General features: G+C 43.5%; 1 long non-coding RNA gene across 1 annotated transcript; it reads right to left on the bottom strand.

The window, feature by feature from the left end:
• Positions 1–25,950: 25,950 nt before the first annotated feature.
• On the bottom strand, positions 25,951–143,511 carry LOC125429699. Its single transcript, XR_007244029.1, has 3 exons — positions 143,405–143,511; positions 138,350–138,428; positions 25,951–26,162 (listed from the first exon to the last, which is right to left on the bottom strand). It is a non-coding gene; the product is annotated as an uncharacterized LOC125429699 (long non-coding RNA).
• Positions 143,512–144,179: the final 668 nt, after the last annotated feature.

Genomic DNA, 144,179 nt, shown 5'->3' with positions numbered 1-144,179 from the left:
ACTCGGGTGCTCATATGTCACTTCAGATACAGCTGTCATCATGGAGCTATGGTGAGTCTCCAGATTGCACCTGTAAATCCTGGCAGAATGTCAGAAACATAAACAGACTTTTTTCTATGTGGATTGAAAACATTTTTCTCTTCCAGTTTTGTGTTTTGGGTCTCCTACTGAAATCAAAGAAAGTTGGACAAAGTTCAGTCTTTCAGTTTCATAGATGTTCCACAGTTTTGCTCCATCACATATTGTGTCAGCATCTTTCTGAAGACCAGCCATGAATTTCCATGAATTTCATGTGGATGTGGATGCAGTGAATATTTCCATGCATATGTTAAGGGGATTAATGCATGTTCTACAATGTTGCAATCTGCAGTTTCATAATGATGTAGCCAAATATGTGTTCATTGTATGTCCCATACATTCGGAAACTCACAGGTTGCCAGAACAAAAAGAATAGCCATGCAGTTCTGTTCCCAGATATGGACAACTTAGATTTGAATGGAAAGGCAAAAAGTGTTCAGAAGTTTCCATAAATAATCAGGGGTTTTTTTCATAATGTCAAATTTTATTAATACTTGAAATGCTTACAAAAAGCAAAGAAAAGAAAAAGATCAAAAATTATAAGAAAGTACACTTAACATAACTAATCAGTTTTAATGTGTATCTGGGCTTCACAAATATAAGTTAGGAGACTTCTGACACAGACCAGTCTTTACTGTAACACTGAAACATAATTCTAGATTATATGCATTTGCATTGATATATCTTGCTAAAGAGGGACAACTTTCTACTGCTTTCAAGAATCTTCTACAGACATTGCTAGTAGCTACAGTCATGCAGTAACTGATTCAAAGCTTAAATGGGGCCCCAGGGTATGGTAAAAGTCACATAAGAAAGCATGTTCTGTTCCTCAAGCTAACTAATAACAGGTGCCTTGTGCTTAGCCAGAATGGAATGTAAGACTCATAGACAAATGAGCAACAGTTCAAAAACGGGTTAAATAGTATTGAAAATGTAGGACTCTAACTTCTCCCAGGAAGTCTGACTAATAGGGAATAGTTGTGTTGCTGGAAACAATTGGAGACTGAAACTACTTGAAGAGCTTGTAGGCTACGATTCTTTCTTGATTGCTTTTAAGAAAGTCTGTTCTGCTTGTGCCTCTTCTGAGTTCTGCCGGTGTCCTCCATCTGGACTCTTGTGTTTTTAAAATCTCTTGGAACTTGATTACTCAAGTTGCGATAGCTCTCTTAACATCTTATACGTCTGGGATATTGATGTCTTCAGCCTTCCACAGACACCTGAGACTAAAACAAACTGAAACAAAGGGACTGCTAGCTAATAAAGATGCTGTAGTGCTCTTGCCTCTAGAGGGCTTCTTAAAGGGACAGGATCTAAGTAAAGTTAACTCCCAAGGAATACTATACAAAAACAATTAAGCCCATTCTACCTAAGGGTACAACTGAGACCTAAGCAAAGAAAATAGTGAGGGCACCTCTAGGGGCATGACAGAGCAACCCTGCTAAAGTTAAGTAGTTAGGGACAGTGCCCGAATGGGAGGCTGCCTAACAACCCTTGGCATTCTCTTTTAAGTTCCATGATGGAAAACACATATTGGATGAGAAATTAATACACAGGAAGGCTTGGACATCTGACCATGTAGCTGAGCCTGTGGAACAGGCTTTGGGCCATTTCTTTATAAAATTTTAGAAAACTGTTGCCATCCCCTGTAGATGCTTTAATGGTCTGATTCATTCAAGATAGTAATGGGCAAAAACATCCTGTTTTGTAACTCTTAGCAGCCCCTTTAGAATTTTCCTTGACATTTTGCTTTTAAAAAAATGTATTTGGGCTTCTGAGACCACTTTGGTGGATTAGACACAGCATATGTAAAATGGGTTCCAGTCATTATAAAGGAACCTGTTTTCCTTTTTCCCATTCACATGTGTGCCCTTCACCTGTTTAGGCAGCAATTGGAGCCCATGGAAACAACTGGGGTTGCTTTCACACCTTCGCACAGAGATGCTTCTCACTTAAAAAAAATTCTTGCAACACATACATAGCTGCACAGACATACAGAAATGAACCTCTGATCATCCCACAATACGATCAGCTGCACCTGTGCAGGTGCAACACACACACACACAAAAGGGACTCCCTGCAACAGCTGGGCTATAATGAACAAATTGCTGTAGATCGGTCATACTGTCATAGGCAGAAAATGTGCTTGGGGGACTTTCTACCCTTTCAGACACTCAGAGAACCTTCCCACAACCTGCTGGGCAACCTGCACAGAATGGCGGGTGGGTGGATTCTCCCTGACAGTGGACAACACGGAACGTAAAATGAATAGGTGGAAGGGAAGGAAATAAAGCATCATCTGCCTGTTGTGGTCATGCGAAAGTGCCTCCAACCTAGGATTGTGCAAAAGAATCACTGGTTTAGCGACTTTTGGAAATCCCGGGTTGAGGGGACTAAAACAGACCAAACTAGTTTTGGGAGCAGGACCTGTTTGGAGCCCCCTTACCCACAAAATTGTAGAATGTACCTGTTTTAAGATTTTTATGTTTTTTGTATGATTTTATGTTGTTCACCGCCCTGAGCCCTCCGGGGATAGGGCGGTATAGCAAGTTTAATAAATAATAATAATAATAATAATAATAATAATGTCCTACATCTGTTATATTTGATCTGTGTTGAAGCTATCTCAGATGTTTCCCATCCAGAAGCCCAGTCAAACTTTTATCAAAAGCCTTGTTTCAGGTGAAAATTCAGTGATGATTCTGTGTAAAGTACACCTCTGGATCCTGAATGGCTCTTTGGGGGAAGTGAGGCTCATGCCAAATGAAGCCACAAGCAATGAAAACTGGGAGTGGATTAGACCTGTACCCCAGACAGGCCAAGTTGTAAAGAAACAGAGATGACATTCTGTAGGTCATATTTGATTTTTTACAGTCACTGGAGTATTCTTATCACATTGTAGAATGGCCTACTTGAACAATACCATAAAAAAGCTAATTAAGCATAATATGCAGCATATATCTGAGACATAAAATTAAAAGATAAAAGCAAACAGTGCAGGAAGTATGAGATTCATTCATTTTTTATTTAATGACTCTTACATGATATCATGCATTAAACTGTAGACTTGGCTGAGAACTGCAGGAGATTTTTTTTTTAAAAAAATCAGGACTTAATTTTGTTTAATTTAAAGCCAGGTTCTCTCATGCCTTAACTCAATTAGGTTAGTTGTGTGTGTCAGATTTGTCCATAAATTTTTTTCTTCCAAACTGATCGAGGATCACTGAGAGTAGCATTCTGCATTACCCCACAAGTTTTTGTCTGTTTGCTTGCTAGTTCTGTGCTAATCTATTGTAGATCTTCTAAAATCAATAAAAATGTCATTAAAAATACATTACGCCTCATGCTGCTTCCTAACAATAATTTTACAGGTCAACCAAACTCCTCGGTGTGTTTTCAGTAGCTGCATAGTTCCAGCATAGGTGGTCAGTATCCAGTGTTTTCTCAACAAAGTAAATAAATTCTGGCCCTCCCTCCCAATTACTTAACTCAAAGGAGCTCATCAGCTTCAATACAGTCTATGCCAATAAAGGCTTTCTTCTTCTTTATAGAGTCAATCCAACTTATGTTGGGTTCTCCTCTTTTCTGCTGCCAGTCTGTGGTGACACTGCTGATACCTACCATCATGTCAACCATGTAAGATTCAACCAACCAATGCAGGCTGATGCCAGTATACCCCCCCCCCCTTTCACTCTTCCCCACTCACAGAAGCACAAGGAAAGGAATTAAGGAAACACACCACACTCTGCTGTTGGGAGGATAGTGGCACATCCAACAGGCACTTGGTAAATAACATCCCATTAAGCTTCTATTAAAGTGACAGGTCATTTTTCACCAAGCAGTTGGCAACCCTATGTTTCTCTTTCACAGAAACTGACTTTGGATTGCTTGCGTCCCACGACCTCCACACACCCATAAATTGTTTATCAATTAATAGTGCAATGTAAATGTTGTTTATAGTTAATTGAGGAGTCCAAATATTTGATGGACTCTTTTTTGTGAATGGCCAGTGTATGGTGGGAATGTGGGTGTGTGTGGATATAAATGAATCAAAGGAAATGAAAATCATTTTGTGGAGTTGAACACAGCATAGGGAGAAGTGCTGGAAGAATGAAAGAACAAAACAAGAGGAAATCTGCTCATCCCTAAAGAGATCATCTGAAGCAGAGACTTAGAATATTACAATTCATAATCCTCAAAAGTCACAGAAAATGTGAAATTCATACGAGAGGTTGAACGGTAATGTGAAAAGTTGACTGTGAATGGTATTGACTGAGAAGCAAAGTGCTATATTTTGTATCACACCGAAAACTCCTATTCATAAATATGGACATTTTGGGTTTCTCACCTCATGGTAACAAAAGGAAATCCTTTCAGCTAGAAGTGTGCTTATTGATGTAAGACCAGCGGTGCAAGTGTATTGAGTGTATTCAGTGAATGAATTGATCTACCAATATGCTCTTTACAGAGAAATTGTTTCTTTGGCCACTGATGCAGAACAAACTTTGCTTGCAAATTGAAACCATCCTTAGATCTTCATGCCCACAATGTATACTGTAATTTTAAAAGGTTGGCAGAAGGAGAAAACAGCAGAGAGAAAGTATATATTTTCCCTGTTGTACAATTTACATATCCCAGAAGTTTAACAGCTTGGAAAGGACACCAGAATTGTGGAGCTTGTTTGGAGAGCAGCATGTCATATTTCTTGAGTTGTGAATCAACAAGCCCCTAGTTCAAATCTCTGCCACAAACTCATCATCTGTCTTTAAAAATAATCCCCCAAAGCCCCATAAAGATTTCCCATAGACATTAATGGGGGGAAAGCCTTTATTATTGGCTGGGAAAAATCTTTGCTATACTCTGGGGGGCACTTTTTAAGGCAGTGGCACCAAATCTTCTGTGTAGCTGCTGGTGACTCTCCTTAGAACAATCCCATGTGTTTGGTAAAGTTAAGTCAGGAGGTCCAATTTTATTGGCCCCCAATTTTTTCTCCCTTTGGTGAACAATAAAATTGGACCCCCAACTTAATCTTTATCAAACTCGGGGCGGGGGGGGGGGGTTGCAAGGAGAGCCACCAGGAACTATGCTGCAAGGTGGATCCTCTACCTTTAGAACCAGACACACACACCCCTTTGTCCTGCAAAGATTCCCCATGGGCTTTAATGGAGGCATTTCATCTCCCTTGAAATTGATGGAAAACATCAAAAAGCCAGAAAAAGCAATTAAAAAAACCTTTTCCAGATTCAGTTTTTTTCAGTTTCTGTATAAAGGGGGCATTTTTTTCCAGCTGAAAAATGCCGAAATTATATTTTGGGCTTTTTTCAATTTGCCAACATCAAAATGCATATCCCTACTCTGGTTCACAGGTTCTGGACTTCTACTCACTGCTTTGCAATAGGGAAGTGCAAAGTGCGGTAAAGTTTGCAGTACTGTTGTAACTACAGCTGCCAGCTCAGGATGGAGAAATTCTTGGAGATTTTGGGGACTGGAGCCCTGGGAGGACAGTGTTTGGGGTAAATGCCATAGAGTCCACCCTCCAAAGCAGCCATTTTCTCCAGGGGAACTACTCACTAGTGCATGGAAATCAATTTAATAATGGGAGTCTCCAGGCCGCAGCTGGTGATTGGCCACCCTAGTTGTATCTCTTGAAACTGTTCTTGAACTTTCTCAATGATTTCAAATAAACAGTGCAACACCTCCCACTCCTTAAAGAGAGACGGAGACTCAGCGGGGAGGGGGGATAGCGTATTGCTGGGGGTGGATGTTTGCTAGCTGCCTTTAGCCTAGGCACTCATGCACACACACAAACCCTTTTAGTCAAAATCCTGTCAGGAAACTATTATATATGCTGCCGCCAATTTTTAGGTAAAATTGAACTTAGAGAGGCTTTTAACAGTGAAAACAAAACTAGATTTTATTTTACAAGCTTTCTTCTCAGGTTGTTGTTACAGAGAGGTACTTAAGCATTTCTGGTTTCTTGAGGCAAGTATTTACTTAGAGGTTACAGAGCAAATGCAGTTTTTCTTAAATGGCTGTTTCAGTTACAAGACACTTAAATATGGCTGTTTCAGTTTCCAGATAACTTCACACATGCACAGGTGTCTCTATTTAGGGTAAACCTTTTCAACACAGTCCTGAACACTCTCCTAAAACTCCCACCCTTAACTCCAAAGGGAACTCACACTGGTTTGGGATGGATTAAGCTCTGGGATTTCACTAAACCCACACTTAACTCTACCAGTTAAACTAAACACACCCTCATGGGCTCTCTGGCTCCAGTATCTAGGTGTGGTCTCCTCATGAGACAATAGCCAAGCCCTCTGTGTTGTCTTAGGAGTGTCCCTATGAAATAAGTTTCCCTCTTGTTTTCCACCCACACTAGGGCTTTTAGCCTTTGATGAAAAAAAGCAACTTTCCTCTCAGTCTTTGTAATCTCTTTGAGAACACTGGCCCCTTAGCTGTTCTCCCTGTTTCTGGCTCTCTCTGTCTTTAGACACGATCTCCCCAGACTGAATCTGAGGACTGACACAAACTGTGTGTCACACAAGCTCACAAGCTGCTTTCAGATCTCTCCGATCTGTTCAAAATCTCCCACTCTCCCAAACTGTCCTTCTGACAGGCTTTTCCTGCTTCTATAAGAGCCAGCACACCCTTTATGTGGCTCCCGGCTACTGCATTTCAGCCAGCCAATCAGGTTGTGCCCTGGTTAACACTTGATGCTCCTGCTCTGGTTGAACTGAGCCCTTTTAAAATTAACCATATAAAAGCCTAATCCGTCACAAACAGCAATGTTGATGTAAGCTCTGTTTCGTGCGCTGATACTTCTGTGTTTCCTGCTGTCCATGGGGTTGGATCTTATGGCTCCCTGCCATAAAAGAAAAGAAACCTTAAGGTACAACCCATGCTTTGTGTACTCTGCCATGTGCTTTGATGGCCAAAGTTTGGTCTCTGTTTCCTTCTGTGTTTTTTCCTTTACAGTCTCAACTTTATTCTTTGCATCACACCTCTGGTCTACCTTCTCTAACATATTGTGTTACAATGAGGCGAACACTTGTCCTAGAGGTACAACAAGCTGGGAATAATGTCCAAATGTTTCAGTGTTTTTATGTTCACTACCATGGAAAGGAGGTATTAAAACATTTTAAATAAGGTAAATACATTAATATCGAGGTTACCACCTCCACCCTCAAATTGCTTCCCTGCGGTGGCATTACTGACTCTAGACATGGCAGTTCCAAAACCTGACAAGATCAGGCTAGCCTAAACCATCCAGATCAGGACTAGCACAATTTAAAGAACTATTTATCAACTACTTATCTGTCCCATGATATTGTGTCTTAAAGCACTTCTGCATTCTCGGCATATGAGATATTTGAAAGGATGTTGCTGTCACCACACCTGTCAAAGAAATGGTTCAAAATGGACCTTTGCCCCCAATCTCATTGCATTTGTACTTCCATATGTATTAGGATGATGTCAAATGTCTCAAGTCTGCTGTTTCGACCTGAAAATCTCTATTTCAATTTTGCTTTTCCCTGGTGTCTGTTGAACCTGTACTAGTATATCTCACATCATTTTCTTCATTGTCATGCATCGTTAAGCCCCACCCCCCTAAAACATATTCATTTTTCATTGCTGAAGGCCATCAACAAATCAGTACATGTATAGATGGTGCATGTTTATACCCTGTGTAGATTGCATATACCAGTATTGCAACAGCACAAGTCAATCTATAAAACTAATGTGAAAAGAAAAGCATCAAAACAAAAACAAAATAGGGAACAATTGCTTGGCCTTAAATAGCACAGTGTAAGTAATCATATTTGTGTGTCATAGTCATCATCTGTGGGTATTTGTAGCATCCAATGTTGTTATTTTATTAAATGGATTTCTGTATGGATTTTCAGGGTTTCCCCGTTTCAGTAATTCTTTCAATATGACATTTTGAAGCTCTGCTTACCTGAACCCACCATATGTCAATATGTAGTTTGTGATACCCCTTGCCTGCTTCATGTGTTAAATGCTCTTTTTTTTTTTTTGCATAGTGCAAATTTAATTTTAAATTAAATGGCTTGTGAGATATAAAACACAGACTGTATTCTGAGTGCATTGCTCATCCATGGGAATGACCTGGGAGGGTTTCAAGACAGTTTAGATAATTAGAAGTTTTGATCAATGCTATTTTCAAAGGTTTGCACTGACAAGAGAGACGCCCAGAGGATCTGGATAATGAGCAGTTTCAGGTATTAGTATTTTATAGCATTTTAAATGTGCCAAGTCCTTCACAGTGGTTAGCTAAGTTAGCTCAAGTTATAGCATCAAGAGGTGGGAGATGGGGCTGACATTTACCCTCAGCTCTCCCACAGTCTCCTTGTTTAGAATGCATTGCTACAAAATGGCTGTTAAGAGAACCTTTAGAGCTCTTACTTTGATTTTCACTGCAGCACGCGCTCGCCATTTTCTGCTGCTTTGGGATTGTCCGTGCTGCCCGCCATTTGCAGAAGGTTCCCACAGAGGTTTCTTTTGCTTGCAGCTCATCTGCTTACCATTTCCATCTAAAAATGCATGAATAAAGTTGGTTCTCACTGCCAACAGCATATATGTTGCTTTTCCCTTTTTTGTTTTGTTTTAAGGGAGTGTCTTTGAAGCTACAGTGACGCGATATGAGAATCAGCAATATGTGCATATTTCAAGTCATGGTTTCAAAGTTAACTCCCTCAAAACAAAACAAAAAAGGAAAAATGACCCATGTCCAATGCCTCAGTGGGCAGTAGACCTGTCCTCCGTGGTCCCAATGCTTTTCAATGGGAGTTCTCTGAATGGCTAAGATTTTCTTATGTGTGTCTGTGCATCGTCGGAGATAACTCCACCATTTTTTAAAAAAATAAATAGGAAGACTATTTATTGCTTAAATTGGCAGGAAGAAGTTCTTCATTCTCAACCTTAAAGTTGTACAATTACCTCGTAGTCATTACTTTTGTCTTCTTGATGTTCAGTGGTAATCCTGCTTTGGAATTTTCTGCATGGATGGGAATGGGCAATAAGTTCTTGATGCCCCTCAATCTTTGGATGAAGACTAGGCCATAGCTTGTGTTGCCTTAAGGTTGTTCCAGTCTTAAGCACTAGAATGTTCATACACAGAACCGTGTGAAATGCAGTCTGACAACAATGTCATCCAGTCGGTATTTCTTACTGCTAGAACAATATAATCAATTTCCAGTAGCTGCTTGGTGATTTCCTCAATGCATATAGGTTGGGTTGGCTAGGTTCCAATATGGATGATTCCTTTTTAACCTGCACAGTTTCTCCAATTACATTCAGTTGTTCACTTCCTGCTGTGTAATTCTGCACCAATCTATTAAGTACTTTCCTATGTTCATGCCAGTACTGGCTACAGTTCAGTGCTAAAAAAAAAAGGCCTTCATTTTAGTTAAGTTTTTAAAGTATTTGAAGTTTGATTTACAGTTAGTATCACTGTCTTTGCAAGATTTTTTTAAAAGAACTATTATTCGCCTGCATATCAGACAGCCAACAGAGTATAGCAGTTGGACTAGGATCTAGGAGATCTTGATTCCAATCCCAATTCTGCTATGAAGCTTCTGCTGAGTAACCTTGATCCAGGCGCTCTCTCTCTCTCTCTCTCTCTCTCTCTCTCTCTCTTTTAATTTTAAAATGGGATAAAATGGTGGAGGTGAGAACAATGTCTGCTGTCCTAAGCTCCTTGGAGGAAGGGCAGAATAAAAGTGTACAATCTTAAACGTTTGCTTAGTTAAGCCACTCTTATACTGTGCCTTCAGTCATACAAGGTGGTTTATAAACAATGAAACAATTCATGGAAAACTAAGTGCAATGTAAACCACAATAACAAATGACAGAAAAATACTCAAATCACTGCCAAAATCAACAAAGCTTTCAGTTTAAAACTCAGCAGAAAAAGAACAGATGAAACAACCCTTATGGAAACTAGAATGTTAAACTGCTTTTCTCACCTCTTTTGGAAGCCTATTTCAGGCCGTTCCCCACTTTTTAAAATGACGTCGGTTTCATCCGACGTGGACCTTTTCAATGCAGGGATTGTGTTCCCTGGCTTCCCCACTGCCCCGTGCTCTGCGCGGGGTCATCAAAAGGCGCTGTTTTCAGCAGCGCCAGAAATGACGCGCACTGAGGGGGTGCGAGAGCGGCAGAGTCGGGGCGGCTGCGTTGTTGCCGCCCCTGTAGTGGGGAGTGCTGCTGGACCCTGCGCTACTTGGCAAGAGTAGCACGCAGCAAACGGTGAGTGGGGAAAGGCCCTCAGAGAAAAGGAGTCACCCCTGAAGAGGAGTGTCTTCCCTATCAAAATTCTCCTCAAAATGCATAATTCTGACCTGATGTAGTATGGAGCTGTGCATATACTTTTTTATGACTTTCATTTGATGGAGGTTGTTTATTTTAGGGGGTTGTTTGAATATGGGTTGGGATATGTGGTATAATTACGCAAGTGTGCAACACCACTGTAGCAGATAAATACAGACCACACGTAAAACACATATGTATTGAAATGTGTGTCGCTTGCACATTGGTGCAAATAAAGATTTTAGACATTTGCATCAAGTTGTCAACAAGGGTGCCAAATAGAAGTGATACAGAACAAGTGCCACCACCCCCCACTGAAGAAAAAATCTTAAACCTTAGATCTTACCTTGAAAACAGAGCAATCCATTCATAGAACAGATGTGCTACCTCATATGGACACAGGCAGTCCTTTAGGAATTGCCAGTGCTGAGAGGAAATGCTGATTTAAAAAAAAGCTTCTGCTGGTGTAACGTTGGCCTGGTAGTCTCACTGCTCATGTCAGCGAAGAATTCAATTGATTCTTTTGCTAAAGGGCAAAGCCAACATTGACATTTGCCAGAGGGTTTTAGCCTCTCCCTAAGTTAGACTCCTGGGGTAAAAACAACATGCTGTGCTCAAGATTTGCCTGAGTGTGTTTTCTTTCCTTCCTCAGGAAGTCTTCATGTTCATGTATGCACACTCTGCTGCCCCCATCCCATTATCTACTTAAAACAAGAATTTAGTTTGCAAGCTCGCAAATGAGGCAATAATTGGGGAATTATTTTTGAATCAAAAAATAAAATGGAGGAATAAAAGCTTTTTAGAGGTCCTTGTAAAGCCCATTAACTGGGAGTTATAAAGCTGGCAGCACAATTAGGAATCAGACATAATAGACTGAAATGGGACTTTTCCACTACTGTATAATAATTGTAAGCTCACAGTTTCAAAAGGCCATATTGTATTAATCCCCCCTTTGGTTGGCTACCTCTCCCTATTTTGAAATGCCATGATAGCACAAGGTGCAAATAAAAGCATTTTTCCTCAGGCAGGTGTTAGTTGTCTTATAAATTTAAGTATTTGGCACAGTGTGTGTGCAATGGTGAATGAGGCAAACATTGATTCCAGCCTTGCTGGAGACTATAAACTTTGTTATCATTAGAAGCTGAAATAAAAAAAATGCATGAAGATATTCAGGTTGGTATTAAATCAATGCATCATAGTGTTCTTTAACCGTTTAAAATTGGGTCACCCCAGAGGTGAGCTGTGGAGTGTTTCCATGCTGTGATCCAAAAGTGTACAGCAAAGAATAAGTGGTAGAAATCTTCCTCTTTTGTACAGTGAAATTTATCGCCCCATCATTCCTTCATCTATATCAGGAATGGCCAAGTTGTATTAGGAGACCACTTTATTTTTAGGCTGCGACTTGAAGGCTGCAAGTATATCATGTAGCACAGGGGTAGGGAACCTGCGGCTCTCCAGATGTTCAGGAACTACAATTCCCATCAGCCCCTATCAGCATGGCCAATTGGCCATGCTGACAGAGGCTGATGGGAATTGTAGTTCCTGAACATCTGGAGAGCCGCAGGTTCCCTACCCCTGATGTAGCATAATCTGAAACCTTCATCAGATGTCAGGATCCTCTATCAACGTGGCACCCTTCAGCAGTCAAGAAATGTTTTACAGTTATGGAACACATACTCATGGTCATAGTATTAAAGCCAACAAGGGGGACCCCACAAGGATTTGTGGGGTGAACTCCCCCCTCCCTCACTATTTCCTTGTTTCCCTTCCTTAAAAGCTTCCTTTCTTGCCTCCTCTCATTCCCATCCACCAGCCACCCTACCTTTATCTTCTCCACAGTTTTTCATTCTATCTTACCCCTAGCACAATTGTCCAAGGAAAATTATGGTCCATTTGTGTGGTGACAGTATCAGAGCAGACTAGATGTTCCAGGTACCACTTGGTACCCAACAGGGGTAGAACAGAGGGGGAGGACTAGCCTGCCATTTTAGCCATGTTGCTGATGATACCACAAAATCACTTCCAGTCACATCGTTATGTCGCTAGCTTCTACAATAGAATTCTCCATGCAAATACTAAAATGTCATTAAGTTGCCAAATATTTTAGTATTTTGATAGAGAATTCTATAGTGGAAGCTATTTTTACCACAGAGTTTTCCCCCAAATGCCAGAACAGTGCTGGCAATGTGATGACATCATGGTGCATACCTCACTGCTTATAGGGATAAAACACTAGTCCTCCCCTGTTGCCAGTAATCCCCCCAGCAGATCTGTGGCTGTGGCAAGGATCCCCCATCCCAGTGTGGCCAGGCAACCTGAGGGTGGGGCCAGTTGCACCATGAGGACCCCGCAAGCACTTGCAAAGGGACCCATTTTCCCCTGATTAACATCTCTGATTAACTTCCCCTGATTAACATCTTTCCCTCCACTTGATAATCCTCAAATAATTAACCTTCTGTGCTTATAGCTCTACTTTCCATCCACCCACCAACCTTTTATATTTATTTACTGTATTTATAACTCCCATTTCTCCACAATGGGAACTCAAAACACCTTACTTCATTCTTTTATGGTCACAAAACCCTGGCCATTTCTGCACAGGCCGAAATCACTGATTTTGACCTGGTAAAACACCATTTTGGGGCGTCGCCCTCTTCCCCCCCTCTCCAAACAGCATATTTGAAACAGCATTTTTGGAAAACGCTGGCTTCCATCTGGTGCACCGGGTGGAAGCAGGCGCATTTTCTACACCGCTCCTGGACGCCTCCTACCTCTTGCCGCCTTCTGTCACATTGTGGAGGCCAGGGGACATGCCTCCTGGCTTCCGACCCCAGAGACATCACTCTGGCCATGTCCCCTGGCCTCCACAAAGCGACGTAAGGCAGCAGGAAGTAGGAGGCATCCAGGAGAGGTGCAGCCTGTGCGATGGCTGCAGCACTGGCTGCAGAGCCAGCCAGGTGTGTATCAGCATGAACTATGCTGATGCACTCCGCTAAGCTGGCCCTGTGGAAATGGCCCCTGTGAGAAGGGGCAGACTAGGAATGAAAATTCTGGAAAGGAGTTCATCCTGCATCCTACCCTGACTCAGCCTTTGAAGGAAGGAAAGAAAATAAAGAGGCAGTCTGCTTTACCGCTCCCCTCCCAAAGGGAGGATGAAAGGAAGGAAAAAAGGCAGCATGCCAACCAACTGGCTGGGTGCTGCTTCCCTCATCTTGTGTGGGCTGGGCACTGCTGCCCTCACCTTGGCTGGGCAACCTGAACACCTCTTTTACTTTGTGTGACACTCAATTGGGCTGAGTCCTGCACCACCCTCTGATCAGACCAACACTGCATTCTGCTTTCCCTTGCCTCACACAAGGCATTGTCCTCTGCCTTGCCTTATTCAGGGCTTGTCCAGGCACTACCCTCTGCCTTGTTTCACAGAGGGCTGAGACAGGGCAGGCTCCACCCTCTGCCTCATCTCATGTGGGGCTTGGCCAAGTGCCTCAGTGTGCCTGAGCTACTGTGGGGCTTGGCTTGTGCCGGATGCCTTCTGTCTCACCTTGCACAGGGCTCAGCCAGGCACTTCTCTGTGCCTTACTCAGGTACTACCATCTGTCGTACCTTATACAAGGCTTGGCTAGGCCAGGTGCCATCATCTGCCTCCTGTGAGGCTCAACCATGTGCCATAGTCTGCCTCACCTCATGTGGGGCTTGGCAAGGACCAGGTGGCATTTGCCTCATGTTATATTGAGCTTGACTGGATGCCACTGTCTGCCTTGCCACTATCTGCCTTGTGCAAGGCTGGGCTGGGCTGGATGCCAACAACTACCTCACCTTGCCTTGAACTGGGCTTGGCTGGGGCAAGCTCTGCCATCTGGCTGGCCTCATATGGGGCGGGGCGGAGCTGGGCTGGACTGGACACCTGCCTTGCTTTGTACAGGGCAGAGCCAGGTGCTACCACCTCCCTATCTTGACTCTTGCACAAGACTCAGGCTAGGCTCTGTCTCCACTGGATGGGTGGATACCACCTCTCGCACTTTGTGTGGGGCTTAAATGAGTCAAGCTGAGCATGTCTATCAGAAGGGTGGCTGGTCTGGGTGGACAGGGAAGACTCTCATCCCACCATGAGATATCAAGGTTCCATTAATGGTCAGGGTCAGTGATACCTCTGCAAGATAATTTAGGCTGAGAATGTGGAACTGGAGACTCAGGCTAGCTGGGTGCTACCTCTTCCAACTTGTTTGTGGCTTGAATGAGTTGCCCTTAGTCCTTCTGTCAGAGGGCTGGCTGTCTTAGGTGTGGGTGGGAAGGCCATCAGCTCACCAGAAGGCATCCAGTTGCTCTTAATTGTCAATCTTGGTTTTGCCTGTGAAATAAATATGCAACTGGTTCAAGATCATAAAGTGAGTTTCTAGGGCAGAATGCAGATTTGAGGTCCTAATCTGAAACTCTAACCACTGCACCTCCCTGCTTTCATGGGGTGACTGCTGTTGAGCATTAGTAAGCAGCAAGCCAAGGTGAGTCTTGCTAATTGCACAGTTTCAATTTACTGAGTGGTTCCTGTTGGGCCTGGTCCCAATTAGTCTTCCCTCAAAAGCCAAAGTGGGCCTGTAAGGGCCCAGCTGCTCTCCCTGCCTTTTACCAACAGAACCAAGCCTGGAATCTGTGGCTGCCCAACAATAGCCACTGAGGGAATCTGTTGCTTAAAGCTTCAGGTTCGCCATTTTGGGTGTTTTGCAACTCCCCAATCTATTTTTTAAAAAATATTTAACATTTTTCTGAAAACCTGGGCCCCTTTTCAGATTTGTAGAAAGGTCTATCTCACTCATTCACAGCACCAGTATCAAATAGTATCATCCAGAAGTGACATCACTTTCAGGTTAGAATTTATACCCACTGTGTTCTTCTGACACAGATATCAGTGGCAACAGGAAGGACAGTTTAGTTATGGGGGATCCCAGTTATAGTCAGGGCCACTGTGGTGCAGGGGGGAGGAAGGAATGCTGCCTCCCTTGCCCCTCATGCCACTTTTCCAACTTGCAGTGGTGCTGGAGGTGTTATTGGCCTTCAGGCAAACCAGTGCCATTTAAGTCTTAAAAATTGGTATGTGGGAGGGCAGGATCCCCATTCTCCTCCCATGACATGGTAGTCTTTATCAAAATTGAGGTCCTTTGACACCATGCTCCCATTCCTGCTACTACTGATGCTTGTTCCAGGAAAAAAGGGGGAGGAAGGATCCCCTCCTCTTCCCATCCCACAGTAATCCTAATCAGAATTGAGGTCCTGAGCCACAGTTTAGAAAAGTTCTTTGGTGGGAACTCGCTCTTTAAAATGGTGGTATGAACTTGGGGATGGCATCTCGTCTAGTTTGGCCCTAAGATGCCTTTCAGCCCTTGCATAAGCTGGGGCTGTCTTTAGGGTAAGTACTGTGATGAGGGCAGTCAATATTCTCTCAAACTCAGTTCTCTTCTTTGGAAAAGGTAATGACTTACCTTCCCGAGTTGTAAGGACTATTGCACACGAACAGTTTTGAAACTTCCATGCCTAAACCCACAAAGTAATTAGAAAATGCTTTAAGAGTGTTTAGTTGAAGACACTGAATATGGAATAAGAAGTCCCTACTTAAAATTACCCTCTGCCACAAACACACACAAACACATGTATATACATTAGGATGCATTTATGCTATTTAGAGGACATCCAATAATTTATCAGGATATTTTGAGCTCTGAGTGTGGGAGGCATTTCTGTTAGACCATGATGCCCTCAGCAGTTGCTAGTAAGACTTGGTGAGGGAAATAATCCTGGAGATGGAGTGTTCTCTGTTGCCTCAGGAGACCGTTATCTTTGAGTTTCTGTTATTTCTCTTCACAATTATTTTTCCCTGCAATATTATTTTCTCAGTTGACTTTGCAAAATGTATTATCAGTGTCAGTACATGAAAGGCAAACTGTGTTAGACCTATGTCTAATAATCACACAAAGACTAAACAGAGCCTTCCATCTTTGGTCAGAATTATGCTGTGTCTTGATGAGATAAAAACATTTTTTTCCAAAGTTTGAAGGGGGAGGAATGCAGGTGTCACCGTGGATGGCAAGGGTATTGTTGCAGAGTTTGGATGTTAAATGAAAGCATTGGTGAATTTGTCCTCTAAATACTGGAAATCAGGTTATTCTGTTCTGCTGTTGATGAGTACTGGAAAGAACCAGATTGTAATCTGCCCTGAACTTGTCTTTACACAGGGAAGGGAAGGGAAGGGTATAAGCCTGATAAAATAAATAAATAAATAAATTACAGGAGCAAAGTCTTGAACTGGAAAATTACAAACATTATTGAACAATGCTTACAAAATTAGGACTGCCAGTCACTATGTGTGGCCTGAAGACTTCCCATAATTGCAGCTCCAGGTTGTAGATAACAGTTTCTCTAAGAAAATGACGGGAAGGTGGAATCTTTATCATTATACCCTGCTGAGCTCCCTCCTTTCCACAATCCCAGCTCTCACCAGGTTCCAACCCTAAATCTTAGGAATTTCGCAACCCAGAGTTGGAAACTATTATAACTGACTAATAATATTGGCTTCATTTTATTATATTGCCTCAAAAATTATTTTGGTTTTGGTTTAAGTCTTGGATATTATTTATTGTTCAGAGTCTCAAATAAAAAAAGTTCATGATAATAAAGATGATGGAGGGAGCTAACAGAATATATTAAAACACTATATAATAAATAAGCTATCTTGTTGGGGAACAACGGCTGGACAGTGACATTCCATTTCACCCAGTATCAGCACTTTATATTGCGCCAAACAGAAGATGCACACATAGTGCAGATCTTTCAGCAGAGGGAGCATCAGATCCCAAATCTCACCCCCAATGGCAACCTCGCTACCATATTTTGAACCAATCAAAGTATCCAGTCTTCAGAGGCAGCTCCACATAGAATTCATTGCAGCTGTTGGAGCCACGGTTCAGCATCTGTGACCGAGGAAGAAATAAGCCCAAAGTGAAAATGAAATTTCTTTCAACATTCCAAGCTGTAGAAAAACATCTTTGTGAAATGAATTTTGATTTCATAATCCGTGTCTTGATGAAGCACAGAGCTCAGCTAAAGCCTTGCATATTGGTGCAAAGCTTGATGACTGTCCAAACCATGCTCCTCAGAAGACACTGCAGAGCACTTGACAGTGTTAAGTATCGGCCTATATTTATGTGTCTATCAGGTTGGGAGCTATGTATTGCCAGCCTCCAGTTGAAAAGCATCACTTTATTTTCATGTTGAAATATATGTCAAAAATATATCATCTTTCCTGAGACAACTACAGGTAACAAGGAAGTACGTTTACCGAGTCATCCGAAGCAGAGCTTCATCCAGTGAAGTTAGAACAGAATAACTCTTGATAGGTTGCACTGTAGAAGTCCTTTGGTGCTCCCCACCCTCCCTCCCCTGCATTTTATACAAACATCATGAAATCTTCATGTTATTAAAGGCTAAATAATGTATGGGGCTAGGGAAGTGAAAATGGCTGGAAATGATGGTGCTGTGTAAGACTGAGTTTTCTAGGATATCTTAAGTGACCAACTAGAAGGAGAAATACATTGGGCCCCGAGAAATGTTTCACTCCTCCCTGACCTTTTTCTTATTAGAAAAACAAAGGTGATCCAGCCGGAAAAAACCAAACTACATAAATCATACAGACAATTGAAAAAACAAATTGAGACTGTAGCAGGAGCACTTGGTTATTTGCTGAAACAACATTGTTTTCTTCACGAGATTGCAGATTCGTCCATCGTTAAGAATTACACAGGCCCTGTATGTTCTTTCCTTAAAGAGGGGGCAAAAAAATCCATTACATGCCAACCAAAATATATGTGGAGGAAGCCTTTATGGCTCCTTCTGCTGCTAGCTTGTTTGAATGATTTACAAGAGATGGTTTTTCCGTTATTCAGGTGGAAATCTCAGCGATTTTGCTTCAAGGTTGCAGCCGTCAACAAGGCCAGAATGTAGACATTGAGGCTAATGTATAGATCTTCAGCTGGACTAAGGAATTTCGAAAATCATACCAAACTGACAGAGAATAGCTGTCTAAGCAGATAGCACAAATCCTGTAAATTGTGTGGCAGAAGAACAAATGGAGAGAGAAGATAAGCCCATGATGAAAGAAACAAATCAGCAAGTGAAATATCAATTGTTCAGTTTTGTTTTTTCAAACACATTCTCCCAAAATATTATTATCCGTAGAAAGAAATAATTTTAGTACCTCACATAAAGTCTTTGGTTTGAATAAAGTATTTCTCTAAAAGTTTGATGCTGCTGTGATGTCATTCTATCTTTAGCACACTGCTGAAGCTAAGTGGAAAATCTTCCCATGAACTATGCAAAAGTATGGATCACAGAATATGAAAATGGGTAAGCAAGCATGCATTTTGGTCTTGGAATGTGCAATGGGGCGCTAGTATGGCATACCCACTTCAATGTATGTATTGAGAATCAAAGGGGCAGTATAAAACATCATGCCTGTTTTTTCTTATCTCCACACATGGAAAAAGTAACTACAGAATTAAGAGGAAGAAAATAATATTCATAGGGGTGTATGAATCTGCTAATTTCCATATGTTTTGATTTTCTTAACTATTTGGGGTGATCATTTTTATCCCAGTTATGCCCCTTGCCATTTAATTTATTTCCCTGATGAGATTTTCCATGGCATTTATATTCAAGATCAATCCATTTTTAACATCAGCTTTATTATCAAATTATATCACTTGTGTTGGGATAAAAAATGACCACAACTTCATCCTGGATATTGAAAAACAATTCAAGAAATTCCAATTTATGAATCAAATTAAAATGGTCGTGAAGTCTGGTAGCATCTCTACACTTGGGATCAAATTCTCATGTTGGTTTTAGATATGTCTCTGCAAGGTAAATTTAACCATGTATGTGGTGATTTCATTAATTCACTCCTCAGTGAAAGTTGAGATCTAGTATATCTTAGGGATAGCAATGATAATGCACTCTAACTTGGTTTTTTGGTGGGTGAGTTGTTGGGGATGACCATCTGCCCTGGTTCTTGATCATCTCGTGTGCCCTTACAAAACCACCTTATGATCCACAGAAATGTTAAAGTGAAACCCTGGAAGATGAGGTGAGAGTGGTTATGTTCTCAAACTTGTGCTTGAACAAATAAGAGAATCCTCAATAGTACAAAACCTGAATTTGTTAAGAGAGGCTTTTTATAAATTTAAGTGTATTATATTAAAACATATAAAAATTCAGAGCCCCCCTAAAACTAGTTGGTTCAACTATAAATGTAACGTTCTCAGAAGATGAGTAAGACTAAAAGCCCCATCCGGGGGAGGGGGGCAATCTGCTCGTGAGAATGGCATACAGCTATTTGCCTTCCCGAGGTATTTGCCCTAGCAGAATGGCAATGCCATCAGTATGCAGCCACCATGGCCCACCCCCTGCATTGGGATGCCCCACTAGATTGTGCGCCAGCATCCCAGGGTCCCTGCCACTGCTGGAAAAGCGAGGGTGGGCTGAGATCATAGCCAGCGGAGGAAACAAAACCATGGCTCCCTCCCAGTCTTTGCCGGCAGAATGCCAGCATGCCACCTTTCAGACAAGTCATAAAAATCCACTGGCACCACAACCCACCGTCTCCAGTTTGGATGGGGCTGTAAAGCACAGAAAAATCCATAAATGCAATGTGGTAGGACTTAAAAGGCAGCTAAAGGGATTGATAAAATGAAAAGAAAGAGGAGGATATCAAGCTGGGCTGGAAACTCCTGTGGGAGCTTTCAGTTGCAACCAACTGAAATGTTTTTTGGGGGCATTGATAAATGATGTTACAGGGTCAAGAGGGAAATTTATGTGTTGTACTGCTCCTATGGTGTGGGAACAACATTTCTGTGAGCTGTTTTATGATTTCACAATCTCTTATTAAAGGGCATCTGATATTCTGGAAGCCCCAGAGTGGCCTCCAGTTACTACAAGAGAAATAATAAGCTTGATCAAAAGACTAAAACTGTGTAAGGTGTTGAGGCCAGAACTTTGCTCTGTGTAACTTTTTAAGGCCAATTCAGTTTAGTGGGCAAGGATCCTTGCACCCAATAACATTTATTTACTTTTGTCATTGGCCAGAACATATAAAAGATGCAAAAAGTGCATAAAATGCATATAACTAAATATTATAGTTTGCATAAATGTGATATTATATTATTATATAATCAAGAATCACTGAATCATAACAACATAAATAATGTTAAAAAGATTCCTCAGGCAGTTTTAGATCTTTCATTATATTAAATGTCAGCCACTCATATTTGACAAGTTTACATATTATCTCTGGGTTCTTATCTGCAAGCATGTTAGAAATATGTAAGGCTCTATGTCTCCCCAAGTGAACTAAAATTATGGGTTTTATAACAGCTTCTTGAATCTGATTGTACAATCGAAGAGATCATGTTCTACAATCTGTATGCTTCCGAATGTATGCACAACAGCTTCATAATTAATCTTTCAATGTATTTTTTTAATATCTCCCTTTAAAAACTTCAGAGGGCAATGTGTTGTAATGTAATAATATGAAGGCTCCCATTTTCTCCAGAATAAACAGCTTATGGATTATGCCTGGCTCATGGAGGAAGACTATAATTATCCCAAATCATAAGAAAGGAAGCTTTTCAGACCTTCAAATCTATTGTCCTATAAATCTCTTACCCGTAGTGAAGAAACTCTGGCTGTTTCCGCACGGCCAGCTGAGCAGGGGGGCATCGACATAGTTTATGCTGATGCACCCCCCGGGACCATTCGCATGGACGGTCCCGCTGGGTGCACAGCCAATGGCGCAGCCTTCACACAGGCTGCAATGTCCCCAAATGGCTCTTACCTTCTCCTGGATTTCGTCGCATTGCGGAGGCCAGGGGACATGCCCCAGTGGCCAGAATGACGGCTCTGGAGTCGGAGGCCAGGAGGCATGTCCCCTGCCCTCCACAATGTGACAGAAGCCAGGAGAAGGTAAAAGCCATTTGGGGAAGATGGGGGGAAAACATTGGACAACCTCACTGTTGGAAAACCTCACTCGCTGACTGGCATGAGCCAATGCGATGCAGCTGCGCCTGCTGTGCGAACAGTGCCCCAGGGACAATGTTTTTACCGTCCCTGGGGCACTGTTATTGGGCTGTGCAGAAACAGCCTCTATGTCTCCTTTTTGTATCAGCTTGGGTCTACTCATCTAATATCTTGGGAATAGAACAAGCTGGCTTCTGTAAGGGCTAATTTCCTGGGGATCATAGCTTGGTTTTACATCTACTGGTTCAAAAATACATCAGAGTTAAGTTGAGAAAACTCTTTGCAGCCTTTATGGACATAAGACAAGCTTTTGACTTAGCTATTAGAGAGTGTTTACGAGAAAAATTAAGTACAACTTCCATCAATATTAGATTATTATGGCTTATGTCTAGCAATGTTTTAACATATTGTTGAAGGCTTTCATGGCAGGACTCAACTGGTTCTGGTAACTTTTCCGGGCTGTGTGGCCGTGGTCTGGTGGATCTTGTTCCTAATGTTTCGCCTGCATCTGTGGCTGGCATCCACAGTGTGTAACAGACTTCCTTCTGTGATACACCTCTGAAGATGCCAGCCACAGATGCAGGCGAAACATTAGGAACAAGATCCACCAGACCACGGCCACCCAGCCTGGAAAACCCACCAGAACCAATGTTTTAACATGTTTTTTTCTGTACTAGGGATAGAAATTAAATACTGAGAACGCTAAAGCATTTAGGGCCAAGGTGATTCCCTACATTTTATATGGCATCAAAGTCATGATAGTTGCAGTTGATGAATCTATTGATCAATCTTTAATGCAGTTTCTTTGTTCTATTATGGATATGCCAAACTGTGTTTCTGGAATAGCTCTTAGAGTGGAATTAGGTCAAAAATCTTGGGAAGCTCTTACTTGGCAAAGAGCCTTCCTGATATGTTCAATGAGGGGCTAATAAGCCTCATTGGAAAAGATCAATCTACATCCTCTTGGAAAAAGGTTATTGCAAGTAGGTTGCAGTGGCTTGGCTTCAATTCATATAAGATGTTTGAGATGAATGAAATTAAATTAGCAGTAACATTTCTTGATTTTAGCAGTATGCAGGAGACAGCATGACAGGTTTGCTCAGCAGCTAATTACGGCCTGGTTCCCCCTAACACTATTCCACATTATACTTTTAATTTAATGGTGCCTCAGGGCCTTCATGCTAGCTAGGTTAAATGCCTTCCTGTCAAAGGTAACTGAAGGATGTTACAGAGTTATCCTTTATTTGGATTGAAGGTGTGAATGTGGAGATGGCCATATTGAGACTATAGACCATATTTTGTTGACTTGTAGATCTGTGGAGATCTGAGGCAGAAATATTTTGGGCAGTTTTTATTTTATAGATTTTATCCTTCTTTGCAAAATCTAACTCAGTTTCTGTTATTTGACTCAGATTACACTACTAGTGGCTAAGATTTTGTGGGTGGTAATTAAATATAAAAAGGGTTAATTTCTTTTGGGGATAATATTAGTGTGATGCTGCTTGTGTCCAGTGGGCCATTAAAGCAATATAATTTAAGTAAGTACCTCCCAGAGGGAACATTCAGGAAAAAGGTTTATGACACATAATGTGGTGACTTTCCCATATCACAATATAGCATTTAGCTCTATCTATAGACCCATTTCAAGGCATTACGCTACTAGTAGCTAAGATTATATGGGTGGTAATTAAATATAAAAGGGGTTAATTTCTTTTGGGGATACTGCTTGTATCCAGTGGGCTGTTAAAGCAATATGATTTAACTAATTACCTCCCAGAGAGCACATTCAAGAAAAAGGTTTATGACCCACGATGTGGTGATTTTTCCATATCACAATATAGCATAATAGCTCATCCCAATTTGAAAACAGGCATGGCTTCATTAACTGTATGATGTGCAATGACATATCTAAGTTACCTACCACCAGTGTGGGTATTTTCCTGGGGTCACAATCACCTTCTACACCATATATGGATGACTCCACTGTGTCTTTGGGTTTCAGAAGCATTCAAAATCCAGCTCTTGCTCACTTTTCTCAGCTGCAAATTCCTCATATTTTCTTTGTGGAGAAAGGAATGTTTGAGTTATCATAATCCACCACACCCTTACCCCCCCCTGCTGTAGATGAGGTAGATCATACCAATGGGGTTTAGAGCACTATCCTTAAAGCTTCTATGCCTTAAGTTTTTGTTCTTGAAAAAACTCCACCATCATCCAAATGATGCCTCAAGTTTCTCACTAATGTGACAGAATTCACCCAATCTCATCCTATGACCTATGCTGACCTACCAGGTATGGCTCCTTTCTTTAGTTTTGTTTTGATTATTGTTGATATCAGCCTTTTGTTAATCTATTTCACTGCTGATGTTCTTGCCTGTTTCTTTTATAGCATTTTTGCACTAGTTGTGCTTTGTTCAATATTTATACTCAGTTAATATGAAACAGTCATTGCCATTAATTGTAACAGTCCCATCATATTTCATTATATGATTAGCAATGTAATCCCAAATGAGAACCAGTGTAAAAAAAAGATTTTCAAATAAAAACTGTGCTGACAAAATATGATAGCATCTTTAATTATACATATACACACACACACAGAGAGAGAAACTTTACGAATATATGCATGTCTGTGAAGTTTTTTAATAAATTAATTTAGTTGCTCTAGAAAATTCCAATTTTTTAAATCAAAACCTTTGATTTTAATAATGGTTGAATGTTCTGGAAATCTGTCTCTCATGTCTGTAATGCAACATATTCCAATGGAGAATATAATTGCTTGTGCAACTGATGGTGTCACTTCTATGACTGACACAGAGGATTCATCACCCACCTAAGAAGGGTTATGCCTTCTGACTTTACTATTCACTGTGAGATTCACAGGGAGCACCTAGTAGCTAAAAACATAGGAGAACAGCTCAATCTTTTGTTTTCAGTTGTCATAAAGACTGTAAACTTGATCAAATCCCATTACCTTCATGATTGTCTTTTTCAGCAACTGTGTGAAGAAAATGTTGAAGACATTGATGCTACCTAACTAGGTGAAGTGGTTTTCCAAAGGAAATTGTCTTCAATGTTTTGTTACACTCTGGAACACCACAGTTTCCTATGTGTCTGATAAAGAACATGGAGAAAAATTTGTTGAAGCTATGGCAGACTTCTTTTATTAGGCAGACATCTTTCAGAAACTTAATTTTTTTAAACACAACTTTATAGGGCAAAACCTCATAGATAGAAAAGATGCTGGGAATTTTTACAGTTTCCAAACGTAAAAATGGTGACAGGGGCACTGAGACATCTCAAGCAGATACACAAGGATATGCAAGAAAGATTTAATGACCTGTTAAGCCTCAGTACCACAGATTGGATTTTTAATCCATTTGAAGTACAACCCACCTAAGTTGAAACAGAAATTCAAGAAAGTTTGATTGATCTTCAGAGTGTTATAATTGCTCAGTGGTCAGTTCAGTCAGTTTGAGAAAGATCTTGGATCAAGAGTGATCTGCCAAATAAATTTCCAACTCTGTGAAAAAAAGCTCACAGATTTGTTTATTGCCTTTCCCTCAATACTCGGTTGAGTACAGATTCAGCAAGGAAGTTTCCTTGAGAAAAATCCTTGAGAAAACCCAGGAGCAGAACTGATATTTGTAACAAGAGGTGGACTCGCACCGTCACTGTCTAATTTGGATCCCAATATCATGAAACTTTCAGAAAAGCACCAGGCTCAAGGATTGCTTCAGGAATGATAGATGTTTAAACATTATAAGTCTTTGCAAAAGTTTTTCCAGTATGTCAGAATGTTAAAGTTTTCTTGGTGTTCAATAATAAATTGAAATAATAAATAATAAATAATCTTTATCTCATATTTTGTCCTTGTTTGGCAGGGGACCTTGGAACCTAAGAAGAGCACCTAAAAGGGCCAGGACTGAGAATGGCTGGCCTAGCTTTCTCCTTCCCAACTAGTCACTACAAAGTCATCCCTTCTATTCATGATGCAGGGAGAAGGGGAAAAGTGCTCTGCAAAGACTACCAGTCTACATTTATTTTCCTGAGATTAGTGACTCTCAAGCATCCAATGGTTCAGCTCACATTCTATCACCAGTTGCAAGCAGGAAGTTCTGGATTGTTTTTCATCATGCAGATTGGCCATTGGTGAGCAATTCAAATCTATCCTATAGGTTACTTTTCTCCTATGCAGAAAACAAATTCAGTGCAAGTGGCAACATTCCATTCATGTATATTCTAAGGCAGCCTTGTCACTACTGTGCCACCAATAAAGAGTAAGCAAACCAGTCAGTTGTTTATAAAATTTATGTATGTATGTTTATGCGTCCTTTCAACCCAGTCAGGGTCCACAAGGCAGCAAACATAAAAACATAAAACATTCAAACAATTAAAATACAGTTAATGTATAAAATTTATTTAAAAACACATAATGCTAGAAGGATGACCAATAACTGTTTATTGTATATCAATTCAAAAAAGTATTCACCCACTGCTGAAAGACACTGATAGATGGAGACAGACGAGTCTTCCTGGAGAGTAAGTTCCACACTTTTGGTGCCATGATGGAGAAGGCCTTTGTTTTAGTTGCCATCTACCCAGCCTCGGGCAACCAAACCAGAGCCTCTGAGATGACTGGAGCGAGCAGGTAGGTTCATATGGAAGAAGGTGGTCTTAAGGTAGGTGGTCCAAAGCTGTACAGGATTTAAAAGATCAATAACAGCACCTTAAATTAAGTGCAGAAGCAAATTGGGAAGCAGGTGTAGATGGAAGAGGGCTGGAGTGATATGGTCCCTATGACACATTTCAGTCACTATTCAGGCTGCAGTATTCTACAACTGCAGCTTCTGGACAGTCTTCAAAGGAAGTTCCACGTAGGGCACATTACAACCATCTAATCTAGACACTACCAGGACCAGCCCTACGGTGGTCTGTTGTTAAAAATCCAATCTTTAAAAAGTCTTATTAGGCTTTATCTAATTCCATGTTATCAGGGTTATTTTGCACAAACACACAAAAACACATTCAGCCTATTTGCACCAGTTTGGTAGAAGCGGTAGCTAATTTTTTGTCTAGTTCAGAGAACTGGTTGTAATCCCACCACTGAGTCCTTTTGGAACCAGTTGTTAAATTATTTGAATCCCCCCACTGCAAACACAGAATAGGGTTGCCAACTGTGGGCTGGGAAATTCCTGGAAATTTGGTGCTAGAGCCTGAGCTGGGTGAGATATAATGAGGTATAATGTAATAGTGTAAACTCCATGAAGCAGCCATTTTTCTCCAGGAGAATGGCTCTCTGCAGTCTGGAACTATGTGGTAATTCCAGGAGATGTCCAGGATTTCCTGAAGGAGGGGATGTCCCTACCCTTAGTGGAACAGAGGCTTTGAATTCAGTCGAAGAATATGATCAATTGAGTGACTGAGGGGACCGTGTTATTTTATTAATGAAAAATAAAAATAGTATTTCTTTTCAGTGATCTATCACTTGCCTCCCTGATTGATTTTTAATGACATGCAAATATTTTAGATCCCCCCCCCATCCATTCTTTCTTTGATCATGTTTAAAATTCATCCATTTCCCCTCCCTTCCCTGGCTAAAATTGATGAATATAGTGTAAGTTATTATGTGGTGTTGGGGATTCTAGAAAAGCACTGCAGCTGGAATATGGGAAGGAAGAAAGTATATAGCATGTCAAGGAAGCTTTTAAAATGTCATCTGATTTGTAGTTCAAATGTGGGAATCACACAAAAAAATAAATCAGAACTGAATAAAAATGCCTGATTCACGCTGCTCAATAAATTGAATAGCAAGGTCAATTAATCTTGCAACTGCAAGACAAGATTTTGCACATGAAACTATTGTTTAAATAGTCTTCTAAACAGCAAGAAGGGGCTGTCAACATACAACTTTCTTTTGAACTGACTTTCAGGTTCTGATCCAAATTGTCACTGAAAGTCCAAAAGACTTTCTTTCTTTCTTTCTTTCTTTCTTTCTTTCTTTCTTTCTTTCTTTCTTTCTTTCTTTCTTTCTTTCTTTCTTTCTTTCTTTCTTTCTTTATTTATTTATTTATTTATTTATTTATTTATTTATTTATAATCAATTTTATATACCGCCCCTCCCCCGAAGGGCTCTGGGTGGTAAACAACATAATCATAACAGCAATAGCATTAAAATCCCAGTTAAAACAGCGAATTAAATAAAATTACAATTACAGCGGCATCCGACAAAATTTCATAAAACGTAATACACCCACCCTGGAAACAGACCCAAAAAGCTGAGGGCCCCCATAAAAATTAAGGGCCCAGAGCGTAAAAAAGGAGGGGAGGAGGGCGCACTTCAGCGGTTGGCCTCTCCAAACGCCCGGTGGAACAATTCGGTCTTACAAGCCCTGCGGAACTCTCCAAGATCCCGCAGGGCCCGGATAGCTGGTGGTAAAGTGTTCCACCAGGCAGGGGCAAGGGCTGTAAAGGCCCTGGCCTGGGTAGATGCCAACCGCATCATCGAGGGGCTGGGGACAACCAGCAAGTTGGCCTCTGCCGAATGCAGAGGCCGCAGAGGGACATATGGGGTGCAAGACAGGTCCCCGGCGGTACAGAAGGTCCCAGACCGCTGTAAGGCGTCTTAAAGGTGAGTACACCACACCTTATGAATGATTCGGAACTCAACCGGAAGCCAGTGCAAGCTTACACAACCAACGTAAGTTGAATGTGTTCTCTAAAGGCACCACCTGTGAGCACATCGCCACGCTGCATGTTGTACGTTCAGTTTCAACTTCCGGATCAAATCGTAAAGGGAAGGCCCGCAGTAGAGAACGAAAGTTGGCATACAATAGTCTACGCCTCTAGAGGTGAATTGACTGTTGCATTGGATCAAGCCCCAGTGGTGAAAGGTCTGCCTGGGAGAGGGAAGGGGGCACAACCACTGGGCCTCGTCGAGAGATGGAAAAAAAACGCAACCCGGGTTATATGGGCCACCTGGGTCTCCATTGAAAGAGACGAATCCAGGTGGACCCCCAGGCTGCAGACGGAGGAGGCTGGTGCCAATGAAGCTCCCTCCCACTCTGGCGGCTGAAAATCCCCCACCTCCCCCCAGCGGCCCAACCAAAGGATCTCCGTCTTCGATGGATTCAGTTTTAACCTGCTCTGTTGCAACCATCCAGCAACCGCCTCCAAACAATGCTGTAGAGCTGCAGGGGCAGCAACTGTTCCCCCCTCCATCAACAGAATGAGCTGAGTGTCATCAGCATACTGGTGACAGATCAGCCCAAAGCTCCGCACCAACTGAGCAAGTGGTCGCATTAAGATGTTAAACAATAGCGGGGAGAGCAATGCCCCCTGAGGCACACCACAATGAAGCGGGCACCTCTGGGAGGCTTGGTCCCCACACCACACTTGCTGACTCCGGTCCCGGAGGAATGAGACAATCCACTGAAGGACAGTGCCCTCAGCGACCCGAAGCTGCCAGGCGGTACGGAGCCAAAAGGTCGTAGTTGACCATATCAAATGCTGCAGGTAAGGTCCAATAATACCAGCAGCGCCGCATCCATCTTTGAATTCAAGTTGTATGCGAAGCGTGTCCGGTGATGGCGACGAGAGACAGTCTCCCCATCCCATGCCCAAAGCACGGAAGCCTTGGGATTGGAAGGGGATCAAAAGCCTGTAAGGCCCTCCAGGGAAGCCCCTGAAGTTGCTCCAACACTACTCTTTCCAAGTACCTTCCCCAGAAAACCAGTAAAAGATCTCGAAAGACTGGGCGGTAATTGGCCAAGATCTCCTGGATCTAATGATGGTCTTTTTAAGAGTGGCGGTGGACCACTGCCTCCTTCAACCTGGGCACCCGGAAAGACTCCTTTCTTGCTCCAAGGGAGCCATTGATGATCTTCAACAGGTGGGGTCGTAGCTCCCTCCTGGCAGGCTTTAATAAGCCAGGAGGGGCACGGATCCAGAGGACAAGTAGTTGGTCTTCAACAGCAGCCAAGAACCCTGTCGAGCACTGGCTTCAGAGGAGAGCAGGGAAAACTGGGCCAAAAGGGCACAGTGAAGATGGCAAGGGAGCCTCTAGTCTCGCTAATTGTATTCAACACAGTAGGAAGGTCCTGGCGGACTGACGCCGAGCTTTTCTATCTGCAAAGCTCATAAAATGCCTCTACAGCTAATAGCCAATTGAGAATTTGTAGACCCCCCTGGCGGGTAATGAGGTCAAAGTCCGGGAGATTAAGCATGTAAAACAGTTGTAGCTATGGAGGAGCCCCAGCAGATGGTAGAGAAGAGGAGAGGAAGGTTCTCTCTTCGCCTCTTTCACGCATCATCTCATAGTAGCCTTCATAAATCGCCCTATATAGGATGTTCGCTACAGAAGCTTCGTAATGAAATTTCCTCCACACTTTCGCCTTTCTAGTCGCCTGAGTTCCCGCTTTCATACATGGTGTAGCTCCTCGGGTATACCACGGAGCCAGCCGTGAACGGGGACGCAGAGGACACCGGGGGGCAACAACCTCAATGGCATCGGAAAGCTGGGTATTCCAATCTTCCACCTACTCATCGAGTGTGCCGGCAGGTTCAGGATCCCGCAGAGCATTCAGGAAACCAAGTGGATCCATAAGTCTCCGCGGGCGGACATAAATCAGTCCGTCGCCTAGACGGGGGAGGCATGGCAGGTCCATCCAAACCTTCAGGGCATAATGATCGGACCATGGCACTCTATCAATAGAGGATACGACCATATTAATTCCCGACCCGAAGACCAAATCCAACGTGTGACCCGCCTCATGAGTGGGGCCTTTAAAAATCATATCTACCATGTGGATCACTACTATAGATGATTTACAGTGGTTTCTACATGAAGACTGAAACATTAAAATTCTTGCTAACCATTTATTCCTAATCATTCCTTGAAGACAGAACCACCTGATGCTATTAGATAAACTTACAGAGCAATCCTGAGAGTCACCAAGCCCACTGTGATTAGCCATGGGGAAACTACTGCGCCACTCTGCATACAGGAAAACTAGCAAGGTTTTTCTAAAGCACTGCCTTCCTGTCAGCGTGGTGCGAACAGCACCGGTGGGAAGACGCTGCTTTCCCCCTCCCCTCCACTCACCGTGCTATCCTTTGTCGCTATGGAGGGCTGCAGAGCCCCACCCACGCTGACCTCCAACTCCTGGAGGTCTCAGGGCAGCGTGGGTGGGTCCCTGCAGCCCTCCAGAGCGATGAAGGACAGAACGGTGAGTGGAGGGGGGCGACCGGAGGGGGGAAGTGCTGGTCGCTCGCATGCTAGCGTGTGAACAGCCCCCGAGCCTCCACTGGCATAAATTATGCAGGCGGAGGCTCGGATCCGCACGTGTGTGGAAAGGGCTACAGAACATGGAGCTAGGCACATGCACACCTTTGGATGTGAATTGGACATATTGCTTTTCTCCTTTTTTGGACAGATTTTATTATTTTGTATATCACAATATTAAGGGGGGGAGGTTTGCATGCTTCATGTTTACGTGTGTCGTGGTTTCAAAGCTCAAAACTTTTTTCCATGCTGGAGAAATGGGGGTGGGAGGTCTTGCTTGGGCTCCCAGGGTTGCTGCAGATTCTCCATCAGTCAGAAGCATTCCCTTAGCAGAGGGTGAGAGTGGGTTGGAAGAGAGACTGTGGTGGTGGAACAGCCTATCAGAACGCAGGAAAAACAGGATGTTCATGCCTGCGTGTTTACATTGTAAAAAAAAAGCAGGTTCATGCAAAGGGATGGAAAGAAAACAGATTATTTGCTTCATGGAAAATGGGCATCCATGTGTTGCCCTACCCGTTATACCTTGACTTGCTGAAATATGTTATTCATATGATTTTCCTGCAATATGTACTGACAGATGCCAACAGTCATATATTTGTGTGTGTGTAGCAGACCAAAAGGACAAAAAGGTCTGTTTGCAGTCACTGAATGAGTTACTCCAGTTGACAATTAACTGGAAGCCTCATGGACATGCATCTCGATTACCACATCCCACCAAAGTTGCTGTAACACAAAGAACCTGGGATACTCCCTGATACCAGATTTTGCATTTCCTCTGCCTTTAGGAAACATCTTTTTAACAATCGATCCTTCCCTGATAACACACGCCTCAGCCAAATCTGGATACCTGGGCAGAGACTCTTAAATGTAACTCTGAACAAGGCTAACCCTGATTTTATCAAGAGACAATTGGCTCCAATATCTCGATACTTAGAAGACAATAGATGAGCTATTACTCAGCCCAGCAATCCCAGCAGTGAAATCCAGAAAATCCAGGAATAGAAACTTACTTGTGCCTGCCCCAAACTATACTATGGGGTATAAAAATACAGTGCACCCCAAGTTACAGGCTGGCTCTCCAAGCTCACCCAAGAGCAGCAGCAGCTGCTGCTGCTGCTGCTGCTGGCTCCAGCTGCTGCTGGCCATTTGAATTCTTGCCTTCTTCAAGAACTTCTCAGCTGAACTTAGGTATCGTATGAACCCCTGCTATTCCCTTCCCAATCTTTCATCCAAACCTATTTTTCCACCCTTTTTATATCTTAGGAACTGTGTGTTTAAGCTTTTCTATGTCTCACTGTATGAATGTATTGCACCAAAAACTTATAAAAGTATTTAAATTCAATTTGGTCTCTTTTGTATTCTCTGTGGAACATTTCAAGCCATATTTCTGGTATAGTTGTTTTAAAGATCCCACTGCTAGCCTACCTCTCGCTGCCAAGCTGAGTTATTCCCCATCGCTATTTTAAAACGTTTCTTACTGTTAAGCTAGGTAGCACATGTGAAGAACTAAGATGGAATAAAATAGACTTAGATTCAAACATAATGGACGTAACGTAACCTGTTATTATTATGCTGTGCAGAATCGACCTTAGACTCACTAGTTCTAGTCTTGTCCTCCAGAGAAGCACAGAAAAAGCCTTTCTGATGAATTCTAATGCTGAAATACATGTTGGCTAAGAGATTTTAACATGCACAGATGGAGCAGAAATATATATACTCCTAGGCAAATATAAACCTGAACTATATAAACAACTCATGAGGAATGGCCTTCTTTGAAGGAGGAAACAAACCATTTTCCCTGAAAAGGGAGGACTCACATCCTTATCCAAAAAGCATAAACTATCAAGGCATGAGCCCAATTTAAAAGCAGCTGAGAGAAGGAACATAACTTTCTAAATGAAACTATACAGTTGAGGACCATAATGTGAGATGAGTGAGCACAACCCCAGCGAGACAAGTTTAGTGCACAGTCAAATGCCAGAATAAGAATTGTGGTGTAATGAAAGTCCATTCCTTCAGTGCTGATGAGATCCCTTTTTGAATGTGACATTTTAGATCTCTTCAGAGTAGACGCAAAACAATCTACCTGTAAACTACCTGTGTTGTTTTGCTTGATGTTACGAATGCATAATAATGCAGTTTGAGAGCCAGCGTGGTGCAGTAGTTCAAGGGTCAGACTGGGATCTGGGAGACCTGGGTCCAAATCCCCACTCAGCCACGGAAGCTTGCTGGTTGCACAACAAAAAAAGCAGTTCAGCCCGTAGGTGCCTCATTGAGCTGAAAAGCAAGTGCCTACCCTCCTGCTGCAGCAGGATGCTGACTAAGGGTGTGACCATCACTCCCTCCCTTGCATCATCCAAGCTCCTTCTCCAGCACCTGGTCTTGGTCCCCCAGCCCTACAAAGAAAAAACCCACCCAGGACACCTCACAGTTCACAAGGAAGGACACACAACATTGGATGATGTCTGACAACTTCCTGCCATGTGAGCTTAATGTGAGTGCTGAGTGGCGGCAGAAACAGCACAGAACGGACACTTAATACTACTGAACATTTTGCACCAACACTCAAGTCACCTTTAATGGCATATAAAATGGCAAGTAACCTTTAATGGCATATAAAAAGTAACATACAACACAATAAAACTTCAATATGAACCTCACTTTTATGACTTTATCCAGCTAGAAATTAAGAATTTAATTAAAAAAACATTTTAAAAGTTCATTCCGGACAAGGAAGGTTAGTCGAAGTTTGAGCGATTTCTTCATATTTGAGAACATTTTGTTTCATAACTTCAGCTAAGAAGTTTGCCCTCTCCCTGGGCAGGTTTCCAGCCCAGACCCCACATAAAATGCCACCTGTGCTCAATGGTTTATGGTAGTGGAGATCAACAGCTCCCTCCACTTGACTGCCACTGTGTCCTGGCCACAGACCAACTGGCTAGGAGGAAATTTGGAAAGGGCACAAAAGGTTAATCGAATATAGCTCAACCCTGTTTGCCATGTTGCATTTGTGTGGAGGTTGAGCAGGTGGTGTGATCTGCAAGAAATGACTTACGGAGGTGCCACACTTTCCCAAACCCCTTCCTTCCTACCCTGTTTCCCCGAAAATAAGACATCCGCTGCAAATAAGACGTAGTAGAGGTTTTGCTGAAGTGCTAAATATAAAGCATCCTCTGAAAGTAAGATGTAGCAAAGTTTTTGTTTGGAAGCATGCCCGTCGACCAGAGCATGCAGCTGTGGAGTGGAAAAATAAGACATCCCCTGAAAATAAGACATAGCGCATCCTTGGGAGCAAAAATTAATATATGGCACTGTCTTATTTTCGGGTAAACAGGGTAGGTTCCATCCCCAAATCTCCAAAAAATCTCCAACCAGGAGCTGGCAAGCCAAATGTCTGTTGTTTTGTGACCTGCTTTTGGTCTTCCTGGAGAAACTTCTTAGCTGTTCAAAACAGGATGCAGGACTACATGAACTCTAGATGTGCTCCAACCAAGCTCTTTTTATATACTTGAGCGTACATGCCTTGCGGCTCACCAAGCCAAGCACAGCCCATCAACTATGTACGGGGCTTCCCCCAGATCTCAGTGAATCTGTTGCTATGTTTTTCACTCCTTATTGTTCCAGGTTTATATCACGGTTCCAGACAGATCAATATTGCAAAAGGCTTGCAAAAAAATGCATGAGAAATAACAAGAAATACATTCAATTACAATAAATTAGATTGGAATGTAAACATATTTCAAATGTACAATATTAAGCTCATTACAAGAATTCAGGGCAGTAGCTGAGAAATCTCATGTTAATTCATCTTAGCCTCTTGAATAGTTTTCCTTCTTCACTGCTGACTCCATTTATCTAACTCAATAAATGCACATTGAGCTATATTTTAGGGGTGTGCCCATCAGTCCAGTAGTTGACTTGAATTGCAATCTTAAGCAGGGTACATCCATTGAAGTCTATGGGTTTAGAAGGGTGTAACCCTGTTTCAAGATCGTGCTGTTGGCATAGCAGATGAATAACATCCAATCATATAATATATGAGACCTTTGCCAAGCCATTTGAAACTTTAAGCTGATGGGCAATACTTTTTTTTCATTACAGCAACAACTCATATTTGCACACACGCACCCTCCGCAAGGCTGCATTTCTGTCTTCAGAAGAAGAATTGTGAGGTCTTCTGCTGCCATTTGCCCCTCTTCCTCCTTCATATTGGTAAGAGATACCTTTACATTACAGCAGAGTGCACAGAGGCAAAATACAATGGAGTTTACCCAGGCATGCAAGTGTGCTGAGAACAAAAGATACTCGGAGCCAGTTCATAGCTTCAAACTAATAGAAGAAATTTTTATTAGAGAACTCCATCCTAGATAAGAAACTGAAAAGACAGGTTCTCTACTCTGATTTAACTAGATGGATGGAGGGAGATGCTGTCTGTACCTGTGAATACACAGTGCAAGATGGAGAAGTTTACTTGCAAGAAAAGGAAATGTATGTGGAGGAGAAGCATGAAGGAAGTTCCCTGAGAGTAGCAATCTATGCATCAAAGGGATAATGTTAGAGCAGTAGAGAAAAGGTGTCCAGGGTCGTCACCCCTCTAGCTATCTGACTCACTGATCAATCCCCCATTATCATTGAGGCAGGTGACAGTGCACAGTTCTTCATTCCCAACATATATAGCATGCAGACCCCTTCAAACTGCATGGCTGTTAGCTCCTGCAGATCCTGTAACCACAGGAATCAATTTTTCAGGGGTTAGAAAAGACTGCTAGTGATAGGAGAACACAAAAAAGATTGGCTACTGCTAGCATCTTCCACTCGCAGTTCACAGGATCCAACCCACCATTGTTCGAAACTGTGTTTATTTTATTATTATAAAATATCTTGCCTATTCTCTGGAATAGAAAGGTGGGCTGTAAATCCTTCAAATAGTAATGAGATCGCCATAGTGAATTGCACTTTATTTCCTGCCAATCACTGTACTGTTAAAGGCAGGAGCAATGCTTCCATCACTCTGCCTTTGAGGAGTCCTTTCTCAGAAACATTTTACGTTTACTACCTGCTATTTTGTTTTGTTTCTGTTTTCTGGGATGATCAAATGTGAGCTACTAACAGAAATATGCTTCTCGTTAATGGAAGCAAAGAATCACTAGAACAAGAAAGGAAATATGTGTAATTAAAAAATAAAGTATTGAACTAAAAAGAATATGCAATTTTGGGGCATGCTTCTAGGTTCTTACATGGAACATGTACGATGGAGATAGTAAAGAGGAGCAAATTTCCACCTGTTCTGTTCCTTTATTATCAGAATCTTCACACTGTTCTATGTACTATTCTTCCTTCATTTTGATTTAACTAGGAAAATTGTAAAAAAGTAATGCTGGATATAGAGCATACTGGGGGATTTGCTGCAGCATTTCTGCTTTTGTTCTTTCTCTTTCTGCTGAAAACATGGGCAATAATCAAATACCGCAAAAATGCAATACTGTTGGGAACATATACTTGGGAACATACATACTAACATGAATATTCTTTTTATGTGGTATATTATGAATGCAAACATGACAGCTCGATGTAAATTAATCTAAGACCTCAGTCTAGAAAAAGGATAGAAGTTTATAAAATTATGCATGGGGTGGAGAAAGTGGATTGGGGGAGTTTTTTCTCCCACTTCTATAATATTAGAATTCAGAAGAACTCAGAAAAATTCTTGGGGAAATAGATTGAGGACAGACAAAAAGAAATGCTTCTGTATTTTTGCAGTGTTTTACTAATGCAAACATTCACATGTACACTCTAGAGGAAGAGGAAGTTGTGGCAAACCATCTCTACTAACAGTCTGAGAGGCAGTGTGATGTAGTGGTTAACAGCGGCAGACTCTAATCTGGAGAACCAGGTTCGATTCCCCACTTATTCACATGAGTGGTGGAATCTAATCTGGTGAACCAAGTTTGTTTCCCCGCTCCTACACATGAAGCCTGCTGGGTGACCTTGGGATAGTCACAGTTCTCTCAGAGGTCTCTCAGCCTCACCTAACTCACAAAGCTGCTGTGGGGAGGAGAAGGGAAGGTGATTGTTGCCTGCTTTGAGACCCCTCAAAGGTACAGAAAGGGGTATAAAAGCAGCTCTTCCACATTCACAACTGGAATTTTTTTGTCAACTTCCAAGAATGAAATATTTCTAGTCTATCAGTTCTGCAATGGAAACAAGACCAACTAACTTAGTCTGAGAGGGTAGTCATGCTGGTCAGCAGTAGAACAGTTAGATTAAAGTCCAGTAGCTGCTTAATAATCCTCAACAAATCTCTTCTGGAGTAAATTCCATTTTATTCATTGGTGCTTACTCCCAGGAAAGTGTGCTTAGAATTAAATTGCAAAATACAGCCAAATTTGGAAGCAACCACAATGCTGGGACTTCATTGAATTTTGAAGTGATCACAAGTGCAGAGGCATATCAGGGAGAAATGGCGCCCAGGAACAACACCTGCTCTGGGTACCCCTCTGCCCCCATTCTCTGGGGTGGGGCTTGGAAGCAGGGCTCGGGGTGGGAGTGGCTTGGACAGGCACTGCAGCAACAGCAGGCTAGCAGCGCTCCTGAGCCCCCCTCAAGGGCCTGGGGAAGGAAGGACGTGGCTCGGATGGGTGCCACAGCACTGGGCCAGCTCCTGTCTTTAGGTGCCTCCCACGCACCAGGTTTGGGGGGGGGAGGACGGGGGGCAATTTTGTGCCCCTCCCAGCCATTGCAAATGGAGTCATTTGACCCCACCTGTCCCCGTGGGCGGTATACCACTGCACAAGTGTAGGCCATGAAGCCTACACCTAAGTGGGCCAGTCACATGGACACACAGCCTAACCTACCTCATGGGGTTATTGTGAGGAAAAGGGGAGAATGATGTATATCGCCCTGAGCTCCTGAGAAGAAGTGTGGGATACAAAATATATTAGATTATTGCTATGTTCTGGAAGCCTTTACACACTTTAAACAGAACCTCTCAACAGTGAGCTTCTGTTGCACTGTTAAAACTATAAGGCCAGTTACCGTTCTTAGGAACTGTTCATTTATTGGTTTTAAATCATATCCTTTACCTTAATTGAACACAGTGTGCTGTCGTTTTAAATGCAAGACCAGCTTAATTGCTTACTAATTGTCTGAAAAAGAACACGATCAATCAAATATCAAAGTTGCGCTCTTTTGTTATGTACAGTGTCAGCCTTGTAGGACACAGTGCTTGCATTTAATTGACATTTAACAAAAAATAATTATGAACACTTCAGGATAATTGGAGTGCACACTGCATCAGCAAAGTGCTTAAAATACTTGTTGACCTTTCATAAGTGTGTTAATCAATAGCAAACATAAAATTGCTATTATGTCAATTAGAATGCCTGTATGTTGCTCTCAGATAGTTAATGCAGGAAGATAAATGAGTGAACTGTCAGCACAGGGTTTGGGAAGAGGAGCATTGCTTATGTTGATCTCTGGGCCTGAGAGCTATGAAACAGGAAAGGTGATTGAGAATTACCATTATAGTTATTCCATTTTAAATATCTGTGTTCTGTCCAATAGGTTCATTGGGGATCACCAAACAAATATTCAACAGCAGGAAGGAATGAAAGCCCTTCAGAAGGTCCTGCAAGACTTGTTTGTTTGTCAGGCCCCATTAACAGCAGCAGAAGGCCATTGCTTTCACATCCTGCACGTGAGCTCTCAAAGGCACCAGGTGGGCCACTGCGAGTAGCAGAGTGCTGGACTAGATGGACTCTGATGGACTAGATGGACTCTGGTCTGATCCAGCAGGCTAGTTCTTATGTTCTTAACAGGCTGTGACAGGGTTTCCAGATCCCATTCCACCCCACTGGCCACCAGCAGGGGATGGGAAGGTAGGGTTGCCAGATCAAAGCTGAGAAATTCCTGGAGAGTTGGGGATGGAGCTTGGGGAGAACAGGGATCTCAGTGGGGTGCAATGCTATCAACTCCATCCTCCAAAGCATCCATTTTCTCCAGGGGAACCAATTTCTGTAATCTGGAGATGAGCTGTAATGCCAGGGGATCCCAAGCCCACCTGGAGGCTGGCATCCTTTTGAACGGGAGGCATCTTTGTCTGGGGGGGGGGGAGGTGTATTTTGAGGTTATTTTGTTTTAGTTTTCCCATGCAGTGTTTTAATTATTACTGTAAACTGCTTTGAGTCAAGAAGAGTGTAAATATTTTAATTAATAAACAATAGTCAATAGAATGCAAGAAAACCCTTCACAGAAACACCATTTAATCTACCCACAAAGCCAACAGTATGCACACATTTTTCTAGGACGAGTACACCGTTCGATAAGGAGGAAAAAAACACCATGTTCACCAACAGTCAACATTATCAGCTTTCAAAGTAATGCAGAACTGAGGAAAGTGCCATTCATAACTCCAAGTCTAGCAACCACAAAGTCCTCTTCCAGCCAGGATGGGGTTTGGGGATCCCCTGGAATTTACACATCATCTCCAGAGTTTTGCTGGAGAAAATGGATGCTTTGGAGGGTGGACTCTATGGCTGATTCCGCACGGGCCAAAAAGTGTGAAAATGTGTGTGAAAATGGTGTGAAAATGGTGTGAAAATGTTGTAAAAGGGTTTAAAAGGGTTTAGAAGGGTTTATACTGTTTTCACACTGTTTTCACACCGCTGTTTTTCACCCATGTGGAATCAGCCTATGGCATTATACCGAGCTGAGATCCCAGTTCTCCCCAGAATCCATCCCCAAATTTCCAGGGGTTTCCCAACCTGGCAACCCTGCTCCCACCCCCAATCCGCCCCTTGTTCTTTGACCTAGGGAGGCTATGGACTTCAAGACAAATGTGTTTAACAGTAAAACTCGCTGTGTTTGTCTATGATGATTAGATGGAGCCACTGAACTGAAAGGGCTGGTGTCTGAGCGTCCCTGCAACAATTTCAACTTTGCATTATTATTTTTTCTCCTTCTATTTGACATGGTGATTTAACAGGATGGAGGGAACAATTAGATGGTTGTTCTTACTTGTCCTAGAGTTGCCACCTCTGTGTTGGGAAATACTTGGGAGATTTTGAGGATAAAGCCAGGAGAAGGTAGAGTTTGGGGGTGCCAGAGTCCACCTTTCAAAACAATTCTTTTCTCCAGGAAAACTGATCATTGTTGTCTGGAGATCAGTTGTAATACTGGGAAGTCAACAGACCCCACCTGGAGGTTGGTAATCCTACTAACACAGGATTGAGCCTCATGTCCTTTCCCACTTTGCCCATTTCTTTTGCTAAGGTTGGGGTGAGTGTGGAGATCACTGCATTCAGCATCCATGCATTGCCCTTCCAATTCCATTGTGTTTATTTTTGGTCAGGCTGATTCTGGTGGGGAGGAACTGCACGGTCCTGCCTCACTTCACATTTGGATGTGGAGATGTGGCTTAAAGCACCCAGGTCCCTTCCACATGTGCAGAATAATGCATTTTCAATCCACTTTCACAATTGTTTGCAAGTGGATTTTGCTATTCCGTACAGCTGCAAAGTGCACTGAAAGTGCATTATTCTGCATGTGTGGAAGGGGCCCCAGTAGTGTTCCTCCAAGCTTAATAAGGATTTGAACTGGGTGTTCTAGCTCCAATACCAGCACTGATTTCACAACACAGATACAAAAGGATTGCAGCCTATTGTAATTATCTGTTACACATAACCATCTTGCTTTAATTGCACTGTCTATCTAATCTGGAGGAACCAGGTTTGATTCTTCGCTCTGCCGCCTGAGCTGTGGAGGCTTATCTGGAGAATTCAGATTAGCCTATACACTCCCACACACGCCAGCTGGGTGACCTTGGGCTAGTCACATCTTCTCGGAGATCTCACCCCCACCCACCTCACAGGGTGTTAGTTGTGAGGGGGGAAGGGCAAGGAGATTGTAAGCCCTTTTGAGTCTCCTACAGGAAAGGGGGGATATAAATCCAAAACTCTTCTTCTTCTTCTTCTTCTTCTTCTTCTTCTTCTTCTTCTTCTTCTTCTTCTTCTTCTTCTTCTTCTTCTTCTTCTTCTTCTTCTTCTTCTTCTTCTTCTTCTTCTTCTTCTTCTTCTTCTTCTTCTTCTTCTTCTTCTTCTTCTGTCTTTCTAATCCACACTCTATCATGCTTTAGAGTCTAAACCCCCTGAGTGGCAGAAACTTATTTGGTGAACCAGATGTGTTTCTGCACTCCTACATTCCTGCTGGGTGACCTTGGGCTAGTCACAGTTCTTCAGAACTTTCTCAGCCCCACCTACCTCACAAGGTGCCATCATCTCCAGATGATACCCTGAAATTTTGATGCTGATACATCCAAAAATGCACCCCCTTCAGGAACATCCTAGAAATTTGCCCAAGAATCTTTGTTCTGCATTGAGTTTTCTGCATTGCTGTCAATGGGGGTTGCAGGCTGTGGGGGGCACATTTCTGAAGTCACAGTCTCAAAACTTTCAGGGTCTCATCAGGAGGCTGCCCTAATGATACCCCCCAAGTTTGGTGCAGTTTGGTTCAGGGGGGCCAAAGTTATGGACCCTCAAATCTGTAGCCTCCATCTCCTATTAGCTCCCATTGGAAACAATGGGGGATAGGGGCACCCTCTTTGGGAGTCCATAACTAAGGACAGTCTCCTGATGATACGCTGAAATTATGGTGCCACTAGCCTAAAAACTGCGCCCCCTGCAGGCCAAAAATGGAAAACAACTAAAATACCCCAAAACGAACCCAGCATTTTGATGCCCCCCCCATAAGGTGATGCCCTGGGAAGCTGCCCACCTTGCCCAATGGGCATTACGCCAGTGGCAGTCTTCATTCTATTTCCTGAACAAATCTCTAAAGGTAGCACTCTGATATTTTGTTCTGAATATGTTTCAAAATATTTGATTGCTTATTCCATTGATTCTCCATATAGAACAGGGGTAGGGAACCTGTGGCTCTCCAGATGTTCAGGAACTACAATGCCCATCAGCCTCTGTCAGCATGGCCAATTGGCCATGCTGGTAGGGGCTGATGGGAATTGTAGTTCCTGAACATCTGGAGAGCCGCAGGTTCCCTACCCCCTGATATAGAAGAATGATAAGAAATGGATGCTGGTTAACATTTTAAAGGATTTTCTTTATTTTCAAATTGTCTTGTAGGGAATTCTTCTATCTGCTGTTTTCCAACCCTGTTTGAATATGCAATTGATTTTCTACAAGTCCGTCATATTGCTTAGCAGTTCTTTTCTCCCGCTGTACATGATGTTGCACACATTGCCTTATTGATTTTTGTACAGGATATATTTCTTTTAAAATATAAGTGGCTCAAAGTGGAAGGCATGTTACCTGCTTCAGAGAAACACTAATGCCCCTGTCCAGCAGGTCAAGGACTCATGTGGGTGCTTGGCTACTGCAGTAATAATCATCATCATCATCATCATCATCATCATCATCATCATCATCATCATCATCATCATCATCATCATCATCATCATCATCCCCCCAAAGGGCACTACCTTGGTGTGGTGGTGGGGCTTGTGTGCTCCAATGAGTCAGAGGGCTGTGCTGGAGGGCCACCCAAACCAGAGAGGCCTCTGATGAGAAGCCAGACTAAATGTGCCCAAAACCCAAAACCATGGTGAAGACAAGAAAAAGAAACTTTATACCGGATCGGTCGTCACTGAGTCAACAAGGACCGCTGTCTAGTGCTGGAGTACCTGGGCACTTGGCGGAAAATGGGCTACAGGACTCAGGATCTTCAGCTGAGCAACCAGGGCTGAAGACTGCAGGACTACTGGAAGTACCGAACAAACGTCGAAAATATTCGTGTGCAGAGAATAGAGAAATTATGGCTTGCTACTACAAATCAAACCACGTCACCAAAAAGAGGATACCTCAAACGAATGTACCAAGTCTGGAAAAGAACTTCACCCCGACACAGAAATTACTGAGCAAAGACTTTGCTGATCAAAGAAGATATATTGAAAGGGAACAAAGTTTTTAGTGCACTAGAGCTAGCAGAAATCCAGCAGAAAGCACAAGACAATGGTATTGAAAACATACCAAGGAACACTCAAAGAAATTCAAATAAAATTGGCAACAATTCAAGGACTGCAAGAGACAGAGGAGGAAGAGGAGGAAGAAACAACAATCATCACACCTCCAAAGGAGCCAACCCAAACAACCCAAAGTTCCCAATTGACAAAAAAGCAAGAAGAACTGATGCAGAAGATCCTAGAACACATGAGCAATACAAATGAACGCATAAGATTGCCACTACTATTGAAGATTGTTCCAAGGAAGGATCTGCTCAATTCACTGAAGGATGCAAACAAGGTCATTGCTGGAATCCAAACAATGTCACTGCATGAAACAAACCAGCTTATGTACAGCACTGCAGTAGTGATTACTAAAGAGCTAGGGGTAAAGATTCATCACCCAGAAAGAATGCCGAAAAATAGATACCCAAAGTGGAAAATCAGACTGGGAAGAAAAATCAGCAAACTACGATTTGGATGCCAGCAAACTGAAAAGCATGAAGGAGAAGAAGCTGAAAAAAAATGACAAAATCAAAGCAGACCTAGTTAAGAGGTACCACCTCTGGACAAGAGGAAACTCAATGAGGCAATAGAGGTGGTCAAACAACAGATAGTGGCAGTTTCAAAGAAGATTGCAAGATTTGAAGCAAAGGTTGCTCAATTCAAGCAGAATCAACTTTTCTACTCCAACCAGAAACGATTCTACCAGAATGTAAGTGGAGATGTGAAACGAAACACAGGAGAGCCAGACAGAGAACAAACGATTGAGTTCTGGAGAAACATTTGGGACAGCCCAAAGAACTACAACCAAAATGCAAGTTGGGCCAAAGATGTGGAGGCTGAACTGAGCAGCAACAACATGGACAACCTGGTAATAACAACTAAAATGGTTGGAAAACGAGCAAAAAAGGTGAAGAACTGGACTGCCCCAGGCAGATGACAGAACTACATGGATTCTGGCTGAAGAAACTGACCAACTTGCATGAAAGAATTGCCCAACAGTTGAATCTAGGTGCTGCAAACAGGCCAAATTGAAGAATGGATGACAACAGGGAAAACGTTTCTGATAATGAAAGACCAAGAAAAGGGAGCAATCCCTAGCAATTACAGGCCAATCACTTGCCTACCAACAACCTTTTTTAAGCTTTTACTGGCATATTAGCTGATGAAATACAAGACCACCCGGAAGAAAAGAACTTGCTGCCCCCAGAACAAAAAGGAAACAAACGAAACAGTAGGGGAACAAAAGATCAACTGCTCATAGATAAAATGATCCTTGAGAATTGCAAAAGAAGGAAAACCAACTTGCATGTAGCTGGATTGATTACAGGAAAGCATTCGATTCACTGCCACACAGTTGGATACTTCATTGCCTGGAGATAATTGGAGTCAGTGAAAACATCAAGAAATTGGTCAAGAATGCAATGCACACTTGGAAAACAGAATTAATAGTCAATGGAGCAGGAATAGGGGAATCAACATCCTAAGGGAATATTCCAAGGAGACTCCCTGTCCCCACTACTCTTCATCATTGCTATGATTCCGGGCTTCTATAATTCTGAAGAAAACAGGTCAAGGATATGAGACAGCAAGAAACTCACCAAAAATTTCATTACACCTTCTATACATGGATGACCTAAAAGCTCTATGGAAAATCAAAGCAGAGATTGAGTCACTACTGAACACAGTGAGAGTCTTTAGCACTGACATTGCAATGGATTTTGGACTTGACAAGTGTGCAACTTTGGAACTCAATAAAGGTAAACTTGCAGCATGCTACGAAGGTGTGAATATGCCAAATGACATAGAAATAAAGAGCTTACCAGTGAATGAAAGCTACAAATACTTGGGGATACTGCAAGCAAAGAACATCAAGCATGTAGAAGTCAAAGGCGCAATTAGGAAGGAATATCTTAGAAGGGTAAGAAAAATTTTGAAATCAAAGAGTTAAATGGAGGAAATACAATAAAGGCAATTAATAATACTTGGGCGGTAAGTTCTGTAGCTTACGCTACTGGCATAATTAACTGGACACAAGTCAATTGGACATCCTGGACAGAAAAACAAGGAGAAAATTATGACCATCAATCGAAAGCACTGCATCCAAGAAGTGATGTAGACAGACTCTACCTAGCAAGGTCAGAAGGAGGAAGAGGACTGCTCCACATCAAGCAATCAGTAGAGGAAGAGAAAAGAGGCCTGAAAAGAATACATCCAAGAAAGTCAAGAGCCAGCATTGAAAGAAGTCCACAAGGCTGAGATGCTGAAAGCCAAAGAATCAATAGAGTCCAACAGTTTAAAACACGAAAGGAGCAGTGGCTAAACAAGCCCACTCCATGGGCAGTACTTTAAGAACATTGAAGGAAAGGTTGACAGCAAGAAAACATGGGAGTGGCTCAGAAGGGGAACTCTAAAGAAGGAAACTGAAGGCCTGATTTTTGCTGCCCAGGAGCAAGCATTACGGACAAATGCAATAAAGACACCTAATCGAAAAGTCTTTACAATGACCCAAAGTGCCGCCTCTGCAAAGAGGGTGATGAAACTGTGGAGCACATCATCTGCTGTTGTAAGAAAATAGCCCAAACTGACTATCTTGAACGTCACAATAGGCTAGCAGCAATGGTGCACTGGAACCTTTGCAAAAGGTACGGCCTGCCCTGTAGCAAGACCTGGTACGAGCACAAGCCAGAGAAGACCACAGAAAATGAAGAAGCAAAATACTCTGGGACTTTAGAATACAAACAGACAGACACCCTGGCACACAACACCCCAGACATAACAGTGATAGAGAAAACATGTTTGGATCATAGATGTTGCTGTGCCAGTTGACAGCAGGAGTAGAGAGGACAAAAGAGCTGGAAAAGATCACAAAATACAAGGACCTACAAATTGAAGTTGAACGATTGTGGCAGAAAAGAACAACAGTAATCCCACTAGTAGTCGGTGCTCTAGGAGGAATCCCAAGAAATCTTGAAAAACATCTGGAAAGCCTAAACTTGGACAGAACATCAGTCCACATGCTGCAGAAAGCAGCACTTCTAGGAACTGCACACATTCTACGCAAATACCTCTAGTATCCTAGGTCCTTGGGAAGGACTCGATATTCAGAGATGAATTCCAGACACTTGTGCTGTGTTGTTATGTGTATAATAATAATAATAATAATATAAAATTTGTATTTCAAAGCTATACAACAAATGACAGTAAATTGTGGGTACCCCTATAACCACAAATAACAGCACTAGAATCAACTAGGCTGTAATTGCAACAGGGGGCAGGGCACATGATGAGCTTCGGAGCAGGAGCATGTGTGCCCTGGGCTGGCTGGGCGGCCGAGCCATACCCGGCCTGATCGCATGTGATGCACAAGCGCAAGGGGTGGAGCACACTCCCTATATATTAGGCAGCACGTGGCTGCTCTGGCCTTCTTCGACGCCTGGAGCAAACTGAACCAGCACTTGCTGTTTTGGAATCCTTAGGGCTTGAAGAGTGCTAGGTGTAGCTTTTTTGGCAACGGGGGCGCTTCCCTCCCTTCCTTCTTGGTTGGTCAGCAGATGGCGCCAAAGAAATGCACTGGCGGGCGTTTGATCACCCGAACAATGCGGTCTTTAGCAAGGGGGGAAACAGGAAGTGGCTCCCTGGGCATTCAGTTCGGGAGGGTATCCAGGCCCCGGACTAGGCGGTACATGGCGGGGCTGGGAATTAGGCCAACGGTGGACCCTTCCCCCACTGTCCGAAGGGCTGGGTCCCAAGAGTTGAGGGCTCAACAGCAGGATGGTGGGACCTCCGCCACAGCTCCAGTGGTTTCCTCATTGGGCATGGTGCAATTGCCACCAAACTTCACGGCCCCACCATTAGCGGTGATGTGGCCGGGTTGTGGTACATCCGTGCAATCATGGCAGCGTGTAAGACCCCTGGGCTTGGTTTTTACAGGCCAGCCCATTACTGGGTAGCCCCTTTTCTTATTTTATCCCCTGGTCAGGGGCTTACAGCAGTGGTACAGCGCCTGGGTTATCAGGGTCCCAAACAGCCGCCCCTATACACCAGGACCTCATAAGCACATTATCGAACCTAACCCAGCCGTGGGCGGGTGATTTGGTGGTGGGTCTTGCTGCGGCGATGCCCTCTGCAGGGATGCCAGCTCCCGGCCAGGAGCTCAAGGTGGTGACGTCAGCCAAGGTGACCCCCAGTAGGCCAAAAGGGCAGGGTTGTGGCAAGAGCTATAATCCTGACGTACCATTTCGAGTTGTCGGTCTTCCAGCTCTTCCTCTTCAGGTGAGTCTTCTGATGAGGGATCCACTCAGGTGGATGGTAACTTTTGGAGGGTTGGGGAGGGTGTCCCTGTTCTCCCAGAATGGCTCGTGCGCAGACGAGCTTCATTGTCGAGAGGTACAGCACCTCCCAGGTTGGTGGTAGGCAGATCCTGGGGTCCTGGGAACCCTCCTGGCTCACATCTTCCTAAGAAGATCACAGAGAGGGCCCTGGATGGGTATTTTATGGATGTTTTTCAGTGTGTAAAGGTCGAAGGCGACCTGGGGGTGACGGGCTCTATTAGAGAAAAGAAAAGGCGCACCAAATATGGTGTAGTCTGCATCTTTGATAACTGGCTTCGGGGTTTTGGGGAGTACCTGGCCTTGACCACCGTAGCTTACCCGGCCCGGACATGGAACTTAATGGCCACATGAACCACATTCTCCGTGCCAGGGCCTTAGCTATTTGTTATGATGAGGAAGTGCGATGCAGTGCTTCGCACAGGAGCAGTTTTCACTGGGACCTCATTCACGATCAGACTTGGATGGTCACTGTTCATGCTTTGTCAAAGGGCCCGGGGGAGGGCGGCTCCCACGTTGACGCAGGCTGCAGGCCAGCGGGCACGGGTAGATTCCCAGTCAGGTTCACCTGTTGGGATTTTAACAATGGTGCTTGCCATAGGCCGAAATACTGATATGAGCATGTGTGTAATGGGTGTTTCTGGCCTCCTTTTGGACTGGCCAGTCCCCTGGCACTGGCAGGTCATGGAAGGAGGAGAGCAGCCAGGGAGGGTTGGGCTCTCCCTCCAAGCCTTAAGGGTGATCACTCCCTTATCTTTGCTTTGGCACCAACCCCAGTTCGACTTTCTTCATTAGAGAAGGCCTTGGTGGGCTACCCCCTCTGTTCACAGGCAGAGTTCCTGTGCAAAGGTTTTGCGGAGGGTTTCCGGATTCCTTTTGTGGGCGAATGCTGCATCACTGACACACCTAATTTAAAGTCTCTAGGGAATTTCCCGAGGTGGTTTGGGGAAAATCAGAAAGGAGTGTGCTGCTGGCAGGATTGCAGGTCCTTTCTCTACTGCACTAACCTCCCTGCGGGTTTCACCCATAAGAGTGGTCACCAAGAAGTCCCCTGGGGAATTTCGCATGATCCAGCACCTCTCATACCTGAAAGGAGGGTCAGTTAATGACCACATTGACCCTGCTTTATGCTCGTTTTGGTGTGCCAGGTTGGATGATGCAATCTGTCATATGAAAGAGGCTGGTCAGTCTTCCCTACTGGCGAAGTGCGACATCTAATCAGCATTCCGCATTTTGCCGGGGGATTTCAATCTGATAAGGCTATGCCAATGGGCTGTTCTGTGGCATATGCTGCATTTGAGGTTTTCAGCTCCTTTTTGGAGTGGGCTGCAAAGGCTCATTTCCCAGAAACGAAGATTACTCACTATCTGGATGATTTCTTGTTTGTGGGGGTGCGTGGCACTGATGCGTGTGCAAAAGCCATGCACCTTCCAGGGTTTGGTGGCTGACCTTGGTGTGCCCTTGGCGGCTGACAAGACCGAGGGCCCTGCTTGCCGGCTGGTATATCTGGGGGCTTTATTGGACACGGAATCGGGTACCTCCTCCCTCCCGGCGGAAAAGTTGCTTTCCCTTGTAGGGTTGCTTCAGCTTACTATTTCAAAGAAGTGCAGGTTGTGGGAGATTCAATCCCTGTTGGGGCATTTGAGTTTCACCTGCAGGTTGATTTCCCCTGGGAGAGCTTTTTGTGTCCACTTGGCTCATTCCGCAGTGGGTTCTCGGCCCCCCATCATAGGATCAGGATCACCGCAGGCCTGCAAGAGGACTTGTGGGTTTGGATCCATTTATTTTGGCCTCCTATAATGGGGTCACCCTGGAAAGAGAGTTTCGGGTCCACATGGATGCTGCAGGGGATGTGGGTTTTGGCATCTACTTTGATGGCCTCTGGTCCTGGGAGGTTTGACCTACTTCCTGGTCCTCTTCTGACATCTTGTGGGATATGACGTTCCTAGAATTGTTCCTGCTGCTGGTAGCTATTCATCTGTGGGACACCAGTTTCCGGAATCGGTCTGTTCACTTTTGGCGTGATAATCAGGCAGTGGTCAGGATGGTCAACCAGCAGTCATTGGGCAGGTTAATTCCCCCTCCAAAAATAAAGCAGTGCCTGTAGTTTGTGTGTGTTGCCAACAACCACAAGTATACTGCCAGACTTCAAATATTCGTTTCTGTCAGTAAAAGGCAGGTGGAGGGAGAACAGCAATTTCCAGGCATATTTTGGCCTTTGAGTAAGGATTCCTCAGGACCAGTCCTGACAGCAACCTAAGGCTGCCAGCCTCCAGATGGTGACTGGAGATCTGCCATTACAGTCTTTAGGCAACAGAGATCTGTTCTCCTGGAGAAAATGCACAAAAGCCAAAAGAAAAAATATAGGGCATGTATATCCCTAGTGTCAAAGGGGAGGGAATGTGCAGCTTCTTTACCACTTGAATGTATGAACTAGGTCATGGTTCTGAAAAGCCAGGTTCTGATGCGTGGAAGTAGGTTTACAACATGTAAAACTAGCTAACTATAGATTCATTGTGCATTTCCTAAGTCACACTGTTAACTTTCAAGAAACTGCACCTTATTTTTTATTTTCTGATGCCATTCTATCATCTGAACGAGCTCATCAAATCCTGTGGATGTAAAATACCAGAACACCACGCATTCATGTACAAATAACTGTATTTCTCTGTTGTAGTTTACCCAAAGATGCATATGCAAAATATAAGAACATAAGGCTATGACATATTTCACCATCACATAAAATATGGATTTGATTTAGACAATAAATTATATACAAAGGGAAACTGTGCCTGCATTTGAATGTCATTACTGCTTGCATGTACAAAATCCCCCACTTATAACAGCATAAACACTTGATGTATCATCAGAACAAAGTTTCAAGGACAAAGGAACAGAAGTGGAAAAACATTTATGCAGAAAATATTAAACATCATTGTTACAAGATATGAAAAAAAAAGAGATTTCACACTCTAAAGCTAGATTCATGCTAGAAAGCCAAGGACTGCAAGAAAGCACAATGAAAGCACAAGAAAGCACAATTTCAGGGACTCTTTCCCACCCACTCATCCACTTTGCAGCAGTCACAGCAGCAGTACTAGAGATGCTGAATGAAGAGAGGGGAATGGTCCCCACACCCCATCATTGCCAAGGATCAGGACATTCTGAACTGATTTCTCTCTGCATCTCATCTAACTGAAGGATATTTGGTTTGTTCATAAACAGAAGGGTGCTAATGTGGTTTAGGCAGGGGCGTATCTGCCATGGGGACATGGGGATACAAATGTCCCCAGGCGCTCCCATTTGGTCACGTGGGTGGGGCGCAAAAATTCAGGTTCGTGTGTTTGTATTTTTAGTGTTTTTTCAGTTTCTGGACAGCAGGGGGCACAGTTTTTAGCCTAGCAACATCAACATTTCATGGATTTTTCAAGAAATTCTTCTAATGACACCACCCATGTTTGATGAAGTTTGGTTCAGGGGGTCCAAAGGTATGGACTCCCAAAGGGGGTGGCCCATCCCCCATTGTTTCCAATGGGAGCTAATAGGAGATGGGGGATATTTGAGGGTCCATAATTTTGGACCCCCTGAACCAAACATCACCAAACCTGGGTGGTATCATCAAGAGAATCTCCTAAAGATACCCTGAAATTTTGGTGCTGCTAGCTTAACAATTGCACTCCTGACAGCAGGTACCCTTCAAATTTCCCCAGATCCTCCTTTTAAATCCACCCTCTTCGGCATGGACTTAAAGGGAGAATCTGAGGTCTCCAGTTTAAACATTGAAAGTGATGCTGTTTCAGGGTGGGGGAGAATCCACCCCAAAACAGCATCACTTTCAATGTTGTTTTAACTGGGGACCCCAGATTCTCCCTTTAAGGTGGATTTAAAAGAAAAATCTGGGCTCCCTAGTTTAAACACCATTGAAAGTGATGCTATTTGGGGGTGGATTCCACTGGAGGTGTTTTGTAAGAGATTATGCCCCCATTTGTTTGGTAAATGTTTTGCTGGGGGTGATTTGTGAGATATTTACATGCTAAAATATCCACTTGCACTGGCTTGGAGCTGTTTCTCAGGCTAACAACCTACCTCATAGGGTTGGTGTGAGGACAAAATTAGAAAAGAGAGTTGGTGGGGAGAGAGCCACGAATGTTTTGCTGGGGATGGGAGGTGTTTTGTGAGCTGGTGCAAAAAATCATTGTTTGGCCGTGGTGGGGGAGGATGGCCGCCCATACTGGGAGGAGGGAGGGCACCAAACTCAGGTTTTGTCTCCAGGCTCCAGTTTGCCTAGATGCGTCTCTGGGTTTAGGATGTACTGCAGATGCCCTGTTGAACTTTGGACCTGTCTTTTACCATACTTGGTGACTCTAAGCCAAAATGCCCCGCAAAGTTTGTCATTCAGTGCTTTTTTTTTTTGGAGGAGGTGGGTATGAACAAGAGATGCTGGTTTACTGTTGTTAAGTACCATCAAGACCAGGGGACCCCAAACTACGGCCCGGGGGCCAAATGTGGCCCCCTGAAGGCATTTATCTGGCCCGCCAGGCATGGCAGCAATGGCTCCATTCATGTGCAGTGGGGGCTCAAGGGAGAGGAGGAACCAGCCCCAACGGCTGTTGATGTGGGGCATGGGTCTGGTGGCGCAGGAGGGTTTCCCACTGGGTTGTTGTGCTTACAGTTGCTTGTCTGCCTTCAGGCCCCCCACAACCCGAGAATGGGGCTACCCACCTCTGCCCCTGCCAACAAGGCCAGCTGAATGCAAACAGGGTGATCCCCACCCCCCACCCTGTGGGACCGGCTGGTAGGCGGCGAACGGGTCTCCGTGGCTTTGACCATTGGGTCTGCTGAAGGGAAAACAGAGCCCTGGAGATACCCACAGCCTTTGGGGTCTGCCAGATCAGCTCCCTTGGGCTCCTGGGCTCCTTTCTCCCCAACCAGCCTATGCAACAAGGCAATGCCCACAGGTCTGCTCTTTTTCTGTGACTGGAGTTGCTGCTTTCTAAACATTGCTGTTCACAGGCAGGAGACATATTTGTGGATATTGCCTCTATGTAAGAGTTGCCAACCTCTAGGGGAGGCCTGGAGATGTCCCAGAATTACAGCTGGCCTCCAGGTGACAGAGATCAATTCCTAGAGAAAATGACTACTTTGGATGGTGGGCTCCCCACCCCAAACCCTGCCTTTCTCAGATTGCACCCCAAAATCTCCATGAATTTTCTGACCCAGAATTGGAAACCTTACATGTGGCAATGCCTGCTCCGCCCTTCCCTCTCGGCTACTCCATGTGTTGCTCTCAGGCTTTCTGTTCCGCCCCACTCCCATTGGCATCAGCCAGGCTGGTCAATCGCTCGCTGGCTGCTAGGGAGGAAAGAACCCAGGAAGATACCTGCGTTAGATGTAATGCTTCATTGGGAAAGTTCTGCTTTTTTTAACAGGGGAAGGTATTCCACAGCCTCCCCAATAATATTTGGAGCCCACCCTGTACTTGACATACTTTGGTCACTGTTCTAAAAATAGACCATGACAGAAAGGCTGAAAGGTGAAATCAAGCATTTTACAATCATTTGTGCATAGGAATTTGTTCATAGGTTTTTTTAGTCCGGCCCTCCAACAGTCTGAGGGACAGTGAACTGGCCCCCTGTTTAAAAAGTTTGGGGACCCCTGATCAAGACTCTTCAACTCATGGCAACCCTATGAATCAGTGTTCTCCAAAACATCTATCGTTATCTACCTTGCTCTGGTCTTGCAAACTGAAGGCTATGCTTTTCTTTATAGAGTCAGTCCATCTCATGTTGGTCTTCCTTTCATGCTGCCTTCAACCTTTCCTAGCATGATTATCTTTTGCAGAGGTGCTGCTACACATGGTGGTGGGACAGGCCATAGAATTGACCTTTTCTGAAGCCATTTTATTCTCTGGGCAGAAATATATTGGAAAAGTAACAAAATGCATCCTATGCATGAATATCTAAAACCAAGTCCTAAAATACACCTGTGAGGGTTGGGCTGAAAATGGTTGGCCCAATGTACCTTGTTAATCTTCACAGTTGAGGGAAGAGGAAATTTGAAATTGCCTTTGTCAGATTCTAACATACTTTGTTATACTGGCTCTAGACATGCCTGGTGAAGGAAGAATGTACATAGAAGTTCTTTCACTGTACAATCATGGAGGTCCCATCTGGAGTGGGTTTCTCAATTGAGAGAACAAAAGGAGAAGACCCTTGCTCCCTTAGGACTTCTTGTTTGGGACAAAAGTGTCCAAATCCAGATCCATTCAGTCACCAGACTTCCCCCTGCCTCACTAAGTTGGGTATGAAGATACAATAGGATAACGCTACGTGCACTGGCCCTGAAGTTCCTTGGAGGTAAAAATAAAGTAACATACATTTTGGTTTTGAAATCTCAGAAATTGAATTGAGAATAGGCATGTTCACATTTAAACACAGAGAACTTTTTCCCTCCAAAGACATAGATTGCCATATCCTCTAGGCAAGCATATTAACACAAATAACAGGAAATAATAGCAGGGTATTATAAGGCAATAGCTGGCCAACAGGCATGCAGAAATTCCTCTGAAAGAAGACTCATTTCCTTGAGACCAAGAGCCATGCTGTATTTATATGCAGTTGTTCCCATCAATAGCTGTCATGTTGCTCTCAGCATTGTGCCTGAGATTGCTCTGTGATTTACTCAACTCACCTAATAAACTTGATATATTAACCATTAGTTCTTAACACTGGGCAAGATGCTGTGCAACTGAGCCTGGGGCTATTTGTATAGTCCTGGTTATGAATCTCTAAATAACGTGGGCTTTAAAGAGGCCTAGCCTTGTCATCCCAAATAACATGTAATCAGTGCTGGAAATGAAAAATGGATGCACAGGACATGCATGCATACCAAAGGGGAGAAAACCACCATTAGAGATAGCAAAGTTTCAGTAGAGATAAATTTATGAATAATGAAAAGGCCTGATTTAGTGTCTGACCATAGGAGGAGAGCCCCTGCAAAACCGGTATTGAGAAATATGGCCAGTGGCAAGCAAGGCCATTTCTTTTTTATCAGAGGACATCCTTTGGGCTTGAATTCACTGGGTAACAATAAAATGCAAGCAAGAAAGCCACTTCGATTGATACTTGTTAGCTACTAGATTGCTGGCAGAAGGTATGATCAATAGTGCCTCTGCATCTTCCTCTTTTCTTCCTAGCGGACCAAGGGTATTTCCTTGAGAGGTGAAGATACATTTTTCTAAACCTGGTCACTGGTAGCAAAAAAATGTGCTCCTTGTGTTGGAAAATTTCCAATAGTCTCTCAATTATACAGAGACATGTTGGTTCAATGAAGCAGGTAAACTTTTATTACAATAACAGCAGGACAATGTGCTGTAATCAGCCAAAACAATGTCCAAAGAATACATTCCGAAGAACAATTTTATACAGTTTTCCAAGCAAACAGTTAACTCTGCTAATAATTAATTGGTTACATTTTGTCACCACCCAACTGTTTGATGGAGATTGATCTGGTGTCAGCACTGACCACCGCCTGGGCCAATTGCAGTGTGGAATCATCAGAGTCATGTCATATACTCTGTGTTTTCCCCAATAATACACTCATTGTTCAAAACATGATGGACATGACAGTTCCCACTTCAGACTTGTCTCTGTTCCTTCTAAACACTGGTACTTGCACCCTGGCAACTTCACCTTACAATCTAATACTTCCTACACCTGTATTAAATTTTGAAAGATCTTACAGCCAAGCAAGAGGGGGTACATTCTCCTCCTGTCATTCAAAATATGGCTGAGTTACTCCCTCCAATAGCATTCTGCTCTGGAAATTTATGAGGTCGGAGTTTTGGATGATGCCAGAACACTGAAACTGATTTTTTTTTGCTAAATGCAAAAAGGAAGGGGGAAAAAGCAGTTTTACTACTCTCTTAATACCCAATCTCAGTGAGTGCCACCACCATGTGATTTCCTCACACTGAAATGCTTTCATTCATTCTGAGCACTGTTGTGAAACCAAATGGAAACAACTAAGGCACAATAAAATCAACAACACCCAAACAAGTTCAATGATTGTAATCAAGAAAATAAATCTGTGAATAGACAAAATAAACTGGTCATTATCCAAATCAAATTAGAGATCACATCCTTCATTTTAATCATCCTGCCTCACCATATCATAGTTGAGCACAAACCCACGGCTGTAGTGGCTATTATATTTGCCTTCCACCATGGATACCTTGTCTCCTGTGCATCTCTGCAATGAATTGGGGAATTCCATGATCTACAATTTGGGGGGGGGGGGGAATTCTTTCATTCCAGTTTCTGCCAAAACTGCAGAACAAAACTGAGCAGTACAATCTTCAGCAGAGTTACACCCTTCTAAGTCGATGGGAAACAATGAATTTAGAAAGGGATAACTTGGCTTACAATTGTACTTTAAAAGCTTTTCCTATTGTTAAGGATGTGTATTTTGCTAGCAAGAACCACAGCAATGACCAGTAATAATGATAACAATGACATGTCCATGCTGCTAAACATCAATCACTTAGCAATGAGCAAGGAAGCTGTGTTGCCTCCATTTAGTAAAACAAAGATCATGTCTGGTCCAGCACTGAATGTGTGTGTTTTCCTTTGCACAGCACAAAGAAAAGAACCAAGTCCAAAAGAGGGTGAACTCTTCATCCACCGAATCTGAAAACAGTAAATAAAAGACAGGTCTAATGAGGCGGATCTTGCCAAGACACGGTTCCATTGTAGGTCAGTTCTTTTTTGAAAAAGTGAACTTTATTTAAGTTTCTGGGCAGCAGCAAACCCTGAAGATAGTCAACTCCAAAATATCCCTTCCTTTTAAAAAAAGAAAGAAGGACCAAGAGTAGTTAAGAGTGTGTGCTTGTGGCTATGAAGTGCTTAAACTTCATGCATAAAATTGCATTAGCTATGCCAAGAGTATGAATAATTTGACTGACTGTAAATCACACTGCCTAATGTTTAGGATGTTTCTATTGTGGGATAGATTAGCTACAGAGATGGGAAAACCCTAGAAACAAGCCTGTATAATCTGGCTTCGAGTCAGCAAGGGAAATCCATTCCTTGCATCTGTTATGGGTCGGCAAGTGCAGCGAGATGGATGGATTTGGATTGGAAAAGTGTCCAAAGGGGAAAGGAGCAAGTCCCCCCACCCCCTGGGCCACTGTTGTAATAAGATTCACAGTCCGATATGACTGCATTTCATAGAAAATGAAATCTGCCAGGAAACCCCTTCTGAAATGCATCTACTTCGGCCTTTAGATTCAGGAATTGCTACTTCATATTCTAAAAGGGAAGCAGGTACGACCTGCACCTGATTACACATACACTTTACAGGAGGATTTATTTCAGATAATGTATACAACATTATGGGAACTTTTCTAATGATGAAAGCAGGTCTACCATGTGCCCTGTTGCCCACATTGGTGGGTGAGCTTTTTCTCTCTGGAGGTCTTAAAGCAGGGGTCTTCAAACAATCACCCTCCAGATGTTAATGGACTACAATTCCCATCAACCCCTGCCAGCATGGCCAAGTGGTAGGGCTCATGGGAATTGTAGTCTATGAACATCTGGAGCACCATAGTTTGAAGACCCCTATCTTAAACCATAGGATGGACAGGTATGTGCCAGGAATGTTGAAGAAGACTTTTAAAAGGACACCTGAAGTATCACCAATTTTAAGATGGAGTTGCTTTCTTGTGGATTGATTACCCTTATTGTGAGGGCAAATCTTTTTTTCCTTACAGTTGTTTTCAAAAAATAAAGTTCCTCAGTCAGGAACGAAGAGGAATTCAAAATAAAAATAAAGGGCAGAAAACAAGTAACACATATACAGTACAAAAGATCAGAAGAAGTCACAATAAGAAAGCAAGCTCTGAATGGAATCTTATCTGTTCAGCAAGCAAGGACACCGAGTTCATTTAAACAGAAATGCCAGCTGTCCTCCTCTTGGCAATGTCGGTGAAATGAATACACTTCCCAAACTGATTTAAACACAGGACTTCCCTCGTCCAACAGCTTTGTCAGATATGGACTTCTAAATGCTATGCTCCACATTCCTGAAGCTTGATTTTTTCTGACAGTCAAAAAGTTCCCTCCCCTGTCAAGCAATGCAGGTCTGTGACCTGAGAGAAATCTGTAATCTTCATGGGTGACAGTTCCTTTCAGCTTGCTGGGTCAGACCTGAATCTGTAAAGAGAAGGCATCTGACAGATGAACAGCTCAGACAGCTGCACTTCTCATTGTGCCTGGTGAGCACTTTTCGTTTCATAAAAAAATGGACAAGAACAAGAAAGCAATATTTGTCCTGTGCTGAAGATCTGTTGTTTTTTTCTGGGACAATCCAGCTCCATGCTGGGAAGAAGAGAAAGTTGTTTATGTTTCATGCTTCAAAATCCATCTTGCTGAGGAGAATTCTTGGGCCTGGTCCACTCTTACAGAGTCCTCCTTCCCTGTCTCTCTCTCCATACTCGTCAAAGCAACTCAAAGGCTTTCAGTAGCCTGGATTAAGTTGTCAGATCCAGAGGGGTTAGCAGAATGTCTTGTTTTCATTGTCACTACTGTTGCCTTCTTTGTGCTCTCAGATGGAGTGGATCAAGATGCTGGTATCCCAATCCATATGGATTAGTTGAAAGTACAGTGGCAAGATTGTCAGACGTTGATAAATCAGTCACAGTGGGATTCAAGTCTAGTAGCAACTTCGAGAGCAACAAAATTTCTTTGGGGGGGGGGATAAGCTTTTGAGACTCAATGCTTCCTTTGTCAGATACAAGTCAGAATGGACATCTCTGAGACCTTACAACCCAGTTAGGAGGAAGGAAGGGTATTGCAAAGAACTCAGGATACAGAGGTACAATGCACATTGCAATCAGCTTGAGCAGAGGAGACACTTAGGGGCAAAAAATAAGCATCTGTAGTGTGATGATGTTCTTATGCCCCTCTCAGATCTGAGGGTTCATTGTCCTGAATTTGTCAATGAATTCAAGTTCAACAAGCTTGCATTATAATCTCACTCTGAAGCTTCTCTGCGAGGATCTCTATTTTCCAATCCATTCCCAGTGCAGTTCTCTGAATCCTTCTAAATTCACTGGAGCCAATGAACATGGAAGAGCGGGCCTGGTGGGCCACTGTGAGTAGCAGAGGGCTGGACTAGATGGACTCTGGTCTGATCCAGCAGGCTAGTTCTTATGTTCTTAAAAGAGTAACCGTGTTTAGGATTGCCCTTTCAGAGCACCAAATTTGTGTATCAAATTTTGATAGGCAAATTATGGATGCGAAAAGTTAAAACATATGAGGTTAATATATGTGAGATTAAAACAAATGAGATGTAGGGTTTCTTCTAGCAAAATGAAATCTGAATGTGTGAGAAAAATTTGTTTAGGGCCTGCCACCATTTTATCTTCTAGCACATTCCTCTATTTTGTTGGATCTGACCACACTACCTTTGCCTTATTTATATATGTATCCTGGTCCATTAAAACTACTTGATGTGGCTCACAAATAAAATGAAAGCCCAGCTTTAAAATAACATTATTTCATCAGCAACAGATAATAAAACAGTCAATTAACAGATAACAAAACAGATAATAAAACTGACTCATATTATAAAGGAGCAGATGAAGGATTATTATTTTTTTTTGGAGGAGGGCAGTTTGCATAAAATGGCAGCATTCACACCCAGAGCAAGCAAGATATAGTAGCAATCTGAGTGAGGATTGTGAATGCATGTGAATACAGCACTCTAAAACTTTATGAATGTGATACCAAGCAAGGCAATGTAGGGAGGCCATTCTGGTATGTATGTTCTACCTAAGGGTTGGGGGGGGGATGGTATTTGCGAGGTGGGTTCGGTTTTAAAAGACCCAGAAATTTTCAAAAAAAGTAAAAGAAAGTGCACATCTTTCATGTCAACTTTTTAGGCGTCTTCAAAAAATGTTCAGGTTTTTAAAGCTGAACATGAAAAATTCCCAGCCAGGATAGCTATTTGCAGGGCTTGGGGTTTTTTTTTCTATTGACATGTGATCAAGACTGAGCCAAGTTATTCCACAGTTTTTGGAGTCAGATGAGGATCACATCTCTTTTCTTTTGGTGGGTGTAAATCCAGAGATTACATATTGAGTTGCCTCTTTTATGTATTTATCAGTTAAATTAAGGAAAAGGTTTGCGCTGGCCAACCCTCAAAATAGATCTGCTAGTCCTGATACTGTCTATAGAATTGATTATTGTGTTTTCTCTTATTGCATATTTTTTATTTTATTGTAACTCTTTTATTGACATGGTTTTATGTTATGTTGTTAAGGCCTGTGGTTATAACACTTAATAAATATTTACTTTGTTCACTATGAAATGCACTGGTTTGTAGTGATCACTTGAATCACCATTGAGGGGGCATTATTTTATAAAAAATTCACTTGGAGATTAGAACTCTTTGACTGAATTCAAGCAATCCATCAACCATTTAATCATATTGCTGTTTGGTCACTGAATGCTTCCTTAAAATATTTCAATATTTGCAGGGCACAGTTCTTAGTTTCTAAGGGGATATAGAGGTTTGTTTATTTGTTACAGGTCCAAAGTGCAACCCTGTATATCTCACCCAATAAACAATTCAAATATTTGTTAAAACTTAATTAAGCGTCTTTGTAAATTGTACTTGTTTTTCAATATTATTTGTTATAATGAAACTTTTTACATTATATGTATATTATGCATACAGTTTACAATGTCTATATATAAAACACAGGAACATGCATACACAATGCCCAGATGTCTACAAAACAAAAAGTTAAAAATTGAAACCATTGGCAGAGTATTAAAAGGAACTAAATAAGAAACATTACTCATCCCTGCTACTGGTCAGACTCGCTATATATAAGTCATTCATATGCACATGTGTTCAACCTATGGGTATATAAATGTCTGCCTATTTTGGTGCAGCCATGATCAATTTTCTCCAGTCAGTTTTTCTATTGGGTAGATGCAGAAGGACTTGTATCATCCATTGATGGATGAAGATGGTTGTATGTAGGTAGGCCAGTCTGTGCATGGAACAGGGAGCACCAATGGCGTAGGAGGTTAAGAGCTCGTGTATCTAATCTGGAGGAACCGGGTTTGATTCTCCACTCTGCCACCTGAGCTGTAAAGGCCTATCTGGGGAATTCAGATTAGCCTGTGCACTTCCACACATGTCAGCTGGGTGACCTTGGGCTAGCCAAAGCTTTTCTGAGCTCTCTCAGCCCCACCTACCTCACAGGGTGTTTGTTGTGAGGGGGGAAGGGCAAGGAGATTGTAAGCCCCTTTGAATCTCCTACAGGAGAAAAATGGGGGATATAAATCCAAACTACTACTCCTCCATTTGTTCTGACTGTAATTCATTGTATCATCATTCAACCCACTTCAAATATTTGGGCAGTGGTATTCTTAATGAGGTCCTGATCTGGATGAGCCAGGCTAGCCTGAGCCTGTTAGATCTCAGAAGCTAAGCAGGGTTGGCCCTGGTTAGTATTTGGATGGACATCCTCCAAAGAATACTTGGGTCATGATGCAGAGGCAGGCAATGGCAAACCACCTCCAAACATTTCTTGCCTTGAAAATTCCATGGGGTACCCATAAGTCATTTGTGACTTGATGGCACAAAAAAAATGTAATGAAAAGTTGGTTATGACCTGTAAGGCTGTGAGTGGTCTTGGACCCGCATACCTGCAGGACCGTCTCTCCTCGTATTGCCCCTTAATATCCCTCCATTCTTCTGAGGAAAAATTGCTGGTGGTCCCTGGCCCAAATGATAACCAGCTGGCCACCACAAGGGCCAGGACCTTTACAGCCTTGGCCCCTACCTGGTGGAACAAGCTCCCTAGTGAGATCAGGGCCCTGAGGGACTTAAATGGTTTCCACAGAGCCTGTAAAACAGAGTTGTTCCATCAGGTTTTTACATCAGGCCAGCTGGATTTGAACTGAAATCAAACTGTTGTTATGGGATCCCAGGGATGTATAAAGATATGGGATGGCACCATCTTTTGTTAATGTTTTAAGCTGCTTTTAAGCTGTTTTATGCTCTAATGTTTTATGATTATTTTGTTTTATATTGTCTATTACTATTGTTCACCACCCTGAGCCCTGCGGGGAAGTGCAGGTTATAAATCTAATTACAAAATAAATAAAAATAAAATAAAACTTTCCATAAGGCAGTTATTCATTTTAAAATTAATATTATTTTTCCAATAACTTTTTGGACTGCACTGCAGAGATCTCTGGATCTTGGTGGAGGTATGATACTTGACATGTTTTCTCATGTTATGACACTTTGCCATAACATGATGTTCTTATAGCTATATATTTTGACAAGAGAGACGGAAGTGGCTGAGATATTAAACTGCCTTATTGGGAAAGATGCCATCATATTTCATCTATCTCTTAGCATTTGAGATGAACACAATCATCCATATTTATGGTTCCCACTGTGTCACTGGAGTAACCTCTGAGTACATTATATCAAGGATGCCATAAAACAGAACTGTATGAGTGAATATTCACCCACCTTTTCACCGATAACACTGATAGTCAAGCTTGTGGACATGAAACAAATGAAATACAAAAGCTTTTGGGGTTGTTTCAGAGGTGGGATCCAACCAGTTCTCACCACTTCTCTAGAAGTGGTTACTAATTTTTTCTGAGTGCTGAGAAGGGGTTACTAAAGCAACCTCCCTGCCCAACAGGGACTGGAGGTGCGTGTGTGCGGTGGCACCACTGTTTGAATCCCACCACCATCGGAACCTGTTATTAAAATTTTTGGATCCCACCACTGGGTTGTTTTACTTCTTTCTAGACATGCAACCTTTTTAGACAGCCATTGTTCTTTTCAAAGGCTTGTCTTTACCAAAATCATATTTATCTCTGAGCTGTGATGTCATCTCAAAAGCTGGATGGGTTTGGGATATGTTCCCTAGGGTCACTGTAGGAGAGCTGCAGATTACTATATAGATGTTATTGTTAGAAAAAGGCTTTGGTACATATCTACAAAATTTACCCTCCAGTGTCTTTCCTTCAGGCATTTATTAGTCCCAGGGACTCAATGGTGCATTCCATTCAACTCATTCATAATTAGGGTAACTTTTTATGAATGAACCTGCTTCCCCCTCTTTCCCTTTGCACATGAGAAACTTACCCATTCAGGAAGCAGCAGCGAACGCTATAGCTCCTTTGCACAGGATTGCTTTTTCTTTTCCTTCCAGGAATTTCATGTGTATTTACGGAGGCCTCTAGGGGACCTTTATGGCTAAACAGTACCCAGACAAGAAAAAAAAGTAAGAAAAGTATCTGTCCCCCACCCCCCAGGCTTGGGACTTTGGGCAGCAAGAGATCCCCCCCACAACCGAGAATCTCCCCCCCCATCTGAACCTGGTGGCTACCACTTGATTGGACTCTCTAGAGAATCCACCCAAATGGTGGGTGGAAGGGGGAAAAATTGGACACTTCCTGCTGCTATAGTTCACACAGGCAAACCGGAAGTGTTTAAACCCCAGGATTTTGAAAAAGGATCGCTAGTTTAGTAATTTTTGTAAAACCTGGATTGAAACAAATACAACAGGCTGAGCCCATTTTGGGGGAGAGACCTGTGCAAAGTTCTTCCCCAAAACAGGATATTTTCCTTCCTCAGCCTTTTATATTTATGCTGTGCAGAATCCACCAATTTGACAGGCCCTATAGGCTCCCTTGAAAGATTACATGACCATCAGATCTCTCTTCAGGTAGAAGAAGCATCTGCTCTGCCAAGTTGAGAGAACTGTCGAAGAATCCAGAATGAAAACAATAAAAGCAAAGAGTGCTATGATGATCTTGTGCATGGAAATATTTAAAATGATACTACTATCCTTCAAAGGACTGCCTGCCATTTATTTAGTCCTTAAGGTGCCACAAGACTATTTTTGCTGCAACAGGTTGATAGGTACCCCTTTAGAATTATTAACAAGCTGTTCATGAAACAAGAGCCATATTGGGCCACTGATTTGAGATGAAACACCAAACAAAGGAATTGTGGTATGCTCGTGTGGACTTACTCATGCTCAAAAACACTGTTTCTTCAGTGTGCGCTGTTACCCACATGCATGACCATATCTAGAGAAAAACAAAATTCAGACCAGTGAATAGAAGGAACGGAAATTGCCTGAGGTTAGTAGTTTGTATTAAGGATGATTGCGTGTCATTTATTTAATCCTTAAGGTGCCACAAGACTATTTTTGCTGCAACAGGCTGAGATAAGTACCCATCTAGAATTATTAACAAGCTGGATGAATTTCACACCACTGCTGTTTTGGCCTCCATGTTCAAGTTTAAATACATTTTCCCTTTTTGTAAATTAAACATGTGCTTTTTGTTGTTGTTATTTTCTGATTGTACACACACAGTTATTCCTGTGGGCATCTTTCAACATTATTTGTGCATCAATAAATCAGTACTACATATACACAAATAATTGTTGATGAATTTTCTATACAATGAGTACAATACTTGTATGACTTACATATTCAGGGGCAGATACCTGATACTTGGGGATCTAATTCAGCACCCTACATTCTGAGGCAAAATATAAAGGAAGAAGAAACACGTCTCATGTATACTTATTTCTGCTTTTGATGTGGTACAGTTCTCATTAGAGATGCTACGAACTTCACAACAAACAGCTTCAGAAGAAGAACATACCATGTTTGACAGCTGCAATTACTTGTGAGCTGAGCCTTAGATTTGTTCTGTTAACTGCCGTCTCGTTCAAACAGCTACCAAACAGTTTTGCTCTTGAGCAGCAGCTGTGGTGATGGAGTTCTGTTTCCTTGCCTTGAAAGCACTGGAACAGTGGGTGAAAACAATTCTCCTCTAGCATCAGGGATGATCACGTCCGGTAATTAACAGCGCAATCTTAAGGGGGGACTCAATGGGCATGGGGGAAGACTGATCCCTATACCAGTGTATCTGGCAGATGTGCCAGCATAAGACCACTAGTGCAGTGCACCAATGCAGCTGCGACAATTTTGTGCGATGACACAGCTGTGGTCCAGGGCATTGCATTGGTTTGAAAGGGGGCTTAACAGGGAGTGAGATCGGTGTTAGTTGGGTCTTTGTGCCTTTTCAATTCAGGAACACCCTCTTTTCCTGCTGCAAAGTTGCACCATCAAAAACAGCTGTATAGCCCACAAAGCTCCATCGTAAGATTTTTTAAATGTCCCTCCCACTGGTGTAGCCCCACTCACATGGTTCAAAGCTGCTTAGGACACTGACTAAGGGAGGGACAAATGGGAAGTCTGCCTGACTCTGGCCAAGCCCTTTCTCCAGGAACCATTGGTAGCCCTGTGCCCTTTAAAAGTCACAGGCAGGATACCCCACACGTCAGAAGGTAGTACACGCAGCATGGGATGCTGTCTGACTGTCATGCAGAGTTAGAGCAAGTGGTGCAACACCCAGTTAGTGGGGAAAGCACAGAGAGAGCACTTAGCACAACTGGGCAGGCACTTTGCACCAATATCCAGCCGGGAGAGCAAAATCTATACACACTGTCCCTGAGCCCTCTGAGTTCAGAACCCTAACAAGAGCTTGAGCTTCTTAGCAAGGACTCGATGAGGAAGATGCACAATGGCAGGTATGCCAGGGACTGCTCACCCAACCTACTCCTCCCTTATGCTACTTCTCAGATTGACAGGAGTCGGCCTGGCATAGCTTTTTTCACAACCATGGCCGGATGTTAGTGGGGCTGGTTGGAGAACCAGAAAAATGCACCCCTAGCCCCTGTGCACAAAGGGATATGGTATATCGGAGCTGGGAAGCAACAGCTGCTAGAGGGGCTTTGCCAAGTTGTCAGCTCTACATTGTTTTGTCAATTCTTGCAGTTGCTGAGTACCTCCATGGATAGGGAAAGAGGGAACTGCAATCTGAACTTCAGCCTCACCATGCACAGTGGGTGAAAGAGGACTCCCTGGACATATTTCCTTGAAGGCACACATCTCCCCCCACCCTCCCCATGGAGTGCATACTGAGGAGGACCCATTAGTCACTGCTTGTATTGACAGGAGCCACAGGTAGGTGACAGAGACTGGGGTGTCATGTATCTGACGCTGGTTGTGGCAGCATGGATGCCACCCCCACCCCCACCAAGTGCTGCCAACAGAACTATGTGGACAACTCAGAGGGAGCCCTCTGTGCCCAACAAAAAGCCTCTGGCGTCTTATTGCAAGCGTGCTTGTATGTGTTCTTGTTTGCTACAGGTGGAGATCCAAAATGGACAGCTCTGACTCCAAATGCAGACTCTCCATTTCACCCAGAGGCTTCGCTGCAGAACAGGTCTGCCCTTGGAAAGCATCCAGGGTAAGTTAATATATTTTACTGCAGCTGTGGCAGTAAGAGCGAGCATGCATGCATGCATGCATGAATGAATGGATGAATGGATGAATGAATGAATGAATGATGAATGAATGAATGAATGAATGAATGAATGAATGAATGTTCTTCTCTCTTTCTCCCCCACCCCCTGGGAGCAGACCAGCTGACCATCATTGCCCTTAAACCAGCCACGGTGGCCATCATAAGCCTCAAAGTTGCACTGTAAATGATGTAAGAGGGGAACTACACATTCCTGAGGCTGTGCAAAAATGTGCCTGTGTGAAATTGCCTTCATAATACAGACTTGAATTAAAACAGGTTAGTAAGACTTTTTGGGGGAGAGAGTATAACCACTGGTGGCTGATCAGTTTGATGACTATTCCTTTAGTAATTGACTTCTGAGCAGAATCCAGTGATCAGGCTGCTGCAGGATTTGAGAGACTCAACTGCATGAAAGTGCTGGCTCCTTCTGCAGCATGTGCCCCCTTTTCCTCCAAATAAATTGTGGGTAGGAGGTGGAGGAAGCTCTGTTGCCCAGCAGAGATAGTTAATTCCACAGCATGTGTACCCTGTTCTCTCCATTAGGTTGCTGCTAGGAGGTGGAGAAGCTCCACTGCATGAAAGAGATGAGTCATTCTGCAATGCACATGTCCCATTCACCTAAGGATGAGGCTTGATTGCCCAGAAGAGATGGCTTGTTCTCCAGTGCATGCACCTTGCTCCCCAGGTATGGCTGCTGCTAGGAGGTAGAAAAAAGAAGGGGGAGGGAGAGGGGAGTTGCAGCTTTTGGTCTGGCTGAAGCTGTGACTGGTAGTCAGGCAAGACTATTGTGAGAGAAGAGGAGAGGGCACTAAAGGTTCCTAAGAGATGTTCAAAGATGTCACGTTCTACGCAGTGGGAGACACAGACCCCAGATAACCTTCCCTGGCCTCGCTAATCTCTTCCCCTGAGTCAAGGCATCCAGGGCTCTTCCACCTACAGGACATATTTTCCTTGTCTTCCCACCCACCCCCTTTCAAGGACTGCCCATTGCCAGTTGCCATGATAGGCGCTCACAGGGAGAGAAGAGTTTTGAGGACTGGTGACAATTAACAGATTAGAATGTCTGATGCATTTCTCTTTCCCATCCCCCTGCTTTTGTGCTCTGCAAGCCCCAAAGCAGCCTGGAGTCGAATGAGGTGGAGGGGAAGAGGATGAGCTCGTCTGTTGCTCCTCCTACCACTTTAAAACTGGGAGCTGTGTTATGCTTGGCTTTGCTGAAGGCCATCAGTAGACTTGCCCCCCTCATCTGATAGGCTTGGCCTTCTCCAAAGGCCTGATTTTATACCTTGGAATAGGTGGGGGACAAAAACGGCAGGTCTGTTCATGTGCTTTATGTGTCATCAAGTTGCTTCTGACTTACGCATCAATGATCTCAAAAACATCCTCTTGTTAACAGTCTTGCTCACATGTAAACTGAGGGCCGTGGAGTCCTTTATTTAGTCAGTCCATTTTATGGTGGGCTTTGCTCTTTTCCTCCAATCTTCAATGTTTCCTAAAATTTCCAGGGGGTCTTTTCCATTGATTCAAATATGTAGCTTTTATTTAGTTTCTAGCAGCATAAAAGCTTTAGTGTGAGGTTTGTTTGGTGTTTCCCATGTCAAAATGATGTGTGCTGCCAGGAAAAGGCTAGGCTGAAAAACTTTCTCATTGGGTTGGGTTTTTTATGTGTGCAGAGGGAATATAAACAGATAAAATAGTGTAAAAGTATAATTATTTGTTAACCTTTCACAGAGGTCAGTATAACTTATTCAGTCATTTTAAAGAGTTGTTGATTACATTTGTTGTTTATATATGTATATATAAAGAAAAAAGTATGTATATAATATAGGGGGGAATATTTTGTTCTTTTGCCCCTCTTCAAAAATGCACTCCAATCTTATCTAGATATCAGCTTGTTAACAATCCTTGTGGTTTTTAGATTCTGAATCAAACATTACAAAATTAATTAGGTAGTGATACAAGAAGAGGCTGCATTAACATGCAAATATGTGTAAGATTTAAGTGTCATAAATTGAATCCCTTTGTTCTAACCCCCTTGAAAATACATTAATATACATAATCTTTTTGTGGTAGACACCCTACCAACATCAATTGTATTTATCTCAGCATGCATTATCTGGGATATTGTCTGTTTTATTGCAGTGACATTCTGTCATCTTGAGAGAGGCTCAGCTGTTTCTGGCTAAGGCGAGGAAATGAACGTTAAAAGAAATTCTGGATTAGCACCAATTTCTTCAACTTGAGCAAAAACCAACACAATCAAACTACAAAATGTACCCATCCTTGACTGTGATGGATGTTTTCCCTCAGAAACTCAGCACATGTTTGTTTAGGAATTATTTTATTTGCCAGCACATGATTGGTCAACAACCCTCCACCCAAGGGGTTTATCTACCTCTAGTTTATGCTTACTATAAATAAGAATTATTTATTCAGTAGCATATCAAATCAGAGTAAAATAAACTCTTACTCCTTATAGTTCTGATTTCTGACTGTCTTACAATAAGTGCTCACTATCAGGTGGACTTCCCTTAAATCTTTTTAGCCTGAGGTCCTAAGGATTATCTGTGATTGAAGTGCACTGAATACAGTGGAGTTTACTTTTGAATAAAAATTCAAAGAATTGGGCTACACACATATTTATTCATACAGATACACAAAACTTTTCCATGAGCTTTTTCATCTTACCAGGAAGTAAATATCATCCACAAAAGCAGACACACATTTTCTGTGTAGGTAAGTTTTTTATTCTAACACTGTCATTTCCTTTAGTGCTTCTCTGAGTAGCAATGTTGACAATTTTGTGCCAATCTGTAGTGCTTCAAAATGGGACCATCAAGACATAAATGCAGTTGTTCCATCATATTGGGAAGTGCGCAGAAAATATCAATTTGTAAAATGTTTCAGAATTCTTTGTCCAAAAACAGAACAGCCCATAGAGCACTGAGCGTACCCAGCAGAATGTGCCAGGCAGATGAATATCAGTTATATGGGCAGGGGAAGGAAAACAAAAAAGAAATGTGAGGTCATCCTGCCAGTGGCCCTAACAATTTATAGTATCTGAATAGGGTTGCCGGCTCCAAGTCAGGAAATAAATGGAGATTTGGGGAATGAAGCCTGGAAAAGGTATAGCTTGTGGAGTGTAGGGATTCAATGCCATGCAGTCCATCTTCCCAAACAGCTATTTTCTCCAGGTGAACTGATGTCTGTTGCTTGGAGATCAGGTGTAACAGCAGGAGGTTTCCAGCTGCCACCTAAAGGTTGACAAACCTCTATTCTGAGAGATGTGAGGTGTGCACCCCTGTTTTCAAACTCTCCCATATGGTATCAGGAGGTAAAATACCCTCCTCCCTGGGCCCACATTATAATGCACAGGTCTGAGATAGCATGAGCAGGTTCATGCTCACTATCCCCAGTTTTCAATCACTAACAACACAAAGCAACAGAAAAGATGCTAGAATGCCAAGGATCAGAGGTAGTTGGGTAGGAGGTCCCACATCTACCCCTGGAGTTCAGCTGACTGTTGTCCCTTTTTTATGGGCAGGGGGAAGGGAGGCATCAGGTCGCTACTGACGTATGGTTAACCCATAAGGTTTTCAGTGCATGGGCTGTTCAGATGTGGTTTGCCATTGCTTGCCTCTTTGTCATGTCCCTTGTCTTCCTGCCTATCAAACTACTATGCAGTGCTGACTCTGCTTAGCTTCTGATGAGATTAGGTCACGCTGGGGCTATCCAGGTCAGTCAGTACTGACGGTTACAGGGAGGAAACTCTCCCAATAGTTTATCCCCCCATTCTTCCTATAACCTCAACCTGTTGTTTCACAAAGATACAGTAATGTTTGGAAATCTATTACTTCAGTGGAAATGCTTATTTTCCACAAATTTCCAAGTACATGCTTGATATTATTGCCTGGGGGCCAGCATTTTGGCTGTGGGGAATAAACCTAAATCTCATGATTCTAATTTTCAAATATTTCCAATGCAACATGAGACTGGACTCAGCAGATCCCGAGAACTTGCATAATACAAGCTTAGGTCCAGATTAACATTTCTGCTGGTGAAAAGACTTCCATCTTCAGAGTACATTTTTTCACCCTTCTCCCTTCCATGGCAGCCAGAAATATCCCCTGAAGTCTTCCTTCTGGGGGATAAGGGATAATCAGTAGCAGGAATTGCTGGGGTGAGGGGTGGGGGGCAGAAAGCCACTGGAGGGGAAGGGAATGACATGAAGCATTTGGATCCAGCCAATAAAGAAGATTACATTTTGAGTCGCTCCCTGAAATCTAACCTTTTCTCTTTAAATGTTGGGCGATAATGAACAGCGATACTTGGTACAGTTACCCAACTGAAAAATAGCTACCTGTTATTTCCTTTGATGAGCCCCGTCTGGTGATTGCTCCTTATAACAGACAGACTTACTAATGTCTCTGAGCCCAAGATTGATGGAATGCATCATTAAAGCTCAGACACAGTTATTATGTGGTGCCATTGCGCTTCGTGCCATTAACATTTTCAGTGCCATGAGGAAGCAGGAGATGCACCAACGCTCAGTGCATTCTTGAGCATCATGATAGCTTGAGCGTAAGGAGATGCCTGGACACAATCAAATAAAGCACAGTTGGCCTTTTCAAAATCCGTTTTCTACATTAGGGACCCATTAGCTGTGGTTTCATGGGGAAAGTGCTATTAAACCCAATTGCACTTTTCAGTGTGTCTGACGGAAGTTTAAAAATATGGCTTTCCAAGATATTAAAAAGTATATTCCTTTTAAAAAGACAAATGGCTGAGGCTGTGTTAAGAACCAGAGAACAGTGAGATAGCTGTGACTACCCATCCTAGGAATTCTCTAGAACAAGGAATATTTTCCCTAACATTTGACTTGGGGAATATTTTATGAATGGAATCTTGTTCTCTCTCTCTCTCTCTCTCTCTCTCTCTCTCTCTCTCTCTCTCTCTCTGTGTGTGTGTGTGTGTGTGTGTGTGTGTGTGTGTGTGTGTGTGTGTGTGTGTGTGTGTGTGTGTGTGTGTGTGTGTTCATAGCCACTGACAGGTGCCAAATTAAGGCTGGACACAATGAAAAGTAATATTGTTAGAAAGCACAGTCAAGTCACCACTGACTTCCAGTAACACTGTAGGGTTTTTAAAGCAAAAGACTTAAAGAGGTAGCTTTCTGCTGCCTGCCTCTGCATATCAACCCTGGTTTTCCTTGGAGGTCTCCCATCTGAATACCAACTTAGGCTGATCCTGCTTAACTTCTGAGATCTGATGGGATCAGGCTAGCCCTGGGCCAGTTAGATCAAGGCAAAGTATTGATATGTAAATATCACTAGATCTTGGGAGATATAGGATATGCTACATAATCCTCTTAAATGCTGTGCCTCTGAATTGTTTTATTGAGTTGTTTTAGGACATATTTGTATGTATATGTGATCTTTGCAAATAACATACTTGAAAATCAAACTTACCCGGAGCATAATGCTCATTTTTCCCTTGTGTTCATTCCCTCCAAGGCTTGAATGGCTACATTCACAGTTTAAAATGAACCGTACTGTGAGCTTCTGTGCTGCCTGAGCATCTGCAAGGTCAGAGACATCCATCATCACATTTGGCAGTGGGTGTACACTCACAACTTATTAGTTGACTGGCAAACCAAGGTTATGCACCAAGGTCAATAGCAGGGCATGCATTGTTTAAAGAAGATGCATTTGAGTTTGTGCAACCTGTGTCATTAATCACTGATCACTGCAGATGCCCACTAGTAGCCACAGTTACTACATAGTATTTTTGCCTGAAAAACACATTTCCTTCCCCTGGAGAAGAGATATAGCACTCCAGTGGCAAATGGGAAAATGTACTTGCTGAATAGTTGTCATGACCCTTTCCAACCAGCTCTGCAACTCAGACTCAATGAACTATGAGGAAGAGCCCAAGACCACTAGCTGAGGAAGGCCAGAATAACCACAGAGATCTTAACTTGCCCAAGGCACCTACTGACACTGGTCCAGCAGCACTGGAGGTCGTTCTGCCATACTGGTATAGAAATTTGAGATTTTTCAGGAGTCACAAACATTTTGGAGTCTAATATACCCAAGTCCGAAAAATACACACTGTGTCCCCTATTCATCCCTACTTATTTCCATGAGAATTGGAAAGACTCTATCTAATTTCATGTGAGATGAGAGTGGAATCTCCAGTCTCACCCTAAGTGATCTGAGTTGTTCCAATGATGAAAAAAGCAACACATAAATAATAATGAAAGAATAAAAAGACGTTTTGCCTAGTCCCTCCACCACAGGGTGGAAAATTCATCTAGCATGAAGCCTGATGGAGGGAAAATTGGTCCTGACAATGAAAAAAATGGTAGCTACTGAAGAGCTGTTAAAATAGGTTAGTATAGGTTTGTTGCAATTTGGTCCAGCTAACAGGAATTCTACATCAGGTGAAGTTTCCCAGTTATTGTATATCCAATGAAGTTATAGCTCCGAGAACCATGCAGATGCACACAGTTTTTCACAGCAGCCCCCTCCCCTTTATTTAGTTATCTTGTGGAAAAGAAACTTGTTTTGAAATATAATATTAAGCAAACTTGCCCAACAACTGATGACCCAAGAAGCCAAACACATAACCCATCAGGAGCTCAATGATCCATAGGCTTTTGCCACCTTCTTCAAAATCAAGGGATTTGAGAAAGACAGACGTGAGCTGCATTCATTGTTGTGGTTCATATGCTGTGTGTGCTCACTGTTTTTGTTTTTGTCTGAAGTCTGTTGGAGAAGGGCACACTCCACTGAACTTAAGGTCCAGAGGAGTAACATTCACACAAGGGTATAAAATAAGGCCTTAAGCAGGTTGAGCAGAACTAATCCAGCCTTGGAGTTCACTTGCTTGGGACCGATTCACACAAAGAGATTCACACACCTTCAACCTCTACTCAGTTACGTCGGTCATCTTTTCGACTCAGTGGACATAGTGCATGGACCCAGTCTGCTTTTAGAAAGCAAACACAAGACAGGAACTGTTCCTTTATTGACCTGCAGAATCTGAGGAGGAAGCAGAATAGAGCACACTAGAAATTAGTTGCTGCAGAACTGATATGCAGAGCAGGTACCCTCTGTACCCAACGAGTGAGTTGGATCTTGCCAACTTTTTGTGTCTTGTCTCCTCCCGGCTCTGGCTTTGTTTGTATGCTTTTTGGACAAGCACCCCATGGTCAAGCAACTGCTTTTCATCAGTGCCCCATTAAAGGAGGGGTAAGAAGTTCACCACAGCCATGGTGATCAGATCTTATCAACTCTGATAAGAACTAGGAGGAATTGTGTTCTCTTCCCATGAGTTGAAATGCTCAGCAGGAAGTAAACATTCTCTTGAGCATAATATATTAAACAAAATTGGTATGCAACTCTCTTAGCAGAGAATGTCAGCACCACACTAAATGATGAGCCTCAATTAGCAAAAAGAAATACTGGAGCAATAAGTAAAGTCTGCAATTTTAGCAATTCTTTGTTGCTCAGTAAAGCCCATGATAGCAATAGGGTGACACAAAAGGCCATCTTCAGTGGATCCCATGACTTATTCACTTATTACCTGTAATCTGGAAAAAGGAAAGTGTGCAAGAAAGTCAGGGCAAAGCAAATGAAGCTGTAACTGCAGCATACAGCTCAATCAAGGCTTTTAATTAGTGAAATGTGACATTTCGTTAATGAAGTGTATCAAAACACAGGATCTAAAGTGTGCTATCAGACAACAGAAAGATGCATCTTGATCAGTGCTGTATAGCAGGGGTGGGATGACTGCAGTCTTATATGTCCTGCTATTGTTTACTAAAATCCTTGATGTACACTGACAGCAAGAAAGCATTCTCAGAATCACAGTACAGGCAAGTTGCACATTAGTGGGTAGAAGGTCATGGATAACTTAGCTTTGTGATTTTTTGTCTACCTAATTTTTATTACACCCTTACTCCAATAAACTCGGAGCAATGTATGTATCGGCCTCCCTATTTTAGCCTTATAACAACCCTGTGAGTTTGAGCGGAGAGAGTGAGCTACATGTTGAGCTTCATGCCAATATGATTATTTGATGCCAACTCTTCCAGATGCTAGTCTGACACTAGGGTTGACAACTTACAGGGCGTGGCTGGAGATATCCTGGAACGACAGCTGATCTCCAGGTGACAATTATCAGTTCACCTGGAGAAAATAGCTGCTTTCTAAAGTGGAGTCTAAGGCATAATGCCCCATTGAAGTTTACGCACAAAATCTCCACTATTTGCCAATGTGGAGCTGGCAACCCTATTCGACACTCTAAATACTACACTACACAGCTTGCAGCTTTCACTGAATCAGCACTGCTGAAATAAATCCCAGTAATGAGCAAGAACTAGACAGTTTGCTAGAAACTTATTACCAGACTATGATCTACCTTCTGCCCATCCATGCTACAACTTACAAAATGCTCTAATTATGCAAGAACATAGGAAAACACACTGAAGGCAGAACAAACGTGGGTTCTGACTGCAATAGTCTCTCTTAAAAATATGGAATTAAGGCCCTACAAATAGATTTCAAATGGATACCCATTGCACAATTTTGTTTTTACATCAGCAAGTCAAGGGTATAAAACAGCTTTATTTGAAGAGCAGCACGCAAAGTATCCTCCACCTTGGAATCGGGCCTGCACTAACCTTGCCTTTCCCAAGGAACACGCCTAATCTTATTGCTCAGCAGAAAGCATTTGCCACTTGGCCACTAAGTGGCAACTAACAGGAATATATATGACACCCACCACATAGTCTTAGCAAATTCCTAAGAACATGAACTCTGCTGAATCAAACAAATGGTCCATAGACTCCAGCATCCTGTTTACCACAATGTGCAACCACATATCAAAGTCTCCCCTTGTTGAGACCCCCTAGCAACCAGCCTTCAGAGGTATATTTCTTCTGAGCAGAGAGATCCAGTTTAACCATCCTGGCTAATACCTGTTGATGGCCCTATCATCTTCCATAGATTTATCTAATCCCCATTTAATGCTTTCTGAACTAGTGACCATCCTCAATCTTATGGTGATTTTCATCCTCCAACATAGTCTTCAATACTCTGAATTATCTGAACAACCATGGGCTGATGAATCGTGGAAATTAACTGATCAGTGGAAAATGTCATCTAGCTTGCAAGGAGAAGTGGGTAGAGCAAGGAAGAACAAAATTAGTTACGTGTCAAATAGTAAGGTGTGAATGTGCCTCCTATCCTATCAAAAGATGAGTCAATGGTTCTGGTCCCTGCAGATTTCATAGCCTGTAAACTGCCAATAATCACAAACTTGCCAATATTTGAAACAGGTAGCCTGAGCTGCTTTCCACATAACACGTAGGACATCTGTGACACTTGTACATTGACCAATATCACATTAAGCATTTTTTTCTCTTAGAATCAAAAAATATATACAACATTGAAAGACCACTGATGCTTTTTGATAGGATTACCCCTGCAATAAATGTCTTGTAACAGTTAAGAAACCAATTCTACTTGCTGCACACCACACCAAAGATTGACGGACAAAGAGATTTCAAGAGGGGATCAAACAAAGATTAAAGAATAATTTAAATAAAGGAAACCAAAGGAAACCTTGCCAGGCTCTTTGAAGCTGTTTCTTTATTCCTTTGAAGCTTACAAGGGTCTTCTTAATGCAAAGCAGTGTGTTTTTATGTTAACCTAACACTTCAGTGTTACCATATAGCTCAGGGTTCTTTGATTTATGTCTTATACCAAAAAAACAAAAGCAAACATGGTAATGGATAGAGGTACAGTTGCCAGCTCTGGGAACCTGAGGAAGGCAGGTTTGGGAATGGGAGGGACTTCAGTGGGGTACAATCCCATAGACTCCACCTTCCAGCGTGACCATTTTCTCCAGGTGACTTCTGCTGCCTGAAGATCATTTGTAATAGTAGGAGATTTCTAGCCATTACCTGGAAGCTGGCAACCCTAGACAGAGGCATTACTGGTATTAGATATGCAGAGGGGAATTTCTTCGCTTTCCAGCAATGCTTGGTTCATGAATTATAGATCAAATCAGAAAAGGGAATAAGCTTCTTTTGTTTTATTCCTCACTGCTATTGTTCTCTTATTAGTATTCTTGCACAATTTTAATAAATGTCCTTTTAATCATATTCAAAGGTGTTTTGATTACAGCTCACTTCAATCTAAATCCAATCCTAGACCCTTTTGGCTCCATACTATCAAGTTAAATATTTTGGGAAAGATACTCTGCGAGTGGCCTGTGTCTTATGGGCTAACTCTTGTTTGTAATTCCCAGAAAGGCTGAGAATTTGTCCTTTAGCTTCTGGCCGTTGGGATAAGTCAAATGGCTAGAGGCAGCACTATCAGATTGCAGAGGGGTGGGGTGGTTATTTGTAGTTCTCCCCCTTACCAGGATAGTCTTTGGATTAAGGAATCCCTGGCAGGTGACATCATAAAAAGCTTAAGCTACCAATCAGAACAGGTTGTAGCATCAAAAATGTAATACACAGACATACAGTTTTCAGGACCCCCCCCCCCTTCAAAAAAAAAATGCCTATCTCAATTTTTGACTCTTGGTCCACAAACTAGAAGTCTACAGCAGCAGTTCCCAACACCAGAGCATTTGAGGGTATGTGAAAAAAAATTATATAATGGGTTTGCTAGTATGGGGGTACAGTCTTAGGGAAATGGGTTGTCATGAGGTACACCAGTGAAAAAAGGTTGGAAACCAGTAACCACAGGTCTAGTGGAAACTGACAGGGTAAACCTGTTGCAAAGCAGCTAATTGTCTCTATTTTGACACTTTTTTGTTACATAATTTTTATAATTGTATAATGAACAACTATGGGTCATTCCGCACATGCAAAATAATGCACTTTCAAACTGTTTTCAGTGCTCTTTGAAGCTGGGCGGAATAGCAAAATTCACTTGCAAACAGTTGTGAAAGTGGTTTGAAAACGCATTATTCTGTGTGTGCGGAAGGGGCCTATCTCATTTTCAAATAGATTTCATGTATTTCTATGTGTGCAATTCTAACTGCATGGGGATTTTGATTATGGTAAGTTATCTGGAACATTTTCCTGATTATATAAGCTCATGCCACAGCCCTCAATCTAAAGTAACAGGTAGCATGAACCTTCCATGGAGTGCACTGTATGGCTTCTCAGTCAGAAACAAAGTAAAAGATGGGCCTTCACATGTACAGGACTTCACATAAATTATGTGTTTGTGTGTTACTTCAGGTGCATGGTGAAGATCAAGGGAATGAACATACTATTCCAATAGACACACACAAAAAGACTAAGAGTGAAATCCATGGGCGGGGGAGGGGAGGGAGGACTGACAGAGTTGTGGAAGTGGTGTGAGTGGGAGGGGGAGGGAGGGCTGAAAGAGTTGTGGAGGTGGTATGAGGGTGTGCCAATGTGAGTGCCCCATATGCCAGCACAAAAGGCAAATATGTTGGCAGGAGGGGCACTACTCTCTGAAGTGGGGTGTTACACACCCCTTTGGTTGCCCTGAATCTGGCTCAGAGCTAGCGGCTGTACTCGGCAGCTCCTCTCCTCCATCCCGGAATTCATGCACAGTGGGTTGCTAGATTATTCTAGGGGGGGGTGTTCCCTAAGCTGATGGAGCCAATTTTAGTCAGCTTCCTGTGGGCTAAAACTGAGGCACAGCCCATTTGGTTGCCCAGGGAGTTTCATGGCGACTGGGGATTTCTGCTGTTTTTTATGCTTCCTACGCCACTTGAAACCCCTTTGAAGATGGCACAGCTAGGCTTGGTGACACCATCCCTGGTCACTGCAAAACTGTCCTCCCTTCCATGGATTGTACTGTCTGTTTCTATTTATGTGGCTGTACAGAAGCACTGGAGTACTGTCCCATTACAGGGCAGCACCACGTGAGAGTTTCTTTGGATTATCAATAAGGCAGCATGCATGCAGAATGAGAAGGCAGAGTAATAAATTCCAGTTATGAATATTCTGTCACATATGGGGGAAAACAAGAAAACAGAAAAACAGAATAGCAGGACTGAAGATTCTGTTCCCTCCCTTTACTTGCAAATGTTGTTGTTTTTTATTTCTAAGAGTTTTAAAAAAGTAATATTCCACAATTTTTCATCTGAACTGGTGCTGTCAGTTTAACTGCCCCCGACCCTTTGGTCTCTGCAGCCTTATTCTGTTGAATGTAAGTACCAGGTCCAAGAAGTAAGCACAAAATTATGTCTCCAATGTTTTTTAAAAAATCATGTTTAGCAAAAGCACTGTCCAGGTGTGTTTCATCCATATTCTGTCCAGGCAGTAGTGCCTTTTTCATTGATCTAATATCTCAATAAGATGCAAATAGGTGGAGAAGTCAACACAGATTCTTGCCAAGTAATCTTCTGCAGCGCAATATTACATTAAAAGATGTTGTACCTAAAACTCAATCTATATATATATAAATGCAAAATACCACTCACTGACTCATGCACAGAACTCAAAAACCACCTAACCTACAAAGTTGAAATTTGGCACACCGGTTCATTATGTGGTTTAGGTGCTCACTAAAAAAGGATTTTTTCAAAATATTCAGTTTTACTTGAGTTATTACACATTTACTGTTTTAACTGCTCATCTCTGGCCATCTGCGCGAACATTCTAAGGGTGACAGTCCACAGACATGCTGCAAGAACATTCTAAGGGTCCACAGACATGCTGCAAGAACATTCTAAGGGTGACAGTTAAACACCACCAGCTTCAACAAACAGGCTGCAAAGAAGTATGCTGAATGTCACCCCGAAGTTAACAGACAGACTGTGAAAAAGTACTCCTCCACCCACCCTCACGTTAACACCGCTACAGCCAAATACAATCAAAATAGATTACAAACCACACTATCACCTTGGACTACTAAACATTTGTTGGGTTTTGCATATGGACATCAGATTGATTACTATGGAGACAAGTTTACTGCTCTTGGCCTCCGATCACCCTGTGCTTGGTGTCGTGCTCTGAAGTGGTGGGATGAGTTCCCAGGAATGTGCTGCAGTGGCGGTACAGTCCAGCTCCCTGCCCTTCAACCCTACCTTGAAACTCTTCACAGCCTTCTCACTCATCAGCATCCAACGGCAGAACACTTCCTTTCTGCATCCTGAAAGAAAATACAACGGCTGCTTCCACATGACGTCGTTTGGAGCCCACCAGGTGAAAGAGAGCAATAACACATTGCTTTAGAAAAGACAACTACAGGAAGCTGCTGCATAATATGCGAAAACAAACCCATCAGTCCACAGACAGGCTGCGAGAAAATATGCTGCATGTCACCCCAAAGTTCAAAAACAGGCTGTAAAGAAGTATGTTGAATGTCACCCTAAAATTCATAGAGAGCCTGTGATGAAGTATGCATAGCGAAGCACGGGTGCCCTGCTAGTACAAGTTATAAATTCACCTTGAACATGATCAGGTTCTCCACACCTCCATTTAAAGCCATGGTTCTCAACTATTGCAGCTGATGTGAAAAAAGAGAGAGCCTTTCGTTAAGGTAGCTACTCTGGGGCATCCATTTTTTTCCTTGTGACTTCAAGAGGGAGGACAGGTTGTGAGGAAAGCAAAGCTCATTCAATTCTGCACTGCTTACTACTGTGCTTCCCTCAGTTAAGTGTGTTTATCACCAACTCTATTCCCTCCGTTAAGTGTGTTTATCACCAACTCTATTTCTATTTTTGTCCAGACTGAATTACAAAAAAATGAAGAGCAGAAGCCTGCTCTTGCTTTCTAAACTGATAATGAGAAGCATAACGTATGCACTTCATTACTGTTGCTGACTGGGACATGAACAAAAAGGGGAACTTTTACTTCATTACTGTGCTGTGTGAGTTTTCTAATCACTACATGTATCTCACCATAGGTTGTTCATAATCTCAACTGGTATGTCAAAATTAAAAAGCAAACTTGGTTGTTTCATTTTTAGGAAGCATTTTGAAATGTATTCACACTTTGAACTACTTACACTGTAATTAGTTATTAACAATTGACCCTCCAGGAATTTCAGGGGGCAAACAATTTTCCCCCAGCTTATTAATCTCTTCTTCTAGGACACCATAAGTTCTTACAAGCTCCAGCAAGCCAATTTTCTCATCTCATTGCTTTTTTTATTGTGGCACACAGCTCATCCCTCATCTTCCCTTAGGGAGGCAGTGGGAAACTGGAAGGCAGGGACATGAAGGGAGCTACAGGTGACAATTTGATTTCACTTTCAGAAATAAAATGGGAAATAAAATGGGAAATGTTCTTGGAGATTATGGAGATTCCTTTGGAGATTTTGGGTTTTCCCCATAAGTTATGCCAGTTTTGACTAGATGAGCCTTGAGGTCCCTTCCAGCTCTGTTTCTATGAATCACCAAATCTATATCTATAAACGCAAACTACCACTGACTGACTGACTGACTCATCAAAAGAACTCAAAAACCACCTAACCTACAAAGTTGAAATTTGGCACATCGGTTCATTATGTGGTTTAGGTGCTCACTAAAAAAGAATTTTTTTCAAAATATTCAGTTTTACTCGAGTTATTACATATTTACTATTTTAACTGCTCATCTCTGGCCATCTGCGCGAACATTCTAAGGGCAAACCAGCCCCTCAGTCCACAGACATGCTCCAAGAACATTCTAAGGGTAACAGTTAAACACCACCAGCTTCAACAAACAGGCTGCAAAGAAGTATGCTGAATGTCACCCCGAAGTTAACAGACAGACTGTGAAAAAGTACTCCTCCACCCACCCTCACGTTAACAACACCGCTACAGCCAAATACAATCAAAACAGATCAAACCACACTATCACCTTGGACTACTAAACATTTGTTGGGTTTTGCATATGGACATCAGATTGATTACCATGCAGACAAGTTTACTGCTCTCGGCCTATGATCACTCTGTGCTTGGTGTCGTGCTCTGAAGTGGCGGGATGAGTTCCCAGGAATGTGCTGCAGTGGCGGTACAGTCCAGCTCCCTGCCCTTCAACCCTACCCTGAACCTCTTCACAGCTTTTTCACTCATCAGCATCCAATGGCAGAACACTTCCTTTCTGCATCCTGAAAATACAACGGCTGCTTCCACATGACGTCGTTTGGAGCCCACCAGGTGAAAGAGAGCAATAACACATTGCTTTAGAAAAGACAACTACAGGAAGCTGCTGCAAAATATGCGAAAACAAACCCATCAGTCCACAGACAGGCTGTGAGAAAATATGCTGCATGTCACCCCAAAGTTCAAAAACAGGCTGTAAAGAAGTATGTTGAATGTCACCCCAAAATTCATAGAGAGCCTGTGATGAAGTATGCATAGCGAAGCACGGATGCCCTGCTAGTACACAACACAAAAACAGTGTCTCAGAGTTAAAATTGCATACAGCTCTGGTTTTAAAGAACATTATCAAGGAATAGTTTGAGCCAAAGCGACCTCTCCCTCCAAAAGTGCAACCTTCTCAGACATTCTAGTTTCAACTAGTTGAGAACAGGAGATAACATTATTTCTCTAGAAAGCTTTGGGAAACAAAGCACTCATCACACACATCATTAATTTAGCAACATCTGCAGTTTTGATCTGTGTTAGTTCATGAGAAGCTCTAAAGAGATTTACCAGGCTTTTAGCAGACAAAATGGATTCCCTCCTGCCAACTTTAAGCATCCTGTAAGCATCCTTAAGCACCCCAGATTATACAGTGGACAGGTAAATAGCTATACTTACATTAAACTTCTATTAATTTCTCTATCCCATCACTCTTGAAGTCTTTATAGACTCTCAGGCTGAGGTTGATTTCTCCTCCTGCATCAGATGCTTTCAATATTCTGTGCCTCCTGAAGCATTTCAGTCCTTATGAAGCAGTTTTAGGGTTGCCATAGCCTCTCCCCGTTTCCTGTTTCCTTTTCCCTTCCCACTCACCTCCAACTTTCCTTTATCCACCACATTATCTTCAGCCTTCCTTTCTTGCTTATCCAACAGCCTGTCTATGGCAATATCTGGCTGGGCTGTGGGGTGGCCAGGCCAGTTGTGGGGTGGCTGGCTACTGCCAGGCCAGGATGAGTAAGTGGGGTGTTCTCCTGCAGACCAGGCCTAGTTGTGTGGGTAGTGAGCTTCTGCTAGTTAATTCTGGGCTTGTCACCAGCAAGTCCTCCCTGATCATAGGGCTGCTTTGGCCTCCAAGTCTGCTCCCCGAACCATGGCTTTGCATTAAAGAAACTTAGGCTTGACAGTATTATTATGTTTGCCTAGTCACTGAATTCAGTGAACATTCTTTTCTTAAAGCTACAACATTGCTTCAGTTGTTTTGATTATTTTGGGAACTTTTAAAAAGATTTTTTCTGTAATTCTTGGATTTTTTCAGGTTTGTAGAAAATTCCCCTGGTCTGTCTCTAGCTCCATTTTGAGACTCTACTGATCAAATCCTCTGTGATGAAGTTCAGAAATGGCTATATTGTCAATCGTACACACTCAATGACAATTCTTTTTTTAGCTAAATGTTTCTTTGTAACTGCAACCTAATATAATTACAATGCAAAGCCAACCAACCTAGTTCCATACATAAAAACCAGGGCAAACCTTCCTGAGAAAAATTTGGAAAGGTGTTATAAGTTTGTTCTTAGAATAATAGCAAAATTACCGAGAAAACAATAAAAGTTAGAGAGGTGCTCACCTGAACATAATAGGAATCTATACCCTGGAAAGAAGAAACTCATGTGCTCATAAATGCATGACAGGTTAAATATCCAAGAACCAGTTAGCTGCTAAAATTAGCTGCTAAAATTTATACATTAAATTGAAAACTTGGCAGGAAGTTTCAGTGGAGCTACACTGTTTTACCATCTTCATTATTGTAATAGATTTGTTTACATATGTGGAGGCATGATTCTTGTAGTAGCCTACATTTCAGCACTCTAGTATATTGTACACATCATTTAGGTCAGTCAGTCAGTCAATAGTTATTTCAATACAAAATCAGCTCCATTTAGGTCAGGGATGCACAATTTTCACACCAGATACACTTCCTAATGGACATTTATTGGCCCCCTTGGAGGCCCTACTGAATTTTAATGAAGATATGGTACACTACTTATAGTTCCACTCATTCTAGCCATCTTGCTACTTTATAGGGCTGCAGCTATTGAATATGTTTTATTATTGCACTACAGAAATCATTTACAAATCTCAATAGGATCTGCTTGTGTGGACAACAAAATCCAACTGCACAATAGAAATGCAAGACAGAACATTTGGTCATCCTTATAAATGTCTGAAGAAGATAGCAATGCAACTCTCTGATAGGCTATCCCTTGACATAACTTATACAACAAAGACAAAGGGAATCAACAGAGCACTTTTTTGTGGGACATATATTATGGTATATCTTTCTGAATGTCAAACTCTGAAATTAATTATCTTCTGGGGCACGAAAATGAAACTTATCCCTCAGGTGCACTAACATAGCTGACACTCTTGCCTATCTGGTTTAAATGCAGCCTAGACTGTTGGCAGTATCTTCTGTTTATGGAAATCTCAGATGTCTGTTTTATGTGAGAAACAATGCAGAACAAAATGTCTTGCCCATGAGCTACTAGCCCTCTGAAGTAAGGAACTCTTCCATGACGGCTTCTGACCCCATCCCACTCCCACCAGACTTTGTTTATATGATGCCATGCCCAAGAAAATATTTTTTCACAGGGAAGAATGACAGCTCATTTTAAGCAATATCATTACTCAGTTTATTCTGTGTTTTTTTAATTATTCACGAGGACAAAGAATAAATGACATTTGCATGACATTAGAACAAAGTAATGTAAAGACATGGAAAAGTTCGGGCTTTAAAAAATTCCTTTTCAGTGTTATGCCTTTGGCAAAAGATTCATGTTTGACAGCCATTGGATGGGAAATATATATTATTTGCTTAAAGATTTATTATTTGATTTTTAGAACCTTGTGTAGGATTAATGCTTACTCAGAACTTATTCCAAGTGCTTTGGGTCTAGAAATTGAGCTGTAAATCTCTGAGGAAATTTCTAGTACTTTCTCAAGCTGAATGGATCATAAATACTGCAAAAAGCAGTCTATTTTGCAGTAATTTCACTTAAAGCTACAATGGACAAAACTGCTAGGAAAGTCTGTGTGGAGTATTCTTGCACTGACCCAAGGGATTCAATCAGTGATATGATGTACATAAAGTGGCTAAAACAAAGAATGTATTTTTCCAATGGTTTCATGGATTTGTTCCGGGCTTCAAAACCTTATTTGTTCATTCATTTACCCTAATTCATACTGGCTGCATACATCAAAATTCATCTGAGAACATGTATAACATTTTAAGAACAATGGAATGGTTCAAAAACACATTAATTACCAATGAACCTTTATGTCTGTTGGAGCCAACTCCAGTAAAAATGATATTGAAAGTTTTTAGTGTGGCACAATATGGACTGGGGAAAAGTAGGCTTTGAAGAATTGCTCTTGGCTGGTACCTGTGCCATCACATGTGAACTTGGCATACCAATCCCCAAAGCAGTTTCACCCATTTAAAAAATGTGCAGTGTAAAAAAACCAACAACTCCCACCCCCAGGGGACACCCATGTCCCCAGGTGCATGCCTTTTGATCATGTGGGGAGCCCCAGCCCCCCCACGTGACCAAATTATGTGTGCCCCAGCTACATGCCATCAAGCCGGCCAGCAGGGAGCAGGGCTTGGTGGTGGGCAGCTGCAATGCAGTTGGCTTTCTTGCATGAAGGCTAAGGACATGGCCTGGGATGTGGCCATTCTTCCCCCATGCCCGAGGGCATGGCTCAGGGTGTGGCCCCCTTTGAGCCCCCTGGCCCTCTGTGCAGGAAAGCTGGCTTTTGAAAGCTGGCTATCCTTCATGGAGGCCGAGCCAGGGCTCGGGACCTGGCCCCACTTCCCCCCACACCCTGCGAGCATGACTCGGGGGTGTGGCCCCATCCCAAACTCCTCTGCCTCCATGCAGGCAGCCTTTTGAGAGCTAGCCTGGGGGGCAGGGCTCGGGGTGGAGCCTTGCCCCCAAGTACGGGGGCACAGGGGGGCACAGGGGTGGGGTAGGGCGCCTGGAGAAGGAATTGTCTCCAGGTTCCATTTCTCTCTCATATGCCTCTGCCTGCCCCACATATATATGAATTTATATGCGCTGCTTTTAAAAAAGGGAGACCTGCAACTGTCCTGGAGATGGACACTCAAAACTTTTTAAATAGGGAAAAGTAATTGCTCTAAAATTAGTCCTGGCTCCTCTGTTGCAAGCTCCCCAATTCCAGATGAAGAAATTGAAAACTCCTCAACAAAAGTGCTGTCTGAATTGATGAACTAGTTTTCTAAGGCCATCTTCTTGAATTGTTATAAAAGTCAGAGCTGACAGTGAAAAGGTGTACTGCAGTATTTGGTAAACAAGATCCTCTGCTCTTCTTAACACTTACCATAAGCCTAATTAGGAGGAAATTAAAGCCTTAAATCTAAGTTAACATTTGAGGTTCTCTTAAACAATTCCTAACACACCCTGCTAAAACCTATATTCTATCTAAATTTCAACTAGTATATCAAAATGACTCAAATGAAATCAGGTAGGATGAGCACAACAATGTACCTTCACCAGCATAACAGAGCAGCAATGAACAGAACCCCCACCCCTTAAAAAAAACCCTTTAAAACAAATGAAGGAAAAACAGGAAATAAGGGCCTGGCCCAATGCAAAACTTTGATACAACAGAGTTGCAAGCGCCAGAAAATTGAGGTAAGGGGAGAGGAAGAAACAACACACTGAAAAAAAGGTGGCAATCCAGACTGAGCCAAAAACCGAGAAAATTTCATGGTGTTTTGTGGTTTTTTTGGAGGGGGGGGGGTTCAGCTTTCCCATCGTCCAAATAAGGACTTTGAATTTTACCCCTCCCCCCTTAAAACGTACTTTGGCTGGGGCTTTGCTGGGCTACCGGGTGGGTTCTACTGGGCCGACAAAGGAGCCCCCCTTGCCAGATCGCTCTGAAAGGAACAATCCCCTCTTGCCCTTTTCCTGCCCTTTGGCAAGTTTTCAGGGCAACATGAAGGAGGAGGAGGAGAAGCATCTTGAAGTGACAAATAGGACAGCTCAGTGGAACTTTGCTGTTTGACCAATGGCTGCATTGTATTTGTGTTAGGCTGCTGCTTAATGTAGATTGCAACAATCTCTGGAGAGTGAAGGTTGAAAGTGAGGGCAGAAGATTAGTGTGGCCAATAGGATTTCAAGTTAGGGACAACTTTACCTACTCTTCGACCAATTACAGGAGTTGGGGGTTTTGCCTGGATGTCTTTCATGTTTTTCTGTACATTGCGAAGGAGCAACTAGTTCCAGGGAGAACCAGGAAGGGAGAACTGGTTCCAGCAAACCCCATTCCAGACAGAGGTTTGAGAGAGTTCAGTGGAAAGATCCTCCATCTCAGTTTCTGGTCCTCGACTTCTGTATCCCTTGAATTATTGCCTGCTTGCATTGGATTCTTGCTGCCTGCCTGCTGCCTGAAAATGCTGAATGGTTTGAAATAACTGACATATTTTTAAATAATTTGGAGAGTCTGTCTGTTTTTGTTAAGTGTGCCTATTGCACCTTTCAATCTTTGGCCTCTTGATGGTGGGGCAGGGTGGTGATCCTGCCAGTACTGCAAAAACTGAAAGTTCTTCCTCTGACTAACCTGTCTCTGAAAACGACCTTATTTAAATTGTCGTTGTCCTGTTCTGCATGGGCCAAAAACAGTGCCCCAGGCATGGTAAAAACACCATTCCTGGAGCGTACTTTGCACAGCTGCCGCCTCCACGGTGAGGCAGCACCATGTCCCCCCCCCCCAACTGATGGGGAAATGTTGCTTTTCAAACTCGCTCAATGAGTGAGGTTTTTCAAAAACATCATTTTGCACTGTGTCAGATTGTATCTATGCGAAGTTCTAAATCAGGGGTTTTCATGTGGTCCCCATGAACACCATGGCACTTGCTGACACTTTCCATGGTGCTGATCAGGTGTTTTAAGAAAGTGAGCCAGACAAGGACGTAGGTAAGGGGGGGGGGTTCTCGGGTTGAAACCCCACCCCTTACATGTCTGAAGCTTCGCCCCCTGTTTGTGGGCTTTTGGGTATTTTTTAGTGGTTTTTTGGTTTTTGGACTGCAGGGAGTGCTGTTTTAGGCTAGCAGCACCACAATTTCAGGGATTTGTTAGGAGATGCTCCTGATGATACCACCCAGGTTTGGTCAGGTTTGATTCAGGGGATCCAAAGTTATGGACTCCCAAAGGGGGTGCCCCATCCCCCATTGTTTCCAATAGGAGCTAATAGAAGATGGGGGCTACACCTTTGAGGGTCCATAACTTTGGACCGCCTGAACCAAACTTCACCAAACCTAAGTGGTATCATCAGGAGAGTCTCCTAAAGATACCCTGAAAATTTGGTGCTGTTAGCGTAACAATTGCAAACCTGACAGCAGGCACCCTCCAAATTTCCTCAGATTCTCCTTTTAAATCCACCCCCTTCAGCATGGATTTAAAGGGAGAATCTGAGTTCCCCAGTTTAAACATTGAAAGTGATTCAGGGTGGAGGAGAATCCACCCCAAAACAGGATCACTTTCAATATTGTTTTAACTGGGGACCCCAGATTCTCCATTTAAGATGGATTCGAAAGGAGAATCTGGGCTCCGTAGTTTAAATACCATTGAAAGTGATGCTGTTTGAGGGTGGATTCCAGCATCACAGTGGCTGCCTATGGGGGGGGAGCACAAAACTCAGATTTTAAACTGGGCTCCATTTTCCCTAGCTATGCCTCTGCCTGGAGGGGAGGGCAGTAGGAACTGCCAGCTGCTGGGGTGGGGGTGGAACAGGGGAGTCTGCTGTCCCTGTCCTCAGAGAACTGCTTTTATAAGCACTGAGGCCGGGCCGGGGCTTGGGGAGGCATGACCACGCCTCCCAACCACCCCCCTCCCATAAAAAATCTATACCTACATCACTGGAGCAGGATCAGATGGTGAATTTTACCTAACCTGGCTTCTGATTGCTTACTGTATATTTGATGGGCTGCACAGATTTTTTAAAAGATGTTGTTTTTGCAGCAGCTGCCACCAATAGTACAAGGATATTCACCATGAATCAGAAGGTAAGATGGGGCAGTAATTTTCTTGCTGGCTATACCTCCTGCAGAAGCCATCCTGTGGCCATTTTGTGGCTGCACCATGCTGGAGAGCACTTGTTGCCTGACATGCTACTTAGCATGGAAGGATCTAACTAACTAACCCACTAGGCTTTGTGAGAATTCCAAAGGTGCCCATCAGCTCAGAAGAGCTGGTGACCCCCATTTTACATGCTTTTTACATTTTACATGGCTTACCAAGTTGTGGAAAGTCAGTGTGATGTACTGCTTGGAGTGTTTGACTAGGATCTAGGAAACCCAGATTTGAATCACCATACTGCCTCCAATCCCGAAGGTTGCAGAGTGACCTTGGGCCAGTCACATACTCTAAGCCTAATCTACTTCTCAGGGTTGTTGTGAGCATAAAATAGAGGACAGGAGAATTAGGTTGCCCCTTTCTTTACATCGGGGAGAAAGATGGTATGCAAATGAAGTCAATAAACAGACTTAGTTATTGTGTTTGTTTATTTTGAGATTTTTATTGTTGTGAGTACTGGCAAAAATCTGATGCAGAAGGAGAATCCATTCATGTCCTCCCATTTACGTACAGGGTGTGAAGTGTGGCTCGATCATCTTTCTCATCAAACTGGAGTACGTATAATTGAGGACGGCAGCGTTGCTTCACTGCATATGTAATGTGTGGTTTGAAGGAACACTGAGAGGAACAAATTGCAAGTGGCAAAAGGGTGGTTGAACTGCTCTCTGCTCATTGCTTCTCTGCTCAGAATTACAACTTTTCTTTTCATTAAAAAATAAGCAGTTTTGCATAATTTACAGTTTTCCCATTAAAGAGTAAGCTGTCCAGCATGGCTTCGATACTTGAGGGCAAACAAGCTTAATAGATAGGTTGATGAGATGAGATCTGGGATTCCACAGCCAGCATTGCTAGAGAGATCCTGATGAATCTCTCTCTCTCTCTCTCTCTCTCTCTCTCTCTCTCTCTCTCTCTCTCATCAGTTCAGCCAGACTAGATGGTTTTGGTGAAGGACAAAACTTTCTCTTACAGGGTCAATTCTGCACAGCATAATAATACCGGGTTACATTCAGTATTTAAAAATCTGGGTCTATTTTATCCCAGTTTCTTCTTTTGCACGGGGGCTCGTTTCTGTGATGACCAGGAGGAAATACTCAGATTTCCATGTTTTTGCACCACTGTGGCACCACAGCACATTGGATGTGTGATTTTTGTGGTGCTACCTATAGACTACAACATGCTCTACAAATTTCACAGTGGTTTCATTTCATTTCAATGTAAAAATCATATCAATTCATGAGGATCCATTTATAATAATCTGGATCAGGCTTTTACCCAGCCCCTTCCTGGGGGTTCCTGACTCTCTGGAGCAGAGGTGTCAAACATGCAGTCCAGGAGCTGAATCTAGCTTATCAGGCCCATGAGCCAGCAGAGTGGCTGGTGTCAAAGGACATATCAGGCCTACACGCCAGCTGAGACAACCCTCTTCCATATAAGAAATGAGGGTATTTCTTATCTGGAAGAGAGTTGTCTCATCTGGCATGTGGGCCTGATATGTCCTTTGACAGCAGCCACTCCACTCCGCTGCAGACTCACCAGTCCAGGCACCCTCCTCATTGCCATTCTGGGGCTAGTCGGGGAAGCCTTCCCCCCAAAGAGCCCAACCTGACCAAGTCATATATATGTCATATCTGGCCTTTGTAACAAATGATTTGAGACTGCTCCGGAAGATGATTTTTCTTGCCTTCATTGGTATGCTGGCTCACTGGTTCAGGCCCTGCCCTTACTGTGCCAAGACCCATCAAGTCAAGGGCAGATGCTGAACACTATGACTGGCACTTGCTGGAGGGAGCTCTGTTGATTCACCCACTCTGTGAGTTGTCTCAAGACTCGGGAAATGTCCAGGAGGAGATCATTGGCCTTGAGGCAGACACTACCTTGTTCTGTGGAAGCTTGACTGGTAGGCCACTCTGGTGCCTTCTGCTCTCCTGGTGCTTTCTTGGTGCTTATGAGATTTTAGACTTTCCAGCTCACTCGTTTGAGCCTGTAGCCCATGTTCCGGTCTGACAGGAGGTTGTCTTAGGTGGCATACTCTATTCAGGGATCTAAAGCACCAACAGCTAAAAAGAAAAAAGACAGGTGTGAGAAAAGGAGCAAGCAACCCAACTTATCTGTGCAGGAAAGTTCACTTCTAATCCACCCTCTCCTTAAAAAGAATTTAAACCAAGGAAATTGATTATTATTAATCTTTTTTTTTGTTTTTTTAAATATATATATAGGGATGAATATAGGGACACACACACCCCCAGTGGCAAAGCCCACAGCGGTGCAAACTTCCCCTCTTCCTAAAAGGTATAAATAGGTGTGAATAACAGTTGGCTGGAGATTACCTTGAGCCCAGGGCATCTTACAGTGTGCTCCAATATGTGCCCCCAAAGTCCTAGAAAGATTGCATGGCACTGTAAAAACTGATGCTCAGTGACAACAGGATCAGAAATAGCTCTTGCTTTGCCTCCTCTGTACTCTCCAAAACCCACAAATTGAGCAGTCAACCTCAGTCCTGGAGACTAGTTCTGTCAATGGCAGGAGTGACAGCTGGAAACTGGGAAGAAAAATGGGGGCATGGAGGGATTCCTGCCCCTTTTTAGATCTCCCAAGCTTGGCAGCCCTCCCTAGCACCCTGTCAGACCAGTGATGAGTCCCAACAGAAACTGCAGCCCACTCCAAGACTTCAACCTGTCCTTGGTAGCTTTGAAGGTGTTTCATTGAAAACAAAACAAGGAAAGCTTGGGGTTAACCTTTAACGCTTGAAACCCAAGTTGCCATACTGCCCAGGCAGCATTCCATCATCTATGGCAGGAATGAAAACTGGCCCTGTACATCTCCCGTTCTGACCTAGCCACAGTCATCTATGCAACGATCACCTCCTGACTATTGTAACTTGCTATACGCTGGCCTGCCTCTGAATGTGATCTGGAAATTTGAACTCATTCAGCATGCGGCAGCCAGGCTCCTTACAGGGACATTGAGCTGGGACCGGATTACACCGGTCCTGTACCACCTTCACTGGCTGCCCATCAAGTTCCAGGTCATGTTCAAAGCGTTGGTTTTGACCTTCAAGGCTATTAGCGGCCTTGGACTTGAGGGACCGTGTCTCCCCATATTGCCCCATTAGGTCCCTCCAATCTTTGGAGAAGAACCTATTGGAGGTCCCAAGCCCGAAACACATCCAACTGGCCTTTACTAGGGCCAGGACTTCATTCATTCATTCATTCATTCATTCATTCATTCATTCATTCATTCATTCTTTAGATTTTTATACCGCCATATCCCCGGAGGTGAGCCCTGTTCACTCTCTGGTGGAACAGGCTCCCTAGGGAGACCAGGGCCCTGCGGGACCTGCAAAGCTTCCGCAGGGCCTGTAAAATGGACCTGTTCCACCAGGCATTAGTTGAAGGTGGGGGGGGGGGCTTTTATTGCCATCTGCTGTCTATAAAGTTCCTTTTAGTATTCATTGTTCTTAATTTTTGAATGGTTTTAAAGTTGTATGGATTTTATAGGATATTGTTATAATTTTAAGCTGTACACTACCCTGAGCCCTTAAGGGGAGGACAGTCTAAAAAACAAATAAATAAATAAATAAATAATTTTTTTAAATGACAAGTGTGGGGAATCCCCAGTCAAAACTAACTTTAATCATGTCTTTTACAAGCTGAAACAGTGGGCAGATTTGCTGCAAGCAGAGGAAACATCTGTGGGAACTTTCTGAAAATGGCAGGCAGCATGGAGCAGCCTGAAGTGGCAGAAAATGGCGAATGTGAACTGCCTAATAACCATAGTGAGAGCTGGGAGGGGGAGCAGACAAAGGAACTGTTTCCCCACAAAATGCCCCCCCCCCACTATGCAGACAAAAACCCCAAAACTGTTCTTTTTTAAACATCTGAAAGACATTTTATTTGTGTTGTGCAGAACTCTTTAGTGTAGTATAGAGGTAAGAGGTCAGTCATTTTCTGTGCCTCAACAAGGAACTCTGGCACCTGACAAGAATGGCCTGAGGATGGGTACCATATTTTTATTGCCCATTCTAGTGCCGTAAAGATCATGTTTGAAACCCATTGATTCATGAGAGAGATTATTCTTAAAAATTAAAAAGCAGAGTGACCTTTTTCATTAATTTTGCTCATTTTTATCAGTGTGTATGCCTATAAACATATAAACAGCTGTCTTAGCTCTGAATGGTTATTACATGGTACACACTGAGCCAAGATCTAAGCCAGTCATAATCAACAAGAGAATAGCATTTGGAAATGCTTGCCAAGATAACAAAATGACTCTGGTATCGAGGACTCAGAATAAAATGTCAGGCCTTAAATGTGAGCGTGATGAGATTACTCTGTTGACATATGGCATCCCCAGGAGTGGATTTATCACTTAAAGGAACATATTATACCATGCTTAATATTTTTCCCTTTTGCACAGATGTTTCTGGCTGAAACCGACACATGAAAACATATTTGCATTCGTTGCCTGCTTCCTGTATAGTTAAAAATAATTCCTAATTTCTTAAATTTCGTATGCAGAGCAATAATTAACAGGACAAATATGTACTGTTCAGTTTTAGCTTTTTAACAGAAATCTGAATAAGTAAAAATAATTTATCATTTCACAGATTAGACACACACACACACACAAAATATTGCTAGACTCAGTCACACTTCTGAATCATAGATGGTGTAAACACTGGAGCTGACAAAATACTCAGCTGGACATAATCTGCCTTGGTGAGAAGCTATTAATGAGAAATGTCCAAGAGAGCAGATTACAGTTTGGCACTGGGTCACTGTCAGTTGATGTTCTGTCCCAATGCAGGTTTTGGCATTTCAAACTTCAACAGTGTGATCCTAAGCAGAGTTATACCCACTGAAGTCAATAAGCTTAGAAGAGGGTAACTTGTACTTTAAAATGTTCGTGTTTAAGATGCCTGAAGATTTGCCTTCCTCATGCTCACATGTTCTGCAGGAATGTGGAATAGTATAGTATAGGCCAGTGGTGGCGAACCTATGGCAGGGTGCCAGAGGTGGCACTCAGAGCCCTCTCTGTGGGCACGTGCAAACAGAGCCCCCCCCCCACACACACACACATCTAGGCTGGCCTGGGCTGCTGGGCTCAATTATTAGCATTAAACTTAAGACCTAGTTTTGGGGAAGCAGTGTCGGTAACCCTGTCAAGAGCTATTAAACCCCACTGATTTTCATGTGAAGAACTAAAGCCCGATCCTTTACCTGGGAGTAAGCTTGGTTGCTGGCAATGGGGCTTGCTTCTGGGTTGCTTCTAGGGTTGTGATTCACCAGTTGGAAGAGTTGCATAGTTGCTTCAAAGCAAAGCCACTGACTACCACCAAGCTTACTCCTGAGTAACGCACACCTCAGAGCCAACCGTTTTTTTCTAAACTAAAACCTCAGTATTCAGGTTTTGCCGTGTTGGCACTTTCCGATAAATAAGTGGGTTTTGGGTTGCAATTTGGGCACTCGGTCTCAAAAAGGTTCGCCATCACTGGTATAGGCGGATCTCATCAGATCTCAGAAACTAAGCAGGGTGATCACTAGTATGGTGATCACCAAGGAAGCCTTTGCAGGGGAAAGCAATGGCAAACCACCTCTGCTTCTCATTTGCCTTGAAAACCCTGTGGGGTCAGTATAAGTTAGCTGTGACTTGACAGCAATCTGCACATACAAATAAGTTCTGTAGCACAGAGGCTTTGAGACTCAACTGAAGCTCTGTTCCAGATGCCTCAAACTTCAAAGGGAAAGTCAAATGAAGTTAGTCATGGGTTCTTTTCAGTTTATTTAATACAGTCATAGACCAGCACAATAAAACAGAACAAAAACAATACACAATACAAAACGAAATAACCTTTAGCTAGTAGATTTACCAATGCCTTCTGTATTTTAAAAGCACTGTAGCAAAACTGTAGCTACTGTGAATGAAACTGTGTCATCCCTGTCAGCAAGCAAATAGTTTACCACAAAGTCATGAGGATATACAAAGTGGCGGAAAGCTCTGTACAAAAGAGATAAAATTGAGTGACTCCTAACATCCCTGTACCACTCCCAGTAAAGAAAGACATGAGTGAGTGTTTCCACTATGCCAGTGCTACAAGGGCATATACTAACTATCACAGGGCGGGAAACAGGATAGCACCCCAGAAGGCAGTGCTGCAGCCTCCCGCGCTGCTGCACTGCCTTCTGGGGCGCTCCCGTTTCCCACCCTGTCACAGGGCAGGAATCCGGGGAGTGCCCCAAAAGGCAGTGCGCTCCTGCAGCCGCGCGCGCGCACCCGCCCCCGTCCCGGTTTTAAAAGGTGACAATCTGGTCACCTTATTTAAAAGATGAATGAATACCAGCATGGCTGTAAAACATGTGCATATTTTCCTTTCATAAATTAGGTATACTAGATATGTAGAGGTAAAGGATAAGGTAGTCCCCTGTGCAGACTCTGTTTATGTGGTGGTTTCCCAGTGCCTTTCCCAGTTATTCTATACTTTACCCCCAGCAAGACAGGTACTCCTTTTATCAATCCTGGAATGATGGAAGGCTGAGTCAACCTTGAGCCAGGCACCTGAAATGAACTTCTGTTGGGACTGTGTATTGTTAATAATAATACATAGAGAGCTGGTCTAGCATACAAGTATAAGTACAGTTCTAAATATGTTCACATTGAAGTAAACTCTATTAAAATCAAACATTGCTGGTATCATGGTTAGTGAGAACCGGGCTTTAGGTGTGCCATGGTTAGTTAGGACCAGGCGTTAGGTGTGTTTAGGTATGTAGGAGCAGCAGTGGCACAGTGGTTAAGAGCAGGTACACTCTAATGTGGAGAAACCAGGTTTGATTCCCCGCTCTGCTTGAGCTGTGGAGGCTTATCTGGGGAATTCAGATTAGCCTGTGCACTCCAACACACACCAGCTGGGTGACCTTGGGCTAGTCCCAGTTCTTCTGAGCTTTCTCAACCCCACCTACTTCGCAGGGTGTTTGTTGTGGGGAGGAGGAAGGGAAAGAGGTTTGTAAGCCCCTTTGAGTCTCTTACAGGAGTGAAAGGGGGGATATAAATCCAACTCTTCATCATCATCATCAACTGAGAAAGGCCTGGGTTAAGCTGTTGGGATTTCTAGAAGCACCAGGGGCTGTTTTCTAAAAGGGTTGACCCAAAACAAAGCTGGAATCCAGAATCTGATCATCAGACAATTTTAGTTTCTTTGCTGAGCTCCATCAGTGACAGTGGGGAGGATGCCAGTGGTAGCAGCTCATTGTAAAAAAAAAAAAACCAAACGTTGGAAGCTGCACTGCTGAATAAGAGAGGCTATTAGCAGGTGTTCCTCTCAACATGAAATTAAAAGGCTTCCATAACATACCTTTCTTATTCTCCTCTTCCCTCCTACAGGGTTGTCATATAAAAAAATATGTTCTATCTTCAGCCAGGCATTGATATACACCTGGCCAGACTAAAGTACAAAAATAAAAATAAAAACATTATTGGTGAACATTTCTGGTCAAAATCATGTATCTGTTTTCATGGTTATGAATGGGAGATGCCAGAGATTATTACAAGCAATTATGCTACAAATGATGAAGTTTCTTGAACTATAGCTAAGTGAGGTGACTGAGAGACCACTCCCTGAATTTTGGAAAAACTTACCAGTTACCCTATGGGCTAACACCCTTCCAAGTTGAGCTACTTCTTCACTGGTGTCAACATCAGTCATCCACTGCCTTCTTAGATGCCAGGTTCCACTCCCACCTCCTTGGAGGGGATTGAAGACATAGAAGACTGAAAGTGGGGAGAGACCAGTCTTTAAATTCCTGTTGCTCTAGCATATGCAAAGGTAGGTTCAGTGGAAATAATAGGAGTTTAAAGAGAAGCCTTACATCATCCCTAGCCCTCCCTGCCACAAGTTTTTCTTCATCCCTACAGAATAAGTTTGGGAAAGAAGGGGGAAGCCATGTGCACTGGAGGGCTGACAGCAGCCCCTCTGTGCCCGGTTTATTTAAGGTGTCTCCATAGAACTCTCATGACATTTGTTCATTCAGGAACAATGGTCCTTTATGAGGTTAAATCAGGGGTCTTCAAACTATGGTCCTCCAGATGTACATGGACTACAATTCCCATCAGCCTCTGCCAGCATGGCCAAATGGTAGGGCTCATGGGAATTGTAGTCTATGAACATCTGGAGGGCCATAGTTTGAAGACCCCTGGGTTAAATGAACAACTATTGCATCAGGCTATATAACCCTTTGTTCAGTTCCCTACATGTTGAATGACTTTGGGCCAATCACAGTTCTCTCAGAACTCTTTCAGTCCATGGGGAGGCAGGCAATGGCAAATCACCTCTGAACGTTTTTTACCTTGAAAAGTCCTACAGGTTTGCCATCAGTCTGTTGTGACTTGATGGGACTTTCTACCATTACACTGGGAGTTTTGTGCCTCCCAGAGACATGCTCGCCCTTTTCTGCTTGTAACTGTGGTGCAAGTAGAAATGCAGCTTTAGCTTCTCCCCCAGCACCATATTTGCATTGTCAAACTAACCTGGTGGAACCAATATTAGCTCTATTGCTAACATTATGTGTAGCCGTGTAAATGATGTGATTTTTGTAAAGGAGTCCGTCAATAGCAGATTCACAGGGCTCTCTGACGACAGGATGACGTTGTGGGTGGGCAAAGCTGCTCCTCCCTATGTACCCCATTCATGAGCAGAAAGCGGTCAGTATCCATGCAGGAAATATTAAATTCTTATCACACATGTGGCACTCCCCAGCAATCATGGGGGCTTTGCAATGTGAAGACTGGCCCTTATAGTGTACAACTGACTGAAAGCTCTATTTGTGCATTGCAGTCCTTTGCTTACATCCCGTTCTTTGTAGATATTTCTAACACTACTATGGAATTGTTATTTTTATTATCCCTTTGACTTTGGAATTAGTGTTTTGTACCTCTGGGTGCTGTTTGGCTTTTGGGATGAGAGTTGCATATAGCAAAGGATGTCTATTCAATGCTACACATTCCTCATTCCACACCTTTATTTTCCTCAAAGGATTTTATTTCTTTCTCATTCTGAAACTATAGAACAACAGTTTTATGAGTCTCCTGCAAATAAATTCTGTAAAATGTGAGGCAAATTGCTAAAAAAAACACAACCCTTTCCCTGGGCCAAGATAATTCAGGTTCAGCAAAGCAGCGGGTTGTCCCAATGCATCTCCAGCGACTGACTGGCTGTTCGTGACCCTCTTCTGCTGTTGAGACTCAGCACACTTCCAAATTTCACGTTATCTAATAGATTCCGCCTGGGCAATTTCACACTACATAATTCATTTCTGGCTTGAACAAAATAGAGCTTCCACTGTGGTAAGGTGACACAGTTAGATGTATTGCTGCTAAAAATCTGTGTAGGCAGTGCGTTTTGTCAATTTGATCCATGTTAACTAAATGTGCCGCAGTCACTGGAAATTAGTGATCAACACTTGCACTCCTCTGACAAGGCAAGGAACATCAAACAAAAAGAATATAATCCTGTAACTTGTTAATCTCCCCATTCAGCCATTGACAATATTCCATTCTACCAAGTTTCAAATCTGGTAAAGCTCCTTTTTCCCATAGAATTGCAACCATATCTGATACGTATAGGACTTGTCTTTCTAAATGCCTGTTTATGTCAAAGAGTCGGGCAGCATCTTTCACAAGGCTTTCAATCAAGAATAATGTATCTTATTTCAGTGTGGAAGTTGGTGGGAAATATATTTCATGTACAACTCCTGGAAATAAGCAATTAGACTTCTGATGACATTTTAGAAAAGTAGCTGTGTTCCTCTACAATTGCAAACACACTGATTATCAACTTTAGTAACAAAACACTTAGCCCTATATCACATGAATATGAAACTGCCAATTGGCCATGCTGACAGAGGCTGATGGGAATTGCAGTTCCTGAACATCTGGAGAGCTGCAGGTTCCCTACCCCTGGCCTAGCCAAACCAGTACTGTCTACTTAGACTGACAACAGCTTTCCAGAGTCTTTCACATCAACTGTTTTCAGATCCTTTAGATGGAGATACAAGAGGATTGAACCTGGGACATTTTACATGCCAAGCAGATATCCTGCCACTGAGTATCACTGACCCACAGCCCCTTTGCCTTCACACTGGAACTGATACCGTATGCTCAGATTTATTTTTGTCCATTTCATTTCTACTGATCTTTCCTCCAACATAGAACTCTAAGAGCAGCAGTGGCGTAGTGGTTAAGAGCAGGTGCATTCTAATCTGGAGGAACCGGGTTTGATTCCCAGCTCTGCCGCCTGAGCTGTGGAGGCTTATCTGGGGAATTCAGATTAGCCTGTGCACTCTCACACACGCCAGTCACAGCTTCTCGGAGCTCTCTCAGCCCCACCCACCTCACAGGGTGTTTGTTGTGAGGGGGGAAGGACAAGGAGATTGTAAGCACCTTTGAGTCTCCTACAGGAGAGAAAGGGGGGATATAAATGCCTCCTCCTCCTCCTCCTCCTCCTCCTCCTCCTCTTCTTCTTCTTCTTCTTCTTCTTCTTCTTCTTCTTCTTCTTCTTCTTCTTCTTCTTCTTCTTCTACATAGTATTCCTAGGAGCCTTATTCCAAAATAAAGATTCCCTTAGTGGTTGTTACTAGGCAGCCACAGGATTCCAGGCAAAGGAAGAGGAAGAGTCCTTTCCAGAGCTGTTTCAGTGTTTTATGGAGGACTCATTGGGCCCAGGCCTAGCTTGGGCAGTCAGTTCTAGGTTAGGAAATTCCTGGATATTCTGGTGTGGAGTTTGGGAAGGACAGGGTTTGGGGAGTAGATGGGCCCAAGCTGGATAGTGCCATAGAGTTCACCATCCACAGCATCCATTTTCTCCAGGGGAAAAGATATTTGTGGTCTGGAGATCAATTGTAATTCTGGGACATCTCCAGGCCCTATCTGGACATTGGGAACTCTTAGCTTGGCAGCAACCTCTGGGTGACTTCATACCATCTGACTTGCATGATTCTTCTAGGCCTGGCTGCTTGCTACTGTTCAACAGTAACCAAACCTATGAAGGGGGGAACCCAGATTTGTATCCCGATCTTCCTGTGGAAGCTCACTGGGTGATTTTGAGGCAGTTACATACTTACAGACTAACCTGTCTCAAAGGGTGGTTGTGAGGATAAAAAGTAAGAAAGGGGAACAATGTAAGCTGCTTTTGTCCCCACTGTGGATAAAGTTGGGGTATAAAGGAAGCAGATAATGGGCGAATCCCCACTTGAAAATTGCAAGCGGATCCAAACCTGTTCCTTGTGAATCCGTGTCCTCCTCATCGCAGTTTCTCCCTCCCCACCACAGCGAGCACACAGCAGACACTCCCGGGTGCAGGCATCGTTGCAATCCCCACAGCCATGTGATCGCGCTTCATTGCCCTAATCTGATTGGTCGGTGTTCAGTTGGGCGGGACCTGTTAGCCACTTCAGAAACACTACCCATTTTTACCCATTAAAAAACCTGTGCAAACGCTGAAGTGCAACCACTATGAATACTTGTCATTTACAGTAAAGCAACTATTTCCTGAAAGTTTTACCGTTAAATCGGTTACCAGGCTACCGTTTACTTGTATTGCACATGCTCAGAAACGTGATCGTTCCATCAACCCGGAAGTAGACTGCGCAAGGGTCAAATCAATCTGATTGGCTGCACGAAATGCACGTCACGCTCTGGGGCGGGGAACAACTCCAGGTTCCAAACTTTGTTCCTCCCCTCGGAACAGCCGTAAACTGTGATAACGGGGCCTGAACCACTTGCATCCAGGTTCTGCCAGAATGCGGATTAACAGGGTGAACGAGCGTCAGAAACGGTTGCTGCCACAGAAGTCATGGGGAGGACGTCGATGAAACAGTGTTAGTAAGTGGCCCGAAACCGTGCTAAGGAGGCAGTGGGAATTCGCCCAATAAATATAGCTGAAGATGGGAGTTAGATAAGAGACAGCTGGGAGAATGGCTGAAAAGAAGAGAATGAGGCAAGGAAAGAGAAGTGGCCTGGAGAGAAAGGGGAAATAATGTGGGGAAGTATAATAATGCTTGTATATACACACATCTTATATATATGTATGTAGTGTCATGGTTATTGTATTTATAGGTCGGCAGAGTTTTGAGAAATAACCTGTTTTTTATACAGTGTTGAAAGTAACACAGCATTGTACTAGGAAAGAACTAAAGTCATCATAAACCTGGGTGAGTGCAGCAATCAATGTCCTTGAAAACTGGAATAATTAAAGCCCCTAGAAACTTATTTGAATTTCAGCTTGATGATGAAAGGGGATTTCCCACACCATGTAGGAATATCTGAGGGCCACAACAGGATAATAATTAGGACTTAAGCAGAGATAGTGATAAAACACTTGATACTTAGTAAAGGTTACAATGAAAAAAGACAACCACATGAACTGATTTAAAAACTGGCTTATGAACTGCAGCCCATTTTAACAGCTTCATGGATCTAAGTCAGTGATTCCATTTTTTTTTAACAACCACAATCTTGGTTTCATAACCTCATCCCTAGTGCCGCCTAACTTACCCGACAAAAACTATTCAGAATAGTGGTTTGCATGATTCACTACAAAAAGTAGTAATAATAACATTCAAAACAGTAACAGGTTATCGCACGTTTTTTCAAATTCCAGTTAAAACATTTTAGTTTAATTTAGTCAACAAAAGTGAAGAACTTGATCCAATGACACCATTCAAAGACTGATAGTCATTTAGGAAGAAGCTTAAGTACCACATTTAGTAACTATACTACATTTAGTAATCTGGAGTCAATTTAATTAATTGGAGAGAAGTTGGATGAGCACACTAATACCACATTCCACCAAATCAGATGCTGGAAATGCAATAAAGAGCTTCTTAATCACTGGCTGTAGCACAGGATAAAGATCAGAAACTTCCTTCTAGAACTCTTGGTACAATTTCTTAAGCTTTGGCTTCTGATAAAGGTCATTTTGTAGCTCAGTTCATTCTTCCTTCACTACCCCATTTTCCTCAGTATTTAGAAATGGATTTATCGCCCAATCTGGAATTTCTATTTAAAGAAGATTCCCAAATCACTAAGACATATCTTCATGCAGCCATTCTGACCTCTTTGAATTTATATCTGAGCAAAGAGTTTGTATCTTCAAAAACTCCATAATACTATCAAAAATTTAAACACCTAGTTGCCTTTTGATAGTCAACAAACTTCAGTATGGCCCTTTCCGCATGGCCATTTAACCCGGGTCAGGGCTGGGATTAAAACTGTTTGGGGCAGGAACTTTGCACGGCTCCCACCCCTCAATCAGTCCTGCCCAGGGTTAAATGGCAGAACTCAGGATATTCAATTTGAATATCTCGAGTTGCCGCTGCACCCATGCAAAAGGCCCCAGGCAGGAGCTGCCGCTTTTGCCTGTGTTTTTTTTAAAAAACTTTCCTTCTCTCCTACACAGCTCTGGCCCCCGAGGCGTCAGCCATGGCCACGGGGGTCCACCCCCTCATCCCTGTGGGACTGCGCAGGGTAGAAGGTAAGTTTTTTTAAAAGAACGTGCCTACATGCGGAGGCGCATCTGCAAGCTGAAGCAGCCATGGGGGTGCTTGCATGGGAGCATGTGAGCAGCCCCGGGGCTGCACTGGGATCAATTATCCCAGCTGCACCCCACATCCCCCGGCCTTGGCAGAAAGGGCATATGAAACAGCAAATATTCAAAACAATCATTCCGACACACAGCTCCCAGAATAGTCCATCACTGAGAGCATGGGCTTTAATTTTATTCACTGCTAAAATGGCAGCATACACTGAGGTGTTTTTCAGCCAGATGTTGGTGATGAATGATGCAGTGAATAGTGAAGATATTTGACACTGCTTTTTCAAGTAAGCAACACACAACAGCAACCAGTCTTTGATGGTGCTCCATCAGTTGCACAAGAAATGTATTAAGTAGAATTGTCCTGTTGTTGACGAACTGCTTAACAACAGGAAATATTGACTCCCCTTCAGTGTCTGGTCTTAGCTGCCTTGCAAATAAAAACTCTTGCACCAATCGTTCATTTTTTATATAGCTCACAAAAGTCAGAAAAAAAATTCATTACATGGAAAAGTTCACTGAGCAAAATGGCAGCCAGGGCCAGTCATGAAATTTCACTCTTTGATTCCTTTCCCTCCCAGAATTGAATCCTCCCACTCAAGTCACTCTTTTTTCTGCTCAGAGCCGGATGGCATCTGTCTCCTTCCTTCTCAGAACTTCCTCTTTTACCTCAGGACTCTCCTATAGTTCCCTCTTGTGCCTTTCTTCCCAAACTCCAATAGAGGGCCAAAGCCAAAGGGTAACACTTATATAACCTAGAAATATTACTATTGGATGGGCTGCGACAAAAATAGCACTTGTATAGATAAAAAGCACACTTCATAATCAACAGGTTCAGTAACTCAGAACACAGGAAAATAAATACCACACAATACTATTATGCTAATGACTTACCAACAAGCAAGCAAGCAAGCAAACAAACCTGCTGGTTTAGTTACTAGAAATTCCAATGGTTTCCATGAGATTTTAGGATTATGTAGAAATAAAAACATGAAGTTCCATTTGCCAGCATTAAAGCTCTAGCCTGGTCATTCATAAATAAGTGAACAATGTGGTTGGAGGGGCTCACCTCCAATGCCTTCCTGCCAACCCCTTATCTCTTAGTGCCTCCTAGATAGTTCCAAATGTCCCTAGGAAGTGCTATACCTACTTGGAGAACCACTCGTATAAGCAAGCGGGAGAGAGATGGATTGATTCCAAATAACTAAGCAGACTTTCTTCTGATGCCAAACTCATCCTCTAGTCCTCTGTTTCCCAGGGAAAAAACCCCATAATCCTAAATATGCAGTGTTTATCTATCTAGTACATTCTTATCCCACAAGCTCAGACCGATGTCCATGGCTCTTTTCCTTTTTTTTAATAGAGGTTTAAATCACAGATTTTTTTTTAAAGAAGAACACTTTCTGTTTCCAGCTTTACAATGCATAGCCTGGTAATCTTGTTCTTTTCCCCCCTTGGTTCAACTCCATATCCAACTTCTTTGTTTCAGCCCTAGAGTACTTCAAAGCAACAGGGACTTTTCAGAGTTCTTTGTAAAACTTTTGCTTGGTATAAAGCTTGTGATAGATATGAGAAGAATGTAGACATTTCTCATGCTGGGACCATCTCCTGCAAAGCTGAACAGGGTTTTTTTTCAGGTTTATATTTTCTGCTACTTTTCCTTTGTTATTTGTAAGTGTGGTGCTTTCAGACATCATGTTAACCCCTTGGCAAAACCACAGTCTATCATGTCATGTCCTTCCAGTGATGCTTATCCATTTATTTGTGATAAATGTTGCTGTAATCTGCTGGCTGCTTCCCAATAGTTTGCTGCTGAGAATCACAAGAATTCACAAGGCGTTCACATTCCATTAATGTACTTCCCTTCTAGGACTGTCAGAGCTATGTTGCTTTGCTTTCTAATAGCTAAATGACATTGTGGTCTTAGTTCTTTACTTTTACATAGCAGACTTTTAGCTCTTTCATGCAATTAATTTATACTCATGAAATATTCATTCATAATATAAATGTGTAATCTACCGTGTTTCCCCGAAAATAAGACAGTGTCTTATATTAATTTTTGCTCCCAAAGATGCGCTATGTCTTATTTTCAGGGGATGTCTTATTTTTCTGTGTTCTGTTTGTCGGGCATGCTTCCAAACAAAAACTTTGCTATGTCTTATTTTTGGGGGATGCCTTATATTTCACACTTCAGTAAAACCACTACTACGTCTTATTTTCAGGGGATGTCTTATATTCGAGGAAACAGGATATGTACACAAATAAGTATTTACCAACTTCCCAGCTTTTAGTGGCATCTCTGTGTTCTGAACATATGTTCTGGTTTTAAAAGAGCCCAGAGCATTTTGTTAAGATGCAGGGTTATAGGTAAGTGGGGGGGGGGGGTGTTCTCGGGTTCAAACCCCTCCCATTACATGTCCGAAGCTCTGGCCCCCCATTTGTGGGTTTTTTGGTATTTTTAGTGTTTTTTTCTGTTTTTGGCCTGCAGAGGGCACTTTTTAGGCTAGCAGCACCACAATTTGTTGGGAGACTCTCCTGATTATGCCACCCAGGTTTGGTGAGGTTTGGTTCAGGGGGTCCAAAGTTATGGACTCCCTAAAGGGGTGCCCCATCCCCCATTGTTTCCAATGGGAGCTAATAAAAGATGGGGGCTACACCTTTGAGGGTCCATAACTTTGGACCGCCTGAACCAAACTTTACTAAACCTGGGTGGTATCATCAGGACAGTCACCTAAAGATACCCTAAAAGTTTGGTACTGCTAGCTTAACAAATGTACCCCTGACAGCAGGCACCCCCCAAATTTCCCCAGATTCTCTTTTTAAATCCATCCCCTTCATCATGGATTGAAAGGGAGAATCTGAGATCCCCACTTTAAACATTGAAAGTGATGCTGTTTCAGGGTGAGGGAGAATCCACCCCAAAACAGAATCACTTTCAATGTTGTTTTAACTGAGGACCCCAGATTCTCCCTTTAAGGTGGATTTAAAAGGAGAATCTGGGCTCCCTAGTTTAAACACCATCGAAAGTGATAATGTTTGGGGGTGGATTCCAGAATCACAGTGGCTGCCTATGGGGGGGGGGCACAAAACTCAGATATTGTACCAGGCTCCATTTTCCCTAGCTATGCCTCTGCCCACAGGGGAGGGCAGAAGGGACTGCCAGCTGCCGACCAAGCCAGTGGAGGGGGGCGGGGGGGGCAGATGGGGAAGTGAAGTTTGCTGTCCCTGGCCTTGGAGAGTTGCTTTTATAAGCACTGAGGCTGGGTTGGGACTTGGGGAGGCATGGACATGTCCCCAGGGGTGAGTAGGGGCATGGCCCCATCCCCAAACCTCCCCCATAAAAAATCTATACCTACGTCACTGTTAGGATGCAAACCTTCTTATTCATCTCTTGTAGTTTAAGAATGCAAGTAATGCAATCTACTTTAGCATCCTGTTTCCCAGCAGAAAGGCAGCAGTCCTCCACTATTGACTCATATCATCAAGTAGTCTGAAGTGTATTATGGCAGAAAATGGATATTCTACTTAGCCATCTTGGCCAGAAGTTGATCTATCACTCATTAGTTTGTCTAGCTCCCTTTTAAAATAATTGAAGCCTGTGGTCAAACTTTCAAAAGGATTACCTCCTCTCATATGCCTCTATGTGCCAACAATGGTACTCAAGCTGCAACCTACTGTATGCTCCTCCAATTAAGGTAGCATCATGCGGAGCCTGTGCCTTCTCTTCTTAAGCTTCCATCTTGTTCCTGTGTAATACAATACAAATTCACTAAGCTAGCTAGAATCGAGATATGTATCAGTCTCGTCCAAGTTTCTAGGCTAGTGGAACATACAGGACCTTTGCTTTGTAGTACACAGGATTTTTGTCAGTGTTATTAGGGTCTGTCTTTCAGATATCTTGTGGTTCTGTTGTACTATTTGTGATTTTGGACACATATTATACTTATAACAATACTTCATCTGAAAGCAGACAACAATTGCTGTGAGCCTTCTTCAGTGTAATTTCCATTTGGTTGTTCTGATTCCCACTTAATAAAAATGGTGGATTCCCCCGTTTCAAGGCAGCAGACCAAGAGAACAGGGGACAGAAAACAAAAGAACAAGCACCATTAAGTTTATTAGTATGGGGAATAAGGAAAGGATCAGAGCTGTGAGGGAATCTGCTGAGTGACCTTGTCATACTGTCCTTTTGCTCCTCTCAGCAAGGGTGGAAAACAGGAAGGCCAGGTCTCTATTCCATTATAATAGGAGAGCTTCCACCAATCCTGTGAATTGTTGTTTGGCTGGGTGGCAGAGGAAACTGCAGGAGCAAATGGAGGGGGAAATGCCACTATCCGTGCAACGTGGTGGTGACATCATAATGTCACTGACCAGTGCCCCCTCCCCCTGGTGCCTCTCCCACCATTTGCCAGTCTCAGGCTTGCAACCCTAGAGCAAAGAGAAGCCATATGTAGGACACCTTGCCTTTGTTGTGCACAAGCAACAGGCCCTACAAAATGGAGCACAAACGGAAGCTCTGGAGAGATTCAACAATCGGAGCATCATGCGGAGCCTGTGCCTTCTCTTCTTAAGCTTCCATCTTGTTCCTGTGTAATACAATACAAATTCACTAAGCTAGCTAGAACCGAGATATGTATCAGTCTCGTCCAAGTTTCTAGGCTAGTGGAACATACAGGACCTTTGCTTTGTAGTACACAGGGTCCTGCTCTATGGGCTGAATTGTGCTGATCTATGTTTGAAGAGAACAGTGGTGGATATGGGGACATTTTGTCCTGCTGTTTAGATCTTATCTTCCTGCTTCTGTCATCTTTTTCTAAATCCACAAATGGTCCAGTTAAAAAAAAAATGCTGATCCAGACCTGTCAGTGCTTTTCTTCTATTTTATAAATGAGGCTATTGATGTGAAGGACATGGTATTAATGGACTTTATGTTTACTTCACTTTTGCAATCCAGGTTGTTAAAGAGAAATGGAGTGTGCATGTGCATATTATATATACACTGCTGAGCAAAGCAAAGGGGAAAAAGATTAAGTACAATAATATTAAAGAAACCTCTCATTTCATATATATTATGAATGGGATGTTAATGTGGATCTTTATCACAAAAGCTGCAGTTTATATCCAACTCCTTTTATTGTACTCTAAAGACAGAGCAGGAAGAAAGAAAAACCTCTGTAGTTAGTCCATTTCTTCAAGCTTTATAGAATTTTATTTTCTTGCTTTGGTATCAACATCAAGGCATGGAACTCTGAAAGAGTTCTAGTTGTATTGAAAAGAACTCATAAAGTTCTATGCATTTTCAGGATATGCTACTCCCGGGTCAAGTCACTAATGACTGATGAATTCAAAGGCTGAATTCCTAAGGCCAGTATGCAAACTGCACAGTAGCAAGTAAGCCCCATAGAGATCAGCTGACGTTGCATCCTGGGGACACGAATGTAAATCTGGAAAAAAATGCAGTTATGATAATGTAGGGGCCAGAAATTGGCAATTTCCAAGTCTTTCAGGAGAGGAATGGGATTTAATCAGCATCTCACAGCTGAGACCCTATCTCTGCAGGGTCACATCAGGAAAGGAAGTGGACCCTAGAAAAACTAAGGTCCACAGTGCTGAGTCATTCAGTAAGAACACTCTTTTAAGCATGCTGATTTGAAAGGCCCAGGTGTGCAACAGGCAAGGGGAGCTTGTGACACTTTGGCTACACCCACATATCACTGGATCTTGTACTATTGTTGTACTATTCTCCAGATTAGAGTGCACCTGCTCTTAACTACTACACCATGCTGCAAGGATGTAGGTAAGGGTTTTTTCCCCCCAGGGTTCAACTCCCCCCATTACATGTCCGAAGCTCCGCCCCCCATTTGTTGGTTTTTTGGGTATTTTTAAGTGTTTTTTCAGGTTTTGGCCTGTAGGAGGTACAGATTTTTGGCTAGCAGCACCAAGATTTCAGGGATTTGTTGGGATACTCTCCTGATTATACCACCCAGGTTTGGTGAGGTTTGGTTCAGGGGGTCCAAAGTTATGGACTCCCAAAGGGGGTGCCCTATCCCCATTGTTTCCAATGGGAGCTAATAAAAGATGAGGGCTACAACTTTGAGGGTCCATAACTTTGGACCCCCTGAACCAAACTTCACCAAACCTGGGTGATATCATCAGGAGAGTCTTCTAAAGATACCTTGAAAGTTTGGTGCTGCTAGCTTAAGAATTGCACCCCTGACAGCAGGCACCCCCCCAAATTTTCCCAGATTCGCCCTTTAAATTCATCCCCTTTGGCATGGATTTAAAGGGAGAATCTGAGGTCCCCAGTTTAAACATTGAAAGTGATGCTGTTTCAGGGTGGGGGATAATACACCCCAAAACAGCATCACTTTCAATGTTGTTTTAACTGGGGACCCCAGATTCTCCCTTTAAGGTGGATTTGAAAGGAGAATCTGGGCTCCCTAGTTTAAACACCATTGAAAGTGATGCTGTTTGGGGGTGGATTCCAGCATCACAGTGGCTGCCCATGGGGGGCCCCACAAAACTCAGATTTTGCACCAGGCTCCATTTTCCCTAACTATGCCTCTGCCCGCAGGGGAGGGCAGAAGGGACTGCCAGCTGCCGGCTCAGCCGGTGGAGGGGGGCGGGGGGCAGATGGGGAAGGTGAGTCTGCTGTCCCTGGCCTCAGAGAGTTGCTTTTATAAGCACTGAGGCTGGGGAGGGACTTGGGGAGGCATGGACATGCCCCCAGGGGCGAGTGGGGGCATGGCCCCACCTCGAACCATTTTCCCTAGCTACTCCTCTGCTCGGAGAGGAAGGCAGAAGGGACTGCCGGCTGCAAGCCCAGCCGATGGTGGGGGCAGGGCAGGGGAGTCTGCTGTCCCTGGCCTCGGAGAGCTGGTTTTATAAGAACTAAGGCTGGGGTTGGGGCTTGGGGAGGTGTGGCCGTGCCCCAGGGCGTGGTGTGGCAGGGCCCCACCTCCAAACCCACCACATTAAAAAGCTGTACCTACGTCACTGGCTTAACTGCTGAACACAGATTCATCCCGATTCTGGTGCTCCCTCTCCCCCTTATCACAAGTTTTTTAAGAACCTGCATGGAAGTGCACCTTTTAAAAAAAACATGCCGAAGGTGGATTGATGGGGAGGTTCAGGGTTGAATGTAGGTTTGTTTTCCCATCTCAGGGAATGATGTGGAGGCTTCTAACCAATCAGAATACAGTGGGCTGTGCACAATGCGCGCACAGCCCTTTTTTGTTTTGTGCTGGTGGCAGTTTTGTTGAAACATGGTTGCGTGGAACGTGATTTCTGTGCCAACTATAAACTAAAATTAGACTTTTGTGCCAGCGCATCTGTGTGGGTAAAGAGTGCCGAAGCCACACATAAACATAGCTTAGCGTGAAAAACATCTACCATTCTATCTACGCATGTGCATGGTAACATAGCTGTGCAAAAAAATGTTTTTTAAAAATCCTGCCACAGTACAGCACAACAGCCAATCAGGACAAGGAAAAACAGAGCAGCTGAGCAAATCGCGTGTTCGATCGCGTGATCGTGGGGAGTGTTGCATTTCTTGAAACTGCAATAGACATCGATATCCTCAACAGACACACGCTGCAGTGGGGAGAGTGAAACCGCGATGAAAAGGTGTTGTTTCTTTTGAAACCTGGTTGTATCCGCCTTTAATTTCTCAGTGGAAAAATGGGCTTTATCTGGCCATGGCCCAGGAGGAGTATATCTGGAAGAAATATTGCAAAGTTAAAATTATATGAAAGTAAATCTTCAGTGTCTAACCTACCAAATCATTACAAGATTGAATTCTGCTATACAAGCCTATCTCTAAAATACAGCAGGAACTTTACAGAAACCCATAAAAGTGAGAGGGGTTCACCTAATTGGAAGGAGTGTAAACATCCAATTCAGCTTTTAAGCAGAGTTAAGTCCAACTGGGTGTAAAAAATATTCCCAGTACAGAGAGCACAAAAGTACTTCTCTGCACCAGTTTTCATGTCGGTTTTGCATTTTCTGGTAGAGTGGTGTGGTTTATTAGATTGTGAGTTCACATTTTTATCTGTTTTGATTACACATGTATGACTGTTAAACAAAAATTATGGAGGGAGGGGAAAGTGCTGATATAATTTTGACTTGCCATTATTTTACAAGAGCATTTTATGCTGATCTCAAGGCTACAAATTGTTGACACCTTTATAGCACATCCCAACCCCTTGCACAGATGTCTTCTCTTGACATCTGGAAATAAAGCCACTACTATCCTATATCCCGAAATTTGCATAAGCCTTGCAAATTAAAGGCAAAAGTCTGCATCAAAAATGAGATTACCTCATTTGCAGAGCCATCCTAAGATTCAGTGGACTTGGAAGGGTGTAACGTTGCTTAGGACTGCACTGTCAAAATCAAAGCAGTAAATTTAAGCCTGAAAACGTTTGAGAGTAAGTTCCACTGGACATAGTGCAGCTTACCTCTGAGTCACATGCAAGGATCAACTTGTAGTTCTTTACAATACTTTGCTCTATGATGCAACCACATATTCAAAAGAAAAAAGTGTTTAAGTTTCTCAAAAGGGAATATAATTTCCACTAATTCCCACTCCCATTGCAGGATCCTAATATTCTCAACAGTAGCCCCCTAGGAACAAAGATTATTCCAAAATGGGTTATTTGCCTGGGATGCTGCCAGGATGAGATGATTTCCCCTGCTTTCCCATAGCATCATTTAGGCTTGCCATTTGCCCACACCCAAGGTGGGTAATCCCCTGTCCTCAGGCCCAATCCCCCAACTTCAAGATATTGAAGAGTGGGAGAAAAAAAGTGCCTGGAAAATGGCTTCCATAGTGATGCTCTAGGAATCACCCTGTGTCTCTAAGGTCTTTACCATGGAGATTAGGGGAAATTGCTAAAGTGTCACCCAAATGTGGCATCACATTCTCCCTAAAATCCATCCTGCACAGATACTAGCCTCAAAATCTCCTGGAGTGTGCCGAGGTGCTGCTGGTAACCCTAGGTGCATTCCCCCTGCTCTTCTCTAATCTTTCCACAACTTGCTTTGCTGTGAAGTTTTGGGAAAGAGCACAGCAAAGCATATATGGATGTCATGTGGTTGGGAAAGTTTCCGTTTTCCTGGTCCAAGTCACCCAGCATCCATTGGGTCTGAATAGTGTAAGACCACTGTAATTGCTCTTGCTTGTTCCCTTCCTAGTCCTCTTCACCATCCCATCTACGTTGATCAGGACTTCAAATGTGCGGTAGTACAGGTGAGAGACTCTGGGGCTTTCCCCACTTACCATTTGCGGCGCGCTACTCCCAGCGCGCTCCCGGCACGAGTGATTTCTGCCGTGGGGTTGCGTTTCCCAGAAGGTGCTGTTCCTTCAGCACCAGGAGAGCGGCAGCGTCGAGGCAGCTGCGTGGTTGCCGCCCTTGCAAGTGGGGAGCGCCGCTGGACCCCGCGCTACTTTCCCAGAGTAGCGCGCAGCAAATGGTAAGTGGGGAAAGCCCCATAGAAACCAGCAGGGATGGGACTGAGGAGTAAAGCTGCCTTTTCTAACATGGCATTAGAGTTTGAAAGATAAATGTTTGGGGCTAGCCCTCATTACATTTGAGGTGGTATGAACTAGACTCTTGCATCATATATGTATATGTTTTCTACCTAGCACCTTTTCATTCCATCTTTCTCCAAGGTGCTCAGAGTGGCATACATGACTCTTCCTTCCTCATGTTATTGTCTCAACTGCCCTGGGCAGTAGATTAGGATGAGTGAGAGGGATGGGCCCACTGGGTCATCTAGTGACCTTCATAGCAGAGCAGGGATTTGAACCTATATCTCCTAAACTCTAGTCTGATGTTCTTACACATCTAGAGATGCTACTGAACGTCACAACCTCACCAAAACAGTAACAACAACAAGAAAAATGCTGGTTTGATTTTGTTCCTTCCCTGAGCAAGCTCAACCATAAAGGTATGATTTCAATCACATGTTCAGTTTAATTTGCATGGAATTTGACATAATTACACAATGTATGTACAAAGAAAAATCAAGCGGCCGTTGTAAGCACATTCCCTGCAATTTGTGACCAGGGCTACTGTGTTTTGTGAATACCTGTTGTGACATTAGTCTGCCCAGCAATCATGTTCTTTTTGTAGAGCAGTGTCATTCTATAGTTATGCAGGATTTCCTGCCATTACTGCCATTGCCCAAACATGCTGTTATTTAGACACCACTCTATAATTTGATTGATAGGATACTATTTGATTGCCACTCAAAATCGCCCCCACAATGATTGACACAGGGAAAAGAAGGACAGGGAAGCAGATCAAGTCTGAAGGCTTGATAAGCAAGTTAATATATGAACAACCGCAACACACAAAAAGACATCCTGGGCAAGTATCATGTTTTTCTAAGTGGTAATATGGTAATGCAATGATTTGTGTACTGGGCAGACACTGTTTCTAAGGTAGAGTGGTAAGTAGCAATCTCAATCCATTCCAGTTGGTTGGGATGAATGGTTAAAATATATTATTAGGAAATTCTTACTTTTCTAATTATTAAATGATTGAAATCTATCGCAGTGAGATGGTGATACAGGGTTCTTAGCATATTAGTGACTCAAGTAATTCACATCTGAATATACCAGTGATGGCGAACCTTTTCGAGGCCGAGTACCCAAATTGCAACCCAAAACCCACTTATTTATCGCAAAGAGCCAACACGGCAATTTAACCTGAATACCAAGGTTTTAGTTTAGAAAAAACGGTTGGCTCTGAGGTGCGCGTTACTCAGGAGTAAGCTTGGTGGTAGTCGGTGGCTTTGCTTTGAAGCAACCGTGCAACTCTTCCAACGGGTGAATCACAGCCCTAGGAGGGTTTACTCAGGAGCAAGCCCCATTGCCAGCAACCGAGCTTACTTCCAGGTAAAGGATCGCGCTTTAGTTCTTCGCATGAAAATCAGTGATGTTTAACAGCGCTTAACAGGGTTACCACACTGCTTCCCCAAAAGTAGGTCTTAGGTTTAATGCTAATAATCGAGCCCAGGCCAGCCTAGACGTGTGGGGGGAGGCTCTGCGCGTGCCCACAGAGAGGGCTCTGAGTGCCACGTCTGGCACCCGTGCCATAGGTTCGCCACCACTGGAATATGCAAACATAATTTGAGGGGAGGAGTCATGTAAAACAGTTAATTTTACTTGGCTTCACTAGGGAAATTTTGCAGCAATGTTGTCATCATGATCTGTAGTGAAATAGATTTTCAGTAGCCTGAAGGGAAGATAATTCCTCCCTTGCCCCCTTGAAGAAGAAATAACAATTCTTGGTCTCGCTCCAGAGGCTGCAGACAGCTATCAAAACTATAAATATTTTTAAATGGACCATTTAAACGATTAGAAATCTAGCACAGAGAAACTGGCTCTCTCACTTTCAGCATGGAACAGCAACAAAAATTACACATACAAAAGAACAGCAGTGGAAACTAGCGATGAGGTTAGAAAACTATATTTACTAAATCTAAAGAACTGCTGAGCCAAGATGAAATGTGGTTAAAATAAGAAGTCACCCAAATGGTCTATTGCACATAGTGAGATTGTAACAATTTCTTAACTAGGGATACTCAAGCATCTGCTGAGGCCAATCATCACATTCTGTGTTTTCGAACAGTACAGCACAAGGCAATTGGTACCATTTTATACATTTATGTTCTCACCAAGCCCGATGGGAGTCCTAATTTTTCCCACCCACCCCGTTGAGATGAGCCAAGACTGTGCATCACTGCACAGCCAATTGTTTGAAGAAAAAGCAATCAAACCAATCAGTCAGTTATTTACAAACAATACTATGCTTTTCAAAAACTCATACCATCTGGTGTTCACCATGGTGTTACTGACGTAATTTTATGCATGTACATTTTGCATAGCCTTGTGGGAGCTGTAGTCCCCTCCATACTATATCATTTGATTAATAGCTCAAACTATCCACAAATCTGGTGGATTTCACCTAAAGCAGAAGAAAACGGAAGGTCCACATACAGTGGTGTATATGAAAGCGAATATTTTATTGTTCAGGTTCTGATCTTGCTGTAAAAACATCGAAGGGCAGCCGATTCTCCTGAACGAGCTTTACCGAGAAATAAGGAGGAAATTTCATGAATGAACAATAACATATTTCTGACCATGTACACCTAAAGCAAAAGAAAATGAAATACCACCACCACAGTCACTGTGCAGCTATAAACTGAGTTGCAGATGGTTGAATTTGGATGGTGGCTCTGAGAAAAGGAGATCCAAAGCTCAGCTCACAAGTAATTGATGCTTTCAAAAATGGTACGTTCACCATGACGTTCTGAGCATCCATACTCACAAAATACCAAGAATAAGGCTTAACTAAGTAATAAGTATGTCAAGCTACACATTCTGTACTCCTAAATTTTCCTTTAAAAATCAGCCCAATGGGAACATTTGGGTTGGAGCTAGCCAGAGAAAAGCCAGTGCCCTCTTCAACCAACACACCTGCCTCTGTGAAACAAAGAATACACTGAATAACTTCACCAAGAGTTCCTGTTAGTTATTCTTCTAAATTCTCATCCCATCTTCCAGGTTCTTGACCAACTTCTCCAAAAGACCACCTTCATCTGCACTGGCATTATCTAGGAGCTGCAATAAGATCAGTTCCAACCCAAAATCTAATCATTTTCAGGCACTCCCTGGGTTTAAAACATTAAGCCTACATTTCCTCTCTTGTTCTCCTCCAGAAAATATGAGCCATCTTTGTCCTGAGAGAAGTGGGTCATTTAGCATAGCCTGAGGACCTAATTTTCCCTATAACTAGTCTGTCCACCCTGAAAAGGTGTTCAGTATTTTCCTGGACATCTCTCTGTCTGGTTAATACTGATCCCAGTGCTACTTTCCACCCTACTGCTCTATCTGAGCTCCACACAGGTCATTGAACTCTGCTCATCAGATCATTCCATTTCTAGATCAGATAATTATCACCTTATTTCCTCAAATCCTGATCTATTCTAAATTTGTACCCTCACCTCTATCTATATCCTAGGACTGTGAACTCTCTGTGTGCTTTGACCATTTTGTGTGCTTGTATGTGTACTATTTTACTTTTCATTCTTGATTCATGTAGATTTTCATGTGGAAACCCACCACTGTAAACTCTGATGGAAAATATATTCATAATACTTATCCAGACTCTTCCCCACTTTAAAGGGTAACAGCATTTTGGGCAACAACGTCATAGATTTGTTATGTGGTCATTGGGAGAGGAAGTTCTCCTGCCTGTCTGTTGGTGTCATGGCCCCGCCAGGCTCAACTGAGTCCAAGGATCCAGAGGGCTTGTTAGATGAGGAGCCACACAGTGATGTGGTGCTCTACCCCTAGCCAGCAGCAGTGGAGCTGCCGAAGGAAATAGCCCCTGTATGGTCAAACCCAGGCAGGGGCAGAGAAAGGGGAAACTGCGCCTGGTGCGCATGCGCGTCCTGCTGTGGCATTGCCCGCCCATGCCCCAGAATGCCCTGTCCCCTTGATGGCCCAGCATGGTCACGCCTCCACCACTGCTCCACCTGGGGCATTGCGCCCCCCAGTCCGTGGACACTATGCCACTGGACCCAGGGATTCAACTGGAAGCCAGTGCAGAGGCTGTAGATGAGGCCCCTGAATCACAGCCAGGAACCTGCTCTGAAGCTCCCCAGCCTCCTGGCACAAGACTGACTACAGAGTGTAGTCGACCCACGTGGTCAGCGCAAGAACGAGACGAGACGCGGAGATAACATCTGGTGGAGATCGCCAGCAGCGGGAGCGCGGAGCTCCGTGTTCCTAGCGAGTCTCCCGCGTGCTGGTTCCTGGCACCTTTTATTGTTATTCTATCGGGGGCGTGTAGGAGAGGGGAGAGGGGCCGGAGGGAGTTCTCGGCGGGGAGAAGCTGAGGAGGTCGGGAGATCATCATGTGATGCATGATCTCACCTGGCCTACGTCTTGGGAGAGGGAGGCGTAAGCGTGCCCTGAGCCCCTAATCCTCCTGCCTGGGGGGCAAGACCATTGTCCCTGCGCCCGATGACTGAGCCAGACAGTTCATGACCAGTGACTCATAGAGGGGGGATGAGGAGTGGGGAGTCGCGATGCGACCATCAGGAAGGCCGTAGGGAGCGAGGCAGGTGAATTTCCAGGCAGCCACGACCCGCGGGTGCTGCTGGGTCAGCGGTTGCACTACTACATCTCCTCTTTTTTACATTTTAGAAGGGAGGCCGAAATGCTTTGAGGGCTGCGATTTAGGGGGACGCTTGTACTCCTCCTCGCTTATTTGAGTCGAAGTTGACCGGGGAAGCTGCTTTGTGCAACATTAGAACTTAGATTTTGCGGGGCAGCGGGAAAGTCGTGAGAGGGCTTCTTACACATGTTGGTACAGGCAATATTAGAGATTACTACATTGAATGATACAAGACCCGGACGATGAGGCATACAATCAAACCAATGCAGAGCTGTATGATAGCACTCAACCACCCCTCCCGGCAGCCACGCTCCAGAGGACTGGACCACCAATGGTGGAGCAATACATCATACTTTAAACTGGATACAACTTTTTTGCAATTCACGCACTTTCATATATGAATCAATTGGGAGTTATCAGAAAGATTAAAACAACAACATATTATGGTACATTCTCCCACAACCTTGGTGATGTAATAGCAATAAGTAATCAATAAGCGGCACCGCGATTATCTAGGGTTAAGCTTTGACGAAGTTCCTGCTGCTTTCCGGAGGCCAGAGCATCCAGAGCAATGGAGGTAGAAGTTGATGGATCCTCGCATAGGGGGGCACAGGCCAGCCGGCCAATGGTCTTAAGGCGTAGGGAAGCTGAGTCCGGGGACTCCCCACTCAGAAGGAAGTTCGGGCGAGGGAGGCGAACTCACGCTTACCCGAGAGAGGGCTAAACCGCGCATCGCTCCGGCAAGAGGGGTCGAGGGCAGAAGCGGAGCGGCGGCGAAGCTGGCGCCCGGGCTCACTGGAGGTGGAGCCTGAAACTGGCAGGACGCATGGTGTTAGAGGCAACTAAAACCAGTAACAAAAGAGTCCCGGCGAAGAGAGCCGAGCAGGGATGTAGTTGAAAGTTCTCTCCCCGCAAGTCCCAGAACCAACCCTTTGGGAGCAAGATGTTCCCATATGCTGGGGAAATGTCCCTCCGATGGCGTGGTGCAGTTCCAGTTGGCGGAACCAGGTGAATGGGCCCGGAGTCGGTTCCTTTCATCGCTCCGTCAGCGCTACCGAGGAATGCGGGCGCAGGTGTTGGAACTTCGTGATTAAGCGACAGTCTTTGGTGACAAGAGGAGAGAGCGCCCGGCCGGGAGGGTTTGGGCAGACTTGGGTCCCCAGTCAGCGCTCATAGGAGAAGTACTTGGATGGGCCGAAAGCATTCATAAAAGAGGCTTAAGCCAGACTCCGCTAGGGAAGTCTCCAGGGAGGCTTTGCAAGCGGGGAGCAGGCAGGAGCTTAGCAGGCTCCCGAGCTCCCTGGAAGTACTGTGGCCCCAGGCAGGAAAGATAAGAGGCGTTGGCAGCGGCAGCAAACTGCTCCCAGTGATGTTGGTCTGGTGAAAGCTTCGTCAGGGGGTGGCCGATGCGCCATGCGGCAGGGAGGCAGCGTAAGAGCAGGCAAAAGGATGAGTGGCCACGCCGAAGTTGGCGATTGATGATGATCCGCATAAGCAGAAGGCGGCACAAGAGGTTCTCGGGTGTCTCGGGGTGTAGCCTTGCTGGGCGCAGCGAGCTCTTTGGGCTTGGCATTGGTGGTTGCTTTGATGTTTCCCCAGGTCATCCAGGTCTTTATGGACCGTCTGAGGCGTCGGCGTCGGCGTTCCTACGTTGAGGCAGCTGGGCGGGATCCTTCAGAGAAGATGTGTGCGGTTCCATCTCTGGGATGGGGGGGTTGGATTTCCTCCCTGAAGCGCCATTCCATGGAGGCTGGCCGATCATGCGCATGAATCCGGGAATCCCACAGGAGCCTGTAGGAATCAGGGACTGGAAACACACCCCCTTCCCCAGGTTACTTATAGGCAGGGAGGGGCGGGTCCACGCCAGGTTCGGTTCTAGAGCGGGTGGCGGGAGATCAAGATCGAGTTTTTGTTACAGGGAGTTAGGAGGTTTAATGTGTGAGGCTATTTTGCAGACGGCGTGTGGTGCGATGCTGCTGGGGGCCGCATACCGCTCTTTCTTAAAATTATAGGACAGAGAGGGCAGGGGGTGGAAGCGGGACCCTGGAATTGTGGGTATGCATGCTTTAATCAGTAGCACGAAGGGGACTTTCGGAGCTCGCTTTGGGAGATGGGTGCTTCAGGGGAACAAGGCATTCCAGGCGGTTGAGGGCAGAGGACTCCACTATGCAGAGGGGTTTTCTTGTAAAGGGAAATGTACTTACCGTGATCTTGCGTAGCCAAGCAGAAGGCTGGATGGTGCTAAAATTTGTGATCGAATTATCTTGGGGAAAAGCCGCCCGCCTTGAAACCCTTCCTTAAAGGGGCGGTTTCGGCCAAAAGCGTCTGAAGTGATGATGGTGCTATAATACCACACTGACCACTGGAAGCTTCCAAACTGGTTTTGTGCCAGGAGTGAATTTAGTGCGGCAGCCTCCTTTTTTAAACTGGGGGGGCCCTGTCCTGGCAGTGCTAGCGGTATCAGGGAATCGGGCCCAGATTTTAATCCAGGGAGGAGCCAGTCAGCCCAATTGGCACCTCCACGCCTCTACCTGGTTGAAAGACAGAGGGGAAAAGGAAGGAGAGAAAGGGGGGTAGTTCCCTCTTGAGGAGAAGTTGAAGAGCAGTTCGGAGGTACAATCGGGATTAGTGATCTGTGTGATGGATTTATCCATCCCCAGACTACAGGTCGTTTTGACCTGGCTCATGGAGGAGTCTCTCTTCCCAGAGATTAACATGTGGATGTCCAAGATGATGGGGCGATAATCGCGTGAGTTGTCAGCTCCAGTCCCTGGGCGCTGTGGACCCGTGTGAGCCCAGGCGAGGACGCTCCGTCTCGCGGTTTGTTTCCCCCCCACCCCCCAGTAGAGATGTGCGGGCAAGCCTGGAGTCGAAGCCCACTGGTCCCGGGCCACCTCGGCTGCCCTGATGACAGCGTCACATCAGCGCCCGGTGTCCCACCACAGGCCCTTAACACATGCATCCCTCCTATGGCCGGAGCTCCAGCAGGTATGGGGCGGAAGGGAGCTTCCGATGGAGTGTTTCCACCGCTGCTGATGGTGGTGCTGGCTGCTTGCGCCATGTTGGCTGCTGGGGCCTGTGGCCTTTATGGCTGGGTCGGCAGCGGAAGGCGGAGGTGCATGGGGCCAGGAGGAGTCAGCTGTCTTGCGCAGCTGGTTCCCGTATGGAGCAACTCCTGCGGGATGTTGCGTCCCAGATTTGGGAGATGGATGGGTCCCTGGTCGCGTGGAGTCGAGTTACTCTCGGGAATGATGAACACTCCCTGCTCAGCGGGCGGAGGTGCCTTGTAGGCAGCACCAGCCCAATAGTCCCGGTAGGGATAGGGAGTGCGGCCATACATACTGGGTTGGGGCGACCAAGGACCTGCGTGGGGAACTTGAAGGGAGATGGAGCTGGGTGCACGTGAGCTGCAGATACCACGAGTGGGCAGGCGGTTTTGGGCGTGGGCACTTGGTGTCTGGGTCTGCTCTAATATTCTCCTCCTTGGTCCCTGGAGGCTGGGGAGGAGGCAGCCGGTAGAAAGCCTTGAAGATTTCTCCCGGCGGGCAGTCAGCTTACTCCAATGGAAGCCTCCTCTGGCATCGTGCGGCACCGGGTCTTAGGCGGCCTTCTCCTCTTGGGGAGGACCCTCCTCCACATCGGAGGTTGCTAGAGCCCCCCCCACGGGCTGCCCTACACTCCCTTCGAGAGTGTCCGGGTCTGCGCGCAGAAGCTATTAAAGCCTGCCAGTCATCCTATGAGGCTGCCTCTCCGCCGGTGGAGAAAGTGCTGCGTATGCGAGGAGAGAAGTAATAGCTTGGTGGAAGCGGAGAAGATCCGATGTCCTGGCAAGCCTTAAGCATGTCGTTGACAGTTCAGGATCTTTGCCCAGGCCCGTGATTGCCCTCGCGGCACTCCGTGGGCGTTCTCTTTAGCTGAAGTATGCCATTGAGGAGCTTCGTTTTGGAGCCTCTTCGGCTATCTACCTGCCTCTTGAGCGCTTCCCTGGAGCTCATGTTCACAAACTTCGGCATGTAGGGCTCTTGGGAGGGCTTTTGCCATATGGCGGAGAAGCTCTGGTGTGGGCTGGCCAGAATTGGGGACCTTGACAAACGCTTCAGGGTAAGCGCACTCTAGAAGGCTTTGCACCGTAAAAAAGTGTTGGCCTCAGGCAGTGGTGACAATCTGATTGTTAGCAGGGTTACTGGAAGGCATCCCGAAGCCCGTGAAAGCTGTCTTGGGCGGTGTAGGCGCCGCCCGAGGTGGCTTTACTCTGCTAAAAGCATTGCTGGCGGAACTTCGCTCTCCCAGATCACAAATTGTGCAGTAGGCTTAGGAGCATGCTTTGGAAGGTGGTCTTCCAGTCGTCCGGAACCATTAAGTGATTCCTCGCGATTGCCTCTAGCATGCCTCTCACGTAGGGGCTGAAGTGATTCCTACTGTCTCGCATCGCTTAAACTGGAGCTCACAGTGAGGATATTTATAGCTTATAGAGGCGGTACTTTCGACAACCCTTGCCAACAATGCCATCCTCCCCTACGGTATCTAATGAAATGGAGCCCGGGGCACAATCGCGAGGATATCCGGCATCGTCTTCCGTCAGGGTTTCTTTCTTTTGCAGATGTCGTGGCTAATACAGCTCATGCAGAGTTTTGAAACCAGCGCCATTACGTGGCAAGCTGGACGGAGGTGCGGTGGCCCGAGAAAATGAAGCGAGGAGCAAGGGGGGGAGGCGAGCTGAGCAGCGGGAGAAGGTGAAATGGGCGAAGTATGGCAAAGAGGGGGGGGCAGAAGGAGGACAGGCGTCCAATTTAGCGGATAGAGAAAATTCCGGGGTTGAAATTGAAGGTGAAAGATCGAAAGGAGGCTGACCTACAGCAAAGGAGAGCCATAGGGTCTGCAGGCATGTATGGCGACACTTAACATTGTCTCCATCGATCAGTAGCGAGGTGACGCATCGGCGTCGCGAGGCTCTGCAATGCTGGCGAAGAGTGCGCCCGATGTTTTCCCAGTCCGCATAAGAGATTCCAATGTCCCCCCCTCTGGGTACCATGGACACTGAGCTTCAATCTCCTCAACCAATTCATGCGCGAAAAGCTCCCCTTCTCTTCTACGGGGACCCTGCTGTGCCATTTCGCTAACGCTTCAGATTAGATCCAGCGTGCTTGTCATAAGCCCTGCTTTGCAAGCTCCCATACCTCACCGGTGTTCCGTCCGGACGAGAGTGCTGTCCTAGGAATGCGGCGTGTCTCTGGATCTTGCGCCCGATCCAGAGGACAGGGCGATACAAAACGGTGGTCCTGGATGCGCCGATCCAGCCCGGACTTCGGTATCAGCGGCCCCTTTCCCAGGCGGCGGTGGCAGGCAGGGTGGAGGTTCGAGAGAGATTCCCGGGTTTTCGGCACTACAGCTTGTAGTGACCACGTGGTCGAAAGCGCCAAGAGCGAAGGCGAGGCGGAGATGCTAACATCTGGTGGAGATGCGCCAGCAGCGGGGGGCCAGCCCTTGGAGCTCCGTGTTCCTAAGCGAGTCTCCCGCGTGCCGGTTCCTGGCACCTTTTATTGTTATTTTATCGAGTTAGGCGTGTAGGAGGGAGGGACGGAGGGAGTTCCGGGAGAGCGGGGAGGAGTCGGGAGATCATCATAGCGATGCATGATCTCACACTGGCAATCACGATCGCCGCGAGAGGAGCGTATTAAAAGCGTCTGAGCCTAATCCCTCACCACCGGGGGCAAGACCATTGTCCCCTGCTGCCCGGTGACTGGAAGCCAGACAGTTCATGACCCGTGACTCGCACGCAAAGGGGATGAGGAGTGGGGGAATGCTGATGCGACCCACAGAAGGCACGTAGGAAGTGAGGGTGTTCCAAGCCAGCTTACGACCACTTACGGTGCTGCTGGGTCAGCGGTGCACTACTACAACAGAGAGCTGTTTTGCTCTCTCCCTGCATCCTCTGAGTCCCATGAGCAGCTAAAAGAAGGCTTTGTGACAACCTGCAAGGCAAGATGCATAGTGTGTACTTGGCAGCCCTGCATCACCCCAGTTTCTAGCAAAAAGGAGTGTTTGCAGAAGCAGGGCTGATGTGACAGCCAGGCAGAGGTGTATCTAGGTAAACTGGAGCCCGAGGACAAAACTTGAGTTTGGCGCCCCCCCCCCCCGTGTGGGTGGCCACCCTCCCCCCCCCCACAACCAAACAATGATTTTTTTACACCAGGTCATTTCTAAATCACCATCACATTATAGAACATGCCCCAACACAGGAGGCCACCAAGGAAGACCAGGGTTGCTATGCAGAGGAAAGCAATAGCTAACCACCTCTGTTTGTTTCTTGCCTGGAATGCTCCATGCAAAGGATTGTCATGAGTCAGTTGCAACTCAATGGAATGTTCTCTTTAATTTGTATTCCAAAAGTGTGCACTTGAAGTTCTAACAATCCTTTGTCATGATCTCTGAATTATCAGCTTTCATTAAACACCCCCCCCCCCATAGACTTCTTCTTTGCAGAGTTATAAAAGCTAGAAATTCAGAAATCATGCTGGTAGATCTTTGGAACAGTAGTACACACTTTCTGACCTCCTAAACCTCATCATGAGGCTGGGGATGGGAAGAAGCAGTCGTGGGATTCTAATTTTTTAACAGCTGAATCTTTCCCAACCAGCTGGGCAGCCTCCTTGGAAAGGAGAGTTGCTCAAGCCAGCAACCCTCATCTGGGGGCTGCTGGGGCTTCTCTCCTACAAGGAGGGCTGGGGAAGAGGTTGGCTGGGGAAGAGGTGAAGAGGGAACCACAGTTCCATCCACGTAATTTTTAAGCACTTCACTATTTGAATTTTTTAACAGGATATGTTGGGGATCAGTAATAAAGGCAATCTGCGGCTATATCCTGTGCCTGTCTGAGCCCCCTCCCAGCAGGGTGTCCCCCCTACAAAGTGCCCCCCTAGGAAGACTCCTAGTTTGGTACAGGGTGGGAACCTTGCCAGCCTGTCTCCCGCCAGGGACTCCCGCTTGCCAACTTCCCTGCCAGGACTTTGGTCCTTCCTTGTCCCAGCCCCCTCATCATAAGGCGCCGAGCTGGCACCCCCGTCACCCCTGAAGTTTTCCCCAGGGTTCTGCATCACTACCCGCACCCGCTCTAACCACTACCACTCCACAAGTGCGCCCATGGCCGCCTGGCACCAATGGTGCTTTTTGTCTAGGGAAAAGGTAAGCAAGAAGAGATTTGATAAAATTATGCACAGGATGGAGGAACTGCCTCTATCATAATACTTGAACTGGTAGACACCCATCAAAGAGTCCTAAATTCAGGATGGACAAAAGAAAGTACTTCTTTTCCCAAAGAGTAACTAACCTGTAAAATTTGCTAATGTGTAATATAGTGATGGCTTTAATAGTTGGATTTAAAAGGAGATTTGACAAATTCATTGAGGATAGGTTCATCAGTAGCTATTGACCATGAAGACAAATGGAATCTCCATGTTCAAATCCAGTAACCCTCTGGACACCAGTACTGACTTGTTACCTAATGGGGAGGCTTTGGCTCCTATGCCCTGCTTTTAGGCCTCCCAGTGGCATCTGGTTGGCCACTGTGTGAAAGAGGCTGCTGCACTAGATGGGCTGATCGAGCATGACTATTCTTGTGTCGTTTTGTCTTTAAGGCCCCTTCCGCACACGCAAAATAATGTGTTTTCAAACCACTTTCACAACTATTTGCAAGTGGATTTTGCCATTCCGCACAGCTTCAAAGAGCACTGAAAGCAGTTTGAAAGTGCATTATTCTGCATGTGCGGAATGAGCCTAAGTCTCGTGTTGAAATCTCAAACAATTGCTTACAGTCACTATACAGCAGGGCTGGCAGACATGTCTGGCTACTATTGAATAGACTGTTGTGATTTTTAAAGGGGATCAGCAGACAGAAGAGCCTAAAAAAGGAGAGATAAGAAGTTGTGGTCCAAGAGAGGAGAAAGCTGAGAACTGAGAAAAAAGTTGGGGGGGAGGGGGCACGGAAAAGAAAGTTGGATGATGAAGTGATACAGAGAAATGAAGACAGGAGAAAAGCAAGGCTAGGAAAGTCCAAAACTGAGAGAGAAGTCAGGAGGGCAAATGGAAAAAGAAGGGAAGATGCACTTGGTCAGTATCTGCAGAGATCAAAAGTTCTCATATTTAAGCCAAAATCATTCATAATTTATTTGACATTGTCAGCAGAATAACTAGCATGCAGAAAATTTGATTCAATTAGAGGAAAATAAAGTAGTATATTTAAGAACTAATAGTTGCATAGAAAAAGAAAAGATATATAGTGTCCTGACAGTGTGCTGGTGGGATGAAAAGAAAGAAGGGAAAGAATTCTGAAAGAACCAGGAAGGAAGCCCTGAGGATTGAATTCTGGGGAAGAACAAGGAAAATGGCATTTAACAACAGAAAGTAATGATCCATACCCCAATCTGACTAGCTTTTCATGTGTCCCTCTGTAGTAGCTTCTTTTGCAAACCAGAGATTGCCTATTTCTTCAGAAACAACCAGTCAAAACCATAAGCGAATTTTACAATTCTAAGGCCTTAGTGAGTTGTTATGCGGGGGGGGGGGGAGGGAGGGGGGAGCCATGGGCCCACGGAGGAAAACTAAACAAACCTTCCTCGTGGAGAAGCAACAAGTGGAGAAGCAACAAGCACTGCTAGGACTGGAGTCCCCCTCCCATGCCCGCCTATTCGGGCACCTCTAAATACAGGGAAGGAGCTGACCTGCCCCCCCCCCATGAGCATGTGCTTGCCGCCTACTCCACCAGTCCTCTCCCAGCCAGAGCGCCCTTGGGCGAGCGTGCAGGGACGGCCCAGCTGAGCGCGGCGCCAACTCGTTCTCTCCTCAGAACAGGAGGCCGTGTGAAGTGCCTTCATCCCCCTCCCCCCGCGAGTGCACCAGGTCGAATGGCACCTCCGGTACCCAGCCAGCAGCAACCCCCTTCTTTCTTTCTTTCTTTCTTTCTTTCTTTCTTTCTTTCTTTCTTTCTTTCTTTCTTTCTTTCTTTCTTTCTTTCTTTCTTTCTTTCTTTCTTTCTTTCTTTCTTTCTTTCTTTCTTTCTTTCTTTCTTTCTTTCTTTCTTTCTTTCTCCCTCCCTCCGCCTCTTCTAAGGCCTTAGTGAGTTGTTATGCGGGGGGGGGGCAGCAATGGGCCGGCGGAGGAAAAACAAACCTGCTTCCTGTGGCACAAGGCGGCTGTGACTAGGAATTCGGCACTGGCAGGACTGGAAGGCAAAAGCCCGAGCCCGCTTCTTTTGCCACGTGCTTGCTGCTGCCGCTGCTTGCTTCCTCCCGGGCCTCCTCTCACCTCTCCTTCCCTTATGTGTTGCTACAGTCACTCAGCAGGGGAGGAGGTTTGTGCGACCTCCGACCACATGCACTGTGAGAAGGAACCAAGGCATGCTGGGTCATAGGGAGGCGAAGCTTCCCCGCCCTCGCACTCTGGTGGCTTGTTTGATTGGTGAGACTAGCCCAGAGGCTACGTCCAGAGTGGGCGTGGCTAAGGCAGGCTGCCGACTGCTATGTAAAGCAACTTGCTGGCGCCTTTTGCTTGGCTTCACATAATGCAGGTGCAGTCTGGGGAGGCGGGGAAGGGGCCGCCGCCGGACATTTTGGCGCCCCCCACATGACTGCCATTGTTGCGCCCAGGGACAAGGGGTACCCCTTATCCCTATGGAGAAACGCCACTGCAGCCAGGTGTAGGCTATCTCCAGCTGCTTGGGCAGCCTCCTGTTAAAAGATGTTGGGAAACAGGAAAGTGATGAGTTTGTTTGCTGCTGCTCTAGCTGTCTGTACATCTGTATCGTCTTGCCTTTTCTGACCTGGGCCTAGACTTCTGGATTTTTGTTGGTTCTGTTATCCCAGTTTGGATTTGACATCCATGAGTAAAAACCATCTGTGCCGATCCTGGACTGGATTTTGACTACTGAGTACCATCTTTGTGTGTGTGTATGACACTATTGGCATTCTAGTAGCTGGTGAGAGGGGAAAATAATAAAAATATCACTATTGGGTGATGGCCTATCACTTCAGGGGGGGGGGGACAGAAGTAAGGCTGCCCTTCCCCTGCTAGGGGTGAAAATCTCCTGGCTTTAGAGGGCACTTCTCCACCAACACTCAGCTAGAAAGTGGTGGGGGCAAATGATGGGAAATGGGAAAGGGGAATGTTGGCAGCATCCTAGTGCCGTCCTTCTGATCCGAAAAGTGTCATCAGTACATTGATAAGAGACACCAGGGATGTTCTGTCATTTGGACAAAACTCTATGGTGCGAGAGTGTTCCTCAACAACATGGCAGGGAGAAAAACACATGGGGAATTTTATCTGAGTTGACCCTTTTCCCTGATAGAAACTGCATCCTAGATTAGGTAATCTGTCATCTTTGCTGTGGTTGGTTCCATTGTTTCCAAGTGGGTATTAGATTCCGAACATCCACCTTGATGGACCCCCAATTCATGCTATTTTTATTATGGAAAAGGGAAGTTTGTTTTCACTTTAAAGTACAAGATATTTGCTACCAGCTGCCTAGGCTAAGTATGTGCAGGGAGCAAAAGGCACAGGATGGCATGGAGAACAATCTGCCCTTCCCTGATCAAATGTTCCTTGTTTATAATCAAGTCTTATCATGTTTAGTCTTGAAATGTTATTATAGAAAGTAAATCCTCGGACATGTTATTTCCAAGGAGGAAGCCGAAAGGAATGAGTCCATAGTGTATACGTTGGCATCAGAGTGAAAACTGCATATGGATATTTGATAGACACCATGGGATTAGGATTAAATGTTGACTTGCAATTGCACATTCCCATTAAAATGTCACATGTTATCTTTTGGTAGACTTTAGATAATAACCCTTTGAGTACTTCATTTTTATTCTTTTGCTCTATTAAGCTTAATTAAAAGTTGGCTTGGGTTAAGGAGTATCATGAACTCATTATAAACAGCCGAATTAAAAATTTCTTTCCCAGGCCAAATGTTGGTGCTCCTCTCTCCTGCTCTCGGTTGGTTGAATTTCTGATATGTTTAAACAATGTGGTTAAATACTCATTTGCAGTAGTGACCATCCCCAAATTCAGTTACATGGTTCGGTACATAGATGTGTCCAGAGCACTGGCTAAGATTCTGCAAGTTGTAAGCAGAAGGGGTTGACAGACCCAGATCTTTCCCAACATCCTTTCCATACAGCAGCCCACTGTGACACCCTGCCCCAAAAAGGTGCTGGAGGTCAGGTCTCATCACGGCCATTTGATACAAGGGGCTAAAAATCTACAAATTAAAAGCTTGTTCCATTCTTCTTCTTCTTCTGTCCACAGACAGAGGAAATGAAAGTAATTTCATCCAATACCCTGATCATTATTAGTAAGGAAAGGGGCTGATTTTTGTAAATCTGAATAGAGATCTTATGTTTACAACTGCTTTGGGAGTAACTTTCCCTAGTGATCAGGCAACATAATAAGTTCTGGAGATGGACCATCAGCATTACTTGTACCACAAACATTTTACTGACCTTGGAAGGATGGGATGCTGAATCAATCTTGAGCTAGCTATCTGAAACCAACTTCCATTGGTATCAAACTCAGATCATGAATAAAGCTTTCGACTGCAGTATTGCAGTTTACCACTCTGCGCCACAGGACTCATAAGACTGAGATAGGATTGCTTATATAAACAGCAGATCTACTTAGAATCCTACTGAGATCTATTCAGGGGAGCCTTCCCCCTGGTAAGAATTTTTAGGATTGCAAAGTGAGCCAACAAATAGTATTAGGTGAAATCATAGTAGTGAAAATGTATTTCTCAGAGACAATTATATCATTCTTCATGCCATCCTGTAATTTTAATATAGGACGGTAGGAACTTTAGAAGAATTTGGATTTATACCCCCCTTCTCTCCTGTAAGGAGGTTCAAAGGAGCTTACACTCTCCTTTCCCTTCCTCCCTCCCCCACAACAAAAACCCTGCGAGGTGGGTGGGGCTGAGAGAGCTCCAAAGAGCTGTGACTAGCCCAAGGTCACCCAGCTGGCGTGTGTTAGAGTGCACAGGCTAATCAAGTTCCCCAGATAAGCCTCCACAGCTCAAGCGGCAGAGCAGGGAATCAAACTTGGTTCTCCAGATTAAGTGTACCTGCTCTTAACCACTACGGCTCTGCTGACACACACACACACACACACACACACACACACACACACACACACACACACACACACACACACACACACACACACACACACACACACACACACACACACAGCTTCCCTCTAAATTCAAATTTTCCTTTTCTGTAGCAACACAGTGGCATGTTTCTCACATGCACAGATGCAGCTTATGGATTTCATGGTGTCAACTGGAGCCATGTTTTTAAATGCACAGTAAACATGCTGTACTGGAGAGCATGAGCATATGGGGCTTCCAATGTATCTGCACCAATGTGTCCCTTGTGTGTTCCCATGTTTTAAAACATTCAAGTCTCCTTTTCACACATTATGGAAGCCTGAAGGGAACACCGGAGTAAACACGGCTGTAAAGAATCAACTGATCCTCTGAGAACAAGAATGCAATTGCTTCCTTCTCACTCGCATTCACACAACATGGCAATGCTCTGACATTTCCATTAAACGACTGGGTATTTGAGAAGCTGGAAGCATCACATTTTTCACATTTGACAATTTGGTGTGCAGCCATATGATATTTTCTTTCCCAGAGTAAACAAATACAGGGTAATTTTTTACTAGCTCTTTATCCATATTCTTCAAATGTCATGCCGGTTCCAGTAATTCATGAAACTTGCTCTGTATGGCTGCAGTCCCAACACTCTCATTCCCAAGGAATAAGATGCTCCAAACCTGATGTTCACTTCCTCGTTTCCTTTCCTGCAGGCTCTTTTGTACAATGATAAATTCTCAGTGAGTCCATCAACCTCTCTGTCTGCTGCCATCAATCACTGGCCTGATGCAGTGTAGCAATTTGTACTCTGATTCAGAGCTCTTAAAAAGAATGGAAGTCTTGTCCAGGGTGGAATCTGGTATCCTAAATATGAGTTATACTAGCTGGCTGGTGATGTACCTTGGGTTACTTTGGAATTAGTACGTCTGAGCTTTCTTGATGATCACCCAGGTTCACCTGTTTTTTAAAATTCCCTTTTAGTTCATAATGATCCACGTGCACCAACAGTCCCGTGCATCTGACAGCATTACACAGCTGCCTGGACATTATGGTCATTTAATTTGTACCCTGTCCTTCCGCAACCAAGCTGGGCTATGAGCAGCCCCCAACTATAATAAATTATGAATACAAAATTAAAACATATATTTTAAAACCATAGATCCCATTTTTAGTTTCACAGATGGCATTCTAAAACTGTGCAACCTTCTCATATAGGTGGGATTATCCTCAGTGGTAAAGTTGGCTTAGAGTTATAATCAGGAGACCAACAACAACCAAGAAGGTGACAGCTGCTCTAGGGGACAGAGACAGGAGGACAGGAATAAAAAAGAGGAAGAAGGGAAGGGAAGGGAGTGAGGTCAGCTGTCACTGTTCTCAACCATATGCTGGGTGGAACATCTCCACCTTAAAGGCTCTTCAGAACTGAATTCCACTCAACAGCCCTCTGCAACCCCTGAAGAGATGGACGGAGAGAACTTCATGTTCAAAATGCCATGCTACACAGGGGACTGCACTGAGCAGAAGAAAGTTGGTATTTTCTATTGGTAGCTAGGAGGGTGTTCAACATTAATTAATATTCCTCATACAAAAGTGAATGTCAGGAAAATCCAGCTCCTACCATGCTGTGGAAATGTTTGTCCCAGACACCCATCAGGTATTACACCATTGGAATCCACCCTGCAAAAAGACTCTGCAGAATGTAATGTTGTCACACTGAAGAATATAGGATTGGTCTTAATGTTAGTTTGAACTGCATTTGCAGATATAGCTGTAGCTCCAAGACCTTAGTGAAATAATTCAAGATGTTGCTGGAATATTCCATTTGAAACCATGCAGTTGTCCAACTGCTGCTTGTGTCCAGGTTGGTCACTTAAGATAGCATGCTTGTTTTCTCCAAAGGTGGATTGACAATTCACTGATGTGGGTATCCCAGGCAATGGCAAGCAGCAATGTAACCCCCACCTCCATCCCGTAGTTACTATAGGGCCTAAATAAAATCAACATAAAATCATGCAATGCTGAATGTTTATTTCCTTGCTTATTTCAGGTTCACACAGCTAATGCACAGGTGTAGAGCCCATATCTATGAAAACGGAATTTAATCCATGTGACACACTCATCATTTAACAATTAGAAAATGACATGAACTGTGGAGAAAGGAGGTACCTCTGGTGACATTAGGCAAGTCACTGTCAATCATTGCCTTGCCCGCCACTTCTTCTTTAGAAAGGGGATGACAATATTGGCTTTGCTTACAAGGGTGTTGTTAGGATTATCAAAACATAGGATATAAAATGCATTGAACTGTTATACAAAAACTACAAGTGCAAACCCAAGGAGAGTTTACACTCTTCTAAGTCCACTGAAAGTCATTTGACTAATAAAGCTGTTATTCTTTTTAGGATTGTCTTGTAGCAATATTATGCAGACACCTGGATTGTAGAAGATGAAGCTTCATCTGTTAGACTTCCTGTGTGGCCAGACATTGTCTTAGATCCTAACATTTTTCCTGCTTGTAGGAAGCACATGACACCTGGTGGGCCACTGCAAGTAGCAGAGAGCTGGACTAGATGGACTCTGGTCTGATCCAGCTGGCTTTTTCTTATGTTCTTATGTTCTTATGACCTCAGAAAGAGGACAGGTGAATTTAGCTGATCACTCACCCTGCAGATCCCTACTTTTTGCCCCATCCTATTTCTGAGTATCCATTGACACTGACCCTTGGATAAACTTCACTAGGCATCCTAATCTTGCAATGGAAGGGAGCAGGCCAGCAAGTTTTCTCTGGCAAGCACTTTTGTCCTGCATAGCGTAGGATTCTGGCTGCTGCCTAGGAAGACAGGAAGCTCCCACAATGACGACAGAATGAGAATAGTCTACAAGTAGGCCCAGAAAATGATATATCCAAAGCAGAGATATGAGCTCGAACAGTGTGACTGGGCTTCAGGCCAGTGAGAACCCTTTATTGGGGAATCAATCCTTCACAGATAGCTAGCCTTTAAGATATATTGGCAGTGCAATCCTAAACAGATTTACAACGTTCTAAATCCATTGATAGTCATAAATCAAGCTAATAGGCAATCCTAAGCATGTTTACTTGGAAGCAAGTTTTACTGTTATTAGGTAAGAGTGTATAGGATTTCAGCCTTATATTTTCTAACTGGCAAGATGTGTCATCATTTGCTGTGCTCATAACACTAAGCATGTCTGAAAGACCAGTAATGAAATGAATAAAAATTAAATTAGAACTTTTAACAATTCAATTCTAAGCAGAAGCTACACTTTTCTAACTTACTCCACTAAAGTCAGTGGGCTTAAATGGGTACAATTGTGTTTAGAATTGCACTTATATTTACAAACAAGAAAAAAAATCTATTTAGAAAACTCAGAATCTTCTTGCTGCCACACATATTTCCAAATTGTAATTTCTTCCTTAAAAGAGGTAAGCTACAGAAAATAAAGGGCTTTATTTAATATGAAAAAACCCTTGACACCTGTATATTGAGTACATTTTCATATATTATCCCTTACGATTGTGTATAGGTCATATTGTCCTTTATTTGGTTTTAAAGGTCACATGGAAATAAAAACATTAGAGAAACTGCCCAGCAAAATAGATGTCTTTGTTAGCTTAGAAAAGTACAAGAGCTCAGAGGAATACTTACTGTGTGTGTTAAGAGAATATAAGCTTTGAATAAATATGAGCATGTGTGACTTTTCCCCCCCAAAAGACTACTCCAAGGCTTGAAGCCAAATGTAAAAGCATTAGAAAAAACTACCCAGCAAAATAGATATCAATCAGGTTTAGTAAAATAAGGAAAGACTCAGAGCCAAAATATACCTGACAGGGCCATCATTCACAAGTCTGCCACATTCAAATGTAAGGTGAAGTGGGAAGGGTCTTAATTTTAAATAAATCCATTCAAGGCTTTGTCCAGCCAGTAAAGATAATAAGCAAGCTCTGCCCTTCCCAAGATGTCATATGCCACAGGCTATTAATTCACCCACTCTCCCCTGTGAAGTAACTCTGCCCTGAGATAGAATCTTTATGAAAAATAGGCTGCTTCTCATTGTTCTTTGGTTGTAGATAAGGACTGGAGTTTCCAGGTGGGATCCAGGGAACCTCTGGAATTATAGCTCATCTCCAAATTAAAGATCAGTTCCGCTGGAGAAAATGGATACTTTGGAGAATGGACTCAATGGCCCTGAGGTCCAAGTCTTTCTTAGGCTTCACACCCAAAATCTCCAGGAGTTTCTCAACCTGAAGATGGCAACCCAACACTTGACATCCTTGTCAATCCTAGTTGTGGGCTATAGTTAGTAATGATCGAGTGGTGGAAGGATAGATGGCAGATGAGCAGAACAGTTTCCCTATTCATCTTACCTGTCTTCCCCTTGGCTGTCTGCAATACATATCTTTTTGAAAGACCTTTCTAGATTCATCTCTATACTTAGAACAACTGTATTTGATCTGTATTTGATTCTTACAAATTGACCATATGACATAGTCCCCATAATACACTCCAGCTGGAAGCTCTCATTATCTGAGGAGTGTCTCAGTAATTCCTTTCTGATAGACTATGCTACACTATGCTTCATCTTTCTTTATTATAATGTCCAAATAGTTCAAGCTCTGGTAATCTTTACTTCTTTCAAATGTAATATTCCTGGATCTTTCATTAATGCATGCATAGAATTCAGATAGAAGTTACTGCTAAAGAAGAAATCTACTCCATTTTTTAAAAGCTGTCATATATATATTTCTTCCATGTATAAATTTCCTGTCTCTAATGCTACAACCCCCTGACTGCTAAATGTATTTGCTAAAATATTGTTTATGAAGTACAAAACAATGTTTAGAAAATTCTATTTCTATGACAGTCAAAACAAGTGAGCAGGAACTATCTTAATCCTCTCAGGTCCAAAACTATTTCCATGACATTCAAAGTCTGTTTTAAGAACAGCTTGTTTATATTAAAAGCACCTAAAGTGTTAGCAAAATATTGTTATCATATGAGTGAGTTACTGTTCAATAACCTTAATATATTTGTTAATGCATGAATACTTAATGTAAAATGAAAGTTCATTTTCCTTTTTAATAAAGAGCCAATAAGGATCCAATATAATTTAACAGTGGTTCTTGAAAAGTGCTACACTGAAGATGCAGACTGAGGTTTTGGCCTTTAAGATCTTCATGGAAGTGCATCAAATCTTTCTTCCACAGTAGAACCCCAAGCACAATTAGACCCTGCTAAATCCTTTGACTTCAACAGAAATACACTTTCTTCTATTGAATGGTCACTTTTCTTTTATTGAATGGTATCTTTTCCTTTTAAATGTTTTCCTATTCAGATTTTTCTATTGGTCGAAAAGTTAGAACTAGTTAGGATTGCCATGCTATTAGCAACCAACTGGAAGCTTGGGGAGAAAAGATAGTGCAACCAAAAGTGATACCATGCCACTCAAGGAATTTCTGGGAACTCTAGGAAATTACTAGGGTGACATGATGTCAAGTCCCTGTTTTCATTATATGTGACACTGGCATCTTTTAATGTTTCTCCCACCACTACTCTGAGTGGCAACTGGCAACAAGGATGGCCGACAGGTCTCCCACCACAGCAGAAAACCTTGCAAACATAGATCCAGTGATTATGTAAGACTACACACCACTTACAAACAACAAGCTGGATCTTAGCAGTTTTTTGCACTGGTAAAGAAAGGTGCTAAATGGATCAAAAGATACGTGGGCTGGGGTCGCAATGAGGAAGGGAATCGAGCGAGAATGTCATCCTTCCCTTTTGGCCAGCAGAAGAGCAAATAGATTACAACACAATATTATATAAGTGGAACATATTAATAGTGTTTTGGAAACAGCAGAACAAACTGAGACACCTCTGTGCTTAATTAAAAAAAACCTATCTGCAATGTCCAAAAACCAAACAAATACTGGTGCAACCACAAAACACAAAGGGCTTTTGTGCACTTACTGCTTGCCCGGAGGCTGTTTGCTTTGCAGTGAGGTTTTCTGCAGTTTTCTGTTTATACAACAGATTGGGCTGGATACTCACTCAGGCACTTCTCTCAGGTCCATTCAGCAGAGACAAGCAGGTCCAAAACAACAGCTTTTACTTGCAATAACTAGCTAATAAACAAGAACTAGAAACAGAAAACAAGAGCTCCACCCAGTAGGACCAGACTAAATCACACAGATAATAGGGGAGGAACAGTCTTCTATGATATGCATATATACACAAGAAATGTACCACACTCGCAGAGCCCCCTTTACCTACACTATTTGCACTTTAAAGGGGTCCTTTTCTTCTTATCTACAGTACTCCTGCCAGTCCAACAGGAGTAAGTTTAAATCCTGCATGCCTTGTTGTTCTCCCGCCAACTTCCCCTTCCCCCTTTTTTCCTGGATTCCCCCCCACTTTTCTCCACACTCCTTCCCTTCCTCTAGACCCCCAGACTTGCTATCCCACATTGCTCCTCCATTAAGAATCAGTGCGGTATAGTTAAGAACAGCGAACTGAGTTTGATTCCTCACTCCTCCAATGAGCGGCAGACTCTAATTTGGTGAACAGGATTTGTTTCCCCTCTCCTACACATGAAGCCTGCTGGGTGACTTTGGGCTAGTCACAGTTGTCTCTGAACTCTCTTGTCTTCACCTACCTCATAAGGGGTCTGTTGTGGTGAGAGGAAGGGAAGGAGTTTGTAAGCCTCTTTGAGACTCCTTGCAGTGGAGAAAAGTGTGTGTGTGTGGGGGGGGGGATCTGGAATTTATAAACTAATCCTTTCCTCAGTGTCATGTTCCTGGTCTAAATTTCCCCATCCAAAAGTTACAATTTACCCAACTGGGGAAAAGTTAGTGAATATCCATTTTGGGGGGGGGGGGGGGGGGGGGGAACCAGTACGTAAGTGGGATGAAAGTGATCTGGGCATCTATGCCTACTTTTAATTAAAAGAGATCCTTTTAATTCACAACTCTCTTGAATGTTGTGTTTGCTCCCTTATTCCACTTTCACCTATTCTCAACATACGCACAATAACTATTTTACTAAGTATTTTTAAAAATAGTTTTGCATGGATGCCTCGTCTTACAGTAACAGATTTTGCTAAAAGAGAAACCTTTTTGTTTATTCAAAGCTTATATTCTTTCCACATACACTTTTCCTCCAAGCTCTTTTACTTTTCCAAAACAACTATGATATCTGTTTGGGTGAAGTTTCTCTGAAGTTTTAATTTATATTTGACCTTTAGCCTTGGAATGAAATAATACCTATTTATAATCCTACATACAAAGAATACTGTCAACACACAGTTCTCAAGGTTTGTTTCATATTAGATCAGTCTCTTCTTTGTTTTCAGCACCATCACCTTTCCTAAGGGGGATGGTTATGGCATCAAGATTATCCTGACCTTTCCCACATGGGAAGTAATGTATTCTGGCTTTGTAGATGTGTTAATATTTTAATTTCATTTTATCATTTCAAAGATGGCTGAAGAGGCCTTTGATTTTAACAAATCACACCATGTTTCCCATTCTGTAAATGAGTTAATTTTATGCATCTTCTGCGGAAGGGTTGTCTGTGCTTTGAAATGTATTGGGCTTTGTGAGTTGATTTCTGTGCTTTGAATAAATGTGACTCTGCACTCCATTGTGGACTATGAGAGTGTTTTGCGGCCCCTAGCAATACAAGGATGATTTTCAGTTTATTATTGCTGAAACTTTCCATGATGATTTCCTTTCTTCCTTGTGTGAACTGAACCCATGGTTCTTGATTTCGCCCCGTTTTCTCTTTCCTTGCATGGAATTTTCCTATAAATTGCGTGCCTTTTTCAGTGTTATGCGTAAATGCATAAACAAATCTTTATACTTAATGCATATACATGGCGTGCATCATACAAATAAATACTGTTCTTGAATATAAGAAATATGCAGCTTGCATACACAATGCATGATGAACCAACAAACTCAACAGGGAAAACCAGAGAACTGAAAGTGCTGACAAAATATAAACAAATACAAAAAGAAATGAAAGCAAGCACATTCGCTCGCCCCTAGGCAATACCAAGATTTTATTGGGCAGCTCATAAGCATTGCAGCTTTGGCTCGACACCTTTATTTAGAAGTTATTGACTAAATAATGCTCAAGGTCAGAAGGTGCAACCTGCCAAAACAAGCTGAATGGAGTCCAGCCTGTCTGATCAGTCTAGTGGTGCAGTTAAGCAACTTTAGACTCAAGACTTAAAGGGGAGTAGTTTAGATGGCAATGCACACTTCAAATAAGAAGCTACAGCTAGCTTTTGAGCAGACCTGGGCATTATACGGCCCGCGGGCCACATCCGGCCCGCCGGATGACCCTGACTGGCCCCCCTGCCATGCTGGGGAGCGAGGCATCTTTGAAAGCCCCACAGAAGCTGGTTGCCTTGGCTGCCGGCTTCTGCGGGGTTTTCAAAAGCGCCTCGCCCCCCTGCCTTTTGGCCCAGCCCTCCACAATATTTTCTGTTTTTTATGCGGCCCCATGGAAAAAATAATTGCCCACCCCTGCTTTTGAGGGTACTGATTGAGCAAATGAGCCAGGACATAGGATTTCTGACCCAAATCTCTCATTAATCATTAATGACTTCACTGCATCTGGTACCCACACTCCAAGGTTTCAATCCCTGTCTGACAGAAAAAATGCAATAGGACTGAAAATGTTTGTTGAGTTACCATACCTCCCAATCTAGCATCCATCCCTTTCCACTGCTATTTCCACTGCCAAGGGAAATAGTGGTGTAAAACCAAAAGCATGGTCGTCATGTTGATGCAATGTTGAACAAGTCACGCCACACTGATGTGATGTCACCACATCTGGTTTTGCATTGGATGTGACGTTGCATATTGGCACAAATCCAATGAGACTCCCCTCCACCTCCCATTCTCCTGCTAATGATGTGGTGGTTAACATGTTAGAATGGAGATATATTTAAATCCTCTCTCTGACAAGAAGCTGAAAGAAAATGGTTGAAACAGGAGAGACTTGTGACTTGTGGCATTATACTCTACTGAAGTCCCTCCCTACATCCTTCCCTTCACCCCAAAATTTCCAGATATTTCCCAACCCAGAACTGACAAAACCTATTGATTGGAGGGGGGGGGGGCGTGTAAAATTCGACTGTGTGGTGCAATTTACTTGAAACTTGGGGGTTCTTTAGCGGACAGGCAGCACCAAGCTCTATGCAAATTTGGTGTCACTGAGTTCAAAAATACCCACTCCAGCCCCTCACTTTCTGGAAATAGTCCCTGTTATGGAATAACATTAGACTAACTGGAAGGAATGCCGGGGGGGGGGGGGGGGTCTGTGAAGCAGGCAACTTTCACTTTGTGAAAGGAATGAGCAGACCACAGCAAGGAAAAAATGGCAAATTCAGAGTTTTCAGTAGAAAGATGAGGCATTTTTTTAAAATGTCAATTACTCAGTATAAGAGTAGGAAAATTAAATGAATGCACAGTTGTTGTTATTGGTGTTTTAAATACCACATCTGGCTGGAACTCTCCTGCTGGGCTGCCATTTTACCACCATTTTAGGAATCAGTAGAGAAAAGAGCAGCTGCACAGAGTAACCTGCTTTAGAGGTCTGTAAAATCAAACCCCTCTGTTCAATTTACTTTAAACTTAGGAAGTCTTTCGAATAGAGAAAGGACTGCATTCTAGCCAAATTTGGTGCCATTGCTTTTATAAACAGCTTGCTCAGACCCTTCTATACTTTCCCCATGGAGAATAGTGGTCCTGAACTCAAGAACCTAAAGGACCACTTGTATTCCCAACCTAGTTATGTCCTACTCAAAAATAAGCAAAACAGAATAATCTCCCCCCCCCAGACACACACATACCACAAAACCCAGATCTGAAACTATAAATGAAAATTTTCTCGTCTCACACCTCTAGCGGCACATGAATTCCCAAAATAAATAAAATACTTCACAGAGTTATTATTAAGATAAAATGGAGGGGGGACTTATGCTGCTTCATGCTCCTTGAAGGAAAGGCAGGATAAAAAAGTAATAATAAAAAGAAGATGTCTGAGAATAATTAAATTACAAATAACTGGCCTTTATGCACCTATATACTTGCAACATGTAGACATGTAAACAGTATTCGGAGTACACAATACCAAGCTACCAGAATCTTTACAGTCCTACAAAATGTCTGTGGCTGCTCCAAAGCCAAAAATATTTTGATATTCACTTTGGTTGCTGTGTTAATCATTCCTCTTCATTAGGGAAAGAACAGAGACAGCTGCCTTGACAAATATATAAGGAAATGACTCTCATGCTGTTAAGGGCACAGATCCATTAAAAGCATTAAGCTTTCACATGGAGGTGAGAGTGGAATATTAAAGTCTCTCGGCAATTAAAGCTTGCTTTGTTTGGTTCTAAAAATTCTACTCATATGTTATTTAGAATAGTGATGGCAAGTGGGAGACCACAGGTTGCATTTAGCAATTTATCCAGCCATGGCAGTGGCATCTTGTCAACCTTGCACTCATCTCAGGTACGTTCTCTTACCCCCTTGATGAGAGAAGCATCTTGCACTCCAGTCTAGTTCAGGTTTGGCTACTGCCCTTGTTGGGTCACTTGGTTCAGTAATGGAAATGGCTGGACCAAACTCAGAACTCTGATTTCATGCTGCAACTCACCCATCAGGCTTAGAGCACTCCACTGTGCACTGGGGAAAATGCTTCTGAGATCTCTGGCACATCTTAAGAACACTGCAGCCTGCAGATGAGTACATGGCTCTATTTAATTTCATATTATAGTTATTAATATTTCTCTCAATGAAGGTTTTTTTTTCCAGTGGTTTAATTTGCTCTGCTTTTTTCCATTGGTTTTGTGAGCCAGTGTGGTGTAGTGGTTACAGTGTTGGATTAGGATGTGGGGGACCCAGGTTTAAATCCCCACTCTGCCATAGAAGCTTTCTAGGAGACCCAGCCAAACACTATCAGAATAACCTACCTCATAGGAATGTTGCAAGAATAAAAAGGTGATAAGTCACTTTGGATCCTCACTGTGGAGAAAGCAGGGACATGAATTAAATTAAGGAAGACATTTGTGTTGTTTGTGCATATTGTATGGTTTTGATACACAATTTATATGATGTTCACCCTTACAAAGAACTGGATCCTAACAGTCTGCTTAGCTAAAAGAAGAGCTTTCCCTTGGTACATGAAGTCATCCTTGATAAAAAGAGCCTCCTTCGCTTCTTGGGACAGAGGAAGATTCTGCTCTTCGTTGATTAGAGGGGAACAACCCAATTCAAGATAAGTCATATATTTGTATAACATACATGTAATGTATACAGTATATACTTGTGTATAAGTCAAGGCACCTAATTTTACCACAAAAAACTGGGAAAACTTATTGACTCGCGTATAAGTCGAGGGTTGGAAATGCAGCAGCTACTGTAAATTTCAAAAATAAAAATAGATACCAATAAAATTACATTAATTAAGGTATCAGTAGGTTAAATGTTTTTGAATATTTATTTCAAAGAAAAACAGTAAATTAGGTCTGTAAACCCTGATTCTCCCGTTAAATCCATTCAGAAGGGGGGGGTGATTTAAAGGGAGAATCTGGGGAAAATTTGAGGGTGCCTGTCAGGGGAGGAATGTTTATGTTAGCAGTACCAACATTTCAGAGTTCTGGACTTTGAGGGTCCACAGTTATGGACATTCAAAATCATCGTTGTCAATATCCTGAGCCTGCGGCTTAGTGGTAGATATCTGCATTGTGTGCAGAAGGTCTTTCAGTCCCCATTACATCCAGTGAAAAGAACCAGGTAGTAGGTGATATGAAAGATGCCTATCTGAGATCCTGGAGAGCCACTGCCAGTCAAACAGTCCTGACTTAGAGCAGGTGCACTCTGATCTGGAGGAACCGGGTTTGATTCCCAGCTCTGCCGCTTGAGTTGTGGAGGCTTATCTGGGGAATTCAGATTAGCCTGTACACTTCCACACACGCCAGCTGGGTGACCTTGGGCTTTTCAGAGCTCTCTCAGCCCCACCCACCTCACAGGGTGTTTGTTGTGAGGGGGGAAGGGCAAGGAGATTGTTAGCCCCTTTGAGTCTTGTACAGGAGAGAAAGGGGGGATATAAATCCAAACTCTTCTTCTTCTTAGACAGACCAATGATCTGACTCATTATAAGGCAGCTTAACGTGTTCATAGTACAAGCTTTTCTACTTTGGCATAAATCTGACTACGAGGTTCTTGAACAATCTGTTTCCCTGCAGAGTTTGTTCGAGGAGGGACGTAATATAGAAGGAAGAAATAATTATATTGGACTTGCAACCCAAAGTTGCATGGGAGATATGCTTTGTGTCTTGACACTGTGTTGTTATTGCCAGGGCCTGCACTTATCATTTAGGCCAGGATCTGCATGTATCAAATGAAATACTCTCTTTCAGAGTTTGTTATGGACTAAAGGAATGAATCTGTACTACAGCTTAAAGGCTTTATACCTTCCTGTACTCAACTGATTTATAGTTTGTTCATGACAGTGTAAAATGGTGCCATTTATAATTATTACAACAGAGGAAATTATCTTTTATGGAACAACTCAATAGGATCTTACAGTACCGCCCTAGGTAATTATTCATATAGCATCTGAATCAATAAAACAAAGGCTTTAAAATATCTTTAGTTGTAATTGCCCTGTTGACATAATGGGGGTGGAGGGTGATTGCTGATTAGAGTGGAGTGAAATTATCTTTCTCTTTTTCATTCATTGCTCCATAACATATACTCCAGGATCCAAGCGTGGCTAGTTTTCTTTAGCACAAACCTAACGATGCAGTTCTGAGTGGAGTTATTCACTTCTAAGGCTACTAGAGTCAAAGGGTTCAGAAGGGTATACCTCTGTTTAGGATTGTCTTGTAAATGTTACTCACACATTGATCTATTAAGCCACTGTGGAATTATACTGTACAGATGGAGCTATTTGGAATTATAAGTGACTTTAACATTTGGCCCTTTATCTGGGTTCAAAATCATTCTTCTTCTTTCACATACAAGTTAACCCAAATGCCAGCAGTGGTAAATTAAGACATGACAGGCCGTGCTGACTCACATTAAGTGGGGATCCAAGGCATGCAAAATCAATACACATTAATTTTGCATATTTTACAGAACAGCTTTTTAGTGGCTAATTTAAACGGAAGATTATAAAGTGGTGGAGACAGATGTCACAATTTTGCAGCAGCGTGACTGAACTTGCACGTACTCACACTGCATTTGCGGATTGGGCTATCCAGTTTTTTCTCACTACAACCCAATGAAGTACCTTAAGCCAAGAAGGAGAGTGACTGTTTCATATTATGTAAGCCGCCCTGGGACTTTGGTGTAGGCCTGGGTATAAATGGAATAAATAATAAATAATAAAATATCTCAAGTTAGGAGTCAAGCCCAGGTCTCTCTGGTTCAAATCCAGCACTCTAATTGCTACACCCACTGACACATACTGATGGGTGGTACTGCTGGGAGAGGAACTGTATATTTACATTTCTGAAATAATAAACCTGACCTTGACTTTTTCTTTCCATATGAAATTGAAACTGCTGTTTGAAGAGCTCAAGAGACATTCTATTCTATTTTCAGGAATAGCAATGCAGCATCCATAAAATATATTGCATACATTACATAGTGCGACTTTTTGAAAATTCCACCCACGTTGGAGTTTGGGATTTTCCTGAGAAATCAAAGAGGACTGGAGAGTTGGTTGGGATAGGCTCTGTGGAAAAATAGAACACCAGGGGTACAGTGGATGTAGAAAAACAAGTTCTCTTCCACATTGTCTGAGACTGTCAAATAAAAATGCAGTAGAAGGGAAATGTACCGCTTGTAATAGCTTAAATAAGCATTTAGTGAAGCTACTATAACCGTTCTTTCACATACTAACACTTTCCCAAATACCATTTTGAACAATGATCCTTAAGATATGCGCTATTGCCACTGAACCACAATGGGCACGCAACTTTCCAATAGCTTTTAGTGCTTATGTTAGGACGCACTGCATATTAATGGTGCCTCTCAGAGCTGTCACACGAGTATAGAGCATTTCATGGGAACTATATGAATACAAATGGGCATCCGCAAGAAACTTGCAAGGAGGTGGCATCCCATTCCCCCGTCTATCCTCTCTCCCCTACCCTTTCAACTGTTCTTACAGACAACTGTACCAAATTTGCACATAACATAAGCCTCCTTCTAATCTAAAGGTACTCAAAATTTCAAGCAGATTTGACAAAGGAATTTGGCGCCCCTCAGTCCACTTCTCTCCAGTTTTCTATGAGAGGGGAAATGGCTGGGCCCCAGCAGGAGAGTACAGATTGTTAGTATTTTAAAAAAAACAAAATCCTGGCAGCATCCAATGCTTTTACATACTCAGACAGTGACTAACAATATTTTTATTTACCTTTCCACTGAAAACTTTGCATGCGGTTGATGACAGTAAGCACTCACTCACACCTTTAGGCACCCCATTGCACATAACCATATTAATAATGGAGAAAAGGGCGATTACTGCAGGTTCAGGGTTTCTTTTGATTGGGGAGTATATAACATAGGGTTGCTAACTTCCAGGTGGGGCCTGGAGTTTTCCTGGAATTACAACTGATCTTTACACTAGAGAGATTAGTTCCCCTGAATAACATGGCAGCATGGGAAGACAAGCTTTATTGCATCACATCCTCACTGAGGCCCCTTCTGCACATGCAAAATAATGCGTTTTCAAACCACTTTCACAACTGTTTGCAAGTGGATTTTGCCATTCCGCACAGCTTCAAAGAGCACTGAAAGCAGTTTGAAAGTGCATTATTCTGCATGTGTGGAATGAGCCAGAGTCTCCTCCTCTTCTTTCCTTAATCTCCACCTTCTAATCAGAAAATAAAAAGTAATGCTTAGGAGAAAAATAGACTTTATCCTCTTGCTTTAAATACAGCTGGGCAGGAGTAAGAAGTTGTTGCTATTGTTTACGGTCGGAACTGAAGAAAGCACGAGACTCTCCAGCACTCTGCCTGCGGCTATACAAAAGGCTCCATAAACACAGCTCACCATGACCCCAAAGTTATATGAAGAGTTTGTACAATGCCCTGTAGAAATATAGCTAGGGGATGTGGCTTATACAAACTGAGGAATCTAACCAGTGGATTCAAAGAACTTTCAAAGAGTTGGGGGTTGAAAGAAATGGCCTTTTTTTCAGCTTCAGCATACATTTTAATTTTCTGGCAAAACACTACCATCAACATTTTTAAAAGTGCAAATGTTTTCTTCCCCCATTGTGGTAAGTTGTTTATAAAGAATAAAGCTTGGTGGTTTTGTTTTGTTTTTTAAGTGATTGGAAGTTGGCAAGGGTTATGGGGAGAAAACTGAAACTGTTGAGTTCTTTGACTAGAGAGAACTACTTTTGAACTCCCACCTTTTATTTTTTTAATTCTATCTAAGTTTTGACTAGGAGTCTGTTTCTCCTAAATTATTCAGTATGGAGAGACAGTAGGAGTACAGTTAGGTTGCTAAGTGTTGTGTGCATTTAATGGAAGCTTACTGGAATGTTATTTACCTCCATGCTATGGAAAGCTTCAGCAATCTGAACAAACAATTGGAAGCTTCCACAAAACTGATAAGTGATAATGGTCATTAATCATTTAAGTTATTTGCAAGAAGTTAGATTGCCATACAGAAGACAGCAATATGAATTTACCGTTAGTCTCTCTTTCTGCTGAATCCATGAACAGAACACCAAACACTTTTAGTCACAAACAAGATGTTTTGGTTGTAGTTCTACTGGTGAGAATCCAAATCCATTCCGGTTGTAACAAACTAGACTTGTAAGTAAGAACCAGCGGCCAGAAATAACTATAATTAATGGTGTTGATTTGAAATAGGCACACATTGCCAATTCTCATATCATGTCGTTATAGTTTCGAAGACACCTCCTTCAAAACAAAACAGAAAGGAGAAACAACACGTGCACTGACTCAGCACTGAAAGCTAATTTTATTCATGTATTTTTAGCTGGAAATGGTGGGCAGATGAGCTGCAATCAGAGCAGTGGTGGGATCCAAAAATTTTAGTAACAGGTTCCCATGGTGGTGGGATTCAAACTGTGGCGTAGTGCCAATGAGGCTGGGTGGGGCATGAAGGGGGCGTGGCAGGGCATTCCGGGGGCAGGGCATTCCTAGGCGGGGCTGTGGCAAGAACGCAGCCGCTGCACCAGTCATTGGGCGGGAAACTAATGCACGCAGGCGCAGGCTGCCACACACGCCGGTGCACCTCCTGCTAGACTGCTTCAAGTTCTGCACACTACTGCTGAGAGGAGGGGTGTAACTAAGGCAAAAATCACATGGAAAAATCACCAATTAGTAACCCCCTCTCGGCACACACAAATAATTAGTAACCTACTCTCGGGAACCTGTGAGAACCTGCTGGATCCCACCTCTGAATCAGAGGAAACCTCTATGGAAACCTGCAAATGG

Source organism: Sphaerodactylus townsendi, linkage group LG03 (assembly GCF_021028975.2).
Source record: "Sphaerodactylus townsendi isolate TG3544 linkage group LG03, MPM_Stown_v2.3, whole genome shotgun sequence".
Classification (NCBI taxonomy): domain Eukaryota; kingdom Metazoa; phylum Chordata; class Lepidosauria; order Squamata; family Sphaerodactylidae; genus Sphaerodactylus; species Sphaerodactylus townsendi.
This window is presented reverse-complemented; position numbering and strand designations above follow the sequence as displayed.